This window comes from Pecten maximus, chromosome 4 (assembly GCF_902652985.1).
Source record: "Pecten maximus chromosome 4, xPecMax1.1, whole genome shotgun sequence".
Taxonomy (NCBI): Eukaryota; Metazoa; Mollusca; class Bivalvia; order Pectinida; family Pectinidae; genus Pecten; species Pecten maximus.
In genome coordinates, this window is record NC_047018.1 from 8,129,591 (window position 1) to 8,273,769 (window position 144,179).

The 144,179-nt window shown below is 37.0% G+C and overlaps 5 protein-coding genes across 8 annotated transcripts in view; 1 reads left to right on the forward strand and 4 right to left on the reverse strand.

The window, feature by feature from the left end:
• Positions 1-18,643: 18,643 nt before the first annotated feature.
• Positions 18,644-20,106, reverse strand: LOC117324869 (casein kinase I-like). The gene is made up of 2 exons (XM_033880697.1): positions 19,917-20,106; positions 18,644-19,620 (listed from the first exon to the last, which is right to left on the reverse strand). Exons 1-2 carry the CDS (start codon positions 20,104-20,106, stop codon positions 18,659-18,661), a joined length of 1,152 nt encoding a protein of 383 aa, XP_033736588.1. The 3' UTR covers positions 18,644-18,658.
• Positions 20,107-25,153: 5,047 nt separating this feature from the next.
• Positions 25,154-66,643, reverse strand: LOC117325124 (prostaglandin E2 receptor EP4 subtype-like). 2 transcript variants are annotated; one of them, XM_033881085.1, is made up of 4 exons: positions 66,538-66,643; positions 37,362-38,408; positions 29,436-30,244; positions 25,154-26,469 (listed from the first exon to the last, which is right to left on the reverse strand). In XM_033881085.1, the coding sequence occupies exons 2-4, from the start codon at positions 38,262-38,264 to the stop codon at positions 26,436-26,438; spliced, it is 1,746 nt and encodes a 581-aa protein (XP_033736976.1). In that variant the 5' UTR covers positions 38,265-38,408; positions 66,538-66,643; the 3' UTR covers positions 25,154-26,435. The 2 variants fall into 2 exon arrangements, with proteins under 2 accessions (XP_033736976.1, XP_033736977.1); XM_033881086.1 differs by lacking the exon at positions 66,538-66,643 and having other exon boundaries at positions 37,362-38,817.
• A 33,410-nt stretch (positions 66,644-100,053) lies between these two features.
• Positions 100,054-112,160, reverse strand: LOC117325125. 2 transcript variants are annotated; one of them, XR_004532147.1, is made up of 11 exons: positions 112,030-112,160; positions 109,926-110,129; positions 108,155-108,394; positions 107,373-107,471; positions 106,707-106,799; positions 105,870-105,966; positions 105,215-105,310; positions 102,862-102,957; positions 101,431-101,533; positions 101,039-101,085; positions 100,054-100,808 (listed from the first exon to the last, which is right to left on the reverse strand). XR_004532147.1 is itself a non-coding variant. In XM_033881087.1 (10 exons), the coding sequence occupies exons 6-10, from the start codon at positions 105,261-105,263 to the stop codon at positions 100,729-100,731; spliced, it is 375 nt and encodes a 124-aa protein (XP_033736978.1). In that variant the 5' UTR covers positions 105,264-105,310; positions 105,870-105,966; positions 106,707-106,799; positions 107,373-107,471; positions 108,155-108,394; positions 108,800-108,834; the 3' UTR covers positions 100,054-100,728. The 2 variants fall into 2 exon arrangements, 1 of the variants encoding a protein (XP_033736978.1); XM_033881087.1 differs by lacking the exons at positions 109,926-110,129; positions 112,030-112,160 and adding an exon at positions 108,800-108,834.
• Positions 112,161-113,938: 1,778 nt separating this feature from the next.
• On the reverse strand, positions 113,939-135,086 carry LOC117325126 (dual specificity protein phosphatase 23-like). 2 transcript variants are annotated; one of them, XM_033881088.1, is made up of 4 exons: positions 134,735-135,086; positions 117,018-117,201; positions 115,675-115,778; positions 113,939-114,235 (listed from the first exon to the last, which is right to left on the reverse strand). In XM_033881088.1, exons 1-4 carry the CDS (start codon positions 134,774-134,776, stop codon positions 114,023-114,025), a joined length of 543 nt encoding a protein of 180 aa, XP_033736979.1. In that variant the 5' UTR covers positions 134,777-135,086; the 3' UTR covers positions 113,939-114,022. The 2 variants fall into 2 exon arrangements, with proteins under 2 accessions (XP_033736979.1, XP_033736980.1); XM_033881089.1 differs by lacking the exon at positions 134,735-135,086 and adding an exon at positions 119,611-119,870.
• A 932-nt stretch (positions 135,087-136,018) lies between these two features.
• LOC117325127 (uncharacterized protein C19orf44 homolog) overlaps positions 136,019-144,179 on the forward strand; it is a 19,165-nt gene continuing 11,004 nt past the window's right edge. The window contains exons 1-5 of the mRNA XM_033881090.1: positions 136,019-136,170; positions 137,117-137,275; positions 137,945-138,632; positions 139,111-139,256; positions 140,188-140,464. Of these exons, the coding sequence (XP_033736981.1) occupies positions 137,174-137,275; positions 137,945-138,632; positions 139,111-139,256; positions 140,188-140,464 (1,213 nt within the window). The 5' untranslated portion in view covers positions 136,019-136,170; positions 137,117-137,173. The remainder of the gene's footprint in view (positions 136,171-137,116; positions 137,276-137,944; positions 138,633-139,110; positions 139,257-140,187; positions 140,465-144,179) is intronic.

Below are 144,179 nucleotides of genomic sequence, written 5' to 3' on the forward strand. Positions count from 1 at the left end.
AACTAATTTGTGATAACGACAACCACAACCGGGGTAAACAAAAAGTAATTTGTGATAACGACAACCACACCCGGGGTAAACAAAAAGTAATTTGTGATAACGACAACCTCACCCGGGGCAAACAAAAAGTAATTTGTGATAACGACAACCACACCCGGGGTAAACAAAAAGTAATTTGTGATAACGACAACCACACCCGGGGTAAACAAAAAAGTAATTTGTGATAACGACAACCACACCCGGGGTAAACAAAAAGTAATTTGTGATAACGACAACCACACCCGGGGTAAACAAAAAGTAATTTGTGATAACGACAACCACACCCGGGGTAAACAAAAAGTAATTTGTGATAACGACAACCACACCCGGGATAAACAAAAAGTAATTTGTGATAACGACAACCACACCCGGGGTAAACAAAAAGTAATTTGTGATAACGACAACCACACCCGGGGTAAACAAAAAGTAATTTGTGATAACGACAACCTCACCCGGGGCAAACAAAAAGTAATTTGTGATAACGACAACCTCACCCGGGGCAAACAAAAGGTAATTTGTGATAACGACAACCACACCCGGGGTAAACAAAAAGTAATTTGTGATAACGACAACCTCACCCGGGGCAAACAAAAACTAATTTGTGATAACGACAACCACACCCGGGGTAAACAAAAAGTAATTTGTGATAACGACAACCTCACCCGGGGCAAACAAAAAGTAATTTGTGATAACGACAACCTCACCCGGGGCAAACAAAAAGTAATTTGTGATAACGACAACCACACCCGGGGTAAACAAAAAGTAATTTGTGATAACGACAACCTCACCCGGGGCAAACAAAAAGTAATTTGTGATAACGACAACCACACCCGGGGTAAACAAAAAGTAATTTGTGATAACGACAACCACACCCAGGGTAAACAAAAAGTAGTTTGTGATAACGACAACCACACCCGGGATAAACAAAAAAGTAATTTGTGATAACGACAACCACACCCGGGATAAACAAAAACTAATTTGTGATAACGACAACCACACCCGGGGTAAACAAAAAGTAATTTGTGATAACGACAACCACACCCGGGGTAAACAAAAAGTAATTTGTGATAACGACAACCTCACCCGGGGCAAACAAAAAGTAATTTGTGATAACGACAACCACACCCGGGGGAAATAAAAAGTAATTTGTGATAACGACAACCACACCCGGGGTAAACAAAAAGTAATTTGTGATAACGACAACCGCACCCGGGGCAAACAAAAAGTAATTTGTGATAACGACAACCACACCCGGGGTAAACAAAAAAGTAATTTGTGATAACGACAACCACACCCGGGGTAAACAAAAAGTAATTTGTGATAACGACAACCACACCCGGGGTAAACAAAAAGTAATTTGTGATAACGACAACCACACCCGGGATAAACAAAAAGTAATTTGTGATAACGACAACCACACCCGGGGTAAACAAAAAGTAATTTGTGATAACGACAACCACACCCGGGGTAAACAAAAAGTAATTTGTGATAACGACAACCTCACCCGGGGCAAACAAAAAGTAATTTGTGATAACGACAACCTCACCCGGGGCAAACAAAAAGTAATTTGTGATAACGACAACCACACCCGGGGTAAACAAAAAGTAATTTGTGATAACGACAACCTCACCCGGGGCAAACAAAAAGTAATTTGTGATAACGACAACCACACCCGGGGTAAACAAAAAGTAATTTGTGATAACGACAACCACACCCAGGGTAAACAAAAAGTAGTTTGTGATAACGACAACAACACCCGGGATAAACAAAAATGTAATTTGTGATAACGACAACCACACCCGGGATAAACAAAAACTAATTTGTGATAACGACAACCACACCCGGGGTAAACAAAAAGTAATTTGTGATAACGACAACCACACCCGGGGTAAACAAAAAGTAATTTGTGATAACGACAACCGCACCCGGGGCAAACAAAAAGTAATTTGTGATAACGACAACCACACCCGGGGTAAACAAAAAGTAATTTGTGATAACGACAACCACACCCGGGGTAAACAAAAAAGTAATTTGTGATAACGACAACCACACCCGGGATAAACAAAAAGTAATTTGTGATAACGACAACCACACCCGGGGTAAACAAAAAGTAATTTGTGATAACGACAACCACACCCGGGGTAAACAAAAAGTAATTTGTGATAACGACAACCACACCCGGGGGAAATAAAAAGTAATTTGTGATAACGAAACCACACCCGGGGTAAACAAAAAGTAATTTGTGATAACGACAACCACACCCGGGGTAAACAAAAAGTAATTTGTGATAACGACAACCTCACCCGGGGCAAACAAAAAGTAATTTGTGATAACGACAACCACACCCGGGGTAAACAAAAAGTAATTTGTGATAACGACAACCACACCCGGGGTAAACAAAAAAGTAATTTGTGATAACGACAACCACACCCGGGGTAAACAAAAAGTAATTTGTGATAACGACAACCACACCCGGGGTAAACAAAAAGTAATTTGTGATAACGACAACCACACCCGGGGGAAATAAAAAGTAATTTGTGATAACGAAACCACACCCGGGGTAAACAAAAAGTAATTTGTGATAACGACAACCACACCCGGGGTAAACAAAAAGTAATTTGTGATAACGACAACCACACCTGGGGTAAACAAAAAGTAATTTCTTAAGATTTATTACTTACACGGGGATCGTTAATTGTTTTGTAAGTCTTTATAAAAGGATATACCGTACATTCGGATTGTTTTGCGCCGTGACGGACGCTGAATGGAGGAGTGGTAGGGGACATTGACATGATGATAAGATATTATCTTACACCATACGATACTGTCTTACACAATATGATACTATCTTACACCATATGATACTGTATTACATCATATGATACTGTCTTACACCATACGATACTGTCTTACACCATACGATACTGTCTTACATCATATGATACTGTCTTACACCATACGATATTGTCTTACATCATATGATACTGTCTTACACCATACGATATTGTCTAACACCATACGATACTGTCTTACACCATACGATACTGTCTTACACCATATGATATTGTCTTACACCATACGATACTGTCTTACACCATACGATACTGTCTTACACCATATGATACTGTCTTACACCATACGATACTGTCTTACACCATACGATACTGCCTTACACCATACGATACTGTCTTACACCATACGATACTGTCTTACACCATATTATATTGTCTTACACCATACGATACTGTCTTACACCATACGATACTGTCTTACACCATACGATACTGTCTTACACCATACGATACTGTCTTACACCATACGATACTATCTTACACCATACGATATTGTCTTACACCATACGATACTGTCTTACACCATACGATACTATCTTACACCATACGATACTGTCTTACACCATACGATACTGTCTTACACCATACGATACTGTCTTACACCATACGATACTATCTTACACCATACGATACTGTCTTACACCATACGATACTGTCTTACACCATACGATACTATCTTACACCATAAGATACTATCTGACACCATATGATACTGTCTTACACCATACGATACTGTCTTACACCATATGATACTGTCTTACACCATACGATACTGTCTTACACCATACGATACTGTCTTACACCATACGATACTGTCTTACACCATACGATACTGTCTTACACCAAATGATATTGTCTTACACCATATGATATTGTCTTACACCATACGATACTGTCTTACACCATACGATACTGTCTTACACCATATGATATTGTCTTACACCATATGATACTATCTTACACCATATGATACTGTCTTACAACATATGATATTGTCTTACACCATACGATACTATCTTACACCATATGATACTGTCTTACACCATACGATACTGTCTTACACCATATGATATTGTCTTACACCATATGATACTATCTTACACCATATGATACTGTCTTACAACATATGATATTGTCTTACACCATACGATACTATCTTACACCATATGATACTGTCTTACACCATACGATACTGTCATACACCATACGATATTGTCTTACACCATACGATATTGTCTTACACCATACGATACTGTCTTACACCATATGATATTGTCTTACACCATACGATATTGTCTTACACCATACGATATTGTCTTACACCATACGATATTGTCTTACACCATACGATACTGTCTTACACCATACGATACTGTCTTACACCATATGATATTGTCTTACACCATATGATACTGTCTTACACCATACGATACTGTCTTACACCATATGATACTGTCTTACACCATACGATACTGTCTTACACCATATGATATTGTCTTACACCATACGATACTGTCTTACACCATACGATACTGTCTTACACCATATGATACTGTCTTACACCATACGATACTGTCTTACACCATACAATACTGTCTTACACCATACGATATTGTCTTACACCATACGATACTGTCTTACACCATATGATATTGTCTTACACCATACGATACTGTCTTACACCATACGATACTGTCTTACACCATATGATATTGTCTTACACCATACGATACTGTCTTACACCATACGATACTGTCTTACACCATACGATACTGTCTTACAACATATGATACTGTCTTACACCATACGATACTGTTTTACACCATACGATACTGTCTTACACCATACGATATTGTCTTACACCATACGATACTGTCTTACACCATATGATATTGTCTTACACCATACGATACTGTCTTACACCATACGATACTGTCTTACACCATATGATACTGTCTTACACCATACGATACTGTCTTACACTCTATGATACTATCTTACAATATATGATACTATCTTACACCATAAGATACTATCTGACACCATATGATACTGTCTTACACCATACGATACTGTCTTACAACATATGATATTGTCTTACACCATACGATACTATCTTACACCATATGATACTGTCTTACACCATACGATACTGTCTTACACCATACGATACTGCCTTACAAAATACGATACTGTCTTACACCATACGATACTGTCATACGCCATACGATACTGTCTTACACCATATGATACTGTCTTACACCATACGATACTGTCTTACACCATACGATATTGTCTTACACCATACGATATTGTCTTACACCATACGATATTGTCATACGCCATACGATACTGTCTTACACCATATGATACTGTCTTACACCATACGATACTGTCTTACACCATACGATACTGTCTTACACCATATGATATTGTCATACACCATACGATACTGTCTTACACCATACGATACTGTCTTACACCATATGATACTGTCTTACACCATACGATACTGTCTTACACCATACGATATTGTCTTACACCATACGATATTGTCTTACACCATATGATATTGTCTTACACCATATGAGATGGTCTTACATCATATGATACTGTCTTACACCATACGATACTGTCTTACACCATATAAGATGGTCTTACACCATATGATATTGTCTTACACTATACGATACTGTCTTACACCATACGATACTGTCTTACACCATACGATATTGTCTTACCCCATATGATACTGTCTTACACCATATGATATTGTCTTACACTATACGATACTGTCTTACACCATACGATACTGTCTTACACCATACGATACTGTCTTACACCATACGATACTGTCTTACACCATACGATACTGTCTTACACCATACGATACTGTCTTACACCATACGATACTGTCTTACACCATATGATACTGTCTTACACCATACGATATTGTCTTACACCATACGATACTGTCTTACACCATACGATATTGTCTTACACCATATGATATTGTCTTACACCATACGATACTGTCTTACACCATATGATATTGTCTTACACCATATGATATTGTCTTACACCATACGATACTGTCTTACACCATATGATATTGTCTTACACCATATGATATTGTCTTACACCATGCGATACTGTCTTACACCATACGATACTGTCTTACACCATACTGTCTTACACCATACGATACTGTCTTACACCATACGATACTATCTTACACCATATGATACTGTCTTACACCATACGATATTGTCTTACACCATACGATACTGTCTTACACCATATGATATTGTCTTACACCATATGATATTGTCTTACACCATGCGATACTGTCTTACACCATACGATACTGTCTTACACCATACGATACTGTCTTACACCATACTGTCTTACACCATACGATACTGTCTTACACCATACGATACTATCTTACACCATATGATATTGTCTTACACCATACGATATTGTCTTACATCATATGATACTGTCTTACACCATACGATACTATCTTACACCATACGATACTGTCTTACACCATACGATACTGTCTTACACCATACGATACTGTCTTACACCATATGATATTGTCTTACACCATACGATACTGTCTTACACCATATGATATTGTCTTACACCATATGATACTGTCTTACACCATGCGATACTGTCTTACACCATACGATACTGTCTTACACCATATGATATTGTCTTACACCATACGATACTGTCTTACACCATATGATATTGTCTTACACCATACGATACTGTCTTACACCATACGATACTGTCTTACACCATACGATATTGTCTTACAAGATATGATACTGTCTTACACCATACGATACTGTCTTACACCATACGATATTGTCTTACAAGATATGATACTGTCTTACACCATACGATACTGTCTTACACCATACGATACTGTCTTACACCATACGATATTGTCTTACAAGATATGATACTGTCTTACACCATATGATATTGTCTTACACCATACGATACTATCTTACACCATACGATACTGTCTTATACCATACGATACTGTCTTATACCATACGATACTGTCTTACACCATACGATACTGTCTTACACCATATGATACTGTCTTACACCATACGATACTGTCTTACACCATACGATACTATCTTACACCATAAGATACTGCCTTACACCATACGATACTGCCTTACACCATACGATACTGTCTTACACCATACGATACTGTCTTACACCATACGATACTGTCTTACACCATACGATACTGTCTTACACCATACGATACTATCTTACACCATATGATACTGTCTTACACCATACGATACTGTCTTACACCATATGATACTGTCTTACACCATACGATACTGTCTTACACCATACGATACTGTCTTACACCATACGATACTGTCTTACATCATACGATACTGTCTTACACCATATGATACTATCTTACACGATATGATACTATCTTACACCATACGATACTGTCGCACACCATACGATACTATCTTACCCCATACGATACTATCTTACACGATATGATACTATCTTACACGATATGATACTATCTTACACCATACGATACTATCTTACACGATATGATACTGTCTTACACCATATGATACTGTCTTACACCATACGATACTGTCTTACACCATACGATACTGTCTTACACCATATGATACTGTCTTACACCATATGATACTATATTACACCATATGATACTGTCTTACACCATACGATACTGTCTTACACCATACGATACTATCTTACCCCATACGATACTATCTTACACGATATGATACTATCTTACACGATATGATACTATCTTACACCATACGATACTATCTTACACGATATGATACTATCTTACACCATACGATACTGTCTTACACCATATGATACTGTCTTACACCATACGATACTGTCTTACACCATATGATACTGTCTTACACCATATGATATTATCTTACACCATACGATATTGTCGCTAGTATTTACGATCACTGGTGTTATAAGAGAACCGTTAGAGACGGAGGTGACCGGTACTTTTGTTTATGATGGTAGCTGAATGTAATCGGTTGAGTAACCGTAATGCCCCTGTCACACTTGACCGGATTGGTGTACCGGACATCAACGGATAGAAATTTTTGTTATCCGGTGGTATACGGTGGCAAAGTTGTCAGTCCGGTAGAAAAATCCAAACTGACGACGTACTTGCACCGAATATGGAACGGATAAAACGTACCAATAACGAACATGTAACGTATGGCTACCGTACTACCAACCGGGTGTCTCCGAATGAGTAACGAACAACAAACGAACATGAACCGGTGAATCAGGACGTGTACAGGATGCATTCCGGACAAACCGAACACCTAACGGACATTAACGCGCGCGTGCAGAAAAAAACAAGATATATGCATTTCTCCGACGATCAGTTGTCAAAAAGTTACAGTGCTGACTGCCTCGCCAAAATGCCTCGCGGTAGAAAAAAAAAAAAAACCGTTCCTGCAAAAGCGCAAGACACAGAAGAAGTGTCTGTCGATGCTGTTGATGCCGTTGCACAAGAAACCGAAACTGAAACTGAAACTGAAACAGAGCATGATAAAGGTGGTGATGATATTCCAGTTGAAGGTGGCGAAGTAGAAGTAGAAGTTGATACTTGTAATGCAGGTGAAGTGGAATGGTTTACTGTCGGTAGTCAGTTCCTCCCCCTGTAGGTATCCTGTAGGTATTCTGTATTCATCCGTTCTGTGCGTGTTATCCGTTTTCAATCCGTTTGTCTATTCGTCGTGTCCCGTGTTAATCCTGCAAGCATCCTGTGTTTGTCCGTTATGTGTCCGTTATGTGTTCGTTATGTGTCCGCTGAAGGTCCGTTTTATGCGTGGCGTATGCGTTCAAGTTCCATCAACGGACTGGGTAACGCATGCCCCCCGTACACCTACCGCATATAAACGAACAATGACAGGATATGTACAGGACAAAACGGACATGCACAGGACAGCCAACGAATATTCTTATCCGTTACTGTCCGTTTCAAGTTTTGTGCATGCACAAAACTTTCCGACGGATACCACCGGACGCACCGTACATCACCTGACATGAAACGAATGAACCGAACATAAAACGGACATAAAACGGATATTGACGAACATCACCGGATATCCAAAAATGTTATCCGTTTCACGTCCGGTGGCCCAATCCGGTAAAGTGTGACAGGGGCATAAAGTCAATACGTAGGCCCCAATATCCTAATTCTGAATAATCAAAGCTCATAATTCTAAAAACGATAAAATAGTATTGACCATCGCCCATTTCTTGTTTACATACCACGTCCTTTCTATCGCCATATTTGACCACGGGATAATAAACCATGCGCAGTAAGAGACCTGATCGATCGATCGGCCGTTGTGACTACAGTGTGATAGAAGTATGAAGGAAACATATTAGTTACGACAATTAACTCCCGAGAACCTTAAGTCGTTATTTCCAGTGAAATAAACACGTGGTGCACTTATGATGAAGTGTCGTATATTATTCTGAATCAGAATGTGCTAGTTTTCAGAGGTTCATTATGTGTTTTTTTTTTTTTTTTTTTTACCATCGTTAGTTTCGTGTATTTGTAAATATGAATTGATACAAAATTAATACATACTTTACATTTCTGTCTAGTTATCTAAATGTAGATGATAAATACGTTTTAGTGTAGAGTATAACAGAATACAACTTAATACATCTAATTCTGCTGTCTTAATACATGTACATCTAATCCTGTTACACTGTATCTTTTTTTTTCAGTTTTGAAATCTTTTTTATTCATCCTTTTACATATAGTATACATACAGGTACATTATATTACATGGTATAATAATACAGACATATCATTACAGGTGTGGATACTGTACGGTATTCTGTGTTGGTGGTGGATACTGTACGGTATTCTGTGTTGGTGGTGGATACTGTACGGTATTCTGAGGCAGAATGTGTTAGCTTTCAGAGGTTCATTATGTGTGTTGGTGGTGGATACTGTACGGTATTCTGAGGCAGAATGTGTTAGCTTTCAGAGGTTCATTATGTGTGTTGGTGGTGGATACTGTACGGTATTCTGAGGCAGAATGTGTTAGCTTTCAGAGGTTCATCATGTGTGTTGGTGGTGGATACTGTACGGTATTCTGAGGCAGAATGTGTTAGCTTTCAGAGGTTCATTATGTGTGTTGGTGGTGGATACTGTACGGTATTCTGTGTTGGTGGTGGATACTGTACGGTGTTCTGAAGCAGACTGTGTTAGCTTTCAGAGGTTCATCATGTGTGTTGGTGGTGGATACTGTACGGTATTCGTGTCGAGATGCACCTCGTCATCTCGGAAGTTTAAATATATTCTAATTTTAATATTTTCTGATTTTCTCAAAATTTAATTTAGTCTATTTACAAAATAGAAATCGAAACAAAATGGTGAAAAAATCCACTAGCAAATCTCGGAGAACACTTTTGTCATCATCTCCTTTTTTTTAGTCAACACGACTGTTGTGGCCCCAGCCTACGATGCAGAACTTTCGGTACAAAGATAACTCGTGATATCTCTACATTCAGGACAAACCCGCATGTCATCACTACTGCATACTCTTGTTTTATACTGCCCACTTTTCCGGGACCATCGATGACAGCCATGTACAGAAAGAGTTCTGTTTCATCACAATGGTATATCCTATCAGAATTATAACTAAGATAATTCCAAAGTGGTTCTATGAAGTTGAAAGTAATCTTTGATAACGGAAGAAATTCCCATAGTAGTTCTTCCTCTTTCCAATAAATCTGGTTTTCTTAGAATTTTCATGATGACGGTCCTTGATTATTTGCCACCGCCTCGTAGACGGTCTTTTCTCCGTAAACCCGCCTTCTCGCAAGTGATCCCTGGCGATAAACCACGCGAATCATTATATCTCGGATACACCGCCCGAATCAACATATCTCGGATACCCCACGCGAATAAATATATCTCGGATACAAAACGCGAATCAACAAATCTCGGATAGATCACGGGAATCAACATATCTCGGATGGAGCACGCGAATTAACATATCTCGGATACACCACCCGAATCAACATATCTCAGATAGATCCCGCGAATCAACATAGCTCGGATAGATCCCGCGAATCAACATATCTCGAATAAATCACTGGAATAAATATGCTTCGGATAGATCACGCGAATCAACATATCTCGGATACACCGCCCGAATCAACATACATGTATCTCGGATACACCGCCCTGAATCAACATGCATCTCGGTAGACTGGCCACCAGACCCTAAGTTCTTTTTGTTAAGAATTGCCAAGCTAAATTCTAATACTAGATTATCTGCCCCTACTTTTAATTTTCTAGAGATAGGCGGCCAGTCCAGTATCTCGGATACACCACGCGAATCATTGTTTCCCATGTACATTACAAAGTTTTGAAGGGAGGGATCCCCCTCCAATTGTCATTATCGGAGAGTGTCATACGGGAATGTTGTATACACAGTACATTGTAGCTTGAATGCATTTGCAACGTCCTGGCCTTTTCATAAGCCATTCTAGTAGTATTATTTCTTTTTCTGGTCATTGTAGATATCTGAAATATCTAAAAGAGACGACGAAGGTTTTTGTAAAATTGATTGATTTATCGGCAAACTATGATTCATAACAATGAAGGGGTATGGAACATATGCAGTAGGGAATTTTACCTTGGAAATAACGGATCTGAAATCGTCACCTTGGTCCTAACCTCGTCAACCTAAAAGTAAGTGCAAGAGAGATAACTCTTTGAATTTGAGTGACGGGGTGATCGTGATATTGTATCACCAAGCGTTTGACCTAGATTCACATGGCGTCTGTCGTCGATTTGATCTAGATTCAGATGGCGTGGCGTCTGTCGTCGATTTGACATAGATTTACATGACGTCTGTCGTCGATTTGACCTAGATTTACATGGCGTCTGTCGTCGATTTGACCTAGATTTACATGCCGTCTGCCGTCGATTTGACCTAGACTTGCATGGCTACTGTCCTCGATTTGACCTAGACTTGCATGGCTACTGTCCTCGATTTGACCTAGACTCACATGGCGTCTGTCGTCGATTTGACCTAGACTTGCATGGCTACTGTCCTCGATTTGACCTAGACTTGCATGGCTACTGCCCTCGATTTGACCTAGACTCACATGGCGTCTGTCGTCGATTTGACCTAGGACTTACAAATGTACATGGCTACTGTCCTAGATTTGACCTAGATTTACATACCGTCTGTCCTCCTACGGGGTATCGTTAGATCTTGTATTGCAGTGTATCGTACAGTGTCGTAGATGATTAGATTGGTAATGTCTGTTCGCGGAATATTAAAACAGGGTCAGATTGGGTCTGTAATGGCTGTCTGGGGATATTAAACTGGGTCAGTTCGGATCTAATATCAGACATCTGCCATCTTGATAGGTATTATTTAGTGTTAATGGAGTACGCACGCGATAAACTATATATAGCATACAGAAGAAAATTGTTTAGAAAGAAGAGAAGACATATTAACTCAAATTTAGTCACCTCTTACGATCATCAATGAAGATAGTAGGTACAAGTCTTAAGCTCTACAGGTAAAGAATGCCCTTAACAGAGGACACAGAATCAAACATCTTTAATTATCAAAAACAATTAGTAGGCTGTAAACTAACAACTGTCATAAATACACACGTTTATAACAACCAGGTTTGCATTTATTCAGAAAGCAATATTGATGCACAATATATCGTTTGTAATGAAATATCTTAATATTTTAGAAAATATCTTATGTAAACAGACGATAGATACTGAATCAGAACTGGTCAAAGATCAATCCGACTTGTCACAAAATATTTTACCTTGTTCTGAAAATGCTAATAACCAGCTAACTCAGTAGAAGTATGGACGAGTCAACTAGCCACTAGCTTTTGACTGTGAGAGTTAGTCACTAGGTTTTGACTGTGAGAGTTAGCCACTAGGTTTTGACTGTGAGAGTTAGTCACTAGATTTTGAATGTGAGAGTTAGCCACTAGGTTTTGACTGTGAGAGTTAATCACTAAGTTTTGACTGTGAGAGTTAACCACTAGGTTTTGACTGTGAGGGTAAGTCACTAGGTTTTGACTGTGAGAGTTAGTCACTAGGTTTTGACAGTGAGGGTTAGCCACTAGGTTTTGACTGTGAGGGTTAGCCACTAGGTTTTGACTGTGAGGGTTAGTCACTAGGTTTTGACTGTGAGAGTTAGCCACTAGGTTTTGAATGTGAGAGTTAGCCACTAGGTTTTGACTGTGAGAGTTAGTCACTAGGTTTTGACTGTGAGAGTTAGCCACTAGGTTTTGACTGTGAGAGTGAGCCACTAGGTTTTGACTGTGAGAGTTAGCCACTAGGTTTTGACTGTGAGAGTTAGTCACTAGGTTTTGACTGTGAGGGTTAGCCACTAGGTTTTGACTGTGAGGGTTAGCCACTAGGTTTTGACTGTGAGGGTTAGTCACTAGGTTTTGACTGTGAGAGTTAGCCACTAGGTTTTGAATGTGAGAGTTAGCCACTAGGTTTTGACTGTGAGAGTTAGTCACTAGGTTTTGACTGTGAGAGTTAGCCACTAGGTTTTGACTGTGAGAGTGAGCCACTAGGTTTTGACTGTGAGAGTTAGCCACTAGGTTTTGACTGTGAGGGTTAGCCACTAGGTTTTGACTGTGATAGTTTGCCACTAGGTTTTGACTGCGAGAGTTAGTCACTAGGTTTTGATTGTGAGGGTTAGTCATTAGGTTTTGACTGTGAGAGTTAGTCACTAGGTTTTGATTGTGAGGGTTAGCCACTAGGTTTTGAATGTGAGAGTTAGCTACTAGGTTTTGACTGTGAGAGTTAGTCACTAGGTTTTGACTGTAAGAGTTAGCCACTAGGTTTTGACTGTGAGAGTGAGCCACTAGGTTTTGACTGTGAGAGTTAGCCACTAGGTTTTGACTGTGAGGGTTAGCCACTAGGTTTTGACTGTGATAGTTTGCCACTAGGTTTTGACTGCGAGAGTTAGTCACTAGGTTTTGATTGTGAGGGTTAGTCATTAGGTTTTGACTGTGAGAGTTAGTCACTAGGTTTTGATTGTGAGGGTTAGTCACTAGGTTTTGAATGTGAGAGTAAGCCACTAGGTTTTGAATGTGAGGGTTAACCATTAGGTTTTGACTGTGAGGGTTAGCTACTAGGTTTTGACTGTGAGAGTTTGCCACTAGGTTTTGACTGTGAGAGTTAGTCACTAGGTTTTGACTGTGAGAGTTAGTCACTAGGTTTTGACTGTGAGGGTTAGCCACTAGGTTTTGACTGTGAGAGTTTGCCACTAGGTTTTGACTGTGAGGGTTAGCCACTAGGTTTTGACTGTGAGAGTTTGCCACTAGGTTTTGACTGTGAGAGTTAGTCACTAGGTTTTGATTGTGAGGGTTAGTCATTTGGTTTTGACTGTGAGAGTTAGTCACTAGGTTTTGATTGTGAGGGTTAGTCACTAGGTTTTGAATGTGAGAGTTAGTCACTAGGTTTTGACTGTGAGGGTTAACCATTAGGTTTTGACTGTGAGGGTAAGCCACTAGGTTTTGACTGTGAGAGTTTGCCACTAGGTTTTGACTGTGAGAGTTAGTCACTAGGTTTTGACTGTGAGAGTTAGTCACTAGGTTTTGACTGTGAGGGTTAGCCACTAGGTTTTGACTGTGAGGGTTAGCCACTAGGTTTTGACTGTGAGGGTTAGCCACTAGGTTTTGAATGTGAGAGTTAGCCACTAGGTTTTGACTGTGAGAGTTAGCCACTAGGTTTTGAATGTGAGAGTTAGCCACTAGGTTTTGACTCTGAGAGTGAGCCACTAGGTTTTGACTGTGAGATTTAGTCACTAGGTTTTGACTGTGAGAGTTAGTCACTAGGTTTTGACTGTGAGAGTTAGCCACTAGGTTTTGACTGTGAGAGTGAGCCACTAGGTTTTGACTGTGAGAGTTAGCCACTAGGTTTTGACTGTGAGAGTTAGTCACTAGGTTTTGACTGTGAGGGTTAGCCACTAGGTTTTGACTGTGAGGGTTAGCCACTAGGTTTTGACTGTGAGGGTTAGTCACTAGGTTTTGACTGTGAGAGTTAGCCACTAGGTTTTGAATGTGAGAGTTAGCCACTAGGTTTTGACTGTGAGAGTTAGTCACTAGGTTTTGACTGTGAGAGTTAGCCACTAGGTTTTGACTGTGAGAGTGAGCCACTAGGTTTTGACTGTGAGAGTTAGCCACTAGGTTTTGACTGTGAGGGTTAGCCACTAGGTTTTGACTGTGATAGTTTGCCACTAGGTTTTGACTGCGAGAGTTAGTCACTAGGTTTTGATTGTGAGGGTTAGTCATTAGGTTTTGACTGTGAGAGTTAGGCACTAGGTTTTGATTGTGAGGGTTAGCCACTAGGTTTTGAATGTGAGAGTTAGCTACTAGGTTTTGACTGTGAGAGTTAGTCACTAGGTTTTGACTGTAAGAGTTAGCCACTAGGTTTTGACTGTGAGAGTGAGCCACTAGGTTTTGACTGTGAGAGTTAGCCACTAGGTTTTGACTGTGAGGGTTAGCCACTAGGTTTTGACTGTGATAGTTTGCCACTAGGTTTTGACTGCGAGAGTTAGTCACTAGGTTTTGATTGTGAGGGTTAGTCATTAGGTTTTGACTGTGAGAGTTAGTCACTAGGTTTTGATTGTGAGGGTTAGTCACTAGGTTTTGAATGTGAGAGTAAGCCACTAGGTTTTGAATGTGAGGGTTAACCATTAGGTTTTGACTGTGAGGGTTAGCTACTAGGTTTTGACTGTGAGAGTTTGCCACTAGGTTTTGACTGTGAGAGTTAGTCACTAGGTTTTGACTGTGAGAGTTAGTCACTAGGTTTTGACTGTGAGGGTTAGCCACTAGGTTTTGACTGTGAGAGTTTGCCACTAGGTTTTGACTGTGAGGGTTAGCCACTAGGTTTTGACTGTGAGAGTTTGCCACTAGGTTTTGACTGTGAGAGTTAGTCACTAGGTTTTGATTGTGAGGGTTAGTCATTTGGTTTTGACTGTGAGAGTTAGTCACTAGGTTTTGATTGTGAGGGTTAGTCACTAGGTTTTGAATGTGAGAGTTAGTCACTAGGTTTTGACTGTGAGGGTTAACCATTAGGTTTTGACTGTGAGGGTAAGCCACTAGGTTTTGACTGTGAGAGTTTGCCACTAGGTTTTGACTGTGAGAGTTAGTCACTAGGTTTTGACTGTGAGAGTTAGTCACTAGGTTTTGACTGTGAGGGTTAGCCACTAGGTTTTGACTGTGAGGGTTAGCCACTAGGTTTTGAATGTGAGAGTTAGCCACTAGGTTTTGACTGTGAGAGTTAGCCACTAGGTTTTGAATGTGAGAGTTAGCCACTAGGTTTTGACTCTGAGAGTGAGCCACTATGTTTTGACTGTGAGATTTAGTCACTAGGTTTTGACTGTGAGAGTTAGCCACTAGGTTTTGACTGTGAGGGTTAGCCATTAGGTTTTGACTGTGAGAGTTAGTCACTAGGTTTTGATTGTGAGAGTTAGCCACTAGGTTTTGAATGTGAGAGTTAGCCACTAGGTTTTGAATGTGAGGGTTAGCCACTAGGTTTTGACTGTGAGAGTTAGTCACTAAGTTTTGACTGTGAGAGTTAGTCACTAGGTTTTGACTGTGAGAGTTAGTCACTAGGTTTTGACTGTGAGAGTTAGTCACTAGGTTTTGACTGTGAGAGTTAGCCACTAGGTTTTGACTGTGAGAGTTAGCCACTAGGTTTTGACTGTGAGAGTTAAGCACTAAGTTTTGACTGTGAGAGTTAGTCACTAGGTTTTGACTGTGAGAGTTAGTCATTAGGTTTTGACTGTGAGAGTTAGCCACTAGGTTTTGACTGTGAGAGTTAGTCACTAGGTTTTGACTCTGAAAGTTAATCACTAAGTTTTGACTGTGAGAGTTAGTCACTAGGTTTTGACTCTGAGAGTGAGCCACTAGGTTTTGACTGTGAGAGTTAGTCACTAGGTTTTGACTGTGAGAGTTAGCCACTAGGTTTTGACTGTGAGGGTTAGCCATTAGGTTTTGACTGTGAGAGTTAGTCACTAGGTTTTGATTGTGAGGGTTAGTCACTAGGTTTTGAATGTGAGAGTTAGCCACTAGGTTTTGAATGTGAGGGTTAGCCACTAGGTTTTGACTGTGAGAGTTAGTCACTAAGTTTTGACTGTGAGAGTTAGTCACTAGGTTTTGACTGTGAGAGTTAGTCACTAGGTTTTGACTGTGAGAGTTAGTCACTAGGTTTTGACTGTGAGAGTTAGCCACTAGGTTTTGAATGTGAGGGTTAGCCACTAGGTTTTGACTGTGAGAGTTAGTCACTAAGTTTTGACTGTGAGAGTTAGTCACTAGGTTTTGACTGTGAGAGTTAGTCACTAGGTTTTGACTGTGAGAGTTAGTCACTAGGTTTTGACTGTGAGAGTTAGCCACTAGGTTTTGACTGTGAGAGTTAGTCACTAGGTTTTGACTCTGAGAGTTAATCACTAGGTTTTGACTGTCAGAGTTAGTCACTAGGTTTTGACTGTGAGGGTTAGTCACTAGGTTTTGACTGTGAGAGTTAGCCACTAGGTTTTGACTCTGAGAGTTAATCACTAAGTTTTGACTGTGAGAGTTAGTCACTAGGTTTTGACTCTGAGAGTGAGCCAATAGGTTTTGACTGTGAGAGTTAGTCACTAGGTTTTGACTCTGAGAGTGAGCCACTAGGCTTTGACTGTGAGAGTTAGTCACTAGGTTTTGACTGTGAGGGTTAGTCACTAGGTTTTGACTGTGAGAGTTAGCCACTAGGTTTTGAATGTGAGAGTTAGCCACTAGGTTTTGACTCTGAGAGTGAGCCACTAGGTTTTGACTGTGAGAGTTAGTCACTAGGTTTTGACTGTGAGGGTGAGCCATTAGGTTTTGACTGTGAGAGTTAGTCACTAGGTTTTGATTGTGAGGGTTAGTCACTAGGTTTTGAATGTGAGAGTTAGCCACTAGGTTTTGAATGTGAGGGTTAGCCACTAGGTTTTGACTGTGAGAGTTAGTCACTAAGTTTTGACTGTGAGAGTTAGTCACTAGGTTTTGACTGTGAGAGTTAGTCACTAGGTTTTGACTGTGAGAGTTAGCCACTAGGTTTTGACTGTGAGAGTTAATCACTAAGTTTTGACTGTGAGAGTTAGTCACTAGGTTTTGATTGTGAGGGTTAGTCACTAGGTTTTGAATGTGAGAGTTAGCCACTAGGTTTTGAATGTGAGGGTTAGCCACTAGGTTTTGACTGTGAGAGTTAGTCACTAAGTTTTGACTGTGAGAGTTAGTCACTAGGTTTTGACTGTGAGAGTTAGTCACTAGGTTTTGACTGTGAGAGTTAGCCACTAGGTTTTGACTGTGAGAGTTAATCACTAAGTTTTGACTGTGAGAGTTAGTCACTAGGTTTTGACTGTGAGAGTTAGTCACTAGGTTTTGACTGTGAGAGTTAGCCACTAGGTTTTGACTCTGAGAGTTAATCACTAAGTTTTGACTGTGAGAGTTAGTCACTAGGTTTTGACTGTGAGAGTTAGTCACTAAGTTTTGACTGTGAGAGTTAGTCACTAGGTTTTGACTGTGAGAGTTAGTCACTAGGTTTTGACTGTGAGGGTTAGCCATTAGGTTTTGACTGTGAGAGTTAGTCACTAGGTTTTGACTGTGAGGGTTAGTCCACTAGGTTTCTGGTTGTTAGTTCATGCATTACTTCTGTCGAGCCACCGTCTGACTAATGGGCTTATGGATGTAATAGCAATACGTTTGTTATATTGTTTCAAAGTCGAATCACCTTCCCAATCAAATGTCTCAGCAGAAGTGTAGTTATATCTGTCCAAAACATTTCTGAAAAGCTTTCGTAGAGAAGAGTAATTGGGTTCCGCATCAAATCTCATAGACTGGCAAATTTTTATAAAGATGAAAAATTCCGGTGGACAGCCATGACATATAGACTCCTTTGATAACTCCATCTTTAGGTCGAGGGTCAATGCATATTTCTCTTTCATTGTATCATTCTGGAGCCCGAACCAAGGTAGTGTGCCGCGGAGAAGATATACCAAAATGTAGCCTAAAGATTCCATATCATCCCGTCGGCTCTGTTGAATTCCAAGCTGTGCATTAACACTGGCGTAGCTCAATGATCCGACGAAGCTCTTGTTGGTGAGGTAAGGTATGTGTTCAAGTGTATTCGCATCACGAAACCGTTTGGATAATCCAAAGTCTATAAGATATATTATGTTCTCTTTACTTCCAAAACCTGATAAGAAGTTGTCTGGTTTCAAGTCGCGGTAAATATAACCCTTGGAATGGATGTACTCAAACCTATCTATTAAAACCTCTGCCAGAAGTAGAACTGTTTTTAGACTGAATTTGTGTGACTGAGAGACTAACCGATCCTCTAGACTGGTTCCCAGTAGTTCCATCACCATGACATCGTATCGTCCATCCCTGCCGAACCACAAGACTTTAGGAATACCAATCCCTCCCTGCAGTTCTGTATACACCTCGTACTCGTGTCGGAGGTTTGTCCGACCCCTCCACGGATGTTGTACTTTGATAGCCACAACTTCTCCTGTATATCGGTCGGTACCCACATATATTTTTCCAAAATGGCCGCTGCTAATAATACGGTCCAAGCGATACTTGTTTTTAGCTTTTTGGTCTGGAATAGGAAAGAAACATTTCTAGATTTAGAACAAGTAAAGCTTCTAGAATATCAACTCTATATATCATGTAATCTTTTAAATTCATAGTATATTGATCATGCAATCCATAAGAAACATAGCCATGCATCGCGGTTATCACAGGCTGCGCAAAAAAGAAATACCTAGCGAATATTTACGGACTGATTTACTGTTTGCCAGGCGTGGCTGCGTGGGTTTTAATACTCGCGAATTGGGTCTGACAGGGTCTTCGGCGAAATATTAGTCCCGTGAAGTTTGACTATACAGTACTTACTGCTTGTTCCGTTTCCTAGGTTTATTTCCAACACTCTTGAGTTTGTTTCATTTGAGAATTCCCCGTACTTTTCCATTTCAAAATCATGTACTTCGGTCCTTCCTGCCCCCTTGTTTAAACCATTAGTGGCCGAACGTTGGTGATCATGGTGACCCTTCCGGGATGGATGGGATTCACTTCCGGTGTACATTGAAGAGTAATCTCTTGAGTAAACAACCCGATCTTTCACACGTATCTTACTATTTTTGACGGTGTAATCATGGCTCTCCAGAAGTAAGAACATCCAGTTAATTCCCTTTTCATAGTTTCTTGTAACGTAACTTGCTGGTTGTAGGGCTTGGCGGGTATTCGACTCTCTTTCTGTATAGAAAACATCTAAAACCAGGCGAAAACATATATAGATATACAATCCAACTGCGAGGAACAACAGGTATAAAATACTCCTATCTTTCGCATGCATGATGGAGGACAGGATAAAGCTGGCTTACACACAATACATTTCCTTCAAGTTTTCCGATAAAAATATGGTACAACATGCCCCATTTGAAGAAAGGGTTTAACTATGATACATCGTTTAAATACATTCAAAAACACTAATTATCTGCGCTCTATAAAATCACAGTCTTGGTTGTCAGCTTAAGGGGATGTACGATTGTATATAAAGATATGTATATATGCCGTTACAAGTGTTATCCGCGAGGCATATATGTATAAAAATATTGACAAGTAACTAGGGTTACTGAGATAAAGTGAATGAAGTTTTCTCACCCTCGATGTAGTACAGTGAAATACCGGGATGTACAGTATCAGGAGGATGATAGAATTATATCCCCGAGTAACGGACACGTACACAGGTTATTTCCCACTCCGAACACAGAAAACGACTGAATACCGTTCATTATATCCCTTTATCGGGTCTCTCAGTCTTTTAACTGCAGCCGTGTGTACCTATCGGTATAAGGTTTTGTATGAGTTATCATAGCCCTGAGGGACGTGTACTACACACATACCCAATGTTATATATAGAAGGGGACATGTACTTCACACTTACACAATGTTTTATAGAGAAAATGTAGTAAACAAATAAATATTATATATAGAAAATATTTTCCCTCCGTTTCAGTTTTATTTTCTGTATTTTTGAAGGTCAACAAAATAATGTTATATATAGAAGAGGACGTGTACTACACACATACATAATGTTATATATAGAAGGGGACGTGTACTACACATATACATAATGTTATATATAGAAGTGGACGTGTACTACACATATACATAATGTTATATATAGAAGTGGACGTGTACTACACACATAATGTTATATATAGAAGTGGACGTGTACTACACACATACATAATGTTATATATAGAAGTGGACGTGTACTACACACATACATAATGTTATATATAGAAGTGGACGTGTACTACACATATACATAATGTTATATATAGAAGTGGACGTGTACTACACACATACCCAATGTTATATATAGAAGTGGACGTGTACTACATGTACACACATACCCAATGTTACATATAGAAGTGGACGTGTACTACACATATACATAATGTTATATATAGCAGTGGACGTGTACTACACATATACATAATGTTATATATAGAAGGGGACGAAAGGTCCTACTTAAAGAGCTTTCTGGACGGCAGGATACGACAGTCCGTACCTAAAGAGCCTTCTGGGCGCTTGGATACGACAGTCCGTACCTAAAGCACGTTCTGGGCTGTTGGATACGACAGTCCGTACTTAAAGAACGTTCTGGGCTGTTGGATACGACAGTCTCTACCTAAAGAGACTTCTGGGCTGTTGGATACGACAGTCTCACCTAAAGAGCCTTCTGGGCTGTTGGATACGACAGTCTCTACCTAAAGAGCCTTCTGGACTGTTGGATACGACAATCCGTACCTAAAGAGCCTTCTGGGCTGTTGGATACGACAGTCTCTACCTAAAGAGTCTTCTGGGCTGTTGGATACGACAGTCTCACCTAAAGAGCCTTCTGGACGGTTGGGTACGACATTCTCTACCTAAAGAGCCTTCTGGACGGTTGGATACGACAATCCGTACCTAAAGAGCCTTCTGTGCTGTTGGATACGACAGTACCTACCTAAAGAGCATTCTGGGCTGTTGGATACGACAGTCTCTACCTAAAGAGCCATCTGGGCTGTTGGATACGACAGTCTCTACCTAAAGAGCATTCTGGGCTGTTGGATACGACAGTCTCTACCTAAAGAGCATTCTGGGCTGTTGGATACGACAGTCCGTACCTAAAGAGCCTTCTGGATTGTTTGAAACGACAGTCTCTACCCAAAGAGCCTTCTGTGCTGTTGGATACGACAGTACCTACCTAAAGAGACTTCTGGGCTGTTGGATACGACAGTCTCACCTAAAGAGCCTTCTGTACTGTTGGATACGACAATCCATACCTAAAGAGCCTTCTGGGCTGTTGGATACGACAGTCTCTACCTAAAGAGACTTCTGGGCTGTTGGATACGACAGTCTCACCTAAAGAGCCTTCTGGACTGTTGGATACGACAATCCGTACCTAAAGAGCCTTCTGGGCTGTTGGATACGACAGTCTCTACTTAAAGAGTCTTCTGGGCTGTTGGATACGACAGTCTCACCAAAAGAGCCTTCTGGACGGTTGGGTACGACAGTCCCTACCTAAAGAACCTTTTGGACTGTTGGATACGACAGTCTCTACCTAAAGAGCCTTCTGGACTGTTGGATACGACAGTCCCTGCCTAAAGAACCTTTTGGACTGTTGGATACGACAGTCTCTACCTAAAGAGCCTTCTGGACTGTTGGATACGACAGTCTCTACCTAAGGAGCCTTCTGGGCTGTTGGATACGACAATCCGTACCTAAAGGCTTTCTGGGCTGTTGGATACGACAATCCGTACCTAAAGGCTTTCTGGGCTGTTAGATAAGATAGTCCCTACATAAAGAGCTTTGTGGACGGTTTGATACTACAGTCACTATGTAAAGAGCCTTCTGGAAATTTGATTTCGGCAGTCCCTATCTAAATAGACTTCTGGATGGATGATCCTGACAGAATCTACCTTGAAAGCTTTTGTCAATGAACAAATGATTTTTCACTTAAAATCACATACCATATTTGTTTAAGTCGGAGGGGTAAATTGTATCTCCATACACCGCTTTTTTATCAACTATCTTCTTCCTTATGTCTCCCTTGACAATGCCTCACTTTTGGCCTGTAGTTGAGCGTTCGCCCCTGTGTGGAAGGCTTTGGACACGGAAATACCGCAGCCTCCCCAAAAAACACATACGCACTTACCACACGCATGTATATCGCACGCATGGGATGTCGTCCTTAAATTACCTTAACTGTTAAACAAATAAAACCAAACCTTGTCCGAAAACAAAATGGCGGCGCGCTAGTTTCCCTCGACTCAAATATATCAAGCATTCATGATGAGCATACGGCCATCGGAGCACTTTATCTTACTTACCATATCACACCCCGTGCAATGACGTCATCATACCGGAAACAAAAGTGTCGTCTGTCACTATTGCAAACATTTTGAAGACGTCTGAAGAAATACCGGCGAAATGTCGAGAGATGTCACCCAGTACAAAACAAAAATCGTTTGAAACAAGGTGGCCAAAGAGTCGGATAAATAAGTAAAATACTTGGAACAACATGTCAAAAGTGTGAAAAGTGATCCAGAGAAATAAGAGGTATTGTGAAGGTGAAAACCGGCAAAGAAGAGGGAGGAAGAAAAGTTTGACAGATCCCGACCAAGGAAAACTTAAAAGATTATTGAAAAATAATAGACGGTCGCATTTGGACGATATCACAAAACAATTCATTTTGCTCCCCCAGAAGTATCCAGGGAAACAGTTAAGAAAATATGCATTACTTAGGGTTTAAACGTTGTATAGTAAGGAAACCTTTAGGAATCAGGAAAAACAAAACAAAACAAAAGAGTTGCGTGGTGTTTGGCTCGTCGCATCAAAGCTGTTGACGACTACTGATCTTTCCTGATGAAATGGTAGTGGTTTTGAAACCCGGAGGCTAATTTAAGGTGTGGAGAAAAGCCGGCTTAAGATGGAGACCAGAATGTCTCGACTACATGAGTGTTGGTCAACAGAGAGCCCTGAATGTAAAGCCTTTAAGGTCTGGGGCTATATTACCTATGATTGGGTGGGAACACTGAATTTGTCTATGGCAATATGAACTCTGAGAAGAACATTGAAGTCCTTGAAAATAATTTATGGAATGTGATTGTGACACATTTTAATGACAAACCTTACATGTTTCAGGAAGACAATGCTCCCTGTAACAAGTCGCGATTGTGTGAAATCTGGAAGATTGATAACAGTCTAGCTGTGTTACAATGGCAAGCACAGAGTCTTGACCTTAGTCCAATTGATGATATTTGGTTTCTCGCATAAAAAGGCTTTAAAACTGAGGCTTCAGTATATCAATAACACTGAAAATCTTACGTCCGAACTCCCGACGTATCTGGGAAAATGGGCCTTTAACGTATGTAAAGAAGCTGTTTAACAGCTGACCAAGGCGTTGTAAGGAAGTGATCATCCGAAAGTGCACTATGACCAAGTACTAGGTACATTATATCTATATTAGGTGAGTAGACGCCGTTTCTATTTTCTGTCAGCCATTTTGGATAAGAATGGAGACATGTTTTTGGCACGGTGCTGGAATATGTCCCCGTGTTCGGCGAGCATGTTATGAAAGCCTTTTTAACAAGTTTGTTAGCATGCCATGACATTGACAATTTCTTAATTTATTGTTCAATACCCAGGCAGGAATTACGATTCATTAGGTAAACATTGGAAGTCTGGTCCAGTTACAATCTTTTTCAGTCATCAAAGCAGTGTTTTGCTAGAGTTATCTCTCTTGCAATGGACAAGTCTCCGATCTTTCTTTGTGATACAGATAATTGGTCCGGATGATTCACCAAACACTTAGTATTCTAATGTGATAGAAAGTCGGAACACCTGATGGTCAGATAGTTGAGTAACAAGTGTGATCAGTGAATCCACAGGCGTCTGTTTCTGGTTAGTATTAATAGAACAAAAACTTACCACTACTCTTACTATATATCAACAGTGGGAGTACTGGAATGTCTCTACTGATACGAACCAGGAACAGACGCCTGTGGTGAATCTCCGGCACACTCACTGTAATTATTCTCAGCGTCAGTAGACGTTATATAGAAAAAATAAGACTTGTATACAAAAATAATTTATTACAATAAACATTAAGCATGGTTTATCACAGTAGAGACTGTCCTCATTATAGCTAAAGTATGTCCTTAGGCAAAACATAGACTAACAACAACGAATCACGCTCGCTCACGTGCATGATACTCTCAGGCGTATCATAGCTACATGTCAGCGAGGTAATTAACATGCACACAATACTCTATATAGTTAATATTGATATTTTTGTTTACGCTTGGTGTGTTTTGTCACACACACGTACATTTGACACCTCTTCATTTTAATGTTTTGATTTATTTTGTAACATGTAGAATGTGGTTGAATTATGGTACAGAGGTTATCTTCCTTTTTTCAAGGAAATCAATAAAGAGATCAGAGGAGCGAGGACTCTAACGTGTTATCAATCGACGGTGAAATGTCCTTTGTTACTTTACACATAATACTGTAATTTGTGTTAGAGGTAAGGATATACACGTATGTTAACATGAAATAAAATACAAGTCAGTAGGGACCGTGTAGACAGGCATCGCTCGTGATTAATTGACAATTATATTCTTTAGCACATTTCATTTAAGAAAAAATGACAAAAAGATTACTCATTTTATGATTTGAAATTGACTTCTTCTTTTCGTGAACAAATAATTGTCGCGAGATCAGAATGAGTAGATTATTTTCGTCAGGATAGTTTGTGATTTGATGCTACGAGTTTGGATTGGTAATGGTTAAACAGCCCGTGTGAGTCCCCAAAAATAACATACAAATAGTCAGAACCTGTGTTCAAACTCCTTATGTAGCTAATCAGATGCTAGATTAAAGCCTTTCCACCGCATGAAATCGAGGTACTTTATTTAAAGCATCACATTAGCTACATGAGGGGTTTGACCTTTTTTCGCCGACGCGAACTCAAACCGGAAACGGACACCTACTTTTGTTATAACAGAAGGCTATGGATAGCAATCTCGGTGCCCATGGAGATGTCAAGCATATCGCTATACCTGAGTGAAACGTATGGAAGTATGTCTGATAGATCAGGACGGTAGATTTAGAGAACCGGCCTGGCGTTTGGTGACAAATTATACGGACAATCACACGGAGTTATCTCCCGTAGAACCTCCGAAATATACATCGCAACCACTACACAGACTGTCTCGACAGTTGATACTTGTCTCCTGTAGAACGTCCCGATATCTAAGTAGGATTGGCTCTCGTAGAACGCATCAGACTTTTCTCCCAAAGAACGCCCGAGAACGATACATCAGGCTGACTCTAGTAAAACCTCCCGGCAGATCCACATCATGATGCCGACTTGATGCGTTTACTTTTCCGTCTACAAAACAAAGACATTATATTTAGTTTACCAATACATGTCTGTATGTAAACAGTTTACCAATATATATGTGTATCTATATAGTTAACCAATACATGTGTTTTTTTTATATAGTTTACCAATACATCTGTGTATTTATATAGTTTATCAATACATGTGTGTATTTATACAGTTTACCAATATATGTGTGTATCTATATAGTTAACCAATACATGTTTTTTTATATAGTTTACCAATACATGTGTGTATTTATATAGTTTATCAATACATGTGTGTATTTATACAGTTTACCAATATATGTGTGTATCTATATAGTTAACCAATACATGTTTTTTTATATAGTTTACCAATACATGTGTGTATTTATATAGTTTATCAATACATGTGTGTATTTATACAATTTACCAATGCATGTGTATATTTATACAGTTTACCAATACATGTGTATATTTATACAATTTACCAATACATGTGTGTATTTATACAGTTTACCAATACATGTGTGTATTTATATAGTTTACCAATACATGTGTGTATTTATGTAGTTTACCAATACATGTATGTATTTATATAGTTTACCAATACATGTATGCATTTATATAGTTTACCAATATAATGTGTGTATTTATACAGTTTACCAATACATGTGTGTATTTATATAGTTTACCAATACATGTGTATATTTATATAGTTTACCAATACATGTGTGTATTTATACAGTTTACCAATACATGTGTGTATTTATATAGTTTACCAATACATGTGTGTATTTATACAGTTTACCAATACATGTGTGTATTTATATAGTTTACCAATACATGTGTATATTTATATAGTTTATCAATACATGTGTATATTTATATAGTTTACCAATACATGTGTGTATTTATATAGTTTACCAATACATGTGTATATTTATATAGTTTACCAATACATGTGTATATTTATATAGTTTACCAATATATGTGTATATTTATATAGTTTACCAATACATGTGTATATTTATATAGTTTACCAATACATGTGTGTATTTATATAGTTTACCAATACATGTGTATATTTATACAGTTTACCAATACATGTGTGTATTGATACAGTTTACCAATACATGTGTATATTTATACAGTTTACCAATACATGTATGTATTAATATAGTTTACCAATACATGTATGTATTAATATAGTTTACCAATACATGTGTGTATTTCTATAGTTTACCAAAACATGTATGTATTTATATAGTTTACCAATACTTGTGTGTATTTCTACAGTTTACCAATACATGTGTGTATTTATATAGTTTACCAATACATGTATGTTTGTATACAGTTTACCAATACATGTGTGTTTATATAGTTTACCAATACATGTATGTATTTCTACAGTTTACCAATACATGTGTGTATTTATATAGTTTACCAATACATGTGTGTATTGATACAGTTTACCAATAACTGTGTGTATCGATACATTTTTCCAATATATACATTTTGTTTTATAGTTTAACAATACATGTGTGTATGTATATAGTTTACAAATGCATGTGTGCATATTTCGCCATCATGGTCATGAAGCTGACCAAACGGGCTCCTATTAGTGATAAGCATAAACAAATCATTGGTTTGGTTTAAACTTCAGGAAGAACACCTATTTACCATACTAACTTGTGGGAGATGAAGTGTTGACATTGGTAAGGGACCTTTCTGGGGTATTGTTTCAAATTTCTTTTTTCATGAATTGTAGTATCAAATAGCTGGTCCCTCAAGCATCTGCTTGAAACCATGATTTTCATTTTATACAGTAAATATTCAGTGAACATACAAGTAATGTCGTGGATCGTTGACCGATTCATATCATGTTGCCCGTAGAACGTCCCGACAACTAAACTTCCGGTTGTCTCATACAGAAGGTCATACAAACTACACGGAGTTGTCTTCTGTAGAACATCTCGACATCTAACGAAGAATCGTTCATTCTAGCCAATCAAGACGATAGGATCGATACACATGACCTGTCGTTAAATTGTTGAAACTACGAGTTTACAAACTTTCCGACTTACGTTTTAGGTATATTTGCGTTTAATGACAAGATATATACGCAATGGACACTGATTAATTTAAGCATTTTGTGACAAAAGAATTAAAATGGCCAAAATTATGCCATGTATATACTGATACTGCTGAAAGTTTACTGACGTAGCTCAGAGATTCTACTGCCACAACCATTAAAATGAATGGTCCTGTTGCCACAACCCTTAAAAAACCGTGGGGAATTCGTGGCCAAACAAGACTTCTCTCAAATCGATAAGTACCAGACGGTCTATAAAACACCATAATTCCGGTATTAATAATGAATCGGTCAGAAAGCGATCTGGTAGACGTGGTGAAAGTTTATATGACCGGAATAAAACAATTCTGACAGACAATTCACAAAGAAAACTATAGGTTCATTAGATGATTACAACGCCTGATCCGACAATTTGTTATACATGCGCAGTCATTCTTATCGGTCCACTAACCAAACCTACTGTGTCTATATTACAGTACTGTATATTATTGATGTATATAAACTGTCATCATCACCATTATTCTGCTTTAATTACGGACGTTAATTGAAATTGAAGTCGTATACAATCAATGTAATCAGGGCCCCTTTATTATTTATAAGAGTTCTATAGAGATTACTTGTTCCATGCCTCTCATATTTACATACCGACAATAACGACAGGACCAGACAACACACGTCACCTGAGACCCCTCATCAAACATTCAAATACACAAGCTCTAAACTAAACTTCAGTATGAAATTCGACAAACAACCCCAAGCAGACTGATGTCAACTGCCGGTCTGAGGCACAGGCCCGCGGTACAGTGAATGGAAGGGTCTTATGATACGTGGAAAGGGATGGCACTTTGTAGACAATCATTGACATGGTACCGTGTGCCTGTGTGAGATTTGCTATTTACCTGGGAAGTCGAAATGACCTGAATGATGGAATTACGTCTGAGTAGAGGTGTTGTCGGGACACAGGGGTCTGTAGGAGGTTTCGGGACTCGCCTAACCCACTATTGGTCGTGGTCTTTGTCAGGAATAATTCAGACTCCAGGGTCTCTACCGCCGGTTCGGAGAACACATCGTTGGTCTGGGATTCTTCCACTCCCGAACAAATGTTACAGTGTTCATGGCTCGATGAACTGTCACTGTCTCCATCAGAAACCTGGTTGCACTGTTGTGCCATATTGTTGATGTAGTTAAGGTCTGGTGGCGCGGATGATTTTTTCTCTAACTTTGAATGAGTTGATTGACATTGATTGCATATTTCATTATAGGTGTCACCAGCTGCGACATCTGGTCTCAGAAAGTCGCCCGGGGGACTGCGAGAGTGGGCTTCCCTCATAACATCCGGCAGTGAATGTTTCTTATTTCTACTTCCATCTGATTTTTTAGAACATTTCTTTGAGTGGTTTCGACACGACCCTACTGGTATGTTCCGATAGTGACACAGGTGCTGTGGTCCTGCATTGTTATACTGTTTACGGAAACACTTTAGATGATGTGCGTGCGCATTTTGGTCTGGACTTTCTTCAACATCTGCGTTTGGACAACAAAAACAACAGATTTTTCTGAAACTTTGTTTGAGTTTATCAAGAATAGTTTTCCTGAGCAGAATATAAATCCAGGGATCTAAAGTCTGATTAAGGCTAGCCAATCTGATCACTGTCAGGTCGACAACGTAGTTATGACTGCCTGTAGCCATGGTGACGATTATTTGTACCTGTAACGAAACAATTTTGTGTAAATAATGCATTTTCACATTCAGCTGACATACATCCGGTACATAAGTGTAATGTTCATAACAACTTGGAAAAGCAGCACTTTCTTTCATCTGACGTTTAACTTAATTTTCACCAAACGTTTTCATTAATTTTTATCTTCGTTTTAGTTTTGTATATTGGAGTGAAATGTAATTTGTGCAAAGTATTCCGTAGGAATTTCTTCTTTAAAGGATGATAATTGATTGTTTTTAAGTAAATATAATTTTGTTCATGTTTCTCTTTCATTTCTTTTGCTAGACACCTGCTTCGACCTTCAGCGAGAGTTGTTTTTAATAATACAGAGACATGTACAGATACATGTACATTAAAAAAAATGGGGGCAGACGGAATAGTGAGAAAATTCCAATACAATGGAATCGCGCCAAGAAGTCTAATTCTGATATATTACCTACCAGTGGGACTAGGATGGTATCCTCATTTAAATGTCCGCTCTCGACCGTCTAGAAATATTATCTACCCATTAGAGGGACTAGTACTGTACTTATTAAACAATCAGCTCTAGAGACGACCTACTCTAGGCCTATTATCTACCCGTTAGAGGGACTAGTACTGTACTTATTAAACAGTCCGCTCTAGAGACAACCTACTCTAGGCCTATTATCTACCCGTTAGAGGGACTAGTACTGTACTTATTAAACAGTCCGCTCTAGAGACGACCTACTCTAGGCCTAGTATCTACCCGTTAGAGGGACTAGTACTTATTAAACAGTCCGCTCTAGAGACGACCCTACTCTAGGCCTATTATCTACCTGTTAGAGGAACTAGTACTGTACTTATTAAACAGACCGCTCTAGAGACGACTCTACTCTAGGCCTATTATCTACCCGTTAGAGGGACTAGTACTTATTAAACAGTCCGCTCTAGAGACAACCCTACTCTAGGCCTATTATCTACCCGTTAGAGGGACTAGTACTGTACTTATTAAACAGTCCGCTCTAGAGACGACTCTACTCTAGGCCTATTATCTACCCGTTAGAGGGACTAGTACTGTACTTATTAAACAGTCCGCTCTAGAGACGACCCTACTCTAGGCCTAGTATCTACCCGTTAGAGGGACTAGTACTTATTAAACAGTCCGCTCTATAGACGACCCTACTCTAGACCTAGTATCTACCCGTTAGAGGGACTAGTACTATACTTATTAAACAGTCCGCTCTATAGACGACCCTACTCTAGGCCTATTATCTACCCGTTAGAGGGACTAGTACTATACTTATTAAACAGTCCGCTCTAGAGACGACCTACTCTAGGCCTATTATCTACCCGTTAGAGGGACTAGTACTATACTTATTAAACAGTCCGATCTAGAGACGACCCTACTCTAGACCTATTATCTACCCGTTAGAGGGACTAGTACTATACTTATTAAACAGGCCGCTCTAGAGACGACCTACTCTAGGCCTAATATCTACCTGTTAGAGGGACTAGTACTTATTAAACAGTCCGTTCTAGAGACGACCCTACTCTAGGCCTAGTATCTACCCGTTAGAGGGACTAGTACTTATCAAACAGTCCGCTCTAGAGACGACCTTACTCTAGGCCTATTATCTACCCGTTAGAGGCACTAGTACTGTACTTATTAAATAGTCCGCTATAAAGATGGTGCCTATTACATGTACATATGTAAATATACCCAGAACATACCCCTATTACACAATTTCCTCCAGTGATTAATCAACATTAATAATCCAGGATCAACAGAATATTCATAGAATACCTATTTAAAGTCTGCTCTAGAGACGACCTCTCATAAAAAATAAAACAACCAAGTCTAGATACTCCTGATAAGGAGATGGTGTGTCTTAAGTCTGATTGATTGAAAAATAATCCAAGCAAGTATATGTGACGAGGGCCGGCATGCATCCGAAGCCAAGTAAGGATAAGACATCTTTACCATTCACTTTCGCTAGCCAAGGATACATTTCGTATACTTCTCGACACTTTAGACCAGGGAGGTGACATCTATATGACCCCCTCTAATACTTGTTTCATGTCCCCCTTTTCAACTCTTTCGATATATTATATAGCCCCGCTAATCAATACTGTTCCGGAAAAAAAAATTCACCAGAAAGATCCGAATTCATGTACAAGATTCTTCTGGGGACGGTCTTCATCAGGAAGGGGGTTACTTAAATTATCACTGGTAACTTTTTAGATGATGCACTAGAAAATGGGTTTAAAGGAACAATAGAGGAGATAGTTATTACTACTGTCAGGGTTAAAATATTCTAAGAGCGTATGTAGTAATTATTAACAGTGTAACAGAAACTAAAACAAGAGATCCCAAAGGGATCTTTGCGCCCACCATTGAGTGATCTTTATAGGTTCCATGTCAGATTGATCTTTTCTCTATTTTTCCCTTCCTCTTACTAATCTGTGCGAATTGAGAAACATCCCTCAAGTACTTTTCAAACAAGGGGAACCTATATATGAAATTTGAGAAAGATCCCTTTAGTACTTTCTAAGAAATAGCGATAACAAACTTTGATTGTCAAAATTCAAGATGGCTGCCTGTCGGCTATGTTGTTTTTCGACTGGTCCCAAAATGCAATATGCATAACTAGGGACCATAGGAAACCTACATATGAAATTTGAGAAAGATCCCTTCACTGCATTCTGAAAAATAGCGATAACAAACTTCAATTGTCAAAATCCAAGATGGCTGTCGGCCATGTTGTTGTCCGATTGGTCTCAAAATGCAATATGAATAACTCGGCACCAAGGGAAACCTACATATGAAATTTGAGAAAGATCCCTTCAGTACTTTATGAGAAATAGCGATAACAAACTTCAATTATCAAAATCCAAGATGGCTGCCTGTCGGCCATGTTGTTTTCCGATTGGTCTCAAAATGCAATATGCATAACTAGGCACCAAGAGGAACCAACATATGAAATTTGAGAAAGATCCCTTCAGTACTTTCTGAGAAATAGCGATAGCAAACTTCAATTGTCAAAATCCAAGATGGCTGCCTGTCGGCCATGTTGTTTCCCGATTGGTCTCAAAATGCAATATGCATAACTAGGCACCAAGTGGAACCTACATATGAAATTTGAGAAAGATTCCTTCAGTACTTTCTGATGATTAGCGATAACAAGAATTGTTTACGGACGGAGGGACGGACGGACGGACGGACGGACGGACCACGGACCACGGACCACGGGCGCAGGGCGATTTGAATAGCCCACCATCTGATGATGGTGGGCTAAAAACGTCTATGTCATTGTGTTTTGTAAGGATTCTATACTTATTAAATGTCGAAAAATTAGTCTCTTGAAAAGAGGCGAGGGTTACCGATGGAAAAAATTCAAACTATTATCGACAAATCATTCTGAATTTGATATGTCCTAGAGAACGTATGGTCTGGTGCTAAGTGCTGGTCTAAACATACAGCCTAGGTGTAAGCTGTCCGTTATTGACAAGTTACCCTCGTCCGTATTATGTGTCCCGGGACGTTAGTTATTTCCATAAATATACCACCAATATCCAGTTACCGTCTACTTAATCAGTGTCATATTCAATTCTCTATTGACATATGACAAAGACTGATGACAAAAATCCATGACAAAAACTGATTAGAAAAGTGCTACATTGTGTGTTTTATATGTCTATAAACCACAGTGGTCCCTGGTTATATTATTATAAAGGTTGGAGGGGCCTTTACTATGGTCCAAATAACGCGATATACATACAGATGTAGTCTGTACAGGTCTGGATATATAATATAGATATATTATCACACCCTGTTATCTGTTGAATGTCCTTTCTAGAAAATGTTCGCTGATCAGAGGCGTGATTTTAATAAATTGAACTTTTTAGGTAAAACAATCGCTTCCTCGTCAGCTGTTTAATTAAATATAAAAAAACTAAGATATGATTGTGACCTTTAAATACACTTTACATATTAAACAATAATCTATACTGAGTATAATACACTTTACATCTTAAACGATAATCTATACTGAGTATAATACACTTTACATCTTAAACGATAATCTATACTGAGTATACTACACTTTACATCTTAAACGGTAATCTATACCGAGTATACTACACTTTACATCTTAAACGATGATCTATACCGAGTATAATACACTTTACATCTTAAACGATAATCTATACTGAGTATAATACACTTTACATCTTAAACGGTAATCTATACTGAGTATAATACACTTTACATCTTAAACGATAATCTATACTGAGTATAATACACTTTACATCTTAAACGATAATCTATACTGAGTATAATACACTTTACATCTTAAACGGTAATCTATACCGAGTATACTACACTTTACATCTTAAACGATAATCTATACTGAGTATAATACACTTTACATCTTAAACGGTAATCTATACTGAGTATAATACACTTTACATCTTAAACGGTAATATATACTGAGTATAATACACTTTACATCTTAAACGATAATCTATACTGAGTATAATACACTTTACATCTTAAACGGTAATCTATACTGAGTATAATACACTTTACATCTTAAACGATAATCTATACTGAGTATAATACACTTTACATCTTAAACGATAATCTTTACCGAGTATACTACACTTTACATCTTAAACGATAATCTATACCGAGTATACTACACTTTATATCTTAAACGGTAATCTATACTGAGTATAATACACTTTACATCTTAAACGATAATCTATACCGAGTATACTACACTTTACATCTAAAACGGTAATCTATACTGAGTATAATACACTTTACATCTTAAACGATAATCTATACTGAGTATAATACACTTTATATCTTAAACGATGATCTATACTGAGTATAATACACTTTATATCTTAAACGATAATCTATACTGAGTATAATACACTTTATATCTTAAACGATAATCTATACTGAGTATAATACACTTTATATCTTAAACGATAATCTATACTGAGTATAATACACTTTATATCTTAAACGATAATCTATACTGAGTATAATACACTTTACATCTTAAACGATAATCTATACTGAGTATACTACACTTTATATCTTAAACGATAATCTATACTGAGTATAATACACTTTATATCTTAAACGATAATCTATACTGAGTATAATACACTTTATATCTTAAACGGTAATCTATACTGAGTATAATACACTTTATATCTTAAACGGTAATCTATACTGAGTATAATACACTTTACATCTTAAACGGTAATATATACTGAGTATGATACACTTTATATCTAAAACGATAATCTATACCGAGTATAATACACTTTACATCTTAAACGATAATCTATAACGATTATAATACATGTCTGTAACATAGATCTTGCCGATCACGTGACTATGAGGTTTGTTAGAGGATATAACTTGACTACATGTGTAGACTATTATCTATTTAGTAGATAACTCCAGGGAATACCCTTTCATGGGACTGTGTGGTATTGACAATGTACAATGATATGACAAAACTCCTGATGCTAACTGACAGCAAGTATTGAATAATTAAGTATGCTTTTAGTCACCTGTCCTAGGGCATCACACTCCTATGTATATATTGGATGGGTGTATATTGCATGTGGAATTGTGGTTTTCACAAAATATCAATTGAAATGTTGAAAAAATATTTTAAAAGTTTAGACCTCCCCCCGCATGCTGAAAAAACGATGTTGAAGTAATTGGCGGTGAATTCCACAATCAGTTGTAATATTTAACTACATCATACAATGCCAAATATTATATATTTTGCCAACATTTGTATAATAACAACATAAAAGAACTAAGGTTTACCAGTTTATCAATTGTTTCATCTCTTTTCTGTTCACAGTTGTTAATGTTTTCTCTATATAGCGTTACTTAGTAAACAGACATTATATAAGAAGAAAATATATTGCAACATAGCCTGGACGAATATGAAATATGCTTTAATAAACATTATTTCTAATTATTTCTATTTTGAATTCCTAACAATAAATACGGGCCTTTATCTTGACAAGTTGTTTGCTTGTTTGATGGGTTTATCGCCCTTTCCACAGCCAGTGTCATTTTGAGGCGGGGTCTCCTCGTAGTAGTTGGTGACTACTTCACTGAACAACATACGGGAGACCCGTCGCATGTCATCCATAGCAATCAGGGTAAAGTGTCTTGCCCAAGGACTACGACAGTACAGATAGGCCCGTTTCTCCCAAGGACTACGACAGTACAGATAGGCCCGTTTCTCCCAAGGACTACGACAGTACAGATAGGCCCGTTTCTCCCAAGGACTACGACAGTACAGATAGGCCCGTTTCTCCCAAGGACTACGACAGTACAGATAGGCCCGTTTCTCCCAAGGACTACGACAGTACAGATAGGCCCGTTTCTCCCAAGGACTACGACAGTACAGATAGGCCCGTTTCTCCCAAGGACTACGACAGTACAGATAGGCCCGTTTCTCCCAAGGACTACGACAGTACAGATAGGCCCGTTTTCTCAGCTTCCCGAGAAACACGAACCGACATTATCTTAACAAGACGACTACTTACAAGCGGAAACACACACAGTAAGGAAGTCGATGGTGTTGATTGTATTCGGAAGCATACTCTACATGTGGTTATACGAAAGAATACATGTATTTGCGGATGGTATCTCGCCAAAGAGGACAAATTAACGCTAAACATTTAGAGGAAAGGTCGAGTTAGCGAAATATTATCAAAACCAGTCACAAAAGTTTGATGAAATTTAATTTCAGGCTATTGAAATTCCGAAAGATGCATGCAGTTACACACCTATTCAACATTTAAAAGCGTTTACTACTTAACTAACCTTCATTGTGTAAGTGATTTTGTATTGTACCGCATGGCGAACACAAATGCGAGATGATTCTAAATGATAACAGGATGAAAATAATACCTTAGATAGGAGAAAAAAACCCGACATATATGCATTCAAAGTATAAGGATTCTTGAACTTTTGTATGAAGTTTACAATTGTGTAGTTCTAAAAGTATATGTTCGAATAACGGTTCATATGCATTTGCACAAAGCATTAATTAAAAAATATTGATATTTTATCAATAAAACAACAATATTTACCATTAGTGGAGCCCAACACATGCCGAAGACCGTAGTTAGAACACACATCAGAATGATCATCTGAAACTCAATGTCCCGTTGATTCTTCTTCTTCCGCCGATATCTCCGACCACCATTAACTTCACAAACTTCTAGGTTTCCATTATGTGATAATGCTATTCGTTTTAAGTATCTTACCCGTAAAAGGGCGAACATCACGTAGCAATTACATGATGTCATAATAAGCACCACAGCGAGATTAACTGAAGCGTAAAGATAACCGTATGAATTAGCAATAGGGTTGTTACTATGGAAATCAAGGAAGCACCACGTACAAGGGTACTGTACCGTGTAAATACCCACTCCAAAAAGGGGGAGAACTCCGAATACAAGTGTTGTTATCCACAACGTTATGAGAATAATCCGCGCGCACCCATAAGTACATCGTTGGGAATGTATCATTGCGTATTTGATGGCCAAAAATCTCTCAATGGCCATTGCACACACGATTAGTGGAGTAGATAACCCGAAACATATCATAACAAATCCGTTAAATTTACACAATATTTCCCCTCCGACCCACTTCCGGCCGTTGCTGTAAGATAAGATGGTGACAGGGGAAGTTAGGATAATTCCGGACAAATCCGTCCAAGCCAATCCGGCTACTAATGTATAAAACACACTCGAACTTTTGTTCTTGTGGAGCACATAAAGTGCCAAGATGTTCCCAATGATTCCCGCCGAGCCCATTAACACTGGGGATAAGATAGTGGCACCACGGTGATGAATTCCGAAAGTCTCATTTTCTCGGTCTTCAAAATCGGAATAATTACAAAAGGCAGGAAGATTAAAAGACGATGGTTCCGCCATGATGTGTTCCAGATCGCTTCTGTTGGAGCTGTGGGGTACGTTGTGACTAGTCATTCTCGTCTGCCGTGACGTACAACACTGGATTTATGTCTCTGACAACTCTCTATGCTTGACACTTTCTATCGGGAGAACTTTCGTTCCCGAGTGCATCTGTCGCTCCAACATTCTGTTTTTACTGTGATACTGGATGGTAACGAGCTGAAAACAAGATTAGAGTCAGGCATTAATATTGCGAATCAATCTCTGAGGTTTCAGTGTATAACTGACTCCAAATGGCACAACAGTGTTGATGGTCGTCCTAAATTAATTACATTGGCTCGCACCGCGTTTTAGCCCAACAGAACAATCCCATTAAACCAGCCGTTATCTAAGTATATTCGATAATCTTAAATATACATAATTATTGTCATCGATCGTTACCGTTGTCCGATTAACGTCACTATACCGCCCTGGACAGTAAACCAGACAATACCCGAACACCTCGACTGGACGGCCAACACATTACATCTGTTGTTTCGCTTTCTAACAGAACCAGACATGAAAAAGAACTGTTAACGTAACGACAGGCAAGTGTTGTGTCAAAACGTTATGACGACCCGGTAACGATTACAGAACAGGTTTATAATAGGTAATACTCAGCATCAAATGTCACGAGTCGAGGTACAAACTGTTGTTACAGTCAGAATCCGGAAGGACAATGAAATTAATCAATAGGGGATTAAATCTATTGTTAAATATGTACACAGTGTCGGTGGTGTATGCTGGAGCTACGCTGGCATATCTCACAACTTGGCGGTAAGATTGGAGAGTTATATTATCTAATGCTGTTTTTTTTCCAATTAACTCACCATGCACCCACGCCCCATTTCTTCATACTGGGATTGTTTATATTGATAAATGAGTGATGTACATTACATCACACATTTCGACATACGCGGTAGATTTATGCCTTTCTTTCGGGTTGTGTTTTTATTTAAAGGAATGGTTGTTTTCGGGTTGTGTTTTATCTAAAGAAATGGCTGTTTTCGGGCTCTTTACATCACTGACAATTTGGTTTCAACAAATTTGATTGAGTTAACAAAAGTATTAGACAATAGGCAGTACCTATATAAGTCTTCTCCAGAACCGTTACAACATATATACATCTACACATACTGAGGTATTTTACACAAATAACAATACATAATTAATTGCTTAGATTATCGTTAAATGAATGGACAATTCTACGGGAAATATGTATGAATATTTGAATTGATAATATAACTTAACACACATATTAATATGAATGCTCGCTCATCCACCAGTGGTGTCTAAATTACTTACCACAGGTACTTCGCCCCTGGCCACATACGTGCTTCTATAGTCTCTCTCATACACACCCTCCCATAATATACAGACTGAGAAGACTGGAACATAAGTAAAAACATACTAATTAATAAATTGATTAATTTTCGATAATATAAAAGTATTTGTTTCTGGTGGTAGGTCATTGTCCCCTGATGTTAGTATTTTAAGACTAAAAATCCTGCTTCGTTGTGTATATCATAAAAATCATGCCTGGAATCTGAATGATTTGGACAGTAAAAAGGGATCGGCGTCTTCACGCTGTGCTTAACAAGAACTGCCATCTTCAATCAGGTGGTCAGTAAAATTTGAATGACTGGCTGTGTGCCTGATTTAACAAAGTATTATACAATGTATAACGGTTCCTAGGATTACAGTGTTTGAGGACCAGGGAAATAGTATCTGATTATTAAAATAAGGGAATTAACAGATGTAAACGATATCGAATAATCTAAAATAAGATTTCTTAATCCATATGGGTTATTAACAGTATTGATTAAAGGTGCAATAATATCATAAAAATAGTCAGGTGTTAAGCGGTTTATCATCTTATAAATTAGAATAAATTTATGTTTATGTCTCAGATTTACCAAAATATATAGTTTTCGATGAGATGTCCCACACCGATATAATCTTCAAAGCTTCAATTTGAACAGATTCAAGGATTTAAGATTATCTGATGGTACAGTTATTCCAGATAATATCACCATGCTCAAACACGAGTCTTATATATAAAAATTATACAATAATCCCTTGTGCCAGACTTTATCAAACGTTTTGCTTATATCACAGTAAACTTGTCTAAAGAATATACCTTGATATAAGTTTTTAATATAGAAAAAAGTTGATTGATTGTTGAGTCCTTGGGCTGGAAGGTAGATTGATGATTACATCACTGATGATCGAGCCCTATAGAAGGACGAAATAGCTGTATGATGTCCCATACATCACTGACGAGTCCTAGAAGGACGAAATACAGAAAATATAGCTGAATGATGTCCCATACATCACTGACGAGTCCTAGAAAGACAAACCAGCTGTATGATGGCCCATACATCACTGACGAGTTCTAGAAGGACGAAATAGTTGTATGATGTCCCATACATTACTTGATTTCCAAAACACACACCTACATGCTATTCAAATGGGAACAATATTTACATTAACAGTAAAAATGAAAGAAAACTGGTGATAGTTTGACTCTAACCCAAACGGTAGCCATTCCCTTAGAATGGGGTGATACTTTGAATCTAACCCAAAGAGTAGCCATTCCCTTAGACCTTGGGTGATACGTTGACTATAACCAAAACGGTAGCCATTCCCTTAGAATGGGGTAACCCAAGTAATAGCCATTCCCTTATACACCGGGTGATACTTTGAATCTAACCCAAAAAGAAGCCATTCTCTTAGACTTGGGTGATTGTTTGACTCTAACCTAGACTCTGGATGATACTTTGACTCTAACTAAAACAGTAGCCATTCTCTTAGACTCCGGATGATACTTTGACTCTGGCAAAAGTTTACTCAATAACGACATTCTACTGTAAATTAAGCTTCGTTATGTTATCCCCATATTCATCAGTGATGATAAGGACCAGAGGGCGAGAATACAAAAGGGAAGTAAGAGCAATCAGAAAGACTCCGTACTGTATTCAGTTGTTCACCCATCCAACGCAATTTCGTTCATGGAACAATAACTTCAGTGCTGTTAACAATTAGATCAGTGAAGGTCACATGATCAAACGTTATAGTCTCCCAACACGCATGGTCCTTTTTCTGGATCATATTTGGTCACTCCAGACTATTGATGTTAAAAATCTATTTCCGTGATGTTTGAAAACAATTTGAATTATTCATGTTATCTGAAATAGGTGCCACTTTGATGATCTGTCGGCATTCGTGTCTAAAAACCAGTTGTGGCCATTGATTTCCACAGCTATTCCAATACCATTGACAGGTTCAAATACTTAGCAATGATAGAGGACATGTCTGGATCGATAGACATGGTCGTGGGAGGGTTGGCATCTCACCATTCGATCGTTTTATATTTAGAGACGCGATTTCAATCGAATAAAAACAATGTACAGGGCGTCCACCCACTCGCGTGTACATACGGAATTCCGTTTTATTAAGGGCGTGTGTTGATTAGTGAGCTGTTATAGGGAACATGTCTGATATCATATTACAGTCACCCGTAGTGAATACCAGGAATATCATATTATATACCTACATAAATGCATTGTAGTATGTACAAACAATGCAAAAATTGTTTATATAGACCTGAGCTACACGTGTTAATTTGATAGCAGAACTTCAAGTATTATATAAATAGCAGAATGACAAATATTGCTTTGATTGCAGAATTGCTCTTAATATATATCAGAATTTTTTGGTTTCATATCAGAATTAGAAATGTTTGGTTATATAGCCGAATTACAAATATTGTTTATATATCAGAGTTACAAAATTTTGGTTATATAGCAGTGCTACAAGTGCTGTTTATAAAGCAGAACTTCCAGTGCTGTTTATATAAAAGGATCATAAATGTTGTTTTTATAACAGAGCTGCAAGTGAGTGTTATTTATATAGCGGAAATAAAAGTGCTAATTATATAGCAGATCTACAAATATTTTTTATATAGCAGAATTACATAAAATGTTACTTACAGCATTACGTTTACCATCAAATGCCATTACTAAATATACCGCATTCATTCTACCCTTGTAATTGTCATGAAAGACGTCATCATTCTGACATCATGAGCTGGCTAATATCGACTTTCAATTTCCACATTACTGTTATATTTATTAATCAGGAATGCACGAGATAGAAAGTTTCTAAAACCAAATATTTCATTTTTATTAATCACTTTAATCCCCCCCCCCCCCCCCCCCCCCCCCCCAAAAAAACAAAAACAAAAATAAAAACAAAAAACAAAATAAAACTCTGACCTGGTAAATACGAGACTGTTATTTCCGCTTCCACTTTAATAAAACACTCAAACACAGTAATTGATCTATATACCATATTATACAAAACTTTATCAAAGATAAATCTGATACATGCACATTGATATCAACAAGAAAACATTTGTATATAGAGTTAGTAATACGCCTGTTTATCGAGCTCCGCAAGCCTAGCTGTGGATACAGAGCGCCGGATCAAATCCGTTATCATCGATTGTCTTCTACAGAGAATTTCGTAACATTGCACGATCTCATGCAGTCTGATCTATTCAAGTAAATTAACCCTATCCCGTAAAACATAATAAATGGAAAATGATTCATTTCCATCCTTTCTTTTACATTTATCATTTAGCCACGATTTAACATTAGATTACGAGAGGTTGAACAGTCTGTTCATCAGAACCCATTAACAACATAGACTACCATAGTTCCTACAGCTGTGATGGTATGTGTCGATTTAGCTTACGCGATCATTTCGTAAGAAGATTGAATCCCGATAAAGACTGGGGTCAATATCTAACCTCCAGTATGAACCTCTCCCGGATTATAAAAAGTGAACTGACGCAAACTAAACAGCTGGTAATTGTACTAATGCTAGTATTATACAGTGTATGTGTTCCACAACAGTGTTCATTTACCTGGTAAAGGAAGCAGTTGCCTTTCATTGCTCGCCAGAGAGTTCGAAATTATGCATTTTTCATTTCTTTGCTACTTGTTAACTGTTTACTAATTTGAATTATGTTTATAAGAATGAACACCCCTATACAAGCGAATTGTCTATTGCAATCTGTCACGAAAGAAGACAAATAGCAATCAGGAAATGCCCTCAACTATAAACACGTGATTACATGTATCGATTCCGTCCTACACTATTATGATATTGGTATACTAGGAAGAGGGGTCGATATAACCTCTATTTACCTGTACAATGTGACACCATTATCTTCAGTGTTTACCTGTACAATGTGACACCATTATCGTCAGTATAACTGTGACTACTCTGTCTATTAGTTACTAGTGACTGACAATGACAAATGTATGACATTGTCTATACATGACGTCTTACCAGAACGATTGATTGAGTGACGGCCAAATGTCGACGTGTGCTCATGCAGAACACGTCCAATACTTTGAAAACGGTCGTTGTCATAAGATATTTGGTCTGTTTTGAACATTTTGAAATTTAATTTTATTATGGTATGCTTGAGTATAACGAGTCCTTTGTGATATGAAAACCTTTCAGAAGTATTTCCCCATTAAAGATCTGACTTTCAATATATCCATGTGATAATTAATGTCGTCAAGTCCCCAATGTTATAACCAGTATTTATGAATTCATTTTTAGACATTTTATATTCTATTCCCTAGACGCTTTTCACTGATGCACGTCATACTAATGGAAAAGTGTCAAATTTCACTTACTTATATGGTACGTTGTACATCATGACATGGTACCAGCACATATTTTAATCTCAATGCGCCTTTGTTATACACATGGCAGGGTGTCATAGTCTTCCTAGATTTGAAGATTTCAATCAACAGCACAACTGTAATACAACCGTTACGTATGGGTGTTAAATACGTAGATGCGAGCCATAGGGAGTTGCAACCGACAATTACTTCTCAAATATCGATATTAGCGTCGACCGACAATCACGTTTCAAATATCAATAATAGCGTCATATTTACATGACATCGTTATTGAGTAAATCGTATTAAGATTGGCACCAACTTCCATCACGTCTAACGGTCCTCTGGGAAAAGTCAGATTGGCACGGATTGGTGACACGTGAGCATAATAACCCTATGTTCGAAAATATTGACATAGATGTTCTGATGGTCCAAAGAAAATCACACGGGTTATCAAATAGAACCGCCAATTTGCATTTCAGTATGACAGGGACACACACACCAAAGACCAGGCGGTTATTGATGAACTGTCGGACGATAGTTCGTTTATACAACATTATAATATATATTGCTTGTTGTACTGCATACAAGATATCCTCAGTTATAATAAACGATTTAATACAGGCCAGATATGATGCTTAATATAGATTATTAAGGAAAGAGGACAATATCAGAAGGATGAGAGCGTGTACTGTTATAACCATGACAAGTAGGGTAGTTCATATCAGAAAACAGATACAGACAGGCAGGCATGCTTCGTATTCTATTTACAAGATATTTAAGTCAAGCAATCAACATATACTTAAGCATTGAACGACTTTCAGCGCTTCATGTTGAATTTGCCTCTGTATGTATATGAATCTATATCTCAGTTCACCCGAATACAAGGTTCATCTATATGAACAGAGTTAAGGTAATTTGTTCATCTCGATCAACATTCCATTTTATTCTCTGTCAAATAAAGTCGAATTTTCCATTTATTACCCTCTGATTTAACATTTGACTGATCTCCTAATAAAATACACTGACTCATCTCAAATATCAGACGGCACTTCTACTGCTTATACCACACCATCCATCATTAGATCAGGACTTTAAAAACAACCTATGGCACTCTAACAGAAAATTAGGTACAACATCGGTACTAGATTTTCCAGCGTACAATGTACATGCACTTAATCTAATATGATGTCGACTAATATGATGTCGATGCCCTGATTATAATGAATAGTAGAACGTCTAAGCAATTCCTTTTTTGTACATAACTTTTCTCTCCATTGTAGATAGAAGAAATCTGTTGCAAATCTTCTGAACGTGTCCGACATAATTTTGGTGATGGGCTTATGCAAGTAAAAAAACATGTAATGAAATATTCGCTGTGAACCGACACAATCTAATAATGAAAAACGACATCCATACAAACTATTCCCTTCCAAAGTATAACTTATTCCGACGTTATATTTGAAATTTAACCGCACTCCAGATACTAAAATCTCCTGAACATTGCATGGTTATTGAAGTTGATGGGTTTTCGGTAAACAAATACCACGCCCATATCTATTCATGAGCTCTAAATCTTTGACATGTTTGTTTGCAGGGATAAACAATAGCCTTGATGATATTAAAACTAGTTACAAGATTAAGTCCACTAAAGTGAATGCCAAAAAGGGCGTTCAGACATTTTCTTCTGTAAATAACAGATGAAAGTTATCCTAGCATATGTTTACTGTCCATTACACAGAATAGCCACTTCTCCAAGAGAACAAGATATAACAACGTTGGTCCGATTTCTACCGACGTGAAAAATCAAATATCATAAAGGATTTTTCAATAGCAGAGAATGGATACACAATGCCCACATCTTTTTGAAGTAAAGAAAGCTATCGTGATATGTATGAAGTTATGTATCATTTGCTAAAAATGCACAGGGTATATGTTATCTTATACTTTTAATCTAGAATTCTGGTTATCAACATCACCATCCTTGACCGTTACGAGACAATAACATGCGTGTAATACTCGACCTTGACCTACCACTGGCCTATTGGGTACAAGTACGTATTACTACTTTTCAAAACGCACCGATGACGTAACGTTTGCAAATGAATCGCACAACAGCCCTCAGAACTTGCCACTTAAGCCCAGATAATCCACGCCATATTAAAAGCTTTTTGGTTATCAAGAAAAGCAAACAACTTCTTTTGATTTATTTTTCTATACGTATGAAATGGCGCCTTCACCGTGAACGCTACCATGAGACATTCATAGTTTTATCTAAAACTCTGGAGCGTATGAGGAAATGTATGATGCTACGTTGTACACTGTTTTCCAATACATTTTTCGGTATTGGTGTTAGGGTATGTAATGTCCCTGTGGTTGTCCATTAACGGTCTGTCACGTCTACCACCCTTAAAAAGGCTATTGATAATCAGGGTAAGACTTCCTGTCAAAAGATCATTAAAACGTATAATAGCTATTTAAAGAAACTAACGACTGGCATATCTAACATGTTCTGAAACTATTCAATCATGTCCACTAACTTTTCCGGTGTTCCTATATCCGATAGCATGTTTGATTTCGATAGCCGTGATGGAGTCGTCACAAATATCATCACTATTTATATCATATACACGCGGTCGACTAAACATTCATTGTGTTTTTTTAATTGATCATTAAAGTGTGAAGGGAACTTGATAAATTTAGTGGTAATTCATACGATAACGAGTGTTTACTTACATTGCTCTTAAACGGACAGATTTATAAAATGTTCCGATGTCTAGCTCTGATAGAGTTTGTAGCTTTTCAAACTATACTCTTGTGTTTTGTGTTCGCGAGATATATCTAATTCATCTCTAAATCATCTCTTTGCAACTTTATAGCTCGTGTAGGTCTCATGGACACGTGGGCAGCCTTCACACATATGTTGCATGATTAAAGTGTCTGTTACGCCCTATGGGTAACGACAATTTCCAGTGTCGCAGCGACGTTTATTAAATATGTATTAGTAAGCTCAGATATATCCGCCGGAATACGTATCTGTTCCAATAATTAATTCCGTCTAATTGTAGTTTGTATTTGTGCTTATCTGTTACTTTATTCCAATGTATAACAGTATCCGGTGATGAATTGTAACGCTTACGAAATATATGCTGTATTGGTCGATGGTCGGACATATCAAGGAAATGGTCGTCACATATATGACAAGAATTCACAAGGTTAATTTTGTATTTTTCGAAGAATAAATGGTCGATCAAAGAAAAATGATTTGTACACCACCAGTTATAACCAGTCAAACTGCAGCATGGAATAGGGTAGTTACTGTCAGCATGGAATAGGGTAGTTACTGTCAGCATGGAATAGGGTAGTTACTGTCAGCATGGAATAGGGTAGTTACTGTCAGTACGAAATAGGGTAGTTACTGTCAGCATGGAATAGGGTAGTTACTGTCAGCATGGAATAGGGTAGTTACTGTCAGCATGGAATAGGGTAGTTACTGTCAGCATGGAATAGAGTAGTTACTGTCAGTATGGAATAGGGTAGTTACTGTCAGTATAGGATAGGGTAGTTACTGTCAGCATAAAGGGAACATGTCAAAATAAGTCAAAGGTTTACCACAAACTTTACAATCTTCCTATTGCCATTTGGAAAGTGTATTTTGTAAAAGAGTAATTATCATTAGATATATGCTGTTGTATACTTCATACCAATCCAACAGTTACATAATTCCCTTTTCATCCTTTACATCAAAAGTGATTAATCAGATTAATAATTTCTTGGATCCCTAACTTTAATTTTTCTATCTAACTTTCAATCTTATAGGTTATCAGTTCCAGGATGTTGCTATCTTTTGTTGTGTTTATTAGATATGGTTCTATATTTTGGATGCCATTTTGGAGACAGTCAGGATATATGTTGTTGTGTTTGAGGACAGATATATAAGAAAGTAAATAATATTGTTAGTAGTTCTTGACAGTCAAATCGCTTGACGTTCCAAGGAAATCGCCTATTAATTCAGTTCTAGCTTTCTCATTGTTATGATGCATTAGGTAACGAACTATTAGAGTATTTCGCTGATAAATTCCGCGATTGCAGAACACTAGTATTGTGCGATATTGTGTGGAACGAAAGATAATCTATAATGATTGAAGTACTGTCTGAGAAAGTTAGGTACATTGTCTGAGAACGTTAGTTACATTGTCTGAGAACGTTAGGTACATTGTCTGAGAACGTTAGTTACATTGTCTGAGAACGTTAAGTCATTGTCTGAGAACGTTAGGTACATTGTCTGAGAACGTTAGTTACATTGTCTGAGAACGTTAAGTCATTGTCTGAGAAAGTTAGGTACATTGTCTGAGAACGTTAGTTACATTGTCTGAGAACGTTAGGTACATTATTTGAGAACGTTAGGTACATTGTCTGAGAACGTTAGATACATTGTCTGAGAACGTTTGGTACATTGTCTGAGAACGTTAGGTACATTGTCTGAGAACGTTAGGTACATTGTCTGAGAACGTTAGATACATTGTTTGAGAACGTTAGTTACATTGCTGAGAACGTTAGGTACATTGTTTGAGAACGTTAGATACATTGTTTGAGAACGTTAGTTACATTGTCTGAGGACGTTAGTTACATTGTTTGAGAACGTTAGGTACATTGTCTGTGAACGTTAGGTACATTGTCTGAGAACGTTAGTTACATTGCTGAGAACGTTAGGTACATTATTTGAGAACGTTTGGTACATTGTTTGAGAACGTTAGTTACATTGTCTGAGAAAGTTAGTTACGTTGTTTGAGAACGCTAGGTACGTTGTTTGAGAACGTTAGGTACATTATTTGAGAACGTTTGGTACATTGTTTGAGAACGTTAGTTACATTGTCTGAGAACGTTAGGTACATTGTCTGAGAACGTTAGGTACATTGTTTGAGAACGTTAGTTACATTGCTGAGAACGTTAGGTACATTGTTTGAGAACGTTAGGTACATTGTTTGAGAACGTTATGTACATTGTTTGAGAACGTTAGGTACATTATTTGAGAACGTTAGGTACATTGTCTGAGAACGTTAGGTACATTGTCTGAGAACGTTAGTTACATTGTCTGATAACGTTAGGTACATTGTCTGATAACGTTAGGTACATTGTCTGAGAACGTTAGGTACATTGTCTGAGAACGTTAGGTACATTGTCTGAGAACGTTAGATACATTGTTTGAGAACGTTAGTTACATTGCTGAGAACGTTAGGTACATTGTTTGAGAACGTTAGGTACATTGTTTGAGAACTTTTGGTACATTGTCTGAGAACGTTAGGTACATTATTTGAGAACGTTAGGTACATTGTCTGAGAACGTTAGATACATTGTCTGAGAACGTTTGGTACATTGTCTGAGAACGTTAGGTACATTGTCTGAGAACGTTAGGTACATTGTCTGAGAACGTTAGATACATTGTTTGAGAACGTTAGTTACATTGCTGAGAACGTTAGGTACATTGTTTGAGAACGTTAGATACATTGTTTGAGAACGTTAGTTACATTGTCTGAGGACGTTAGTTACATTGTTTGAGAACGTTAGGTACATTGTCTGTGAACGTTAGGTACATTGTCTGAGAACGTTAGTTACATTGCTGAGAACGTTAGGTACATTATTTGAGAACGTTTGGTACATTGTTTGAGAACGTTAGTTACATTGTCTGAGAAAGTTAGTTACGTTGTTTGAGAACGCTAGGTACGTTGTTTGAGAACGTTAGGTACATTATTTGAGAACGTTTGGTACATTGTTTGAGAACGTTAGTTACATTGTCTGAGAACGTTAGGTACATTGTCTGAGAACGTTAGGTACATTGTTTGAGAACGTTAGTTACATTGCTGAGAACGTTAGGTACATTGTTTGAGAACGTTAGGTACATTGTTTGAGAACGTTATGTACATTGTTTGAGAACGTTAGGTACATTATTTGAGAACGTTTGGTACATTGTTTGAGAACGTTAGGTACATTATTTGAGAACGTTAGGTACATTGTTTGAGAACGTTAGGTACATTGTTTGAGAACGTGTGGTACATTTATATATGCATGGCCTTTAACATTTGAGTGCAATTCTCACTCAACAAACTGTTTTCGATAGATATTGACAAATGGTAAAAACTGTTTAGAATAACAAAATCCACGTGCCTATGCGCATCCATCCGACAGGACACCCTTACGGAAACATCCGAAGTACCTACCTAATTATTTTCCGATATTATCAGAGCCGCGGGAATTATTTTAAGTAATTTTGTGAACGACTCCCTATTTATTTGGAAGGGTTCCCAAACGTTAGGTACCAGACGGTTTACCCCGCCTACTCCGGAGGATAGAAGACTCAATATCAGGATAAATCAAGGGCATGAGTCACTCTATCGAAATATCGCATTCTAGAAGTTGGAAATTCCGTGTAATTAGACCTATTTATGGCCTGTTGTCACACTATTGATGGACATCGCCTTAGTTAATGCATCGACCTTCTTTAACACACGGAAGTCAATTTAGCGTACGTTACATGTATTAAGGATATTGGCAGTTGTTTTAAACAGGTAATGCAAGGTTCCACACAGTAGCTGAAAGAGTATCCTTTATGTTTACAGTTCAAAATATCCTTTAATCCTGCCATGTCCTGTTTTTCCTGACGTAACATTTCTGATAGTAGCAGTTTCTGTATTCTATCTTTCTCCAGGAGGGTTTACCGTGATAAGGAAGCCGTGTAAAAACTCGGTCCAATTATACATTACAACATGCTTTTGAATTAGATCTTAAAGCCCATAAGCCACAACCTAGTAGATTTATAAGACGATGTATATATAATTAATTCATAGTATAATTATAAACTTATAGCTTATACAGTTACAGCAGAGAAAGTACATTAAAAAGATACACAAATATCGTGTTATCATGTACACTACCAATAAAGTTACAACAGAGAAAGTACATTAATATAGATACAGAAATATCATATGCACTACTATGTTGACAACACCCATATCATGTTGATATACACCCATAACATTTCATTTCAAACATATTTTATTGATAAATCAATGGGGATTAAGCAACAGGCATAGCCTATATAAGCTCTCTCCCTAGCTTCCAGTATATAATAAATGAAAATTAATAGATATTGTAAATGAATGGGGGAAAATGAAAAAGAAAAAAAGAAACTAGACAATTAGAACACATACTTTCTCATACACACAGACACACATTATACATTCACAGACATTGCATGCATGTAATTATATAATTGTTATTAAAACTAATTTTAGATATTTAGAAGATACTATGAGCTGGTGGGCATTAACATATACCATATACTTACACTGTGGTTCAAAAACAACAGACACTAAGTGTTCTAGTGTTATTTTGGTGTTACGCAATAAATACAATACTTAAATATATTATGTCATAACTTAAAAATTAGTTATTTCATACTACATGTAAACGTATATACCTTATGAATCATGACCACATAAAGTCCACTGGCAAGTGATGCCCAGTAGTCAATCAACACAGGTAATTATTTTGTATATAATAATATCATAATAACATAATTTTACCAGCCATTACGGGTTAATACTATTATTTCAACATCATAGAATTACTATAACACCAACAACAATTTATAATAAATATACTTCTAATTATATGTCTGTATCAGCTTTTTGAACCGTTGTGTAGCAATAATGTATCTATGCACTCATTCAAACAAATCCTGGTTCTGTACATGATTAATTTCTTGATTGCCATTTAGAATTATATCTAAAGACAGTGTATCAATAAAGTCTTTATCAATTAATGTAAAATCTTGAAATAGAGTTTGTCTAGCATCAGTAAAGCTAGGACATTCAAAGAAGAAATGGTAGGAGTTTTCAATTCGGTAACCACAGGAACAATTTGAGGTATTTTTCAAATGATCTCTAAACAGATCATAATTTAGCTGACTCACTCCATTTCTTAATTGACACATTATTATATTGACTTTTCTTGGTCCTGAATACTTAAATACAGGTGTGCATACTGTTTGAGCTGTGTTTCCTACTATTGTCTTTTTAATTTCCCTTTTAAAGCTACTTATGTTATTAATATTGTTAAAACTATTATTGGGACTATTCCATATGTTCATCATATTGGGAAAGAAACTATTAACATATAGCATGGTTCTGGGACGGGGCACATTGGGAATTCTGGAGTGTCTAAGATTGTATATATGTTCTACTGGGTTTATTACATAAGGTTGAATAATTTCATGTAGGTAACTTGGGGTCATTTTGTTTACTATTTTAAAGAAGAAGATGTGCTTATGTTTGTCCCTTCTAGTCTGTAAGCTTTCCCACCCTATTTCTTTGTATAATATGTCATGACTAGTACATTTTCTTAGTCCAGTAATTATTCTTATTACATCCAGCTGGATTGATTCCAAGAGATCTTTTTCTTGTTTTGTACAGTTGTCCCATATAACACAAGCATACTCAAGTATAGGTCTAATAAGTGTGACATACAGGGTTTCAAGTGCCTTTCTACATAGTTTATATTTTAACATTCTAAGTATATTCACTCTTGTACAAGCCTTCTCATAGATAGAGTTTATATGATGTGTCCAGTTACCTTGTTCATTTAAAAAGACACCAAGATGTTTATTATTTGTAATGTTGTTTACCCGAGTATTATTAAATATCAGGTTTGGATGCAAGTTATTTGCATTAACTTTCTTAGTTACTATTAAGGATTCAGTTTTATCCGGTTTAAAAAGTATACCCCAATCATTTGCCCATTTGGATATTTTACGTAAATCATCGTTCAGTCTAGCAGCTGTTTGTTGTTGGTTATCATCTATTCTACCACAATACCCTGTGTTATTCAACTCTCAGACCATCAGTTAAGCATTACACCTGTTGATTAACAATCTGTTTATACCACACGTGGTATAAACTCTGTATGCATTTTGATTGGCTAACACGGTGAACTTTGACCCAAGCTGCAATTGTTATTGACGTCATCAATAATCTAATGACGTCACATCACCGGGTCCCGGACGTCACCGATACACTTTATTTGCATACGCGAAATTATACTTGGCCACGTTTCCCTTTGATTCAAGCCGATATTATTGTGGTAGAAACAGGTCACACGACTCGAAATTGTTGGATATGGAATTTATTTCACACTCGTAAGTTATTTTTTAAAAGTTGCAAAAAACACTCGCTAAAGCTCGTGTCTTTTGTAACTTTTAAAAATAACTTACTCGTGTGAAATAAATTCCATATCCAACAACCACTCGTTGTGTAACCTCTAATTATTATGTACAGTGAAGTGTCATCAGCGAATAACTTTATATTACACCCAATCTCATTTTCTAGATCATTAATATATAGAAGGAATAAGTATGGTCCAAGGACAGAGCCCTGTACATGTTTTTATACACCCATAACATGTTGTTATACACCCATAACATGTTGATATACACCCATAACATGTTGATATACACCCATAACATGTTGATATACACCCATAACATGTTGTTATACACCCATAACATGTTGATATACACCCATAACATGTTGATATACACCCATAACATGTTGATATACACCCATAACATGTTGATATACACCCATAACATGTTGATATACACCCAGAGCGATTATAAAACGGGGTTAGAACAGATGACAGCTTTGACTGATTGCCAGACTGACAACCTCTCTGGGATTACAACATTACCGATAGGAACACATTTCATATTGTGTAGGAATGAATACAGCTGGTGTCCTTATAACATGTGGTTTATTGCGTATGCAGATGGATCTTGTGCGAAAACATCTGATTTGAATATAAAAAACCTTCAATATACTGCTCATATAGATTATTATACACATTCGTATGTGCCAATGATGTTGATCAGAAACGGACATAAACACAAATTTACCTGAACATAAACAAAGATATACCTGATTATAAACAAAAAGATATACCTGATAAAATAACACAAATATATACCTGATTATAAACACAATGGTATATCTGAACATGGACACAAATATATGCCTGATTATAAACACAACGATATACCTGGTTATAAACACAACGATATACCTGATTATCGACACAAATATTTACCTGATTATAAGCACTATGATATACCTGATTATAAACACAAATATATAACTGGTTATACACACAAATATATAACTGATTATAAATACAAAGACATACCTGATTATAGACACAAATGTATACCTGATTAGTAACAAAAAGATATACTAGAACATAAGGGAAATAAACTGATTTTACGGAGAGATAATGTGCCTCTTACTTATCTTTGTTCCAATAGATCGGGGTGAGAACGCCTCACAAGAGAGCGGCACCACACAGAGGGTATCGATATATAATATGATAATCAATCAATCGACTAGTAGAATTCTGAAACAACCATACAGTGAGAGCTGCATCATTATCGGCACGTGCTCAGGTTCAATCTGCCGAAGGTAGGCAAATCAATTCTTTAAACGTTTTTGTCTGAAAGAAGTCGCTTCCGGTCATCTGGGTCTTTTCTTAATCCGACAAATCTTCGTCGTTACTAAATGACCACATTGAGTAGAATTAATTGGCACGTTCTTCGACAAATACTCCATTCAATCTCATCTAATCAATAGGAAGCATTAAGTTGAGTACAGAGATTGATTTCAGGATATGTTGAATACCTGAGATGTATTCTTAGTCTTAGCCTTTTCCGCAAGTCTAGGTAACTACATCCAAGCAATTTCTAAGAATTGTATAAAAAGCTGCGATAGGGAAAATAACCTTTCAAGTCGTATTAATTAATACATATAAAGTGTACTAATAAAAATATATAACTCATATGCCTGTGTTGTCCCTAGGTCCAGCCGATGTTGTTAAGGGCCAAAAGTGTGGAAATCCAGACGGAAAGTTAGGAAAATCAAAAGGGACCCAATAAATGTTAATGTATAGAATAGTGATTGAATCCCATTGTTGAGTGCTGCATGCATGATAACGGAACATCTTTAGGACTAAAAATCCACCAGCAGAGGCTACAACCGAGGTTTTAGAATACTATACGAAATTTTGGGTAGAACAGAATCTTAAATACAATAAGGGAAACCTCGGTTTGTAGAGATTCCCTTGAATACTGGTAAATAGAGATTCCCTAAATACCATACGAAACCATGTTTTGTAGAGACACTCTCAATACCACACGAAACCTTGGTTTGTAGAGACACTCTCAATACCACACGAAACCTTGGTTTGTAGAGACACTCTAAATACCACACGAAACCTTAATTTGTAGAGACACTCTCAATACCATACGAAACCTTGGTTTGTAGAGACACTCTCAATACCATACGAAACCTTGGTTTGTAGAGACTCTCTAAATACCACACGAACCCTTGGTTTGTAGAGACACTCTCAATACCATACGAAACCTTGGTTTGTAGAGACACTGTAAATACCATACGAAACCTTGGTTTGTAGAGACACTGTAAATACCATACGAAACCTTGGTTTGTAGAGACACTCTAAATACCATACGAAACCTTGGTTTGTAGAGACTCTCAATACCATACGAAACCTTAGTTTGTAGAGACTGTAAATACCACACGAAACCTTGGTTTGTAGAGACTCTCTCAATACCATACGAAACCTTGGTTTGTAGAGACTGAACTTGTAAATGACTGAAATACACTGATTTAATAATGTGACAGAAATAAGTCACTTTATAACTTCCGATATACACATTTGACACAGGTCCATAAATAGTGGTGTGACTTTTAATAGTTTCACAGTGCTTTGTCAATCAGTTCGCAGTGTCATCATTAATTATATGAAGTGATAAAAGATGGTTCTTTTTAAACCGTTCACCCATCTATACATAAAAATGTACTTTTTTCAACCCACACCGTCCACTATCAGAGACATGGACATAGTTACAGAGGTAATGACATTGACAGTGTAGTGGGCGCTCTGATGTGGGAATCACTCTCACTTGATTGAATCACGACATCATTAGAGAATACTACATTTAACACTTGTAGATAACATCTGTCAGGTCTCTGAGGTTTGAATTTTTAAAACAAACACGCTTATGCATACACCAACTGGTCGATGTAATGACAGTCGTGGGTATATGTAGTAGAGAAAGGATGAACAATGATCCAGTGACAAATTATCTTCTATATGTCAGAGCCTGGCTATCCCATGTCATACAGATGGATAGTTTCATAGTCCTCAGATTAAACCCTGCCTTGCTGATCTCGGTAATGTGTGCATCATCATGGCATGCTGATTCCGAGACTGCGAACAAATTTAATTGACATTATTCTCTTTTTATCTCGTCGGACTTGTTTCAGGCCACCGAGTCTCTGTAATCACCGTTACAAATATAGCGGATCGAGCTGCTTTTTATTGTCAACAGTAACTAAAATAAAATGCATCAAGACAGAGAACTGTTTCCGGTTTATCGAAGAATACAGAAATTGAGTTGTATTGCAGACTTTTGATGATAGTGGTATGGGGAGTATCGTGAGGCACGATGATAGAAAGACATTCTTACAACTAGAAAGACATTCTTACAACTACTGTCGATATGACTTACTGTATGGTGTAAACATAGAACAAGCGAGATAATTAAGAAGTATATATTCTATCCTGTAAACAGGAACATTACACTAATCAACTCCAACGCAATGGCGAAATTAAGTACTTTACAGTTACGAATCTGAAATAAATCGCAGACGTTTGGGTCATGAAGTGCAACCAGTGTGTAGACGGTGTTTTCTCTCACTTACAGGCTGTGACGACCGGAAGTTATACTCAATCTTATATTTCCTCATATAACTAAGATAGCAACATATCCCGCCAATTTGTAAATGTACTTGGTAACATGGGAGCTGAGAGACAGTGTATCTGATAGTCATTGTCTCCTTTAAGAGAGGTGAAGATAAAGAGAAAAGGAAAGTAAACACAAACGTCCTCTTAAAGAGATAGGCGAACAGTGAAACATATTTCTTAGATAGGTATATATTAACATGACAGGGCAAATGTGAATATATATGTTATTGATAAACAAGCATTTTGTTAATGATAAACAGCGTATTTTTAAAACCCGTTCCTGAAAAGGAATATAAAGAAAAACTGCTGTGTTTATAAAAATGAGAGATAGACAGCCGAAGTTCGGGGTATTAATGGAGCACCTGCTCGCCCTTAATGCCGTTTATCATGAAAATCTTCTTTATGAAAGGATCGGTACGTGAGCCACTTATCATGCCATGTAAGACTTACCGTGTCATGGTGGTGTACACTTCTGGTGAAGTACCCTAGTAAAGACTGTGGACTGTTTAGCACGTATACAAGTCAAGTATTAGGGCAATAACAATGGACATAGAATAAGGTCAAGCATGACAGACCAGGAGAATCTAGTTAAACTGTCAATCCAATATATCTGTACCACTAAACAATTCCTATACTTCGCCAATATTCCCTATTTTCTAAATATGTTGCGCAAGACAGTTGCTTTTTGTTTTGTAATCCTCCGGAACATTTTTATTGATATCAAAAATAAAATTTACATTTGTAATTATAGCTCATGTATTTCAAACACGTCAAATTTCATGCTATTCGAGGAAATAGAATAATTCTCAATGGGGTCATGATGTCAATCATAGTCCAAAAAACCTCCATCATCCTGTATTTCTCGAAATGCTATTCCCTGTCAGCGGATGGTCGGCAATTGTGACCATTGAAAACAGAAACACAGACTGGTATGCGCATGTCGTATGTAAGGGTGACATTATGTTGCTATCGAGAAATGGATATTAACAACAGAGAAATGGAAATCTTCACGTTAATAGCTCAAGGGTAATATGTTCTTGTTGGTAACGTTTTGACTAAATACAGAGAGAAACGGGTGATGAGGTCAATATGATATATATAACGACTTAAATCTCAAAGTGGAATTGAAACACTTAGTCATGTCTTTGTTAACTGTTGTGATAAGCACTGATATCAAGTCAACCTCATACGAAAGCAGATTGAATTAGGCCAAGGGGGAGACACACTTCTACCCGTGGGTAAGCTAATACCTTTACACTCAAATCTGTAACACTGCAAATGTACAAGAGATTTCTGCAATAACTTACAAGTTTAGATAACCTTTGAATATGAACTCATTAATGATATATTCTGTATATCAGATAATGGATATATCATAGACCGAGTAATGAATTTAAAACTGTATATTCTGTATATCATAATTAATGTATATAGAACTGTATATTCTGTATATCAGATCATTAATGGAGATTTTATATACCGAGTAAGGAATATAAAACTGTATATTCTGTATATCAGATCATTAATGGAGATTTTATATACCGAGTAAGGGTTATAAAACTGTATATTCTGTATATCAGATGATTAATGGAGATTTTATATACCGAGTAAGGAATATAAAACTGTATATTCTATAGGCTATATCAGGTGATTAATGGATCTATATGATATACCGAATGATAAATACAAAACTGTATATTCTGTATATCAGATAATTGCAGGACATGAAAAAAATGTGACTAGTTTTAATTGTAATGTATACCAATTATAAAAAGATTTTATAAAAAGAATAATCATGAATTATATTTCATACAGAATCGGAAGGACCCTTTTGAGGAACAATAAACTGTTTGATAACAGTATTTCAAAATTAAATGTTTTCAATGTAATAACTCTAATAAAGGAATAAATGAAGTGCAACACTGACACGTGGACATTCCTGAAATTATATATCACATATCTCAAACAGTAAAAATGGGTACCAATGGTAGACGTACGACTGTGTAACAATACACAAGTTCCTGTGTTTACATGGTGTATGATATTGTTCTACATGTACGTATTTAACATACTACGTGCAGGCGTGGAATGTTTTTGCAGCCTTCACAGTTAATGTTTGAGGTGTGTTACAGAACATAAGTACAGGGATATATTGGTACATACTTAGATGGAGTGATAACCATTACCAGTTATAAACTAGTTCATCTGAACAATAATACTCCCGTTCACTCAATGTAAAGTCAGATCCCACAACTTCACTGGCCCATAAAGACCTGTGTTAAACGTGTACTGAATTGGCTGAAACACTTACAGCTATTTACCTAGGGAAATTGAAGATCTATTTTAACTTTAATCTAGATATCATCGTCCCAGGAACCTTAACGCTACAGACAGCTGTTCAGGGCAGACCGTGGCAATACCTGGACCCAGCGAACAACATATCGCAAAAACTTCAAAACTTTTTAAAACAAGCTCAATCAACGGCTGTGCTAAAAAATTCCTCTTCAAGGTACTTTAATTTCCCAAAGGAAAATAATGTGCTAAAGTAAATAATCATTCTCTGGCAAACTGAAATTTAATTAAACTGTAATAGCAAGACTACACACAATGTTTAAAACGCATACTATGGCATAAACACTCATTATAACTACTTTCACTTACATGCATGTTTGCTTTGTTGATCTTGAGTGCTTGCCTCTTTGTTTGATTTCATCAAAAACACATAAAGGATTTTATAAACGAAAGGAATATTGTTTAGAGGACTCGGGGCTTGATAACACGACGATAAACGATAATTAAGGAGCTGTCGATAAACAGAACTTAACCTGCTGGGAATATACAGTTTTAAAATATAGTAACCAATGGACCGAGTTCAACATGTTTTAGGAATGATGACACTTTTGAAAACATGTTTTTCAGACTTAGAATAAAGTTTCAGAAGCAACACAGGTAAAAACTCTGTGATCCTTAAGTCTTCTTCCTAGTTGGTAGAACTCATCCTGTTTTGTATTTGTATTTTAACAGAGACTGGCTTGACAAAGGTTTTAGAAATGTATGTGATTTACAAGATCATGCAGGAGAACAAATTCTTATCCTTCATGAATTTTTAAATGCTCTTGGAAATAAAGACTTAAAACAATATATACTATTCCTTTTCAAATTATCAATGATACAACAATACATTGATTTCAATACCGGCTACAACACCGCATTCTCCCTCTAAATAATTACTTAAAATCTACCAATGTGTCGTACAACAATATCTGTAATATCTGTAATACGGACATCGAAATAATAGAACATCTTCTCTGGAGTGTAAACAATCTTTTCAACTTTGGCAAAATCAAAAAAAAAAAAAAAAAAAAACCTAGTGAAGTAACTAATTTTAGATTAGAAACATTACTTTCCGGAGAGACCAACAGGTGTTCATTACCTGTGGTCTAGGTGAGGTTTGGCATTCAAATATGATATTGAAAACAAAATTCAAAATCAAAAATGATATATTGAAACATATGAATAAAATGGAAATTGATGTTTGAAAACTAGTAGTTTTTTGTTTGGGTTTGTTTTTATAATGCTGGTGTAAATCATAGATAGATAATTGGATGATAATTTAAGTCTACAATGTTTTAATTCAAGCCTTATCTACTTATTGATGATATCTATATATATGTGAAGAACTATATACGTTTGTAACCATGTAGATGTTCTCTGGACAAGGGAATAAATATACCAGCTGGTATTAGTTTGTTTATTCTTCCATTATAGTGACCAACCAACCAATTGTTTTCCATGGACTTCAGTGCTAATGTTTTTGAGTATTCCATAACAAATTCTTGAACTCAGTTTGGCAATTATGATTTATAACAAAAGTTGTCATATAACGCTATGAAAAATCGGTCCTTCAACTCAATTTTTTTTCCAGGAAAGCCATTTTGAAATTGGGAGAGTTTTTTTCGATTGGTTGGTTGCTTCCTATTACCAAAATACATGACTTTGTAGTTGTAAAGCTAGTGTTCCAATCTTTGTGTGGTATGTACCTGTGTGTGTGCGTGCGCGTGTGCATGTATGAAAGATTTGTTGTATTACGTTAATTAAGTTTGAGTCCTTGTTGTGAATGTTTGGTTCATTTGGTTCGGTTTATTTTGCTTAGCGTCCTATTAACAGCCATGGTCATTAAGGACGTGCATTGTTTTGGAAGTGGAGGAAAGCCGGAGTACCTGGAGAAAAACCACCGACCTACGGTCAGTACCTGGCAACTGCCCCACGTAGGTTTCGATTTCGCAACCTAGAGGTGGAGGGCTAGTGTTAAAGTGTCGGGACACCTTAACCACTCGGCCAACGTGGCCTCCGTCTTTAAGAAATGAAATAAAAAGAAATTAAAATAGCTTCCCGTTGACTATAACATATAGAGGATATCTTAGTGTCTTCGGTAATACCAAATATATTTCACGATACGCACTCGTGAAAAATACTAAAATATTACCCACACCCATGAAATATATTTCGTACAACTGAAGACATAGTTAGATATCCTCTATATATTCTTTACATTATTTTTTCAACGAAAAACCTTCCCTGTAATCTAACAAGGTCTATTACGAGGATTACATTAGTTCGATGTACGAAAAATCCGCAAAAAAAAAAAAAAATAAAATAAAATTTAGCTCAAAAAATATTTCAATTTGTTTAGAAGCTTCAGACGAGGGAGTTGATTTGTAAACAAAAACACAGTAGTTTCTCTTGTCCAGGTGATGGCGTACATGTCGGGCTTTCTGATTGGTCAGTTATTTTTGGTATTTTCTAATCCTTGTTTAAATTGGTCAAATCAGCAAGTTAAAAGCGTGTTACTAGTAAAAAAAGTATCACATTTATAGAATGATTTTTTTGGTATATTTCAGTGGTAAAATGTAATGAACATGTATATTTCATAAGTACGAGAGAATATATTTTCCACTCGTGTTCAATATTCAGTCATACTCGTGAAAAATATGTTGTAGTAAACAGGAAACCATTCAATTATAAAATTGTTACATACATGTTTTTCTAATGCACTTAATTTGCAGTAATTTATGAAATACCCATTCTTTTTGCTGGCCCATTTTGAGACCTGGATCAAGCTGATTGATGGTATGCTACAGCTGTTTGTGATTGATTCAGCATCATACCAGTTTTTATTAGAGACATCACCTTTGATTTGAGGTTATAACCGACTGTATAAGTAGCTCTTCCACACGGACTGATAAATCTGTATACAGTTTATTGTCAGTTTAGTCCCTTCAGCTGCACCATTTGGTCGACATATGTTATTATGGGTGGTCAGGGACCTTGTGCATTAACGTGTGAAGTTAAACTGTTGGTGGCGAAGTATTTTCATAACAATATAAAGAAATGATCATATTTGACCAGGTAAACAGAACATAAGGTCAACATTAAAATGCTTGAGGAGGTAACCAGCAACAAATCATACAGATAAACAGATCTCGATTTTGAATATGAATTCAAAACAAACAAAACATTAAGATTAACAGCCATACAATTTAACCAGGTAAAAAAAGAGCTGTATAATCCTTCTCTTTGGTCATCTATTGCCTTGTTTATTGTAGATTCGAAAAGGTTATTGTTTGTTCCTCTCGTCGCTCAACTAAACAATGAACATGTCTTACGACATGCAGTAGTAACGTGATACTGAAACAGAGTTCATGAAATGTTGATTTTAAGCAATCAATCCTGATCTATGTAGACGGTAAATTAGCGATATAAGATAACTCTTTTAGAGCATTAAATGCGTACGATTGTGTAGGTGCGACAAATCTCGGGGAATTCAGCACCAATCATCAGAACTAACTAGCCATCAACAGACCTTACACCCACCGTCAGGGCTTACCACCCACCATCAGGGCTTACAACCCACCATCAGAGCTTATCACCAACCATCAGAGCTTATCACCAACCATCAGAGCTTATCACCAACCATCAGAGCTTACAACCCACCATCAGAGCTTATCACCAACCATCAGAGCTTACAACCCACCACCAGAGCTTACTACCCACCATCAGAGCTTACTACCCACCATCAGAGTTTACTACCCACCATCAGAGTTTACTACCCACCATCAGAGCTTACCACCCACCATCAGAGCTTACTACCCACCATCAGAGCTTACTACCCACCATCAGAGCTTACTACCCACCATCAGAGCTTACTACCCACCATCAGAGCTTACTACCCACCATCAGAGCTTACAACCCACCATCAGAGCTTACTACCCACCATCAGAGCTTACAACCCACCATCAGAGCTTACTACCCACCATCAGAGCTTACTACCCACCATCAGAGCTTACTACCCACCATCAGAGCTTACAACCCACCATCAGAGCTTACTACCCACCATCAGAGCTTATCACCAACCATCAGAGCTTATCACCAACCATCAGAGCTTACTACCCACCATCAGAGCTTACTACCCACCATCAGAGCTTACTACCCACCATCAGAGCTTACTACCCACCATCAGAGCTTATCACCAACCATCAGAGCTTATCACCAACCATCAGAGCTTACTAACCCACCATCAGAGCTTATCACCCACCATCAGAGCTTACTACCCACCATCAGAGCTTACTACCCACCATCAGAGCTTATCACCAACCATCAGAGCTTACTACCCACCATCAGAGCTTACTACCCACCATCAGAGCTTACTACCCACCATCAGAGCTTACAAACCACCATCAGAGCTTACTACCCACCATCAGAGCTTATCACCAACCATCAGAGCTTATCACCAACCATCAGAGCTTACTACCCACCATCAGAGCTTACTACCCACCATCAGAGCTTACTACCCACCATCAGAGCTTACTACCCACCATCAGAGCTTATCACCAACCATCAGAGCTTATCACCAACCATCAGAGCTTACAACCCACCATCAGAGCTTATCACCAACCATCAGAGCTTACTACCCACCATCAGAGCTTACTACCCACCATCAGAGCTTATCACCAACCATCAGAGCTTACTACCCACCATCAGAGCTTTACTACCCACCATCAGAGCTTACTACCCACCATCAGAGCTTACAAACCACCATCAGAGCTTACTACCCACCATCAGAGCTTACCAACCACAATCAGAGCTTACTACCCACCATCAGAGTTTACCACTCATGCAGCATCCCCACATGTTATTGAACGTCGTTTGCTAACTGTCATGTGTAAAACAGTTGGACAGTAATTAATTGATTTTACCCAGGCATTCTTTGAACATTGTATCCAATACCCCTGTTAGCACACGGAGTGTAAAATCATACAATTATGCCGTGATTTGATCCGCGAACAATCGTTCACGCCGTAACATTATTCGAAATAGGTTCTGCTACAGGATTGCCCTGACCATATGTTGTGGTAGTTTACGTAGGATCATCTATGCCAATCTTTGACATATGTTTATGCATGCGGTTTATATTGAGATATCTATGAGACACTATATGTAATATACAGTTCTATAGGCGTCGACATCAGAAAACGTATTTCGTAGAAAATATATTCTGGTCAGGATACAAGACCTGTATATCATCCAACAGTAGTATAGGTACCCGCACGTAAGACATTTATATCCCCCAACAGTAGTATAGGTACCCGCACGTAAGACATTTATATCCCCCAACAGTAGTATAGGTACCCACACGTAAGACATTTATATCCCCCAACAGTAGTATATGTACCCGCACCTAAGACATGTATATCCCCCAACAGTAGTATATGTACCCGCACGTAAGACATTTATATCCCCAAACAGTAGTATATGTACCCGCACGTAAGACATGTATATCCCCCAACAGTAGTATATATACCTGCACGTAAGACATGTATATCCCCAAACATTAGTATAGGTACCCGCACCTAAGACATGTATATCCCCAACAGTAGTATATGTACCCGCACGTAAGACATGTATATCCCCCAACAGTAGTATATGTACCTGCACGTAAGACATGTATATCCCCCAACAGTAGTATATGTACCCGCACGTAAGACATGTATATCCCCCAAAAATAGTATATGTACCCGCACGTAAGACATGTATATCCCCCAACAGTAGTATAGGTACCCGCACGTAAGACATTTATATCCCCCAACAGTAGTATATGTACCCGCACGTAAGACATGTATATCCCCAACAGTAGTATATGTACCCGCACGTAAGACATGTATATCCCCCAACAGTAGTATATGTACCCGCACGTAAGACATGTATATCCCCCAACAGTGGTATAGGTACCCGCACGTAAGACATTTATATCCCCTAACATTAGTATAGGTACCCGCACGTAAGACATGTTTATCCCCTAACATTAGTATAGGTACCCGCACGTAAGACATTTATATCCCCCAACAGTAGTATAGGTACCCGCACGTAAGACATGTATATCCCCCAACAGTAGTATATGTACCCGCACGTAAGACATGTATATCCCCAACAGTAGTATAGGTACCCACACGTAAGACATGTATACCCCCTAACATTAGTATAGGTACCCGCACGTAAGACATGTATATCCCCCAACACTAGTATAGGTACCCACACGTAAGACATGTATATCCCCCAACATTAGTATATGTACCCGCACGTAAGACATGTATATCCCCAACAGTAGTATAGGTACCCGCACGTAAGACATTTATATCCCCTAACATTAGTATAGGTACCCGCACGTAAGACATGTATATCCCCCAACAGTAGTATAGGTACCCGCACGTAAGACATGTATATCCCCTAACATTAGTATAGGTACCCGCACGTAAGACATGTATATCCCCCAACAGTAGTATATGTACCCGCACGTAAGACATGTATATCCCCTAACATTAGTATAGGTACCCGCACGTAAGACATTTATATCCCCTAACATTAGTATAGGTACCCGCACGTAAGACATGCATATCCCCCAACAGTAGTATATGTACCCGCACGTAAGACATTTATATCCCCTAACATTAGTATAGGTACCCGCACGTAAGACATGTATATCCCCTAATATTAGTTTGGTTACCCGCATGTAAGACATGTATATCCCCCAACAGTAGTACCTACATTCACCTATAGGACACATTAAGCAGAGAATTAATAACACGTAAATCTATAAAATATATTTAGCAGACAACTAAATACACGTAAATCTATGAGACATATTTAGCAGACAATTAAATACACATTATTCTATGAGACAATCTGCTAAATAAACGCCAATCTATAACACCAAGTCAATAGACAGTTCCACATAAATAAGTAATCTGTGCGACATGTTCAGGAGACAAGTTTTACATAAATTATACAAGACATATTGACGGATTCCTGTGTCAATTGCACATCCGAGGCCGATTATAATGTATCATATCTGCACGTATTTCTTCATGCTTGTGGTTTAAATTCTTATTAACAGCAAAACAGAAAACACACAAACTATATTGATTACTTCATCATCAGCATCGGGTGGATTACATAATAGCCACACAAAAGTGACCTTGTTACAGTACGTTTTCATTAGTAATATAATACACTGTAACAAGTGGAGTTTTCTTCCCCAAATTAAAACACTGAATTCATGTATCCAAATTTCAAACCCGTTTGTTCAGTTTTCACTACAATATCTACAGCATTTAAATACACGTATACATATTTTGGAACACATTACATAAAACAAGACATCAGTAGGATAGGCGACTTACCTGGCGGTCCTATAGTATCCTAGCTACAGCGGCTGGTATGTCAGGTTTAGACATTGAAACCTGTTATGGTCCAATAGAACGACTGTACTTGAATTGCAATAAGCACGAGATGTAATCAGTACTTAAATAATTTAGTCACTCTCGGTCCTACAACGTAATCGTAGCTGCGTGCATGTCTGTAAAGACCAGAGTGAAGAATATATCTATTTTCACAAATCAAGTGGTGTGACTAAACCTATTTTATCCAAACATGCTTTAACAGCGTCATGGCTACCACTTTCAAAGTCGGTGGAGTGACTGCTCGCTAGGTTTTCTTTATTACTTGACAAGCTGTTCTATCGTTGGTTATGTCTGGTTTTCATAAAATCATCTGTTGGGAATAACAGGACATATATACATTATATGTATGTAGCATGTACATGTCAGGGTTGGGTAGTTCAATCCCCATAATGGTTAGTCTGATGTAGTTGGAATCATCAACAATCATTGATACATGCCTTGATTCTACTGGACGGTTGCTGGATATATCCCAGGAGGATCCCCGTCAACTGTACACTTACGACTACTATCAGAACAAATTATTAATTTCAATCAAGAGTTGATCTAGTGTATTTCAAACGGGCATATATATTTCGAATTGCGACTCGTAAGTTTTCATCGGATTCATGTTTGAAAAACAAATATACGTATTAGTGCAGTGGATTGAGATCGAAATTGTTAAATGGAGTTACAACAGTTTAAAATTCACACATTTGCACACTGCATCATTGTTCAGGGTAGTGCTAAACTATTAATATCAATAATGTTCAGGACTGTGCTACATTGTTCATGTTGAGCTACATTGTTCATGTTTGTTTTGCATGTTCAGGTGTGTGCTACATTGTTCAGGTGTGTGATACACTGTTCATGTTTGTGTTACGTTGTTCATGTTTGTACATTATGTACTACATTATTCATGTATGTGCTACATTGTTCACGTTGTGCACCATTGTTCGGGTTTGTGTTACATTGTTCAGGTTTGTGCTACATTGTTCATGTTTGTACTACATTGTTCATGTATGTGCTACATTGTTCACGTTTGTGCACCATTGTTCGGGTTTGTACTACATTGTTCATGTTTGTGCTACATTGTTCAGGTTTGTACTGTAGTACTCAATCTTTTACAGAATTAATACGATCTATATGGTATATTTTTCATATTTGCATTATATTAAGTTTGTACTTTCCTTTATTCATTACGGTTGTTTGACGAATCTGAGCGAGTGAGAGATTGGCTCGGTATGGGCATATTTTTGTAAATTTCTCGCTTCAGTCACCGGTCTGCCTCTACGTGTAGGTTTTTGATGTTATTTATAAAGTTTGTATCAGATTCGTTGTCAGTGTATGATATTAAGTCGATTGGCCTGTTTAGAAACGGGTTATTTCATGTTAAGTCTGTACAACTGAAAATAATGTTTTGACTCTTGAGTGATAAAAGAACTATATTGTTAGTGTTTGTTCACCATTGTTTAAGTTTGTACTATTATTATATTGTTAGTAGTAATGATTCATTGTTATCGTTTGTCTACAATTAGTTCTGGTCTATTTTACATTGCCTAAGTTTGTACTATTTTGTTTATGTGTGCTTTACATTGTTCAGATTTGTACTTTTCTCAATATTTCAAACTTACATTTGTATAGTATATTTTTGACAATCGCTCAATAAAAATCTGTACTGTATTCTGCTTGTTTGATGGCGTCAAATAATATACTCCAGTATTCAATAATACTTTAAGGTGTTCCATGTGGTCCCCTTGTGATGCCTCAGACAAGCCAAACACCTCCACCATTGTTATATCAGTATGGAATCTATATAGGTATTCTTTATCAAGTAAATCATCTGTCAGATGCATACATCTTCAACGCTGTTCAGTTTGCTCGACGCAGAAAAGACATATTTTGAAATCCATTCCAAAATAACAGTTCACATTTTCAGAAACATTATCCGTGCAAGCAGCACCAGTACAATAAACAATCACATTCCAACGCGCGGCTGAGGACGATAAGGCAGTAGAAAACGTTAGGTGCCATGTAACATTGATCCCGTAGGTTTGAAAACTGAATAACAGGTTTATGCTAGAAACATTTGCCCATCTTATTAGATATCTGGTAATATTGGCTCTCATAAATTATTTTAAAAGAGAACAAAATAACATGACAATTGGTAGAGAAGCACATTGAACCGTATGTCTGGTAAAGTTGTCACGGCAATAAGTATATACTTACCGACAGTAAACCTGGGACAGAATCGTAAACATATGAATACACAGTATATGAACATTGGTACAAAATGTGTTTTTACTGCTTATCATAGATAAATGCACATACTGTTAGCAGTATACAGATTAACTTCATTGTAAAAACGTGAGTAGCGAAAGCTGCAAGCTTGACGTGCTTGTGAAAATGTTTTCATTTCACAATGTAAAAGACATTATATTTCTCTGCTTTATATTCTCACACAAAACATGACTTTGTTGAATGACCCCTTCAGTGACCATTTGGAAGTTATATGGTACCAAAGCGCTAAGAAGACAGCAGATTTAGATAAATGTTCCTTAGATAACAGTTATGGATATATTTTTGCCTTTAAACTGTCTAAATATACATGTAATAACAAAAAATATCGAGCATTTTCAAAACTTTCTTATACATGTTAATTTCCACAGTACTATTGGGTAATTCCAGCTTTCCTGATGTTATCGAGTACAGAATCACCACCTCACAGGAACCATCTACTTCCTAACGCGATGTATCACCAAAGACCGTAGTGACCTTCAGGTGTCATTACAAGCTTGACTTCGACCATCCGTATCATTACGTTATCAAAAGGTTCTTAACGGTGCCGCTACCAATAATCCTAATCTCGTTCAGGCGGCTAGGAAAAAATGTTGTCTTTACTTCCCTTCACCTCCAGGGATATAGATTATATACGATACATTGTCTTTACCTCCAGGATATAGATTATATACGATACATTGTCTTTACCTCCAGGATATCAATTATATACGATACATTGTCTTTACCTCCAGGATATAAATTATATACGATACATTGTCTTTACCTCCAGGATATAAATTATATACGATACATTGTCTTTACCTCCAGGATATAAATTATATACGATACATTGTCTTTACCTCCAGGATATAAATTATATACGATACATTGTCTGTACCCCCTGGGATATAAATTATATACGATACATTGTCTTTACCTCCAGGATATAAATTATATACGATACATTGTCTTTACCTCCAGGATATAAATTATATACGATACATTGTCTTTACCTCCAGGATATAAATTATATACGATACGTTGTCTTTACCTCCAGGATATAAATTATACACGATACATTGTCTTTACCTCCAGGGATATAAATTATAAACGATACATTGTCTTTACCTCCAGGGTATAAATTATATACGATACATTGTCTTTACCTCCAGGGATATAAATTATATACGATACATTGTCTTTACCTCCAGGGGTATAAATTATATACGATACATTGTCTTTACCTCCAGGATATAAATTATATACGATACATTGTCTTTACCTCCAGGGATATAAATTATATACGATACATTGTCTTTACCTCCAGGATATAAATTATATACGATACATTGTCTTTACCTCCAGGGGTAGAAATTATATACGATACATTGTCTTTACATCCAGGATATAGATTATATACGATACATTGTCTGTACCTCCAGGATTTAAATTATATACGATACATTGTCTTTACCTCCAGGATATAAATTATATAGGATACATTGTCTTTACCTCCGGGGTATAAATTATATACGATACATTGTCTTTACCTCCAGGATATCAATTATATACGATACATTGTCTTTATCTCCAGGGGTATACATTATATACGATACATTGTCTTTACCTCAAGGGGTATAAATTATATACGATACATTGTCTTTACCTCCAGAGATATAAATTATATACGATACATTGTCTTTACCTCCAGGGGTATAAATTATATACGATACATTGTCTTTACCTCAAGGGGTATAAATTATATACGATACATTGTCTTTACCTCCAGGATATAAATTATATACGACACATTGTCTTTACCTCCAGGGGTATAGATTATATACGATACACTGTCTTTACCTCCAGGGATATCAATTATATACGATACATTGTCTTTACCTCCAGGGGTATAAATTATATACGATACATTGTCTTTACCTCCGGGGATATAAATTATATACGATACATTGTCTGTACCTCCAGGATTTAAATTATATACGATACATTGTGTTTACCTCCAGGGGTATACATTATATACGATACATTGTCTTTACCTCCAGGGGTATAAATTATATACGATACATTGTCTTTACCTCCAGGGATATAGATTATATACGATACATTGTCTTTACCTCCAGGGGTATAGATTATATACGATACATTGTCTTTACCTCCAGGATATAGATTATATACGATACATTGTCTTTACCTCCAGGGATATAAATTATATACGATACATTGTCTTTACCTCCAGGGGTATAAATTATATACGATACAATGTCTTTACCTCCAGGGATATAAATTATATACGATACATTGTCTTTACCTCAGGGATATAATTATATACGATACATTGTCTTACCTCCAGGGATATAAATTATATACGATACATTGTCTTTACCTCCAGGATATATATTATATACGATACATTGTCTTTACCTCCAGGGGTATAAATTATATACGATACATTGTCTTTACCTCCAGGGATATAAATTATATACGATACATTGTCTTTACCTCCAGGATATAAATTATATACGATACATTGTCTTTACCTCCAGGGGTATAAATTATATACGATACATTGTCTTTACCTCCAGGGATATAAATTATATACGATACATTGTCTTTACCTCCAGGGATATAAATTATATACGATACATTGTCTTTACCTCCAGGGGTATAAATTATATACGATACATTGTCTGTACCTCCAGGATATAATTATATACGATACATTGTCTTTACCTCCAGGATATATATTATATACGATACATTGTCTTTACCTCCAGGGGTATAGATTATATACGATACATTGTCTTTGCCTCCAGGGATATAAATTATATACGATACATTGTCTTTACCTCCTGGGTATAGATTATATACGATACATTGTCTTTACCTCCAGGGGTATAAATTATATACGATACATTGTCTTTACCTCCGGGGGTATAAATTATATACGATACATTGTCTTTACCTCCAGGATATAAATTATATACGATACATTGTCTTTACCTCCAGGATATAGATTATATACGATACATTGTCTTTACCTCCTGGGTATAGATTATATACGATACATTGTCTTTACCTCCAGGGGTATAAATTATATACGATACATCGTCTTTACCTCCTGGGTATATAGGTTATATACGATACATTGTCTTTACCCTGCAGTATAGGCTACCCTAATTGATTAAAAGTATTTTAATCTGAAGTAAAAAATTGCAATGTAGTGTTGTATGACATCACCAAAAACTCCGGGTAATTATGGCAGGTCATTTGCTTTGCCTTCTCCGATTTCAGACTATACGACAGTTTGACCACGTGTAAGCCATGTGACGTCATTGACCTCATTTGGCAGCATTGTTTATTCTGTTTCAATTAAGACATTGATAACCAGGTGGGAAAATAAGGTAAAATAGTAATGCAAAAAACTATGTTATTATGTAAGGAACTAATGAAGGTACAGGTTGTTCCTGAAGATATTAACATCACATCTTCCCTGACTTGATTAGGTCAGAAATAGTAGAGTTTGTTGTAGGACCATCATACAGTTAGCTTCATCAATGTAGATGATTTGCATGTATCTGTTAAATTATACCAATGATGTTAACAATCATCACGTAGCCGTTGAATTGGCTATGAAATTATGTTATAGCTTAATGTATATAAGCGACCGACTACGTGTTTTTTGTCAGATATATATAGATAATGGATGTCGAGTCGCAAAACACCGTATTCATTAACTTCACTGTATAAATGAAATAGAGTGGAACAATCCTCCTAATTGAATCAATTTAAGTATTTGGATAACTTAAAGGAGTATCAAATTGTACCTGTTCTGCATGAATGCACATAAAAATGATGTATATGTGGCATGGAAGATTATGTCAAATTTAGCGAAATAGATATTCGCCAATAAACCCTGCTTTATATTTGTACAACGTCAGTCCGAAAGAAATCTCTCTCTCTCTTTTTTTTTTACCCGAAAACACCTCCATGTACGAGTATCCCGCCACCAGACCTGGTATGTCACGTTACCGTTTGACATTTTAATATACTATCAGGGTGTCACTTATAACTAGTTACTCTGTAACCTCAGCTTGTGTGTCATCCTACACCAAAGACTGGTATACCAAAATCTTGGTAAGCGGGACAGGTTCTATAACGGACAGGACTTACCCGGAATATGGAGCTGAAACTAACGGGCCATCTACGTGGAAAAGCTGGAGGGATTATTGTGCTAGCCCGGATTGGTTACATCTTTATAATATATTTATGAACATTCATATATCAAATTTATATTTTCAGAAAATATCGTGTGATTAAAATTACATTTTAAATCACATGTGGCGTTTATTTGAGATGCACGCATGTCTAGGGATTGGGGACGTAATGTTAACCACAAATTAAACTAACAGTCAGACCAGTGTCTCGGATAGATAAGTTTGTTCTATATATCGACGATACCCATCTTGTACACCAAGTTCAACTCCACTATTACCATCTACTCCTTGACATGTTACTTACCACATGGTTACAGATTAAATAGAGTAACCTTTGGTCATGATTTTAAACTGTTGATCAAAATATTTCTCATAAAAAATCACATAATTGACGAGGAAAATATCCTCTTGATGTGATCCTATGTTGATGTGATCCTATGTTGATGTGATCCTATATTGATGTGATCCAATGTTGACTTAATATCACTTAACTGTGAAGTAAATGGTCATGTTAGTTTTCAGATATAAGTTAGGTTATCTTAACTGTCGGGCTGGATATGTCAATAAAACATATATATGAGACTGGATATGTAAATAAAAAAAACATATATATGAGACTGGATAAATAAAAAAAAAAAAAAAAAAAAACACATATAGATATGACTTAACTTCCACTATCCACAGAGTCGAAGGGATATATTGTACGTAAGACAACACTTTCCCAGTCCTTCCATTTTGATTTACGTTGTACTTATTTCACGAAGTATCGGCCCTAATCGTTCTTGTCTACGTCAGTCGATTACCTGTAGCATGATCAGCAGTGTTTTTGTCAATGGTATGACAAACAGTGTGCTTTTTGGTTTCTCTTCCTCTTTTGTCCTCTCTCACATTCGATATATGAAGTTTTCTTCAAAAAATCTGGAAATCAGTGATAGATCACAGCTCTTGAGGACAACTTCAAATATCTTATAATATGGTTTAGAGATGCCAAATGTGAGGCAAATTCTGTCATCGTTACCGTTTAACGGTAATGAAGAGTTCACGGTTTGATTATGCTCGTCACTATGTTCCGATATTGTGTCTCCTTTCTTGATGTCATGTTAAGGCACTGCCTAGATACAGCTAAGATGATGTGTCGTTGATGAAGCAGACACATATATGAAATTTTTGTTGAATAACCCACAATAAGTAGGAAGATTTGCAGATTTTATATGTCCGAATTTCTGCGATTGCTTTCGAGAAAAACAAGTAATATTGAAATTAATTCAATTTATGACCGTTTATTGTAAAACAGGACTGTTGCAATGGGCTTGTGTTTTAGAGTTTCGTTACAGAAGTTTTGAAATATTATCGGATGTAACAAAATGGTTCCGAACATGTGGTAGGAACAAACGAAACTGATAGAAACGTACTGCCATTTTGTAAAATATCAATTGAATTGATGAAATGGGATAGCTATCTATCCATTAACAAGAGTACAATAGCGTTGTAATAAATCCGCTTCTGGCGACCAACACTCGGCACGTCGATTTGTTAATGTAATATCCATGCTTCTAGTATGATTAAACAATGGCATCATTTTCAAGGCGTTTGTTAAATAAAATGTTTATAATAATACCATCTGTATTTGAAACAAAACATGAAACTTGAAATAAATGATAGTGTTATTCAAAACAAAACACGAAACTTGAAATAAATTATAGTATTGTTTGAAAAAACTTGAGTTCTGTCTCCAGATATTATACAACCAACAGCTGTAATGAGTCAGCAATGTCATGCTTAAGAACAAGGAGTATGCTGTTTATTCAATTTGTCTTCAACTAAATGATCCTCTCGGACTAAACACGTGTACATGTATGCTCAAGGGAGCATTGTGAATACATACAACAATAACATTTGAAATAATGGATTTAAATTTGCTTAGATAAAATATCCACAATATCTTGTACCACCATACACCATACAAAAGAAAATGCCTGAAATATACCGCATCAGACTAAACTAGAAGATGTACTTTGTCATGTTATACCGTACCAGACTAAACTAGAAGATGTACTTTGTCATGTTATACCGTACCAGACTACACTAGAAGAGGTACTTTGTCATGTTATACCGTACCAGACTACACTAGAAGAGGTACTTTGTCATGTTATACCGCATCAGACTAAACTAGAAGAGGTACTTTGTCATGTAATACCGTATCAGACTAAACTAGAAGATGTACTTTGTCATGTTATACCGTACCAGACTACTCTAGAAGAGGTATTTTGTCATGTAATACCGTACCAGACTAAACTAGAAGAGCTACTTTGTCATGTTATACCGCATCAGACTAAACTAGAAGATGTACTTTGTCATGTTATACCGTATCAGACTAAACTAGAAGAGATACTTTGTCATGTTATACCGTACCAGACTAAACTAGAAGAGATACTATGTCATGTTATACCGTATCAGACTAAACTAGAAGATGTACTTTGTCATGTTATACCGTACCAGACTAAACTAGAAGAGGTACTTTGTCATGTTATACCGTACCAGATTAAACTAGAAGATGTACTTTATCATGTTATACCGTACCAGACTACTCTAGAAGAGGTAATATGTCATGTTATACCGTATCAGACTAAACTAGAAGAGCTACTTTGTCATGTTATACCGTGACAGACTAAACTAGAAGATGTACTATGCCATGGTATACCGTGACAGACTAAACTAGAAGATGTACTATGCCATGTTATACCGTACCAGACTAAACTAGAAGATATACTTTGTCATGTTATACCGTACCAGACTAAACTAGAAGAGATACTTTGTCATGTTATACCGTACCAGACTAAACTAGAAGATGTACTTTGTCATGTTATACCGTATCATACTAAACTAGATGTACTATGTCATGTTATACCGTACCAGACTAAACTAGAAGAGGTACTGTGTCATGTTATACCGTACCAGACTAAACTAGAAGATGTACTTTGTCATGTTATACCGTATCAGACTAAACTAGAAGATATGCTTTGTCATGTTATACCGTACCAGACTAAACTAGAAGATGTACTTTGTCATGTTATACCGTACCAGACTAAACTAGAAGATGTTCTTTGTCATGTTATACCGTACCAGACTAAACTAGAAGATGTACTTTGTCATGTTATACCGTATCAGACTAAACTAGAAGAGCTACTTTGTCATGTTATACCGTACCAGACTAAACTAGAAGAGGTACTTTGTCATGTTATACCGTACCAGACTAAACTAGAAGAGGTACTTTGTCATGTTATACCGTATCAGACTAAACTAGAAGATGTACTTTGTCATGTTATACCGTATCAGACTAAACTAGAAGAGCTACTTTGTCATGTTATACCGTATCAGACTAAACTAGAAGATGTACTTTGTCATGTTATACCGTACCAGACTAAACTAGAAGAGGTACTTTGTCATGTTATACCGTATCAGACTACTCTAGAAGAGGTACTATGTCATGTTATACCGTACCAGACTAAACTAGAAGATGTACTTTGTCATGTAATACCGTATCAGACTAAACTAGAAGAGCTACTTTGTCATGTTATACCGTACCAGACTAAACTAGAAGAGGTACTTTGTCATGTTATACCGTACCAGAATAAACTAGAAGATGTACCATGTGATGGTATACTGTACCAGACTAAACTAGAATAGGTACTATGTCATGTTATACCGTATCAGACTAAACTAGAAGAGGTACTTTGTCATGTTATACCGTACCAGACTAAACTAGAAGAGGTACTTTGTCATGTTATACCGTATCAGACTAAACTAGAAGAGGTACTTTGTCATGTTATACCGTACCAGACTAAACTAGAAGATGTACTTTGTCGTGTTATACCGTACCAGACTAAATTAGAAGAGGTACTTTGTCATGTTATACCGTAACAGACTAAACTAGAAGAGGTACTTTGTCATGTTATACCGTACCAGACTAAACTAGAAGATGTACTATGCCATGGTATACCGTGACAGACTAAATTAGAAGATGTACTTTGTCATGTTATACCGTATCAGACTAAACTTAAAGAGCTACTTTGTCATGTTATACCGTACCAGACTAAACTAGAAGAGCTACTTTGTCATGTTATACCGTACCAGACTAAACTAGAAGAGGTACTTTGTCATGTTATACCGTACCAGACTAAACTAGAAGAGGTACTTTGTCATGGTATACCATACCAGACTAAACTAGAAGAGCTACTTTGTCATGTTATACCGTACCAGACTAAACTAGAAGATGTACTATGTCATGTTATACCGTATCAGACTAAACTAGAAGAGGTACTTTGTCATGTTATACCGTACCAGACTAAACTAGAAGAGGTACTATGACATGTTATACCGTACCAGACTAAACTAGAAGAGGTACTTTGTCATGTTATACCATACCAGATTAAACTAGAAGAGGTACTATGACATGTTATACCGTACCAGACTAAACTAGAAGAGGTACTTTGTCATGTTATACCGTACCAGACTAAACTAGAAGATGTACTATGCCATGGTATACCGTGACAGACTAAACTAGAAGAGCTACTTTGTCATGTTATACCGTATCAGACTAAACTAAAAGAGGTACTTTGTCATGTTATACCGTACCATACTAAACTAGAAGAGGTACTTTGTCATGTTATACCGTACCACAATAAACTAGAAGATGTACTATGTCATGTTATACCGTATCAGACTAAACTAGAAGAGGTACTTTGTCATGTTATACCGTACCAGACTACATTAGAAGAGGTACTTTGTCATGTTATACCGTATCAGACTAAACTGGAAGAGGTACTTTGTCATGTTATTCCGTATCAGACTAAACTAGAAGAGGTACTTTGTCATGTTATACCGTACCAGACTACATTAGAAGAGCTACTTTGTCATGTTATACCGTATCAGACTAAACTAGAAGAGGTACTTTGTCATGTTATACCGTATCAGACTACATTATAAGATGTACTATGTCATGTTATACCGTATCAGACTACATTAGAAGATGTACTTTGTCATGTTATACCGTATCAGACTTAACTGGAAGAGGTACTTTGTCATGTTATACCGTACCAGACTACATTAGAAGAGCTACTTTGTCATGTTATACCGTATCAGACTAAACTAGAAGAGGTACTTTGTCATGTTATACCGTACCAGACTAAACTGGAAGAGGTTATGTGAAAAGCGCAACATGAGTATGGAAGCATTTTCTGTCCTTACACCTAACCATGAAGAGATATAGGGCCGGAGTACGGTGCTAAAATGAGTATGGTACAAGGGCGGAGTACGGTGTTAACACGAGTACTGCGAGTCGATACAAACCAGTGACTGATCCGTCACGTTAGAGTATTACTTATAGGTAAATAGAGGCATCAGATAGGTCGGCGGTGTGTATGGAAAGTGTCAGGGGAAACTCTATTATTACAAGCGTCATACTGAGAATTAATTGGTTTCAAAAAGTATATCAAAACAGGGAGGTAAATTATATAAATAGGAATTTAGGTGAATGGTCACATTTAATAAGGTAAGCATTAGTGCTTTCATCTGACGGCTATTTATAGCAGCAGTTTTGAGTAACTAGTAAATGGTATAATGTAAAGATCTTCAAGGTGAATAATAAATCAGAAGCAGACCCGAGACGTTTATATTCCAGGACAGACGGTAGGATATCGTTTATAGCATTAAAGTAACTTTATTTATAAGCAATGTTCAATAAGTAACAAGTTTTCAATTTATATTAATTGCTATTGTCGGCTGGGAATGAAGAGCTCTGGGGGGCCTTAATTTGGAAGGAAACCAACAAATAATCGGATTGACTTTTTGCTCATCCATCGGGGTTGTCTTGGTGAGAGACGCCTGTGTTATCCACTACGCCAATCGACCACTGGTGTTTTGTATCATATCGGAGCCATGGAAATCAGAGTTTTACCCATGAGTTTACATATGTAAAAATTCTTACAATGTTCAAAGAAATGTACGACTTTTGCAAGTTCCAGGGGAAGTCAAAATGTCAACACTATCAGGAGTTGTTCAAAGTAGTTCTGATATATTTCTTATTTGCGCCACATACTGTCCAAACAACGCAGACAGTTTCGGACCCTGACCAGTTAATTTTCTAGATCTACAACTGTCTCCATGTGTATACAATGTCTAGTTATCCCGGGATTCTATACATCCTGTCAAATGGAAAGGAAATGTCATATCCGGGTAGACTATATGTATCAATCCTTCAAGGTCACGCTTACCAAATCTTTTAACAGCGACTGTTTAAGGTAATGGAAACCCGACGTTAATTGTTTGACATAGGATACTGTCCACCAATTACATGTTAACTATGGCAATTTACCGTGACATGTAAAGGCACGGATCTAAAACCATCTACGATGTTTGATAATCATACATACATCCGGTTTAATAACTGGTATAATCTCAAATGCCAGACATCCATGTAATGATACTAAACACTGCATGCCATATCTCATCAGTACGGTTCACATGACGTCACGTCACGCGCTAACTCAATATGCATCCTCTCGTGGCGATGATATAATTATGATGATCTTACCATACCTTAGTTAACCTAATTATGGTATTTAAGCACATGATTACTACCGGCACTTATCGTTACATTAATCTACTTGGCCAACACACAGGTAGTTCCCAAACTTAACATAAAAACACTCATCTCATCTCTACAGTACTCAGGTTTTAAACATACATTACATTTACAACACTTTTTGCTTTACATTCAATCTTATTTGTTGCATGCCAATTAATACATTCACAAAACTTCTAACTGTAATCAGATACCCACGATATACTATACTCTGTAACCTAGTTATTGTATATACTTACTGTAATCAGACACACACGATATACTATACTCTGTAACCTTGTTATTGTATATACTTACTGTAATCAGACACACGATATACTATACTCTGTAACCTAGTTATTGTATATACTTACTGTAATCAGACACACACGATATACTATACTCTGTAACCTTGTTATTGTATATACTTTCTGTAATCAGACACACGATATACTATACTCTGTAACCTAGTTATTGTATATACTTACTGTAATCAGACACGATATACTATACTCTGTAACCTAGTTATTGTATATACTTACTGTAATCAGACACGCGATATACTACACTCTGTAACCTAGTTATTGCATATACTTACTGTAATAAGACATAGTAGAATTGACCTTTAGTTGGTCATCTTCAAAATGTAAATTAAACATTTGCAGATTAATAAAACGCTGGAAACATTTGTACGCTGATTCAGGCCAGAATTACATCGGTTTTTCATAAAAAAAAATTGTTATTTTTTTCACCATTCACAGAAATTCTTTTTGAAACTTATTCTTCAGTTTATCATGCATATTTTCTCACGGAAAATGATGATGATCAGATTATTTTTACTTCTATTTATAGAATATAATATATAATTTTAATAATATAATATCAATGTATAAGTAGAAATAAATAAATAAATTTCCCTGTCCAAAACTTTGACCTGCATTGTACCGTTACACCTGTTACTCATCTGTTCAGTGAACATTATTCTGAAGGTGAATGTAAAACCTGGTACAAAATATTTCAGATATCATCACTATCAATATCATTAATTCCAACACAGAGATCTACAAAAATATTAGATACTAACATCGTCATTAATTAAAGAACCGAGGTACAAAAAGCTGCTAATTAAGAGAAGTTACTTACGTGTGTAAGAGAGACCGTCGTTAAACAGCTATATAGGTATCCTTGTTGAATATAACACCGTAATATCCATATAGTTTGAAAGTTTCACTAATTTGATAAGATAGCTGCCAATACTGCCTCAGACTTTGTCCACAGAAACAAATGAAGTGCGTGATCCTCGGTATACCGTGTCGGAGTACCCGCCTACGAAATTATCATTTCATCTAATTGTATATTTACAATGTGACGTATACAAGGCAAAACATGCCAGGTTTATGTGTTGACTCTGTCCGATATACGTGCATTTCTCATCAGCAACTCGCGTGCGTGTGTTTATACATGCCACTATACGGGGGGTAGGTATGTAGATGTACAAGTTCACAACCTTCTCCTCTCTTCCTCTGCAAGCCCCGAGTACTGTCAGTTATTGTAGTATTATGGGATGTCTAATTAGCTCTAAATGGCCGCAATACACAACCCTAATTACCTAGAGAAATTAACAGCCTTCCTATAGCTCACAAATGATATCTTACGTAGCCAACACTGTATCTGCTAGCAATGACCTACATTCTTATGCCTGATGTTCTGTTTTATTATAATCATACAGGATCACATAAACCTGGTTTGGTTTGTTTTGTGTAACGTCCTTTTAACTGCCAGTGTCATTAATGAAATTAATTAATTAAATGCAAGGTTTTGGACGTGGAGGAAAGCCGGAGTACCCGGAGAAAACCACCAGCCTACGGTCAGTACCTAGCAACTACCCAACGTAGGTTTCGAACTCGCAACCCAGAGGTGGAGGGCTAGTGATAGTGACAAAACATACAGGATCACCTAAGCATTCTAACTGATGTTCCGTATTAAAACAATCATACAGGATCACCTAAACATTCTATCTGATGGTATAATAAAGTTTCACATAAACATTAATTGATGTAGCAGTTGATAAGTTGTACCGACATGTCCAGCAGTGATAACAAACGAAATAAGATAATAATTTAGTGAGCAAGTATTTCACCTCTAACATAATGTTGACAAAAATGGCAGGATGCAGCCTGACCTAATTCCTTAGTTAGACAGCTGTATCTATGTTCAGGTAATTCCTTGCGGGATGGTGGTGGTACTGTAAACAAGGTATTCTAGATGAGTTAAACGTCATCGCAAAAGCCAACAAACAATGAGACGAGTGCCTGGGAAAACAGGACGAATACGTGCAGTTACAGGGATAGACTCGGTCGGGACCGGGGCGTGAGTGGCTAGCGGATATAATTTGATCCTCGCAATGACCATTTGGTAGAGGACACAGCAGGAAATCTTTAGATACTGTACATGTGTATGTGCCACGTTAAATTATACAATGTTCGCTTTCTTTCTTTTCGTTTCTTTTTTAAACTTCATTAATAGGTCCGGTTTGCAGCGAATAAGTATATTAGGTTGTTTTAAAAGCGTTCTTTATGATAAAAAGTGAAAAAGAAATAGGATGGTTTGTAAATTTCAGCAAGTATAAATATAAACACTTAAGAGAAATGACATGCTTAAGGAAACGTTTATATGTATTTCAACGCCGGACGATTTCAATTGAGATTTATGATTGCATCTGCTGATGAAACAAGATCACTAATGAATGGGTAATGGTTACTGATGAGTGAGAGATGTATATATCAGACACATAGATCATCGCTTATCAGTAACGTAATAATGTCACGGACAGAAGCTCACTTGTCGTCAATGAAGAAGGTAAACTCAATTTGTGAATGTTAAAAAACGGTTATATTGGTCCTGTTAAATCCTGTTTGAAGAGAAGTAACAACTTTCCACACCCATGTCTGAACTGCAAATAGTGCTAGAAGGGCAGACAAAACATCGAGTGCATTGCCAGAAAATTCTTTAAAAATGTGGCTTTAATTCCTTTTGAAATGTAGCAAAATAAACGTCCATTTCCCAGAAGCGAAGCTCCTGCTAATCCTGTGATAGACAGGTGGTCAATCGACAGAGCCCTCTCTGAAAAAGGACACATTGCAGTAACATCTTCAACCACGAAAGTAGGCCTTACTGTAGCCAACCACACCTTTGATTCAATAATACAGCCACATAAATGATACCAAAGACATGTACGGAAAGGAAATAAAAATATGCTAAAACCGTACATACCAGTTACGTTAAGGGTCACGCACAGCATAGCAAAGTTTCCAGGTGACAATTTATTGATATATCCACGCCAGTAATGACAAGGCAAATCCTAATAAATCACAGCATCGAACATATGAGCATAACCCTAAACATGCAGGTTTGATGCTTTTATCATTACTGTATAGTTGTGTTACTTTCCCAGTAGAATATGTTATAAGACGTCAGCTTTTGACAGCTTTAGGTTGCAGGTTTGATACTTTTATTCAGTATTGTATAGTTGTGTTACTTTCTCACGAGTACCTGTTCATCTGTTGATTCTAAATGATCAAATATCAAATGAATGACAGGACGGGGTAAGTACACCTGCCCTTAACTTGGTCATTGTAATATACATCATACATATATAATACTGATAACAAACGGACACCATTTGTTTCTTCAGGGATTCCTACAGCAGAGACGGTCAATCAGGAATGTAACGTGGATGCTTGTTGTTACTACATAAATAGCTAAGTAGTTTTCATATAGGAAAGCATGCAGAATGAAAACAAAATATAATTAGGTATCTTATTCCAGACTCATATTCAAAGGAACAAGACAATGTCACTACTGACAAATATCTGGTAACAGTAACTTATTCGTCAGTGCTTCAAAATCAATTTCATTTTCCAAGTGGAAACAGGTTACAGTCACTTGTTATCTTGGTCTCATTTAATGAAATACTATGATTTGTTGGCGCTGAATGCATTTATTTACAACTATGTACACGTGAAATTCACGCACAAGTATATGGGGTGATACCTGGCGTCGCGGAACAGTATCGCTATTGGGAGACCACGTCGAAAGCTATTTCAACAGACATGACCGCCAACAAATCGTGAGGTTCGTGTCAAAAAAAAATAAAACACCGATTGTATCCGGTAATAAACACTACTTTTATTAGCAAAATGAGTGATACAATCTCTCCATGGAACATGTTCTTGATTAACGTAACGTCATAAGTCGATGTTTTACCTATACAGTTATAAATTCGCTTCAGGTTTTTGATAGCGTACTTCTGAAGTCATCATAAAACTGGTTACCTCGTGCAGGTTTGTCCCTCCCTTAAACACGTGCTCGACTGTAGAGGTATCAACGTGTATTAAACTAGAATAATTTCTAGTTTCAGATATATTGTAAGATTCAATTTGAAATAAATACTTGGCTTTTAAACACCAATATCATTCATCTTATGTGAACATGAGTATCCTACTGGAGGAGATCGAGTAACCAATTAATGGTTTCTATTTCAAACTGGATTTTGTATGCACAAAAATATGGATAAATAACCGATAGATTTGAATAACCATTCAAGCCTGCTCCATACTACCAATATTAAGTGATCTTACATGGTACCAACATAGCCACACTGATAATGGAGAAACTTCAAACCAAACGCTATACCATCAAACACTAAACTATTTGTTCTGGTGGTTTGAATATCACCAAGGCTACCAGTGAGTTTAAGGCTTCTGATTTGATCACTATTACATGTAACCATCAACACTTTTTGTTAAAACTATCATTAACAAACATTTCATATCATTTTGACGCGCCCAACTCATCATTTCTGGAGTGTATTGCGTGTTGTTCAGCCATTGGTTAGTTAATTCACCACTCAGGTGGCCGTATTCCTATATATTTACCATTGTATGGCACTGCCACTATATAACCCTACCAATTCAGTTGCGAGTTCACCAGCTTATGAACTGCCAACTGAAATTTGAATTTGAAAATTTCAAAAGAAAATCGCACGACAAATAAAAAATCGCAGATGGTAAATATAAGCATTGAACGGCTTTCAGTTGGCATTCATAGTCAATATGAATGCCAACTGGACAGAGGCAAATTCAACATGAAGCGCGCTAAATCTCTGTTCACAAATTATGTCAAATATCAATAAACAAAACTCATCTATATAGCCAAACTTTCCTTTCAATAACAGTTCTTGCTTTTGGTTTACAAACTCAAAACTTGCCATCAAATACCACATTCCCAATAGTTTTATTTGATAGAATCGAACATATTTGTAATAAGGTAAACACGCACATAACGAATATAGTTTATTGAACGGTGCTCATATCCATGACAACAAAGTAACCTTGAAATATCCCCATACACGTGGTCATTAAAACGTAAGGGCTATTATATAATATACCGGTCAAGTAAATATTCATTGGTATATCTATTATATAATATACCGGTCAAGTAAATATTCATTGGTATATCTATTATATAATATACCGGTCAAGTAAATATTCATTGGTATATCTATTATATAATATACCGGTCAAGTAAATATTCATTGGTATACCTATTATATAATATACCGGTCAAGTAAATATTCATTGGTATATCTATTATATAATATACCGGTCAAGTAAATATTCATTGGTATATCTATTATATAATATACCGGTCAAGTAAATATTCATTGGTATATCTATTATATAATATACCGGTCAAGTAAATATTCATTGGTATATCTATTATATAATATACCGGTCAAGTAAATATTCATTGGTATATCTATTATATAATATACCGGTCAAATACGTATTCATTGGTATAAGGCTATAATACTGATACTGCTGATTTCTAGTATATAAATGTAGATATGAGTTCTCATCCTTTTGTATAGAAATCAAAACAAAACGCTAACAATCTGGCCCCACGTCGACATCCAATCTCGGTGATGTTTATACAATCCTAACGACCCAGATACACGATAAAAACACATGTTTAGAGAATCGCATGATTGACGTCGAGCGCCTGACATGTGTTAACCATTATAAATAAATTATGAAAACGGTAAGAAGATGGACCCATGAAAAGATATCCGCATATATATATGAAATTCTTTTAATTTTGATCCAATGATGACTTTCAAAATCATTTCGTTTTCTTTTTCGCCTGATCAGTGATTGTCATTATTATTCACATTGAACAACGTGACTACATCATTTCTTTCTCAGGCGATGTCGGTCAGAGAGAGGTAAACAGCACTAATGCCTATGACGGTATACTCTCAGCGGGGTACTACACGCATCTCTCCTAATGTCTCTCGCTACTCGGAGGCCATCATGTGAATCGGCACCTTGTTTTGTCAGTAACCCGAGATAAATACCCGCTATTGTGCTGCACTAATTGTTCTACGAATGGTGAATTAAAACACATTGAATGGTTCTATACAGCGCGTCCTGGTTTAGGTTATGATACCGTTAACACTGATGAATATGATGTTTTATTTATTGTCCCAGAAAGAAATACGTATATTGGAGTAAACACCAACTGTTTACATTAGCACGATGATCGGAGGACACGTAAAGGCTGTGACGGGTGAATGATGGTGTGATATTGGTACAGTTAATGGGCATCACAGATCATTTCAGGTTACAACGACTGACATCCAATGTGAGTTCATCAGGGTGACAGTTATCAACAGGCAGAACACGTCCAAAATGGTATTTCTTTGGGTTAAATGTTTAACCTCGGTATTTAGATGCAGATTACATTTTTAGCTATTGGACAAAGTTCATGTCTTTCAACAGGCTTTGCGTAGCATAGCATGTTCGTATAACGATGTACAGTGTATGGTTTTATCATGATGTCTTCAATGCAACACGGAAAGTCAATCGCAGTATGGTGAAACAGAATGCAAAGCAAAGCAAAGAAGTCCCTGAGTCATTATCATGAAGGATGGCTAGTACCATGAGATACAACTATCGACACAGAAAAACTCTCGGAATGTTGATTTGCCAACATGAAATAACCGTTAAAGACAAGTTTCTCATAGATCGTGATTGCTTTATAGACAATATGTCACGTGATGAATCCATCGAATGGACACCACGACATTCTATCAGAAATCCATAAAACCTTGAACAAACTAATAAAACAATGTTTATTTCTCAACCATCCTACCCACACTGCTATACCTAACAGTCACGTGAAAATTAATGGAAATGGATTCTTTTTATTGTGAATATTTCATGATTCTGAATGATTGCTTTCCAATCAGGTTAAGGTAGCAGTGTACAGTAAAAATTCCCAATTCTGAAAAATATGGCACATGTTTTAGATATGTAAACATTGCCAGTTAACCCTACATATTACCTCTAATAAAGTATAAAGTATAGATACTTGTAATCTGTACAATATTTGCAATTTTAATACAGCTCTGAAGTAAACTTATTTTTTCTCTGTTTTTTTTAGAGCTGTGAATACCATTGTAACAACTTAAAAATTGTTTAAAAATTGCAAAATATTATGATATTTGACCCAAAATGACACAATTCTCAACACAATTTTTTTCTGAAACCTATTTGAAATTAAATATCTCTATCCCGAAGACATTAATCTTGTTTTGACAAATGTTGTACGTTAAGTTTTCCCGCTATCTTACCTTGAATATGAGCTTCCATTTTTCGCTGTAGGCAAAACTAAATCGGGAAATCCGGAAATTTAAAATCCGGAACCAATTTATTTATTTTAGTTTAACAAATGTGAAGTCTGTATGTACTACTTCATAATGAATATATCAATTATAGCGTACATTTTTTATTTTTTTATTTTTTTAAATTTTAATTTTTTTATGCATATAATAATACAGGAGTTATTTGCTAAACAAAAAAAATCGACCATGGCCAGGCTGTCCTACTGTAGTGTGCTACCTAAGAGAATAGATAGCATCTTCTTCCATTTAATACGTAGCTTTGAGCAGAATGTTTTATAAATTTGACAGGAAATGTGACAGGTAACATAACATATTTATTGTGGTGCGAGTAAATGGCAATGCACAGTCCATTCTTTGTTACTGTTTTTCTGTATGGCTGGGATACTTTGGTCAGGAAGTTCTCTCAATGATATAGTCTCGTCAATTAAAAGATCGATTGTCAGGTTTTGTTGCTCTCATGGACTGATGAAGAGAAGTGATCCTCTTGCAAATGAAGTGAACTTCGAACCAGTTCATGATTCCGTTTGCAGAAGGTGTAATAGCCGTTTAATACGTTTCCACGAGGTTCAGTTCTCTCAACCAGTTCATGCAAGCAACAAAACTGACAATTAATCCCTATGTTTACGTTAACCAATTTAAAATTTCCGCAATCAGATTGCAAAATTCAGTGGTCACGGTATTACATAAGTGCGACACTTTGTATGTTCATTTGAAAGAATAGTATCTTTAAATCAGAGTCATTTCTGCGATTGATTCCCCATACATTTGAATCACCGTACAAAGCTTTGCCGCGATAAAGATCAACGCAACACCTCAATGCCGTAATAATAGCGTTGTTTCATTTTCGTGAGATTGATCAAAATGGTTTAATAGTCCTGTTATCTGATTTTGACTACATCAACATCGAAGTAATGCGAGTCTGCGGCGCCAAATGTTAATATTCATTAACGGATAATGCTTCAATGAGGAAGTAAATGCTTTTTTTTTTGGCTTCTTGCATTTATCAATGTAGACATCGGTGTTTATATACTTGGTATTTTTAGTAATTATTAAAGTAAATAGTTATCAGTCCCGCAATGACAATAATAATTGTTTATTCTTTAAAACAGTTAAAATGCATATAATGTGAATATAAACAAATGAATAACAATAATGCATGGTAAAAACAGGAAACATCAGTTTTTAAATCAATTATCTCTTTTATATAAATAATTAATTAAGTCAATGAAATAGATTTTGAGTTACGTAATGGAATACTGTGTGAAATGTAAATTTTTGTTTTGATTTTCATAATAATATCTAAACATGTATCTCGTCTGCTGTATAAGTTGTCGATCACAGTTAAATAAATAATGAAATTGGTCGCCTATTTCTCTTAAATTCTATTTTCATGTGGTAAATTTTACCATCCACCACTTTCGATTGGTATTTTTGTATTACCTATTCTAAATTTACAGTAAGCTTTGGCTAAAGTCAGTGATATTCTCCAGATTTTGAAAATAGTTAAAGCTTCTGGAAGTGACGGTATCAGTCATCATATTTAATACGGTCTGTAAGTCATTAACATTATTGATTCAATATGTCACTATCTACCTGTACTTTTCCTGCTATGTGGAAAACAGCAAAAGTTATGCCCTTTTTCAAAAAGGGTGACAGGCACTCTCAAATTACCGTCCAATATCGTTATTATCCTCTGTAAGCAAAGTTTTTGAGAGGTTTATTTTTAAACATGTTCACAATTATTTTATCCGGAATTCTCTCTTTTCTGAACAACAGTCTGGTTTCATGCCATTCTACGGTTTATCAATTACATGTGTAGTTGAATTTATCATACTTTATGAATGACATAACAAGAAGAGCAAAAATATCTTGTTTTTTGTGACACAACAAAGGCTTTTTGATAGGGTTTGGCAATAGTCTACTGGCAAAATTGAAATCTTACGGAATTTTGGAAACCTTTTAGAATAGTTTAAAAATTATCTTTATCATATAAACCAGAGAGTTTTCGTTGCTGATTTGCTTCTTCCTTTGGTTATATTAAGGCAGGAGTGACTCAAGGCTCTATTCTCGGTCCTTTACTTCTTTGATATACATCAATGATATCTCTGAAACTTTACGTTCTTAATTTCGTAATTTCGCCGATAGTACATCTGTTATCAAATCCTCTTCTTTATGTGTTGAAATTGGAACTGAATTAAACCAAGTCATATAATCACTTGATTCCCGGGCAAATCAGTGGCTAGTAAGTTTTAACCCTAGTAAATTGGATGTTTTATTTATAACAAAATCTGCAAATACAAGTGCCTAGCCTGATATTATCTTTGGTGGGGAGTTTTTAAATTTAACTGAGACACATAAGCACTTGGGTGTTGTTTTCCATTCCAGTTGGAAATGGCCTGATCATGTCGATTATTTTTATAATTAAGTTCTTAATTTCTTGATAAGAAAAATTTGTTTAAGATTTATAACACTTTTATTTTACCAGTATTCGAATATGCGTGCGAATTATGGGATGGATGTACTCAGCATGAATTAGAATTACTTGAAAAGGCTCAAAGAGAAGCACAACGTATCATTACTGGTCTTCCATCATATGTGAAAATCACTGCTCTATATTTTGAAACAGAAAAAATATCAGAAAGAAAACGAGGAAACTACAACTTTATTTAAAATGAAAAATAGTATCACCTCTTGCCATCTAGTGTTGCTTTTAACAATCCCTGTCCATTAAGAAACAGAAATAATTTTACGGTTCCTAATTATAGACTTAACAGTACTCGGTCATCCGTTTTGCCATCAACTTTACTTTCTTGGAACTGTTTAAACTTGGGAACATGATCTTCTCCTTCTCTATCTATTGTTAAATCCGCTATCCACATCCAGTAAATCGCCAAAATGCACCTTCTTTCTGCAGTTTTGGGGAAAGAAAATCAAATATTTTGCATACTAAGTTGAGGTAAAAATGTAGTTCATTAAACTATTATCTTTTTATAGTAAATCTAACTGAATCTATTGAGTATTCTTGTGGACAAAGGGGCCGCGATGGCCGAATTGTTAAGGCTCGTCCCGGCACTTTATCACTAGTTCTCGACCTCTGGGATGCGAGTTCGAAAACTACCTGGGGCAGTTGCCTGGTACTTGCCGTAGGTCGGTGTTTTTTTCTCTGGGTACTCCTGCTTTCCTCCACCTCCAAAGCCTTGCACGTCGTTAATGACCTTGGCCCTGGCGTGAATAGGACATTAAACAAAATTACCAAACCAAACCAAATCTTGTGGACATCCCTGTGAGAATGCCTAGTATTTTTACAGTATGTATTGTTGAGAGGGCCTTAGTTATGTTGTAATAACTTGTGCCTAATCCTAAATGCTTTTAAAGCAAATGTGATTATTTCAGTAAACTATGTTTGGTCTGAAATTCTGCAGATTTCGAGGATATTGTGATATCGGTCAACCGTCAATTTATTTTCCATGGGCCATATACTGCTGACGTCAATAAACCAATCAGCATCTCTCAGTAAAAGCCTGGCGATGTTTGTCGTGGATTTCCCCAGTACAGTGAGTGGACACTGCGCCTCACTGTAACAATCCACTCAGAGACATTGCGTCGGTTAAGTTGTCATCAGATAGACAGGATGTCCTGGGTTGACAGCTACTGGACCTGTCTGTGATCCCTCATTAGGTGAATATACTCCCCATACATCCAGGCACAATATCATGTTTTATCAGCGTCCTGCGATCAATAATGGATACTTTCGGAGTGTACTAATGTCGGCTTATCATGAGTAATAATATTTTGTAAACATCACTATATCATTTTCTGTTTGATTGCAATTTTGTTTAAACTTTGCAAACACCATGGCATTGATAGTACAGTTATATGCATAAACACATAGAATATATACAAATAATAACATTAATATAAACAATACGACTCTCATATGTTACAATCAGGAAACGCCAGCATGTGTCCCTATATCAGATATGACTTTCTAAATGAGTTCGGTTGACTCAATTCGAGTGATATCGGTGATACGGTCCTTAAACATTATCAATGAATGATAAAATCACAAATGAAGTTTTTTAATTTCGTATTGTTAGCCTTTGCCTTAATTCCATTTTGACTGTGATGGACCACGTTTGCCCTCCAACAGCTTAGTAAACATCTCCCTCATCAAAGTCGTGCCGAGTACCATCAGTAAAGAGAACGCGCCACTTCCAACTATGTACTTTCATTACGTTCGCTGTCTCTAGGTGATATGATATTAGTGTCGTCCGTGATTGGCGCCCGAGGCGGTCATCGGTATGTAGCAAAATTTCTATCATCTCCAGGCATTTGGGATGTCAAATCTTCCATAGCATTTGTAGACTGAAACTTTACATAATGCTTTTTCTACAGTGCAGTATGGTTAATTTGAAGTAGGAAAAAAAAAAAAAAAAAAATGAAAATAAAATTTAAAAACCCCCCCCAAAAAACAAACAAAAAACAGCTGGTAATATCGGTGACATATCTTATTATATGTCCATGGTAATATTAAGCAGTGAAAGCAGACATCAAAAGCTGATTAACGTACACATAACCATGTTTTCATTCAACATTGATTGGTCATATGTTCGATCCCTCCTGTTAAGTTATTGTCAATGATGTTAATTCCTTGTTATTGATGTCCTATTGACGATGTATTATGATTTAATGATAGTACAAAACAGTTTCATTTGAACGTAATTGTAGAAAAGCATGTAGAATACAATTTTATTTTAGCTTTCTGGCCGGCTTCAAGAACAAGATAAAAGATTTCTGAGTTCTTTTACGACATTTACCTTCCGACTGAGTTTTGAGAAAGACATTCGCCCACGTTTTGAGAACCTCTTGCATGGCTTATTTATTGGACTCATCAATATTTCTCAATAGCTTCATGGAGAGATGGACAGATAGTTTGGATAATGGAGGATGCGTGGATGTTATATACTGTGATTTTATGAAAGCCTTTGATAAAGTCCCTCATCAGCAACTCGTACATAAACTCTCAAAATATGGTATTCCTGGCCAATTTTCCTCTTGGGTTACAGCCTTTTTACTTGGAAGGAAACAACGAGTCGTAGTGAACGGTGAAACATCACAATGGAATCCAGTAATAAGCGGTATACCACAAGGATCTGTGTTGGGACCACTTCTCTTTGTATTATATATAAATGATATGCCAGACGTAACGAACAAAGAAACCGGCACTTTTTTGCTGACGACACGAAAGCATTTAGAGCAATTAATAATGAACAGGATTGTAAAATTCTTCAGCAAGATATATTTTCGCTAAACAAATGATCAGAAACCTAGAAACTACGATTCCACCCAGCAAAATGCAAAATGATGCGTGTCGGATATACAAATATGGATCCCTATATCTACAAATTGAAAGAAAGTGCTCAACACTTAAATTTGTTGACTCAGAAAATGATATCGGTGTCACCATAGATAATAAACTTACATTCGATAAACATATCTGCGAAAAGGTTAACCAAAGCAAATTCTATCAAGGGGGTAGGTATTACGGAGGACAATGGAGAACAGGACCCCGTACAGCATTAAAATGTTATACACGACTTTAGTAAGACCTCACATAGATTATGCGGTCCAAGTCTGGTGTCATCTGGCGAAACATATAGAAATAATAGAGAACGTTCAACGTCGAGCAACAAAACAAGTTCCTGGTCTGTCTAATCTGTCACATTCTGAACGTCTGTAAAAACTGTCGCTACCAACGTTAGCATATAGACGGTCTCGTGGAGACTTGATTGAGGTCTATAAAATCATCTCCGGAAAATATGACGGAGAAGTCGCAGAAGTGTTTTCCGTAAATGTAGGGCCAATCACTCGCGGACATAACTTTAAAATACATAAAGGGTTCTCAAGATTAGATATCAGAAAATATTCTTTCACGCAGAGAATTGTGGATATGTGGAATAGTCTCCCATTTGATGTTGTAAATGTAATATCAATGAAACAATTATAATATAAACTTGATGAGCATTGGAAAATCAGCCACAAAAGTACTGTTTCAAAGAAAAAATCAAGCTGTGAACTAAATAATAATTTATTATTTCAATAACTTTATTGCGAGCTGACAATCAAAGGATGTAAATCATGTACATATTTTATGTATGCTGATAAATCTATGTATCTATGTATCTAATGTTTACAACAAAATAATGATGCTCATAAACAAACACCCAAACGATATTTTATTTTGAAAACAGAATAGCCATTGTATCAATGAGCTTTGAACAAAAGAACAAAAGGCTGATTAGTCGAGCAGTTTAGTATGGACGATATTTTGTCAAGATTGAGTTTTAAACAAATCAATGTTTGAAAAACCAACCGATAATCAGAATCATCGAAACGCTTGGTAACCAGTAAATATGTTATCACAATAACAAATAACACACAGGTATCTTATCATATTACGAGTGTAATATTTGACAAAAGATGTATTCGTTCTACTGATAAAGTGACGAGTTTGTCGGAGTTTGCTTGTTAAAGCCAGACATTACTGATAAACGAAAATCTTCTCTCGTGATTCGAGTTCAGTGTGACTAATGGATGTGCAATGCTAAATAGTTATAAGTACATAAAAAGAATGAGCGAGATATGAAACATGTTCTTTAGGTTGGTAAATGTGCATGTTAATAGACTTTCGTATGTCTTAAACATCAGTGGTTATCATCCGTGACGTCTCGGTGACGTTATCTTCATCAGACAAATTACCAGTGCCGCACAAGCTGAGATGTGAAGTATACGAAATTGTAATCAATTCGAACAGACTTTCATCTACTACACTATTCATAAAAAACAAGTCATATATGTGTAATATTGTATAGCCCCCCCCCCCTCGTCGCGATTTAGAAGCAGCTTGTTGCGGCGTATCCAGATAGCTCCCTTCACATGTTGCTTGAAAATAGTGCTTCCCCATCTCTCTCATCACAAAAAGCAATATCGTGATATTGTTGATTGCTGACTTGTTGACTTTCGATAGCATGATAATATGTTTACAATCAATGTGGAATTAATTCATTGTTACAATTTGACCCAGCCTTCACTTTCCTAAGGATTGTTTTATGTTTTAATACAGTTTCACATCGGCCAGTGACATTTTTCCGAGTTTGAAATGAGGGTTAAATTAAAGTGTATTCTGTCAGCGCCTTTATAAACCGATTCATCCAAGTTAAAACGCCGTATCTGCGTATATGACTACTTACATCTGAGTGTTGGAAGAATATATATTGACTATTAGAAAATACCTGTTTTGGCATCGGAGGTCTTTTTCAATATTAACCATTTAAATGTGTATGGTTTATCTAATGGACTAAATCAGACATTTTTGATACCTTTCGGTTTCCCCCACTTCCGTTTTAGAATAGCCTTATTAGCATTTACACTGACGTAGAAATGAACATTTTTGATGATGTCACTTCAGTAAGTAATTATAGAAATCTATTATAAGCGTTGCGCCCACATTGATCGTGTCCTACAGGATATCCAATAAATGTAAAACATTGTTCACAAAGACATAGTCCGTCTGGGCAAGGTGATGATAGTATCTCTACCACAAAGGTCATGTGTTTTACCCAGTTGAGTACAAGTTCACATAGTCAAGAACAACACGGCGAAAATCCAATATTCAGTTCAAACTAATAAAAACTCATATCCAACTCTCCTACTGGAAAACCACTTTTGGTCGATTATGGAACATCATCATCACAAAGAGGTAACTCCCTAATGGACATATAGTTGGTGCGTTCAAAAATGAATGATCGACATAATCTGTGATAGTGCAATATGTGAATGTACGGCGAAATGGATTGCCAAAGGTAAGGGTTCTACCTATTAGATTTATTTCACGTTATGTAAGGTTGTAATCAGTCCAATTTAGCTGACTGGCTAACGCTTATCATTTTCTATTAAAATTTGAATAAATATGATGTTGTTATAAAAAGTGGAAACAGCAGCAGGCTGGATTAAATCTGAGGCTCTTGTTGACGCACGGAGTTTCGATTGAACAGTGCAATACCACTGAAATTGTATCGGGAGATATAATCTTTACATCAGACTCTCATTCAATTCAACATAATGCTTTAGAGATGAGAGCGTGATAAGGTTTTAGTGTTTTCTTCATTACACTGCAAGCAAAAAGGACTCAATAGCTCCTAATAGTGTTACGTAAGCAACGTGCCCTCAAACAACCGGGCGCTCGACAGACGTTCAGGGGACGGTTCATTATAGAAACTTTACTTCATCGAACTTTAGACAAATGTGGGTGTATCTAAAGACGGCCATAGGGCCGATTTAAAAACAAACTTGACAGTCGAGTTAAAATCCCCTAAAATTTCCACAAAACCACGCGTGACATGGCAAGTGATAAACTGCACAAGCCAGACGTCATTGGCAAAGGTGAATTAATAATTTGTCAAAATAAATACAAATAGACATCAGTTACAACAGGTGCTTTAAACTTGAGCTACCACGTAGGAGGTTGCCACACGAGTTTGTTGTGACGCCCTGGATACAAGTGTTGGCCAAATACACGTGCATTTAATGAGTGTAAAGATTCCAGCTATGCCGTACGGCTAAATGAGTTTCCCTCGCCTGAAAGGAATCAAACTGTTCTCGGAAATACTTGAGGATTATCGTATGATGGCACTTTACCCATTTTTTATTTTTAAAGCAGATGAGACGATATTCTCAGTACGTATTTAAATAAACTTATATATGTCGATGTGGGAGATTAAGGTTTCATTCATTAGCTATATATATCATCACAGAGGATGGCATAACGGCGATACTACCACGAACAGTCTTTTGAGCATTATTGCATACGATACGAAAACAAGCCCCGAACACCGGATATCCGTGCATCTACATCATAACGACAATTTATTGTATGGTTACATTGTAATAACAGTTTATTGTTTGGTTACATTGTAACGAGAATTTATTGTTTGGTTACATTGTAATGTCAGTTTATTGTTTGGTTACATTGTAATAACAGTTTATTTATGGTTATATTGTAATAACAATGTATTGTATGGTTACATTGTAATAACAGTTTATTGTATGGTTACATTGTAATAACAGTTTATTGTATGGTTACATTGTAATAACAGTTTATTGTATGGTTACATTGTAATAACAGTTTATTGTATGGTTACATTGTAATAACAGTTTATTGTATGGTTACATTGTAATAACAGTTTATTGTATGGTTACATTGTAATAACAGTTTGTTGTATGGTTACATTGTAATAACAGTTTTTTGTATGGTTACATTGTAATAACAGTTTATTGTATGGTTACATTGTAATAACAGTTTATTGTATGGCTACATTGTAATAAGTTTATTGTATGGTTACATTGTAATAACAGTTTATTGTATGGTTACATTGTAATACAGTTTATTGAATTATTACATTGTAATAACAGTTTATTGTATGGTTACATTGTAATAACAGTTTGTTGTATGGTTACATTGTAACAAGAGTTTATAGTTTGGTTACATTGTAACCAGAGTTTATTGTTTGGCTACATTGTAACGAGAGTTTATTGTTTGGCTGCATTGTAACAAGTTAGTTGCATTGTAACGAGAGTTTATTGTTTGGTTACATTGTATTACAGAGTTTATTGTTTGGCTACATTGTAACAATAGATTATTGTTTGGTTACATTGTATTAAGAGTTTATAGTTTGGTTACATTGTAACAAGAGTTTACTGTTTGGTTACATTGGTAACAAGAGTTTATAGTTTGGTTACATTGTAACCAGAGTTTATTGTTTGGCTACATTGTAACCAGAGTTTATTGTTTGGCTGCATTGTAACAAGAGTTGCATTGTAACGAGAGTTTATTGTTTGGTTACATTGTATTAAGAGTTTATTGTTTGGCAACATTGTAACAATAGATTATTGTTTGGTTACATTGTATTAAGAGTTTATAGTTTGGTTACATTGTAACAAGAGTTTATTGTTTGGTTACATTGTAACAAGAGTTTATTGTTTGGTTACATTGTAACAAGAGTTTATTGTTTGGTTACATTGTAACAAGAGTTTATTGTTTGGTTACATTGTATTAAGAGTTTATTGTTTGGCAACATTGTAACAAGAGTTTATTGTTTTGTTACATTGTAACAAGAGTTTATTGTTTGGTTACATTGTAACAAGAGTTTATTGTTTGGTTACATTGTATTAAGAGTTTATTGTTTGGCAACATTGTAACAAGAGTTTATTGTTTGGTTACATTGTAACAAGAGTTTATTGTTTGGTTACATTGTAACAAGAGTTTATTGTTTGCTTACATTGTATTAAGAGTTTATTGTTTGGCAACATTGTAACAAGAGTTTATTGTTTGGTTACATTGTAACAAGAGTTTATTGTTTGGTTACATTGTAACCAGAGTTTATTGTTTGGTTACATTGTAACAAGAGTTTATTGTTTGGTTACATTGTATTAAGAGTTTATTGTTTGGCTACATTGTAACCAGAGTTTATTGTTTGGCTACATTGTAACAAGAGTTTATAGTTTGGTTACATTGTAACCAGAGTTTATTGTTTGGCTACATTGTAACCAGAGTTTATTGTTTGGCTGCATTGTAACAAGAGTTGCATTGTAACGAGAGTTTATTGTTTGGTTACATTGTAACAAGAGATTATTGTTTGGCAACATTGTAACAATAGATTATTGTTTGGTTACATTGTATTAAGAGTTTATTGTTTGGCAACATTGTAACAATAGATTATTGTTTGGTTACATTGTATTAAGAGTTTATTGTTTGGCTACATTGTAACAAGAGTTTATTGTTTGGTTACATCGTAACAAGAGTTTATTGTTTGGTTACATTGTAACCAGAGTTTATTGTTTGGTTACATTGTATTAAGAGTTTATTGTTTGGCAACATTGTAACAAGAGTTTATTGTTTGGTTACATTGTAACAAGAGTTTATAGTTTGGTTACATTGTAACCAGAGTTTATTGTTTGGTTACATTGTAACAAGAGTTTATTGTTTGGTTACATTGTAACGAGAGTTTATTGTTTGGCTACATTGTAACGAGAGTTTATTGTTTGGCTACATTGTAACAAGAGTTTATTGTTTGGCTACATTGTAACCAGAGTTTATTGTTTGGCTACATTGTAACCAGAGTTTATTGTTTGGCTGCATTGTAACAAGAGTTGCATTGTAACGAGAGTTTATTGTTTGGTTACATTGTATCAAGAGTTTATTGTTTGGTTACATTGTAACCAGAGTTTATTGTTTGGATACATTGTAACAAGAGTTTATTGTTTGGCTACATTGTAACCAGAGTTTATTGTTTGGTTACATTGTATTAAGAGTTTATTGTTTGGTTACATTGTAACAAGAGTTGATTGTTTGGTTACATTGTAACAAGAGTTTATTGCATGACTGTATTTGTATTCACAGGATTGTTTTAAAACGGTACCATGAACTTTTAAGTATCACCTTCGTATAACAGTAAACCGACCCGAAAAACGTTAAAACAATCAGCTAGGCGAATCCTTGGTTGATGATGCAGATTACAATATTGATCAGATTAGCATTGTTTTACATGGATGGTAATTAGTGATATATAAATGGCTGATTATATGATATTTCAACATTGATGTATCATAGTCCATCGGTTGTTTTGAATCATTATCGTATACAACCATTCTGTCTGCAAAACCTACTTTATATAATGGCAACAACAAAGTAATTCTCAATAAAATCCATACGCTCTCGGGTATGACGCTAATATCAGCAGGGCAACCGATGAGTTAAACGTCGCTCTCGGACACAAAGACACACAACAATCATTCCTAAAGTAGTCCCACGTCGATTTCCTATAACTAACGGCCTACAATGACGCTTGTGAAATATTAGATATCAAATAGGTCATAAAGAGGCCCGCCGAATCACTGTACACAACCCACTCATAGATCATATACCCACGTAAAAACTAGTCCATTCCATCATACCGGTCAGGTTTACGTATCGTCAATGTTTCTACAGTCTGGTTCTGTGCTGACCAAACAGATTTAACACGGGTAGTCAAAAGAACATATCAAACTACAGCCAGACATTTCTTGTGATGTATAAAACATTGACCATATATGGGCATGTCTCCATAATGTTTAAGACCGGGATAGAATACATCCCATGTCTACTGGCTTGTAATTGCATATATACTACTAGTGTTAGCTTCCCGAACAGCTGAGATGACTTCCAACAGCTTTATTTATAAGTAAATATTAGAGTAAAGTTTGAGCTAGATGGGCATGTTGAAGCTAGCGTAGCTACATTGTAATTTGGTGTTAAGTTCTGTTCGTCTACGATCAGACATATCTCTGATTTTATCGATTTCCGACCATAACCAAACAACAACGCCACCTTGCGTGCAATAGCAGAACAATGTCTAACAATCCTGTATGAACACTCGGATCGCTCTGATTTTATCAATCCTTTTTTTTGCAAATAATTTTCAAAATGGTTCCTCTACGAATGGTTCCATCACAGACAGCAGGTATCAACTCACTACGTATGAAAAATACTAGGGAGCCAATCAAAGTAGACAGATTATCCATGTGTAATCCCTACAATATGGCTGGCATAACGATATACAAATGTAGTGTGCTGTACCAGGCGTTACAGAGTTATCTATCTTCGAACACTGTTTTATCATAGTATGACAATAGGAATGTATTTTATAAATCTGAAATGCGAGTTGAAAATGTCAGTAAATTAATTGAGTGTTCTGTTTCCGAATTTCAACATAAACATCGATCTTGCTCAAGATATCAATCACAAATCTGTATCATATCTGTGTCAGCGTCTAACAAAAAGTCATTCCTCGTAGGACAAACCAGTAAAATAATAATATATAATAGATGTAGTTTTGGTGCATATATCTTAATTTGGAGCCAAATCACCAAACTCCTTAAAAAAACTAAGCGAACATAATGACATCTTGACAAAAAAACGTATTTTACTAGATACAAATGTGTAACGCGCAAGACGCCATACGTCAGATATGTCATTGTGCTTAAAATTTAGAAATTTGATATCAAAAAGTTTAAGATTGAAATTTTGAGTTTATAATTAGATATTCTATGAACTCGCCGAATATTTCCATATCAACAATAAAAAAATATTGCCCGTACTTCTTCTGACAGTGTTTCCGAAAGTAGGATATACGCAATACAGTCCGGGCAGGGAACAATGTTTTCTGTCGAACAACAGTTTAGTCCATAACGACCCCAGCATTGCTGTAGACATTGTGCTGGTCCATTTCCATTGTGGTATTGTCAGCAGAGAAGGGTTCTACAGAAAAGAGGTTAAACAACTATGACACGAGTGATGTTTTGGTATTTCTTGTTAACATTTTAGACATATAACATCTTAGGTAAAGACATTAACAATTTCCCACAGAAAACCCCATTTTCCCTTCGAATATATAATTCAACGACGGTTAATTTTATCTAAATATTATATCATTAAGTTAATATTGTGTCGTTTATTAGTGGATATTGATAACAGAAAACATAACGTACCTTTTCGCTTTGCTAGCCTGGAAATTGGTGAGTACTTTTGTTTTATTCTGCAAATCGGTCAGTATAACATTTACATCAATATTTGCTGCTAAACTGCAGTTTATTTAATAGTGTGAGCGCCAAACATCAATTATCTATTATTCAAGCGTTCCTACAACGTGTCGCACGGCTTAAAACATTACAATATCTTCAAACAAACTTCATTTATTTATACAGAACGTTATAAAAGGTTCGGAAATGACGAATGTAAACCAAGACGTATGGGAGCACAGAGTACCGACAGAAAATCAAGTGAAGTAAATCAATCACATGGAATGCTCGAAATTATCAAACGTTTTTGTAATTTAGTAAACCAGTACGGGGAAGACACACGGATCACATTTGATAAATACCTTATCACAATGAGAAGGCAGAGCGCTGTAACGAAGGCCAACAGTACAGGGAAAACCACCTTTACCACCAAACAGTCCTCTTTGGATCCTGTAATCGGCAAGTCTGAAAAATAAATACGATAGAATGGGTTAACACAATCAAACAAAGTCAGAAATCAAAATAATATCAATTAATTTAACAAAATATTGTATATATTTCATTGACAAACAATATCTTAACCAACAATGTTGCAATGACCTGACGTTATACGGTTTTCATCCCGAGAAAGTGTAAATAATCTGATGTATGTGATTTGTCTATTTATTTTATTAAAAGATAAATAAATAAGAACAAAAACAAACAAAAAAAACCAACTTTTGATGACATCTATTTCCTAATGAGTAAACGAAAGCAATACAAAGGGGAATAACTCCATCATACCACCATGACCATCCTAGTAAAATGTACAGATGCTTCAATGTCCACCCTGGTAAATTGTACCCATACTACCATGACCACTCTGGTAAACTGTACCCATACTACCATGAACACCCTGGTAAACTGTACCCATACTACCATGAACACCCTGGTAAATTGTACCCATACTACCATGAACACCCGGGTAAACTGTACCCATACTACCATGAACACCCTGGTAAATTGTACCCATACTACCATGAACACCCTGGTAAACTGTACCCATACTACCATGACCACTCTGGTAAACTGTACCCATACTACCATGAACACCCTGGTAAACTGTACCCATACTACCATGAACACCCTGGTAAATTGTACCCATACTACCATGAACACCCGGGTAAACTGTACCCATACTACCATGAACACCCTGGTAAACTGTACCCATACTACCATGAACACCCTGGTAAACTGTACCCATACTACCATGACCACCCTGGTAAACTGTACCCATATTACCATGAACACCCGGGTAAACTGTACCCATATTACCATGAACACCCGGGTAAACTGTACCCATATTACCATGAACACCCGGGTAAACTGTACCCATACTACCATGAACACCCGGGTAAACTCTTAAATATTCAAACGTCAGCCTTAGTAAGAACCTTTACACGTCCGTCAGCCTTAGTAAGACAAGTCACGGTAATGTGATGGAGTATAGATACCTGTACACGTCCGTCAGCCTTAGTAAGACAAGTCACGGTAATGTGATGGAGTATAGATACCTGTACACGTCCGTCAGCCTTAGTAAGACAAGTCACGGTAATGTGATGGAGTATAGATACCTGTACACGTCCGTCAGCCTTAGTAAGACAAGTCACGGTAATGTGATGGAGTATAGATACCTGTACACGTCCGTCAGCCTTAGTAAGACACGTCACGGTAATGTGATGGAGTATAGATACCTGTATACGTCCGTCAGCCTTAGTAAGACACGTCACGGTAATGTGATGGAGTATAGATACCTTCACACATTCCGTCAGCCTGAAGACAGCGTTTCCCTGGACAACAGGCGGGGCATGTTTCCTCACAGGTGAATCCATATTTACCAGGTGTGCAGCCTTGAAAAACAAGTGGCACAGATTATAACTAGTTTTGGTGAACGAAATTACCGTCTGTTGTGATAATCTGAGTTAAACCCCTTGAAAGATTTTTCCAAGTAGAAGTCATTTGCTATATGTTATTTCATAAAAAGCATGTGTGCTGACACATAATGTTCGCAAGGATTGATTAGGATTGATATGGTCTGGCTTGATCTTATTCCTGCGGAACTTCTTTTCCAGAAAGAAAATGGTATTGGGTATAGCGAGTTCCAGTGTGACCTGTGTGGCGGCCGTCTATAGTAGTGAAGTATGGCCATCCAGCCACCGATAGTGTACATATCATTAGATTAACGATCATCGACACCGAATGCTTTGATATACTTTAAATTGGGAAGGTCCATAATGTTACTCTTACGTAAATTAAGAATACTTGAATACTGGTGTAAATTAATTTCTGCCAAGAATGGTATTTTAAAAACATGTTACGAATATATGTACAACGATTGTGAGGTGAATCCTAATTGTAAAAATTGGGTGGCTAAAGTCAAACAAGAGCTTGGCTTATTAGGTATGATGGACAGTCGGGTTTCCCAACATGTCATAAATATAAGTAATTTTATATCTATTATAAAACAACGTTTGTAAGACAAAGGAGAATGCGAGATTTTTTTTTTAATCTTAGAAATGTGATTATACAGGCATACTTTAGATCAGTTAGCGTTGCAAACTTATCTATCTTCTCATTGTCTTCTTATCGGATCACGCAGGCAGAGGAACGTAACTCGGCATCTTGGAAACTGCCCTTTATATGTGTGTGTATCGTCTTTAAATTAGTTATATTTCTATCGACTGGCAATACGAAAGAATTGTGTGATTTAGGAAATCTATCCATCAAGCAAACATATCAAGAAGAAATTATTTAGATAAGATATGAATGACCCTGGAAATATTTATTGTAATTTAATTAATGTAAATCTTGTATCTACCAACTGTATCAGTTTTCGATTTATAAAGATTTAAGGTTGAATTTTTATACTTGTCCGAATAGACCGGCAATTATATATATTTATATGTAACCCTGGGAAATACCAATCTAATTAAAATTAGACTTGTAATTTCCGCTCCTCGATACCCCGTAGGAGGTCATCTCAGCATGACCTTTGAGCCTCAAATATAAGCCAATGAAAACAGATCAATCACGTCATTAATCAACCAATGACAAAGAGTCTTATATCCGAGCCTTCGGTTGCGTCTCCTTAGTATTTCGACTCAATTCAGCGCTTGATTTGAAATACATGTACGCAAAATTTCAAAAACATAACTGCATTATGTTAATGGCAACGGTAATAGAAATATTGCTAATCCTCTGGACGTTACATTGAAAGAAGAACAGAAAACGATTAAACAATATCTCATCGACAGGACGGATTGTGTTGCCAACTGGATTTCGAAAACCGTTACCGTACACGTTATTCCCTTTCAAACTAATTTTCACGACGCTGTCTATCTCTCGTACAATGAAGGAAAAACCAAACGGACAGCACACGTTTGTTAAATTATAAATTCGTTGAGATGTCTTGGTGAGCCGGAGTGGGGGCGAAGCCATGTTGTTTACCGCTGCTATTGACCATTGGAATACCTCGGGAATGTTGTGTACGTTTCTATACTTGCGAAGAATGAAATCACACCGACAATTAGACTGGATTACCTGCCTTAGTACATTTCTCTCCGCTAGGCTGCGGTCATGAATACGAATAGTATTTTCGAAGCGAAGCCTAGCGGAGAGAAGAAAAACTACGGCAGGTAATCCAGTCTAACCGACAATTTCATAGGCGGCGATTTGATTGGCTTAGCTCAAAGGTCATGCTGTGATGACCTCCTACGGGGAATCGTTAGATCTTGTATTGTAGTGTATCGTAGAGTGTCGTAGAGGAGTGGAAATTACAAGTCTAATTTTAATTAGATGGGGTAAATACTAGCCGCAATATAACGCTCGGCTAGGAAGATCTGCTCTTTAAGATCGGTTGAGCGTAAGACTAGTAAGCCAGAGGTCCCGAGTTCAATTACATGTGTATATCAGTGACATAAAGGTAAAGATGACACAACGAATCAATCATTTTCAACTCCAAGTCATTCCATGTATGTGAATTGTTATACTTGTCATAGTATTAGAGTTACATTACATACATGTAATTGAACTCCCCCCGATTTATCAGTACATACCTGTAATTGCCCCCCCCCCCCCCCCCCCCCCCCCCGAGATATTAGTACTTACCTGCACATGTCCCCGCCGTTTGTTCACACACGTGATTCCTGCAATCCATCGGGCAAGTTTTGTCACAGTATGCGCCAAATTTTCCCGTTACACAACCTGGTATTGATCATGTAACATGTTTTTGATAATGTTAGGTTACAATGTAAGCTGGTAATATCGGAAAGCAAAAATCTATAGTGTCAACGCGTAAACTAATGTTAACAGACAACAGTCGAGGACTTTTACAATCCAGAAATATAATTGATAGAAATTTATTAACAAATCGTTTAATTATTCTTATATATCCTTTTCTCGAGAATATTTTTAATTAGAGAACTTTAATTCCCATTTTGTACACTACAATGATATATCATTCTTTCCCGAAATAACAACTGGTTTTGAACGTTTTCTCATAAATGCGAGAAACATGTATTTGTCTCTAGATTTAGTGTCCGTATTTCATATGCACTGGAATAATCGAAAAAGGCCAATAACAAAACAAAAAAAAAAAAAAAACTGCTCACGAATGCAAAAAGCACGTTGGTTTGGCTAGCATCAATGTCAGAAATGACAAGAATTTATAGACAAAACTGGCAATATCAAATTTCTACTATAATCAATATATAACTAATCAAGCGTATTGTGACAGTTAATTTTACTACCATTGTGTAATCACCTTTTTTACAATATCCTCCGGTCCGTTTCACACTGGCCACCACTACAAGTAGAGGGACATGTCACACATAGGTCACCGAACGTTCCATCCGGGCACTCTGTTGATACATGTTAATATGACAGACCACAATTGAAGTCCCATCAAATGTATGTATTTCAGGAAAATAAATCAAATGCCTCTTTTAACTTGATTTTCGTTTATGAATTGAATGTGGATTTATAGTAGAGATGTCAATCTAGGTTTTGTAATGAAAAATAATAATATTGGTAATGTATTTTGTGCTCCAGAATCCTGTGTGAAGAGTCCTGATTTGACTTCTACCCCTGACCCGGATGTATATAATCCACGCTGGTGACACATGTTGCCAGCTATCTCCAGAATATGCCCAACATGCCGTCAGATACTTTAACATTTTGCTTCTCAGATGTTGGTCTTAGCCAGGTGAGATGGAAAATCGTATATGAGATTTTGTGAATTTATTATGAATTTTAATGTTTAGCAAAGCTAATTGTGGTCTCAGTCCTAATATTCTGAGGTAAGGAACAGGTAAAACGTATCAACTGTAACAGTCGACTTTGATCTATAGCCGTTAACATCATAATAACTTTAATTTCTACTATTTCAGTAAGATCTTTTGAAACTAATGATAGTATGTCGCCGATATTGCACACATTAAATATACTGTAAAAGGAGATTATAGACCGTTACTATTGCCGTATTGTTCGAGGAGTTTAATAACAAGTACAATTATATAATACATGATGAATTTATTGAAGGGGTAACGTTATCAAAAATGAATTACACCCAATACAATGTTTATAACCCAGTCTACATTACCTGAACAAGCACCTGATTCCATATCACAGTCACCAAGGCAATGCTGACAGGCCGAACATCTCCGTCCACCTTTATAGTATCCTGGACCACAACCTTTGGTAGATGGATTAATTATAACGATATTTAAACAAGGTAACAAATACATTTTAGAAACAAATAAAGCGTTATTATACAGAAAGTGGTTTGATTGCGTACTTGGTTGATCTTGTGTCCTGATTTGACGTGTAAATAAGAAGAGTAGCATTTGTATACTGGTATAGCACGTATATACACAACTGTTACATAATCTAAATTTAATTTAATGTTTAATTACTAACGAGGAATTATAAATTCAACTTGCAAATTATTTATATAACATGTACAGAAGACGTAGCAGATTATGGTAATGTTGATTTTAAACAGTGTCTGGCTGAATATCACGTAACATTACATTTTATAATTTTGTATTTTATCGTGGTAAAGATGACTGATATCCGATGTCCCCATCTGCATTAGCTCGAGTGGTTGAAGTCATTGGCCATCATTTGCCACATAATCACTGACCAGTAAGCAAAAAACATTAACCCAACATAAAATGTGTAATTTTTGTTTGATGTCATTTGTTTGAGTTGTCTTCTATTTGATAATGTATTGACATATCTACATCCCATACCTAGGTTTACTTACGGAGACATGTACCAGTGGAGGGATTACAGATTCCGTCTACACAACTCGCATCACAGGTCAGGTAGCAATTGCCATTGCCGTATTGACCAGGGGGGCAACCTGTATAAAACCAGGAGAGTAAAGTAGTTTATCTGTAGGAGAAAGTATTAAATGGAGTCATCCAGGATAGTAAATTAGTTTACATGTAGGAGAAAGTATAAATAGAGTCACCCAGGATCAGGAAATGAGGATAACGTATTAATTCTGCGGATTCTATGAAGCCATACTATTCTATAACACCATTACGTAGATTATACCGTGAATTTTACACAGATGTGGTAGATAACATGTAATTAGCTGACAGCACGCGCTGTTTATTCCATTAGCATTTTTTTTTTATTTTCTATTTATTTCCCCCTTATTTTGATGATATCTTTGGATGGTATTTTCACTTCCACATCTATTGCAGTGTAAAGAATGAACTAAAAGACATAAGATATTAACACCTTTCAATCATTCAACTTAAACGGTACAGTTTCAACGATACATCTTAAACGGTACAACTAAAGTCTAAAACGGTACAACTTAAATCGTACAACTTAAAATGTGTACAACTTAAAATGTGTACAACTTAAATGGTACAACTTAAATGGTACAACTTAAATGGTACAACTTAAATGCATTTTAATGTTTAATGTATTAAAACTTAAATGAAAATCATAGAATACATAACACGCAAAAAAGTTATACGGTAAAACAGCGGGAAACCATATAATAACTAGGTTAAGAAAATAAATATTTACCATAGACTTCCACTTCACAAAGCTCCAGAATGGCGTTGGTTGAGTACCAGCTCCGCAGTTTTATCCGCCGGTCTACGTAGATGGTAACATACTGGCCGATTCCTTGACATGTGTTGTTTCGGATGCTCGGTAGAGCGCATTTGGTGGGAGTTTTATCTGTGTAGCAATATTGGCCTGGTGCCCATTCACTTGTGTTTGAGAGAATTATTTCGTAGCCTCCCAGTCGATGCTCCCACCCATCTAATTAAATAACATGTAAGAATTTAATAACAGTATCCACTCGTCAAAATAAAATTAGAATTAATTTCCATCCTCAAATTAATCAGTATCCACTCGTCAAAATAAAATTAGAATTAATTTCCATCCTCAAATTAATCAGTATCCACTCGTCAAAATAAAATTAGAATTAATTTCCATCCTCAAATTAATAAGTGTCCACTCGTCTGATTTAATTAAAACTAACTTTCTTTGCTCAAATTAATCAATATTCACCCGTCTAAGTAAGTTAAGAATAACTTGTTTATACTCAAACTAATCAGTATTCACCAGTCTGATTCAATTGATAATTATAAGGACGTTTTCTATGACTACGTAAACATACCTCTGTAGTATATTATGACGTTTTCTGTGACCACGTAAATATACCTCTGTAGTATATCAGGACGTTTTCTATGACTACGTAAACATACCTCTGTAGTATATTATGACGTTTTCTGTGACCACGTAAATATACCTCTGTAGTATATTAGGACGTTTTCTATGACTACGTAAACATACCTCTGTAGTATATCAGGACGTTTGTTAGGACCACGTAAACATACCTCTGTGGTATATCAGGACGTTTTCTATGACTACGTAAACATACCTCTGTAGTACATTATGACGTTTTCTATGACTACGTAAACATACCTCTGTAGTATATCAGGACGTTTTCTATGACTACGTAAACATACCTCTGTAGTATATTATGACGTTTTCTGTGACCACGTAAACATACCTCTGTGGTATATCAGGACGTTTTCTGTGACCACGTAAACATACTTCTGTAGTATATCAGGACGTTTTCTATGACCACGTAAACATACCTCTGTGGTATATTAGGACGTTTTCTATGACTACGTAAACATACCTCTGTAGTATATCAGGACGTTTTCTATGACTACGTAAACATACCTCTGTAGTATATTAGGACGTTTTCTATGACTACGTAAACATACCTCTGTGGTATATCAGGACGTTTTCTATGACCACATACCTCTGTAGTATATCAGGACGTTTTCTATAACCACATACCTCTGTAGTATATCAGGACGTTTTCTATGACCACATACCTCTGTGGTATATCAGGACGTTTTCTATGACTACGTTAACATACCTCTGTGGTATATTAGGACGTTTTCTATGACCATGTAAACATACCTCTGTAGTATATCAGGACGTTTTCTATGACCATGTAAACATACCTCTGTAGTATATTATGACGTTTTCTATGACCATGTAAACACACCTCTGTAGTATATTAGGACGTTTTCTATGACCATGTAAACATACCTCTGTAGTATATTAGGACGTTTTCTATCACCACGTAGACATACCTCTGTAGTATATTATGACGTTTTCTATGACTACGTAAACATACCTCTGTAGTATATTATGACGTTTTCTATGACCACGTAAACATACCTCTGTAGTATATCAGGACGTTTTCTATGACCACGTAAACATACCTCTGTAGTATATCAGGACGTTTTCTATGACCACGTAAACATACCTCTGTAGTATATCAGGACGTTTTCTATGACAGCCTCCTGCTGTAGATTCACTTGCCACCAGGCTTCTTTAAACCCTAAATGACTGGTATGTATACAACAATGTGTGTTAACTTGTTGCTGTTTACAGCCATCCACTGCTAAGTTACTCGTCCACGCACCGTAGAGGCTACTCTGATTGGTAGGCTTGTTGAGACTCAAGTTTACTGCAATGGAACTTAATTACGTGTATACATTCATCAGCAATCACAACATGTCACTACAAACATTAATCTATATAATATCAACGCATCCCTAAAATAAAATAACAACAAAATACACAACATTTAATATAACACCTTAACATCTGTATTTAGTAACCGGTACCTGTGGTTAAAGTGATAGGATTAACGATATTTACGTGAAAAATATATATGTCCAGGAAACGACCCTCAAATAGAAGAAATAAATTATATAAATGTAACTTACACTGTCATTTTTTTTTTCAAATTCATAACCGTATCTAAAGATATATTAATTGTAGGTTGCAGCGAACTCATTATTGTCCATAATAACCTCAAGTAAATGTTCAAAATCTCGCATTTCTCGCGTATTAAGAAAGGTAAAAAAATGTTTCATCCATTATATATTATATAGCTTCATCCATTAGATAGTGTGCCATCCATTAGATATGATGTAGTTTCATCCATTAGATTTGATAAAGTTTCGTCCATTATATATTATATTGTTTCGTTCATTAGATATATTGTTTCATCCATTATATACAGAAAAAGTGTATCATAAAGTTTCATACATTATATATTATATAGTTTCATCCATCAGATATTATATTGTTGCATCCATTAGATATCATATAGTTTCATCATTGAGATATTATAAAGTTTCATCCATTATATATTATATAGTTTCATCATTGAGATATTATAAAGTTTCATCCATTAGATATCATATAGTTTCATCATTGAGATATTATAAAGTTTCATCCATTCTATATTATATAGTTTCATCCATCAGATATTATATTGTTGCATCCATTAGATATCATATAGTTTTATCATTGAGATATTATAAAGTTTCAACCATTAGATATTATATTGTTGCATCCATTATGTATCATAATCCTTCATCCATTATATATTGTGCCATCCATTAGATATGATGTAGTTTCATCCGTTAGATTTGATAAAGTTTCGTCCATTATATATCATAATGCTTCATCCATTAGATATTATATTGTTTCGTCCATTAGATATATTGTTTTATCCATAATATATTATATAATTTCATTCATTAGATAGTATATCTTTTTATCCATTAGCTTTATTGTTTCATCCATCAGATATTGTATAGTTTCATCCATGATATATTATATAGTTTCATCCATTATATACTATATTGTTTTATCCATTAGCTATCATTGTTCATCCTGAGATATTATTTAGTTTCATTCATTAGATATTATATAGTTTCGTTCATTATGTTTTATATTGTTTTATCCGTTAGATTTTTTTTATAGTTTCTTACATTAGATTTCATATTGTTACATGCATTAGATATCATATTGCTTCATGCATTAGATATTATACAGTTTCATCCATCAGATGTTATATAGTTTCATCCATTAGATATTGTAAAGTTTCATCCATTAGATATCATATAGTTTCATCCATTAGATATCATATAGTTTCATCCATCAGATGTTATATAGTTTCATCCATTAGATATTATATTGTTTCATCCATTAGATATTATATTGTTTCATTCATTAGATATTATATAGTTTCATCCATTAGATGTTTTATTGTTTCATCCATTAAATATAATATAGTTTCATCCATTAGATATCATATAGTTTCATCCATTAGATATTATATAGCTGTGTCAATTAAAACAGATGATTTTTTGTGAGGAAATATAGTAGATCTTATGTGTTTAATATAAAACTACACTATATCGCTGTTTCGTACTTCTATGACTCTGTCAGTGATCATTGGCGCCAAATATCAAAATGAACTAAAACAAATGATTAAACACAGCACGGAATTGTTAAACATTTTGGCAGGTTAAGCTTGAAGTCTTCAATACAAGTACCTATATGTATATTACCTGAAGCGTTTGTCGGGTGCCATGATAAAGTTATAAAAATCACCAAGACGTAGATTCGTAGCATCTTCGTCGCAATACTACAGGAACAAGGCAGCAGGAACTTCCACAACAACCCGATATTAACCCAATACAGCTTGTTTAATAACTGGCGAGGCATGTAAATAAGGATATCCTGTTTCTAATAGGCTTATCGACGAGATAATTAACAACATTGTGATACTTTTATGATGTAATGAACATTGTTATAGGTCAGCTTTGTTTATATCAGATTGTTAATACACAATATACGAATAGCTGTCTTCAACTTTATCGCGGTACATGTAGCTCTAATTTCCAATTAATACATTTCGCGACTCTTTCTTTCGGATTCCTTTCTTTCCACTTCATCAGTAAGTTAATCTTTTTGTACATAAAATCTAGTTTGTATTGATAGGTACAGGCAAATTTATACCTAGATAATTCTGTATGATATGAAACTATAATGACTGTGCTGATAATTGTGAAGTTTGTCTCTTGACTGGGTCAATCACAGTGTTAACTTATTCTGTATCAAATTGTGCGGCATGCCTGGAATAATTGTTGAAATGGTTACTGGTCTGTCGATCACGAGGTAGACGCGTACCCTGCCGGAACACCTGGTCTTGATTTCCTCATACTGTTCAATGGTATCTATGTAAATCGATACGCTGATAATATTTTCCATGTTTAGATTTAGATTTAGAAGTCGATATTATCTGTTTTCTGTATGATATTATGGAATTAATCTCGGATTGATCGTTTACGGGTATTCGGGGATAATATATTAATTTCCCTTGCCAACAATAAATTTAAAAAATAAACGTGGGCGTAGATTTGTTTTACATCATTTTATTTTCTTAACCAATGGTTGGCACCTTTCAATAAAATTGACATAAGTTATTTAAAATAGATTTAAAACTGCACTATATATATTGACATATAGCATGTTAAAATCATTTCATTATAAAAGCACTCTGTATAAAATTTATCATTTTAAACATCATATTAAGAATCCACATATAAAAGTAGATGCAAAAATTGTGTATTACATATATGTACACGTCTCTCATAACATTTAATGGATACTTTCATAGATCAGTCCATTAAAGTTAAATCTCGATGTGCTGTTATATGTACAATATGTCAATGGTCTCCAATACCATTTCAATTTCCAATTATACCATGTTGATATGCTAACACGCCCTCTTAACATTTACACTAATTAGATATGTTATACACACATATTATACGATACAAACATTGAGATGAGGCATTATATTTCTTGCTAGTAAGGGAATTATAGAAACAAATGCATGTAATATCGAAGTCACTATGGGTAACAGACGTATTAAGTTATACATTTGTACATCTCAACCTAGATTCAGATTATAAATAAACACATAGTTAACCAGAGCAAAAATCCCAGGTAAATAATACTCTGAATTAACATAATTCAAATGCGTAATATCTGGGTTTATGTCAATGTATTCGTACTAGTAATAATCTCGTAGATTACATGAAGACGGTAGAGGAGTAAAGGATTTTCTTTGGAACCCTTCCGATGATTTTAAAGGAGCATTTTGTTAGGCTATTACGATGGTAGTGCTATAAATATCCCAAAAGTAACCCATTTAACCTGACTGTCACATTTGTACAGACTTGTGAAAGATAAGAACTGTGCAGCACTTTAATAAATTTGGTCCATTTTCCTCGATCACAAAGCTTCACTTCATCAAGGACTCACCAAATGCTCAAACATAAATAAATATAGTTTGAAGTGGTTCTCAACTTTGCAGTTGTAATGGCAAATTACTAATTAATGAAATAGAGAGTAAATATAAACATAGTAATGTATAAAAAAAAACCCTAATAATTTACAATAATACCTATCTAATTTGTCCAGGGAATGTTGTTTATTTTTTATTTTCACATCAGCAACACGTTTACCGATCCGACAAATTATCTTCACTTCCTGCTACTTTTTACAGTCCGGTTTGAGTTTGACCTTCGTGTAGTTTGCATATTCAAATATGACCTTTTCTTGTTCTTTCGTCTCCACCGATCCCGGCCTATACATACGTATCTGGTCGAGTGCATGCTTGGGCTCCATACAGAACTCCTTTATGAAGTAACAAGCCAGGACTGTTCCCGTTCGTCCTTTTCCGTGAGCACAGTGTAAGCCAGCAGCCTACAATCAAGCAACACTTAAATATTGTTATATATATGTATCATCATTTGAAATTTGTCATTGGAATCATTCAATTAATCTGATGTTTTTATTAGCGACATTTAAAATGATTTCTTGTACAGCTCTGTCTTGTTCGCTGGAAGAGTCGTCCGGACATATTCATCCGGATATCGTGACCTCTAGCAATACAATTCTACCACCCTTTCAATTGAATGATAAATACATTTTAATTATTTAGATATTTACATTAAAACAATAATATGGGATTTGACACCCATAATTGCCATTGCTACCCAACGCCCACAGTTTTGGCCGAGTATTGTGGCACGAAATGAACCAATTGCGAAGATAAACAAAACCTTTTGCTACAGAGCACGCGCTGCCGCCACACTATTTCAACTTGCGCTGTTATTTTGTTCAACCTTTCATTTTTAAACCTAATTTATTTATTTATTTAACCAGCTGTACACCACCTAAGATGTTGTCTAATTAATGACAAGATGCCTTCTGCGAATTAATAATCGACCAAGGGGATCATTAACACAAACATAACGATATTTTCCGTTTTTTATATTTTAAACTTGTTACTGTTCCATCTTCTATGTCTATAGGTGATCGTTTATGATTTACATGTGTCTTGATAAAGGGGCAGATCGCCAAGAAAATTTGACAACTTACTTATTTGTACTGTCGTTATTACTACATGACTACATTATCTATTTCCAGTAATACCATTCAGCGAAAATCTGTTTGTTAGGATCCAGTACCTATATTGGACCATGCCGTCGTCATTACCTACTAGATCCTATATATATATAATCAATAACCATGAAAACTACCGAACTACTTAGTACATTATGTATTCCTTAAAGCTGTAATATAGCTGTAAACACTTTCTCAATTCTGTGATATCTCATTACTTTTTGAATGGCTTAATACTTTTTGTTTGATGTATCCATTGTTATAGCATTTGATTTAAATGTTTCAAATAAGAAAGGACACAAAAAGACATGTTATGTGATGTCTTTGGAGATAGATAATTAATTACATTGTATGCCTTACAGTGTTGATACACATATCAAAATTCAAAATTCTCGTTCTGTTACATTTATTGTACATTATGTATATGCAATTTATAAAATCTGCTGTTAAATAATAAGTTGCGTCATTCATCAGGAGTAAGAGTACACATTCATGAAGGAAAAAAGCTTGAAAATTTTACATCTGCTCTACCATCTGTTATTTTATGTACTTAATTGCAACTACAAGTCAAATAGAATGAGTGAAACAAGTGATAAAGTAGGCTTTAATTTGCCAAAAAAACGTCCCTGTCTATCGGGACACCCACTGAGGGGGATATACCAACCTTCCCTGCCTGTAGCGCGGTCTTTACCTGTCTATCGGGACACTCACTAAGCATGCTAAGGGGGCATACCAACCTTTCCTGCCTGTAGCGCGGTCTTTATGATGTCTATACATCGGTCGATCTGTTCCACAGTTGGCGGAGTGAAATCAACCACTTTTACGGGTAGAAGGGTGATTTCTGAAAGTCGGGAAAAACATCATTGTTAAAGCATGCCATAGTTTCCATGTAGATCGAGTATAAACCATCCACATGGTCGATACAGTTTGGTCATTTTCAAAACAACAAGTGCAAATGTGCTTATCGATATGTACAGTCTGGTACACTGTACAGTATGTTAACAAAATCTGGTCAGACAAGAGAGGGCTATAGAGCTTGTTCCCGTTGTTAGGTCAATAGCTTAGTTACTGAATTAGGCAAAGATATTATACAGTTGTTTCATGCCTTATCAGCCAACAGTTAAAGCTCCCAGGGGTTGGTCTCAACACTCCTGTGAGTCTTGGCCAGGGGATAGAACTAAAAGGCTTCTTCACAAGTACTAACGCTCAACTAAAATAAAAATGTTCGGCGGTGTCAAAGGAGACATAAGGAAAAAGAAAGTTGTTTAGAAAGAACAGATCAGATCCAAAATGAAGTCGCTTCTCACGGTCATGCAATGGGGACAGCAAGTGGACGTTATATACATGGGAATTCATGTGCGGATGTCTTTCAGTCGGAAATGGTGTAAGTTAGAAGACGTTATATACCAGTGATGTCATGTATATGTGTGGGTGTCTTGCGGCCGAGCGTGACGCCAGTTAGCGGACGTTGTATACCTGGGAAGTCTTTCGGCTGTGCGTTACGCAAGGTTTCGTATGTTACATACAACGTCATATACACGTCAAGTTGCAGACGTTGTATACCTGGGACACGGATGCCTGTCTTGCGGTCGGGAGTGACACCGTGTAGCGGACGTTATAAACCTTTGAAATATTTTATCAATGACTGTCTTTCGGTATAGATTGGTGCTAGGTAGCGGACCTGAGAAGTCGTGTACGGATATCTGTCACTCTGTCGAGAGGGACGCCAGGTAAAGGACGTTATGTACCTGGGAAGTCATGTAAGGATGATTGTGTTACGACCTACACAGACGTAAGGTAGCTAACTTATATACCTGGGAAGTCATGTAAGGATGGTTGTGTTACGACCTACACAGACGTAAGGTAGCTAACCTTATATACCTGGGAAGTCATGTACGGATGGCTGTGTTACGACCTACACAGACGTAAGGTAGCTAACTTATATACCTGGGAAGTCATGTACGGATGGTTGTGTTACGACCTACACAGACGTAAGGTAGCTAACCTTATATACCTGGGAAGTCATGTACGGATGGCTGTGTTACGACCTACACAGACGTAAGGTAGCTAACTTATATACCTGGGAAGTCATGTACGGATGGTTGTCTTTCTGCCGTGAGTGAAATCAGGTAGCCGACGTTGCGTTCCACTAGATACTTCATGTTTTCGGGCGAGTCAGGGAAACCCATCGCACACACCTGGTCCTCTACAACCCAGGAAAAATTCCCTGGCATTCGGGAACGGATAGCATCTCCGACGATCGGCTGAAATTACAACATTAAAAGCAAGAAATAACTTCGGCATAGCAGATGATTTTGCGTTAAACCAAGAAAACAGTATTTAGTCGGTATTTGTTAGGAGCATTAGCATAAGCTGTTTTAATTAGTGTTCAATTATTTTTAACAGTTACTATTCAAATCGTTTTACCAAGCATTCATCATTATAACATAGATAAATTACAACTTCATTTGGTATGACGTCACAACACTTTAACTTCCTCTTTATTACTAGGTCACGTGTTTCATCAATAACTCTCCTATATTCGTGTAGCTACACATGTACTTTGTTGTGGCATTGTGGCTGGCGTCGACTGCAAGGTGTCCAACAAGCGCAACAACAAAACAGCAACCGTTTTATTCAGATATGTGTGCGATCATTGAAATTGCAAAAAAAAAAGTAAAAACCACTTGGGAAATCACATTGATTTCCTTTCATCAAGAAATGTAGAACGTGTAAGCAAAAGAGGTGTAGGATTTGTACGGATATAGAAATGCAAAAAAAAAAAAAAAAAAAAAAATTGAATTTACTGAGAAAATTAAGTGGGGTATATTTAGACTGTAACAGCCTTCAATTCTTTTCTTATTAATATATTGTTTTTTTTCGCGCTTGTTAAATGTTTAAAAATAGTCCTTACACAAAAGCAGGGGTCTAACCCTGCACACTATGATGAACTTTTAGATCATGTCTTACAAGTTACACAGGATCCCTTTGTTACATATTCGTGAGACACAATCACCCTATGTGCTTCTTGTGTCCCCTCACCCGTGACGGACAACGTAATACGTCACGTTATATTTTCGGTATTTCTTGGAATTTGAATACTACTTGTAATACTTCACATATATTTTACAAGATGTATATGCTATGTATTTTTCAACTTGAAATAAGAATTATAATCCAATGATAAATACATTATGTAACTAAACTAGCGTGGGCTGGTGCCAATTATGGATATCTGAACTCTTTATACGGACTGGGCTGATGCAAATTACGGATATCTGAACTCTTTATACGGACTGGGCTGGTGCCAATTATGGATATCTGAACTCTTTATACGGACTGGGCTGGTCCCAACCATGGATATCTGAACTCTTTACACGGACTGGGCTGGTCCCAACCATGGATATCTGAACTCTTTATACGGACTGGACTGGTGCCAATTACGGATATCTGAACTCTTTATATCGACTGTGTTGGTCCCAACCATGGATATCTGAACTCTTTACACGGACTGGGCTGGTCCCAACCATGGATATCTGAACTCTTTACACTGACTGGGCTGGTGCCAACCATGGATATCTGAACTCTTTACACTGACTGGGCTGGTGCCAACCATGGATATCTGAACTCTTTACACTGACTGGGCTGGTCCCAACCATGGATATCTGAACTCTTTACACTGACTGGGCTGGTCCCAACCATGGATATCTGAACTCTTTACACTGACTGGGCTGGTACCATGGATATCTGAACTCTTTACACTGACTGGGCTGGTGCCAACCATGGATATCTGAACTCTTTACACTGACTGGGCTGGTACCATGGATATCTGAACTCTTTACACTGACTGGGCTGGTACCATGGATATCTGAACTCTTTACAAAAACCTGGCAGGTGCCAACCATGGATATCTGAACTCTTTACACTGACTGGGCTGGTGCCAACAATGGATATCTGAACTCTTTACACTGACTGGGCTGGTGCCAACCATGGATATCTGAACTCTTTACACTGACTGGGCTGGTCCCAACCATGGATATCTGAACTCTTTACACTGACTGGGCTGGTGCCAACCATGGATATCTGAACTCTTTACACGAACTGGGCTGGTGCCAACCATGGATATCTGAACTCTTTACAAAAACCTGACAGGTGCCAACCATGGATATCTGAACTCTTTATACGGACTGGGCTGGTCCCAACCATGGATATCTGAACTCTTTACACTGACTGGGCTGGTCCCAACCATGGATATCTGAACTCTTTACACGGACTGGGCTGGTCCCAACCATGGATATCTGAACTCTTTACACGGACTGGGCTGGTCCCAACCATGGATATCTGAACTCTTTACACGGACTGGGCTGGTCCCAACCATGGATATCTGAACTCTTTACACGAAGCATTTAAACACGAACTGTGCTGGTGCCAATCGTAGATATCTAACGCTTTATACTAATCGGCTAACCAACCCTAGATATCTTAACTATGTATACAAAAACCTGAACGCGGACTGTGTCGTACCAACCCTAGATACCTAACGCTTCGTACTGCAGACTGTGTGGCACCAGCTGTAGATAGTTTAACTCCATGACATACAAACCGGGCTATAACTATAACTACCTGGTATATACAAATGTAACAAAATATAATGTTTTAGAAGATATACCAACCGCTTCTGCCTCCGACATGATCCTGCCACCTCTCTACCCAGCGATACCCCTGTTTGGATGTAAGCTATACTAATGTACATCTCGCGCATGCTCCTTGTAAATAATTCATCTTTCAGCTCCAGTCCACACACAACATGGTGATACTCGGGTCATTGGAGGACAAACGGGTAAAGTCACGTAAAATCGTCTGAACCCAGGTTAACATTAAGATATACTCCGTAATTGTAATACGTGTTTTTATAATAACAATGTCTCAACGGAACCACCGGATACAGCTTTAATGACAGAGTTCCTTTGTAGTGTATTTATAAGTGTAGTTTTCCCGATGTGAAAGTCATAAACAAGACTGGGAATAAAATCAATAACATACGTCTGTCACTCAACCATACACTGATAAGTATATGTCATTGAATACTCAGTGGTGTGTATCGTGTCTAGAATGACAAGTATATATAGTAATACGGGAAGACAAACGGTCAAGTTAAAAACAAAATGGATAAAGAAAAGCACATACAATAGATGTATTTACATAAGCCACACAAAAACATCTACAAACTACACCCAGTTATGGAGTGAATGTGTGTTGCGTGTCGAAGTTAGTGAAGCGGAAGGCAATGGTAGCATTTACAAGTGTAGAGTAACCCGAGAGATGTGTCAAGGATGTCAAGGATCAGTTGAAAACAAAAAGTATGAACTACACTATTATTGAGTGAATTCGTAGACGGTTCTTTTATCGTACACCACGGGTAACAATATGTTTAGAAGACAGCGGCCCATCTATTATTGTTATTTACAGCGCAAACTGACTGAAAATAGCTAGCTTACCTGGACATAGTATGATTCCTCTGCCCAGTCACAATGTTATAAAGACATGACAACAAGACACCATGGAAGGAAAGAAAGGGATAAAAATGACGCTTGGTGTCAACACATTAATTTTTGTTTCAGTAATATCCTCATAGTAAAGGTAGGGAAGGAAATCCACATGTTCACAAAATGATCAATACAGAGTTACAATGTACTTATTATCAAATATCCATGCAGGTTTCTCAAATAATCCAAACATAAATTTAGAAAGTTGAATTCATTTGGCCTGTCTTCTATGGATATCGTATCACGTCTTCATGTAATATGTTTTCACGATAGCGAAGAGCCATGAAAAAAACACGGAATACACGGCATTGGTACTAGTATCAACACCTTGCGAATGCCTCGTTGCATGCATTTACATACATCAGATATCGGGTATCAGATGGAGCCTATGAAACCTCACAATGATACAATAATATAAATACTGGATACACTGGATATCACTATCTTAATGTTACTCTGGATACGATGACTATCATTTACCTTCTGTTACCACTAAGTGTGTATACGATGACTGTCAGTCACCTTCTGTTACCACTAAGTGTGTATACGATGACTACCAGTCACCTTCTGTTACCACTAAGTGTTTGTAGAATGTTACCCTGGATACGATGACTGTCAGTCACCTTCTGTTACCACTAAGTGTGTGTATACGATGACTACCAGTCACCTTCTGTTACCACTAAGTGTGTGTATACGATGACTGTCAGTCACCTTCTGTTACTACTGAGTGTGTATACGATGACTACCAGTCACCTTCTGTTACCACTAAGTGTGTGTATACGATGACTACCAGTCACCTTCTGTTACCACTAAGTGTGTGTAGACGATGACTACCAGTCACCTTCTGTTACCACTAAGTGTGTGTATACGATGACTACCAGTCACCTTCTGTTACCACTAAGTGTGTGTAGACGATGACTACCAGTCACCTTCTGTTACCACTAAGTGTGTGTAGAATGTTACCCTGGATACGATGACTATCATTTACCTTCTGTTACCACTAAATGTGTGTAGAATGTTACCCTGGATACGATGACTACCAGTCACCTTCTGTTACCACTAAGTGTGTGTATACGATGACTATCATTTACCTTCTGTTACCACTAAGTGTGTGTATACGATGACTGTCAGTCACCTTCTGTTACCACTAAGTGTGTGTATACGATGACTATCAGTCACCTTCTGTTACCACTAAGTGTGTGTATACGATGACTGTCAGTCACCTTCTGTTACCACTAAGTGTGTGTATACGATGACTATCATTTACCTTCTGTTACCACTAAGTGTGTGTATACGATGACTGTCAGTCACCTTCTGTTACCACTAAGTGTGTGTATACGATGACTATCATTTACCTTCTGTTACCACTAAGTGTGTGTATACGATGACTGTCAGTCACCTTCTGTTACCACTAAGTGTGTGTATACGATGACTGTCAGTCACCTTCTGTTACCACTAAGTGTGTGTAGACGATGACTGTCAGTCACCTTCTGTTACCACTAAGTGTGTGTAGAATGTTACCCTGGATACGATGACTGTCAGTCACCTTCTGTTACCACTGAGTGTGTGTATACGATGACTACCAGTCACCTTCTGTTACCACTAAGTGCGTGTATACGATGACTGTCAGTCACCTTCTGTTACCACTAAGTATGTGTAGATGATCACTGTCAGTCACCTTCTGTTACCACTAAGTGTGTGTAGACGATGACTGTCAGTCACCTTCTGTTACCACTAAGTGTGTGTAGAATGTTACCCTGGATACGATGACTATCAGTCACCTTCTGTTACCACTAAGTGTGTATACGATGACTACCAGTCACCTTCTGTTACCACTAAGTGTTTGTAGAATGTTACCCTGGATACGATGACTGTCAGTCACCTTCTGTTACCACTAAGTGTGTGTATACGATGACTACCAGTCCCCTTCTGTTACCACTAAGTGTGTGTATACGATGACTGTCAGTCACCTTCTGTTACTACTAAGTGTGTATACGATGACTACCAGTCACCTTCTGTTACCACTAAGTGTGTGTATACGATGACTACCAGTCACCTTCTGTTACCACTAAGTGTGTGTATACGATGACTATCAGTCACCTTCTGTTACCACTAAGTGTGTGTAGACGATGACTACCAGTCACCTTCTGTTACCACTAAGTGTGTGTATACGATGACTACCAGTCACCTTCTGTTACCACTAAGTGTGTGTAGACGATGACTACCAGTCACCTTCTGTTACCACTTAGTGTGTGTAGAATGTTACTCTGGATACGATGACTATCATTTACCTTCTGTTACCACTAAATGTGTGTAGAATGTTACCCTGGATACGATGACTACCAGTCACCTTCTGTTACCACTAAGTGTGTGTATACGATGACTATCATTTACCTTCTGTTACCACTAAGTGTGTGTATACGATGACTGTCAGTCACCTTCTGTTACCACTAAGTGTGTGTATACGATGACTATCATTTACCTTCTGTTACCACTAAGTGTGTGTATACGATGACTGTCAGTCACCTTATGTTACCACTAAGTGTGTGTATACGATGACTGTCAGTCACCTTCTGTTACCACTAAGTGTGTGTAGACGATGACTGTCAGTCACCTTCTGTTACCACTAAGTGTGTGTAGAATGTTACCCTGGATACGATGACTGTCAGTCACCTTCTGTTACCACTGAGTGTGTGTATACGATGACTACCAGTCACCTTCTGTTACCACTAAGTGCGTGTATACGATGACTGTCAGTCACCTTCTGTTACCACTAAGTGTGTGTAGACGATCACTGTCAGTCACCTTCTGTTACCACTAAGTGTGTGTAGAATGTTACCCTGGATACGATGACTATCAGTCACCTTCTGTTACCACTAAGTGTGTGTATACGATGACTACCAGTTACCTTCTGTTACCACTAAGTGTGTGTATACGATGACTGTCAGTCACCTTCTGTTACCACTAAGTGTGTGTAGAATGTTACCCTGGATACGATGACTATCATTTACCTTCTGTTACCACTAAGTGTGTGTATACGATGACTATCAGTCACCTTCTGTTACCACTAAGTGTGTGTAGAATGTTACCCTGGATACGATGACTGTCAGTCACCTTCTGTTACCACTAAGTGTGTGTATACGATGACTACCAGTCACCTCCTGTTACCACTAAGTGTGTGTAGACGATGACTGTCAGTCACCTTCTGTTACCACTAAGTGTGTATACGATGACTACCAGTCACCTTCTGTTACCACTAAGTGTTTGTAGAATGTTACCCTGGATACGATGACTATCATTTACCTTCTGTTACCACTAAGTGTGTGTATACGATGACTATCAGTCACCTTCTGTTACCACTAAGTGTGTGTAGAATGTTACCCTGGATACGATGACTGTCAGTCACCTTCTGTTACCACTAAGTGTGTGTATACGATGACTGTCAGTCACCTTCTGTTACCACTAAGTGTGTGTAGAATGTTACCCTGGATACGATGACTATCATTTACCTTCTGTTACCACTAAGTGTGTGTATACGATGACTACCAGTCACCTTCTGTTACCACTAAGTGTGTGTATACGATGACTGTCAGTCACCTTCTGTTACCACTAAGTGTGTGTATACGATGACTACCAGTCACCTTCTGTTACCACTAAGTGTGTGTATACGATGACTGTCAGTCACCTTCTGTTACCACTAAGTATGTGTAGACGATCACTGTCAGTCACCTTCTGTTACCACTAAGTGTGTGTAGACGATGACTGTCAGTCACCTTCTGTTACCACTAAGTGTGTGTAGAATGTTACCCTGGATACGATGACTATCAGTCACCTTCTGTTACCACTAAGTGTGTATACGATGACTACCAGTCACCTTCTGTTACCACTAAGTGTTTGTAGAATGTTACCCTGGATACGATGACTGTCAGTCACCTTCTGTTACCACTAAGTGTGTGTATACGATGACTACCAGTCCCCTTCTGTTACCACTAAGTGCGTGTATACGATGACTGTCAGTCACCTTCTGTTACTACTAAGTGTGTATACGATGACTACCAGTCACCTTCTGTTACCACTAAGTGTGTGTATACGATGACTACCAGTCACCTTCTGTTACCACTAAGTGTGTGTATACGATGACTACCAGTCACCTTCTGTTACCACTAAGTGTGTGTAGACGATGACTACCAGTCACCTTCTGTTACCACTAAGTGTGTGTATACGATGACTACCAGTCACCTTCTGTTACCACTAAGTGTGTGTAGACGATGACTACCAGTCACCTTCTGTTACCACTAAGTGTGTGTAGAATGTTACTCTGGATACGATGACTATCATTTACCTTCTGTTACCACTAAGTGTGTGTAGAATGTTACCCTGGATACGATGACTACCAGTCACCTTCTGTTACCACTAAGTGTGTGTATACGATGACTATCATTTACCTTCTGTTACCACTAAGTGTGTGTATACGATGACTGTCAGTCACCTTCTGTTACCACTAAGTGTGTGTATACGATGACTATCATTTACCTTCTGTTACCACTAAGTGTGTGTATACGATGACTGTCAGTCACCTTATGTTACCACTAAGTGTGTGTATACGATGACTGTCAGTCACCTTCTGTTACCACTAAGTGTGTGTAGACGATGACTGTCAGTCACCTTCTGTTACCACTAAGTGTGTGTAGAATGTTACCCTGGATACGATGACTGTCAGTCACCTTCTGTTACCACTAAGTGTGTGTATACGATGACTACCAGTCACCTTCTGTTACCACTAAGTGCGTGTATACGATGACTGTCAGTCACCTTCTGTTACCACTAAGTGTGTGTAGACGATCACTGTCAGTCACCTTCTGTTACCACTAAGTGTGTGTAGAATGTTACCCTGGATACGATGACTATCAGTCACCTTCTGTTACCACTAAGTGTGTGTATACGATGACTACCAGTCACCTTCTGTTACCACTAAGTGTGTGTATACGATGACTGTCAGTCACCTTCTGTTACCACTAAGTGTGTGTAGAATGTTACCCTGGATACGATGACTATCATTTACCTTCTGTTACCACTAAGTGTGTGTATACGATGACTATCAGTCACCTTCTGTTACCACTAAGTGTGTGTAGAATGTTACCCTGGATACGATGACTGTCAGTCACCTTCTGTTACCACTAAGTGTGTGTATACGATGACTACCAGTCACCTCCTGTTACCACTAAGTGTGTGTAGACGATGACTGTCAGTCACCTTCTGTTACCACTAAGTGTGTGTAGACGATGACTGTCAGTCACCTTCTGTTACCACTAAGTGTGTGTAGACGATGACTGTCAGTCACCTTCTGTTACCACTAAGTGTGTGTAGAATGTTACCCTGGATACGATGACTATCAGTCACCTTCTGTTACCACTGAGTGTGTGTATACGATGACTACCAGTCACCTTCTGTTACCACTAAGTGCGTGTATACGATGACTGTCAGTCACCTTCTGTTACCACTAAGTATGTGTAGATGATCACTGTCAGTCACCTTCTGTTACCACTAAGTGTGTGTAGACGATGACTGTCAGTCACCTTCTGTTACCACTAAGTGTGTGTAGAATGTTACCCTGGATACGATGACTATCAGTCACCTTCTGTTACCACTAAGTGTGTATACGATGACTACCAGTCACCTTCTGTTACCACTAAGTGTTTGTAGAATGTTACCCTGGATACGATGACTGTCAGTCACCTTCTGTTACCACTAAGTGTGTGTATACGATGACTACCAGTCCCCTTCTGTTACCACTAAGTGTGTGTATACGATGACTGTCAGTCACCTTCTGTTACTACTAAGTGTGTATACGATGACTACCAGTCACCTTCTGTTACCACTAAGTGTGTGTATACGATGACTACCAGTCACCTTCTGTTACCACTAAGTGTGTGTAGACGATGACTACCAGTCACCTTCTGTTACCACTAAGTGTGTGTAGACGATGACTACCAGTCACCTTCTGTTACCACTAAGTGTGTGTATACGATGACTACCAGTCACCTTCTGTTACCACTAAGTGTGTGTAGACGATGACTACCAGTCACCTTCTGTTACCACTTAGTGTGTGTAGAATGTTACTCTGGATACGATGACTATCATTTACCTTCTGTTACCACTAAATGTGTGTAGAATGTTACCCTGGATACGATGACTACCAGTCACCTTCTGTTACCACTAAGTGTGTGTATACGATGACTATCATTTACCTTCTGTTACCACTAAGTGTGTGTATACGATGACTGTCAGTCACCTTCTGTTACCACTAAGTGTGTGTATACGATGACTATCATTTACCTTCTGTTACCACTAAGTGTGTGTATACGATGACTGTCAGTCACCTTATGTTACCACTAAGTGTGTGTATACGATGACTGTCAGTCACCTTCTGTTACCACTAAGTGTGTGTAGACGATGACTGTCAGTCACCTTCTGTTACCACTAAGTGTGTGTAGAATGTTACCCTGGATACGATGACTGTCAGTCACCTTCTGTTACCACTGAGTGTGTGTATACGATGACTACCAGTCACCTTCTGTTACCACTAAGTGCGTGTATACGATGACTGTCAGTCACCTTCTGTTACCACTAAGTGTGTGTAGACGATCACTGTCAGTCACCTTCTGTTACCACTAAGTGTGTGTAGAATGTTACCCTGGATACGATGACTATCAGTCACCTTCTGTTACCACTAAGTGTGTGTATACGATGACTACCAGTTACCTTCTGTTACCACTAAGTGTGTGTATACGATGACTGTCAGTCACCTTCTGTTACCACTAAGTGTGTGTAGAATGTTACCCTGGATACGATGACTATCATTTACCTTCTGTTACCACTAAGTGTGTGTATACGATGACTATCAGTCACCTTCTGTTACCACTAAGTGTGTGTAGAATGTTACCCTGGATACGATGACTGTCAGTCACCTTCTGTTACCACTAAGTGTGTGTATACGATGACTACCAGTCACCTCCTGTTACCACTAAGTGTGTGTAGACGATGACTGTCAGTCACCTTCTGTTACCACTAAGTGTGTATACGATGACTACCAGTCACCTTCTGTTACCACTAAGTGTTTGTAGAATGTTACCCTGGATACGATGACTATCATTTACCTTCTGTTACCACTAAGTGTGTGTATACGATGACTATCAGTCACCTTCTGTTACCACTAAGTGTGTGTAGAATGTTACCCTGGATACGATGACTGTCAGTCACCTTCTGTTACCACTAAGTGTGTGTATACGATGACTGTCAGTCACCTTCTGTTACCACTAAGTGTGTGTAGAATGTTACCCTGGATACGATAACTATGATTTACCTTCTGTTACCACTAAGTGTGTGTATACGATGACTACCAGTCACCTTCTGTTACCACTGAGTGTGTGTATACGATGACTGTCAGTCACCTTCTGTTACCACTAAGTGTGTGTATACGATGACTACCAGTCACCTTCTGTTACCACTAAGTGCGTGTATACGATGACTGTCAGTCACCTTCTGTTACCACTAAGTATGTGTAGACGATCACTGTCAGTCACCTTCTGTTACCACTAAGTGTGTGTAGACGATGACTGTCAGTCACCTTCTGTTACCACTAAGTGTGTGTAGAATGTTACCCTGGATACGATGACTATCAGTCACCTTCTGTTACCACTAAGTGTGTATACGATGACTACCAGTCACCTTCTGTTACCACTAAGTGTTTGTAGAATGTTACCCTGGATACGATGACTGTCAGTCACCTTCTGTTACCACTAAGTGTGTGTATACGATGACTACCAGTCCCCTTCTGTTACCACTAAGTGCGTGTATACGATGACTGTCAGTCACCTTCTGTTACTACTAAGTGTGTATACGATGACTACCAGTCACCTTCTGTTACCACTAAGTGTGTGTATACGATGACTACCAGTCACCTTCTGTTACCACTAAGTGTGTGTAGACGATGACTACCAGTCACCTTCTGTTACCACTAAGTGTGTGTAGACGATGACTACCAGTCACCTTCTGTTACCACTAAGTGTGTGTATACGATGACTACCAGTCACCTTCTGTTACCACTAAGTGTGTGTAGACGATGACTACCAGTCACCTTCTGTTACCACTAAGTGTGTGTAGAATGTTACTCTGGATACGATGACTATCATTTACCTTCTGTTACCACTAAATGTGTGTAGAATGTTACCCTGGATACGATGACTACCAGTCACCTTCTGTTACCACTAAGTGTGTGTATACGATGACTATCATTTACCTTCTGTTACCACTAAGTGTGTGTATACGATGACTGTCAGTCACCTTCTGTTACCACTAAGTGTGTGTATACGATGACTATCATTTACCTTCTGTTACCACTAAGTGTGTGTATACGATGACTGTCAGTCACCTTATGTTACCACTAAGTGTGTGTATACGATGACTGTCAGTCACCTTCTGTTACCACTAAGTGTGTGTAGACGATGACTGTCAGTCACCTTCTGTTACCACTAAGTGTGTGTAGAATGTTACCCTGGATACGATGACTGTCAGTCACCTTCTGTTACCACTGAGTGTGTGTATACGATGACTACCAGTCACCTTCTGTTACCACTAAGTGCGTGTATACGATGACTGTCAGTCACCTTCTGTTACCACTAAGTGTGTGTAGACGATCACTGTCAGTCACCTTCTGTTACCACTAAGTGTGTGTAGAATGTTACCCTGGATACGATGACTATCAGTCACCTTCTGTTACCACTAAGTGTGTGTATACGATGACTACCAGTTACCTTCTGTTACCACTAAGTGTGTGTATACGATGACTGTCAGTCACCTTCTGTTACCACTAAGTGTGTGTAGAATGTTACCCTGGATACGATGACTATCATTTACCTTCTGTTACCACTAAGTGTGTGTATACGATGACTATCAGTCACCTTCTGTTACCACTAAGTGTGTGTAGAATGTTACCCTGGATACGATGACTGTCAGTCACCTTCTGTTACCACTAAGTGTGTGTATACGATGACTACCAGTCACCTCCTGTTACCACTAAGTGTGTGTAGACGATGACTGTCAGTCACCTTCTGTTACCACTAAGTGTGTGTAGACGATGACTGTCAGTCACCTTCTGTTACCACTAAGTGTGTGTAGACGATGACTGTCAGTCACCTTCTGTTACCACTAAGTGTGTGTAGAATGTTACCCTGGATACGATGACTATCAGTCACCTTCTGTTACCACTAAGTGTGTGTATACGATGACTACCAGTCACCTTCTGTTACCACTAAGTGTGTGTATACGATGACTGTCAGTCACCTTCTGTTACCACTAAGTGTGTGTAGAATGTTACCCTGGATACGATGACTATCATTTACCTTCTGTTACCACTAAGTGTGTGTATACGATGACTATCAGTCACCTTCTGTTACCACTAAGTGTGTGTAGAATGTTACCCTGGATACGATGACTGTCAGTCACCTTCTGTTACCACTAAGTGTGTGTATACGATGACTGTCAGTCACCTTCTGTTACCACTAAGTGTGTGTAGAATGTTACCCTGGATACGATAACTATGATTTACCTTCTGTTACCACTAAGTGTGTGTATACGATGACTACCAGTCACCTTCTGTTACCACTGAGTGTGTGTATACGATGACTGTCAGTCACCTTCTGTTACCACTAAGTGTGTGTATACGATGACTATCAGTCACCTTCTGTTACCACTAAGTGTGTGTAGAATGTTACCCTGGATACGATGACTATCAGTCACCTTCTGTTACCACTAAGTGTGTGTAGAATGTTACCCTGGATACGATAACTACCAGTCACTTTCGGTTACCACTACAGTAAGTGTGTGTAGAATGTCATTTATACGGTAATCTATGAAGAACAAGAAATTTGCTTGTATGACCTCCGCTTGGAACACTCAGCCATGAACGTAACTAAAATAAATCTGCTGCACCAGTATCAGCTACTTTGTCTCGGTACAGAGGCGTCAATGGTCACACCACCTCGCTCAGCCAGCATATTATTTTTGTGATACAAATGGGTGTAGTCTGTTTCAATATAGGCTTTAATGAATATTTGAATACCATTTAGCTAACGATCAAAGCTAAAAATACTTCTTAAAAATATAGAAAGGAAAAATGTATTATCAATTATGCTCGCAGCATCAAACAACGATATAAAAAATAACGTGTATAATGTATATGTATTCATAAAAAGAATCATTTGTCATTTTTATTCAACACACACTTAATGATGATATATATTACCGAGGAATAAATCAGAGAGATTGCTGTTTTATGAAGCACTTGATTGTTACAGATAATGCTATTCAACAAATACAGGCGTACTTTCTTATCTTTACAAACCTAGCAACTAACTGGTTAACGACAAGAACGCCAATGACATTTTGTCAAAACAGTTGATATGGTGAGAATTGTGCATAAATAACAAAAAAATTTAACAATATCTGTCTACCTTCGGTAGTGAACTATTAAGTATTTGAACAGTTTGCGATTGTCTCATTTTTCATGAAAATGTATTATGGTGAATGCTTATATTAACGTGGACTACTTGAAGAATTGTAGAGTGGAATACTATTTGGTTCATGATGGACTTCTCGGAATTCTCGGTGAAGACAATACGTAATGTTGAATGATATTGGAGATATGAAGACCGGAAGAGTCCAGCCACTGTAGCAACATTGAACAACATCTTTGTGACATTTGGAAAAATACATAGCCCGGATGTACCATTGGTCTGGCTGCCTATGTATTCCTCGACAATGTGGAAAAACTAAATCACGAGAAAACAGATCCCATTCCATCTATGTTTGACTTAACACCTGTGTTATAGAGACTTCGATGATGATATTTCAACAATGACAGAAAATACCTCAACCTTTAGTGTTAGTGAATCATTGTTATACAGAGGTCGGACAAAGCTTATTCCGAAGATGCCGACACGACAAGCAGATATAGATCTTCAAGGAGCATTCACGGTGACAGCATAATGAAAGTGTGTTCTTCTCTGTGAAGATACCAATGCACAGGGTTAAAAGATAATGGAATTTACTACCGAGAACATCATCAGAAGATTACAAGCAACACTAGCCACCTTTGGAGATAAAACATTCTACTCTTGTCCGGGACTGTTCAGTCAACTCTACTGTTTTCTCTTTAGTGTTGGCTCTGCTACCGGACAAACGTAAACAGACATACGTTTACCCCTGAAGGGTGAGATAGCACAGAAGAACTTGGTCTTTGACACAGACTATATGCTTTTGGCCTTTGAAGTGGCTGCAAAGAACACTGGAAAAAGTGGAAGATGTGTGGTTTGAGTTGACGTATTACAGGACAACGATCATGTCAGTCAAGATGTGACGAATATCACAGATATACAGAGACTTTGATAAAAGGTGATGGGCAACATAATGGACCAATAACAACGAATAATTTGTAGGCCTGGCACAGCAATCTGAACCAGTCATCATTCCAACATCTGCTCCGTGGTGAAACTGCTGCAGGATTCAAGATGAATCTAATGATGACAAGACGAGGAAGTACTGGCTAGGTCATCAAGGTTAAACTGTAGAATGGATGTGATGACATGTGCAGCTTTACATCTGATCTATTTAAATTAGCAGAGCGATGAGAAGAACCATATAAGACAAGTATACATGTGTATCTTAATGCAGTGTAGTAGTGAGATGCAAAAAACTGTATTAGTACCTCTGTGCGACATGTTCTTGTTGATTCGGGAACAATACAGAATATCCCTGTACATTTTCGTTCTGTCATCAGGACTTTGACAGCAACACAAACATGGCGTCCACAAAACTGGACGGTGTAGATATCGAACACTTACGGCGTCCTTCAGAACACGTCATTAGTTACTACATCTGCGTTTGAATTATTTAAAAAAAAAAGTTTGGTGATGTTTAACGTCTTTTTAATAGCCAGAGTCATATGACGACACAACATACCTACACTGTAAATAAACTGGGCCTCTTTGACAACCACTAAGTAAAAGACAAGATGCAATATACGCCAAACAATTATCATCGATATCAATTTTCAAGTCTTATTGGTTAATCTTTTGCAATTTCCCAAATCAACGATGCTTATTGAACACAAAGTGAATGGTATACAGACGTTTGGTAGTTTATATTGACGCTGGAATCTTTGTTCTTGCTGTGGTGTTGATGTGAGATTCCTGTTCCCAGAACGTGTTTCGTACTTTGTTATAAGGGCGATAAAAACAGTGTCTTGCTTTCGCCTTAAGACACTCTATCAGACAATGATAGCCCTTGTATTGTGAACTCTATAATTCCAAAGCCTATTCCTGGATGATAATCCCTAGTGCGATATGTATGATATTTACCGACATGTTATTTATATAAATTTATTGTGGATATCAGACTTTGATGAAACTTTGATTTCTAAAATAAAGATTGATTATTAGTGCTTTAATCATTTCATAATCTTAAATGTTATCTATTCTCATATGAATAATGAAAATGGCATTAATTGTTGTTTTGTCTTGTTAAATTGCGTGAGCATACCAGTAACTATATATAGGCGAGCATATGTCGTGGATTGTTTGGATACGGGTTATAAAATTGGTTTCGTTATTTATGTTGCTTCTTATATGCATCACAGTGAAGACTTTTAACAAATACATTAATTCCAAATAACAAACAGAAAATTTAGTAATACAAAAGATTTTGAAAACGTATGTACATATTATATATAAAATGAGAAATTGTTATTGTGATAATACTGTGATGTAGACATAGAGGACACGGGTAAACACAGCTAAGAAGCAATGCCTTCCCGAAACCAGTCCATAGCCATTGTTAAAATGAGGTAGGTTTGTTGAGTTTATTGGTTGGGAAGACATCAAATATATGACACGTCCAAAAACCAGAAACAAACAAATAACATCATCAAATGATTGAAGCCTGTTGCATTTGAACTTCATATCAACTAAATCAAAGTGTTCATACACCTATAAGGCATATTCTGTGCAAGGGTCATTCAACATTCATAATACGCAAACGCAATATTCTTACTCATTCGAGCATAACACGACCTTTGATAAGCCAATACAAAAATCAAAGGATCAAAATGATTTATTTTAGTTTTCTTTTTTAAACATTATTGCGATTGTAACAAAATTGGGTTTTGGAAATACCCGTGACTGGTGATAGGCTTTTGATCTGATTGAATGTTAAAGCGCCAATATTGTGCTGATATGTTGGTCATTAACAGGCCAGGGTTAAGACGATACGATATCGTGCTGATTGTTGGTCATTAACAGGCCAGGGTTAAGACGATACGATATCGTGCTGATTGTTGGTCATTAACAGGCCAGGGTTGAGACGATACGATATCGTGCTGATTGTTGGTCATTAACAGGCCAGGGTTGAGACGATATGATACCGTGCTGATTGTTGGTCATTAACAGGCCACGGTTCAGACGATAGGATATCGTGCTGATTGTTGGTCATTAACAGGCCACGGTTCAGACGATAGGATATCGTGCTGATTGTTGGTCATTAACAGGCCACGGTTCAGACGATAAATGATATTATCCCCGTACATGTGTTAGGTAGTGCAGGTAGTGCCTAAGAATTATACTTGTTCTTAATATGTTTTTTCTTCAGGACGTTTCCCTGAACACGGTCTCACTTTCGGGTTTTAGTTGAGCATACGCCCCTGTGAGGAAGACATTGAGTTCTGCCGCTGGCCGAGACACTATTCTGCCTTAAGAATAATATGACCGGATTTGTTGTCCTGTTTGGTGTCTCTGGCAGTATGCTTCAGTGAGGTAGCACTATAAATCCGCGCTGTGATAATGAGACAAACACAGACATACCGGTACAATACTAAACCAAACTCGTGCAGTGTTACACGAAGGCTTGCTCTCCATTCGATTGTTATCGTGGTATTTTGATAGTTTGAAGACAATCCAAATATATTTTAGAAAGTTATTTACATGAAAATTGTTAATCAATTTCTTGTTTTCTAAAACACGGTGTGGTAAATCACTAAATTGCCAGTGTCCTGATGTCAATAGCAGCTCTGTTCAAGAATACTTTTACAAAACACTGACAACTACAATGAAAACAAAAACAAGAACTGAACAATACGTTATTATGATCGTAGACAGTCGATACACATGCGAGCAAATTAGGTAAATAGGTGTATACTTACCGAACATAAACAAAAGAATAAAAAGGTAGACAGGGAAGACATTCTGAGTTGACGTCTCTGACTCCGGAGTTGTTGGAACAACGTTACGCCACAGAGTTAATGCTTCACCTTGCGTACTGTTGATAGCGATGTTTGATTCGACCATCTTGCTGTATTACTATAGTAACAGTCTGATGATATTGATCATCCTTCATATTCTTCAATTCACATGCTTTGATATAGTTCTTGTATACTACTGAACGTTATATATATAACATGGTTTTATGTCGCTAGATTGATTTCAGTCGAAGCTTAATTCATTGAGCATACGTATTCCAGTCAAAGCTATAAATACATTCTGGCATCAGTTCAAAATAATGGTATGGCTATAATACAGACACTCGGAGCTTCTCCTACATGTAGTGTACACGTGTACATCAGTGTTACACAAGAGTTGTCTTTCTTACCATGGCAACCTACATGTACAAGTTCTGTACGTGGTTTTAGTTAAATTTGATAATGTTTTCTAACGCTTTAAGCTTGAATGTTAACAATCTTTCTAGTCACAGACATTTATAGTTAAAAAATGCATATAAGTTAGAGGAACTAGAAAAATCAACCACAGAAACACACACTGTATTGATTTAAAGAAAAAAAATCGAACTGTGAATGTTTTATTTTGATATATTATCTATTACAGAGCTGACTGCCAAAGAATTGTAAATTCCTTTTTTTTTGTCAGAATGAAATCTATGTTTAAATTCTACAAATAATTTCATTATCGAATAATAATAATAATAGATATCTGATAGGCCCTTTATAAAATAAGCACGAGCAAAGTATGGCGAAAAAAAAAAAAGTCATCAATTGTTTCAGGTATCCATGGCCGTTCGAAAAACTGTCGATTAAAAGTTGACACATATGCCAATAGATTTGCTTACGTTATAGCCCTTGCTATAACGGTATTGTATTTATAACAATAAATACATATGTATGTCGAAATAGACATGTATGCCAAGCTGTTGACACTTGTATTTTAGAATATTAATACATTTTAACGTCAATATGACTTTTAATACGATTTTTTTTTTCTGGCGATGATTGATAAACCAGTTTTGCGTGTTCATTTTCCTCCCATTTGATACCATCAACATTTTCCCGCTGAATTTCTGCTGTGTCACTAAATCGTTTCAGATTATAATCATCTTTGTTTACTCGAGCTTTCCGGAAAAGTCCGAAGATGTCCGATTTTAAGCGTCTATTGGACGCATACTAATTAAAACGTAAACGCGACATTGATTTGTTTACAAATGGCGGTCTTGGAGCGGTGCGGAAATAACAAATGTTCAAGTTATCGATATTCTTTTGTCAGATGAATATTCCCGGAGAAAAGTACCGCATGGAATTAATCTGCACATATGTATATGCGAACAAGACATATATTCATCTAACAACAGGTAAAACCATTGCATTTGATGGAACTGTTTAACTCGACATCAATGTTATGATGTCCAGACATGTTATGTCGGTGTCGGGACGTTTTAAATGTTTACAGAATTGGCTGTCAAATCATGTGATTCGTGTACGTGCAGAGCAACATGCAGTAATATTTAAGGATTTTAAACCAAGCTAAGGCACATTACTAAAGTTGGTGTGCATTTGATATTTTAGTTGGATTGAACTTAAATTCACTGTGAATCAAAGCTCACACCCCACTTCTGACATTTCAAGTTTTACACCTTGTTGATATAGTTGTTGTAGGGGCTATTCTTTTTCTTCTATAAGTGAGAACCGGATGCACACACATGTACTCCTTCCTTTTACAAAGATGCACACAGAGTTACTTTAAATTTAGAAGAAAATATTTTCATAAGAATTTTTATAAATTGATACACCTTTCAAAAGCGAGTCAACTTGATATCATCAATTTTGATCCTTTTATTACTTTAAACTGCTGTATTAATTTACATCAAGTGTAATGTTGGTATACAAGCTGCAAAATGTATACCATTCGGCTAGAGAGAACTTATAAGCTCCATCATTGGAGCATTAGACTATATCTAGTAAGGTTCCGGGTTCAATCCTAGCAGAGGCATTGAAATGAATAATATTATATAAAAACATAATCACTAATACATATTGTAAATGATAGCTGGAAGACTATGAAAGTGTCATTCCATGTATTTTCAATCAATTAACAATAACTAGTGTTCTAATTGATAGCGAAGATGTGATAAAATTCCAAAAGGAACAAAACATGAAGATAAAATCAAAATTGTATAGAGTACTGTTAGTATTACAGTGGGCATTTTCATCTATGTCATGAATATAAAGTGTATGAATGATTTTTTAAAAATGATATGAAGCAAACATGTTTGTACATATAAACCTTTTCTTTCCCAGGTCTCTCCATGCCACTTACCTGTCTCTGACATCCATCATTTTAATGATTAATTAACAATGAAGAGGTCCACAACATCCACCAATGCTTTGCTACAGAAGGTGTCATCACAGCTGAAGGGAGACATAATCAGAAAACCAACAGAAGAAGATGACCTTGAAGTAAGGGCTTAACTCTTTCCATACTTTGTGTTATCTCTTTCCATACTTTCTGTTCTTTCCGGATTCCATACTGGAAGAAGTTATTAGACTTGCCCCTAGAAGTTTATACAATGTGGCAGATCTAGATTACGTGTGCATTTTGTTGTTTTGCTTTTTCATAGATTAAATGTGAGTGTTATCTTCATACATAATAGTCATTATTGAGAAATATCTAATTACTAAATTTGATCTAGATGTCGCATTGAACATTATGAAATGTCCAAGACAGTGAAATGTAGCAAGCCACCATATTGTTCACATTTCTTTAACAACCTATGGAGAAAATATTACCTATTACTTTAACTGAAAAAATGTAACCTGAACAGAAATAAACACAAATTTAGCGACCAAAATGTTTGTTTCAATAGCCTTGCATGAAAACCTTTTATATGTCATTATATTAGATAATTGTATGTGTCAGGTGCTGAAGTCAACAAATCAACATTTAAATAAATTAAAATAATAAAAGAACATTCATTAATATTTTGTCAGCTTACTTTTTATGAGCTTCAAATTATTGTAGCACTTGCTGTCTGATACCAGAAAACTTTTTTTTTTTCAGTAATCAACTAAAAAATTAATATAGATTTGAAATGTCTGTTTATATTGTTTGTTTTCCACATTTCATAGGCCTATATCAAGGGTCTTACACAGAAGACTGCACAACATAAGAAGTCAGTAAATTTTGAAGACGTAGGTGATATATCCATTTCGAGTGAGTTGGATACAAATTCATCTACCCACAGACAAAAAGCAGGCTCCTCTGTAGGGAGCAAATTTCTGAAAAAGAATACAGGACAAAAATCTGTACCAGCTCCTCAGTCCAAATTTTTGAAAAAACCTCAGACATCTGCAGCAAGTCCAGTCCCAACTGTTTCTTCTCAGTCTCGCCCTGGAACTTCCAAGGGGCCACTTCAGCAGCAAGCTAAAGGTCCAGCATATGGACAGCCAAGAGTAGGTACACAAAAGTCTTCCTCTTTAGACAAGGCTGCAGCACTCACTCAGAAGATTGCTGGAAGGCAGACTTTTGCCAACACCAAAAATGTTTTTACTCTTGAGACAGACAGTGAAGACACATTTTCCACCCCACGAGCATCCAACCCTACACCAGGTAAAAATAAAAGCAACAGGGTCTTAAGTCCTAGCCCTCGATCTGTCTCTTCTGACAGTGTCAAGATAGGGAGAGATGGTGGCAAATTCATGAAAAAGAAACAACCTGCTGCAGATGAAAAATCTGTTCCACAAAGGGCAGAGACTAGTGGCAGAAAGAGCCCTGTTCCAAAAGCTAAACAGATAGGGAATAGCCAGAAACAATCAGGTATATATACACTTCTTTTTAAAACTCATCATGTTTGTGTGATATATAAATATAACATACCTTATACTGTGTAACATTTGAAATAGAATTGTTTTTAAAGGCCTGTATACAGATGATACACTAACTTAGATATTTTAATTAATTCAGATTGAATTTAGTTTTGACATAATTCAAAAAGGTATAGGTTACAGTAGATATGCGATTTTTGATAATAGGTTCTTATCTTTCTCTTACTTTCGTATCAAAATTACCTGTCTTGCAATGAATATTCTTCCAGCGTTTTGGTCACGCAATCAATCAAGTCATTGTCAAAATTTTCCTGTTGGAATATACTATACAGTCATAATAATTTAAATGAAATTTGAAAAAAGCTTTGTATTATAGTAAATATATTTTTGTGTATACAAATAATCACATTTTGTGTACACAAAGAATTCCTTTGACAAAACTATTAAATATAACATTGGAAACTTTTTAGTATCTCCATTTCTGAAGAGTTCCCAGAGGTATTCCACAGATGTTGTGTTGTCATCTGAGGAGGAGAGTTTGGCTGAGTTTATAACTGGGCTTGACGCTGACTCATCAGAAGATGGAAGAATCAAGGAATACATGAAAAGGATCAAGGTAAGTACAAAATATAGTTACTCAAGGTAAATACAAAATATAGTTACTCAAGGTAAGTACAAAATATAGTTACTCAAGGTAAGTACAAAATATAGTTACTCAAGGTAAATACAAAATATAGTTACTCAAGGTAAATACAAAATATAGTTACTCAAGGTAAATAGAAAATATAGTTACTTGAGGTAAATACAAAATATAGCTACTCAAGGTAAGTACAAAATATAGTTACTTGAGGTAAATACAAAATATAGTTACTCGAGGTAAATACAAAATATAGTTACTCAAGGTAAGTACAAAATATAGTTACTTGAGGTAAATACAAAATATAGTTACTCGAGATAAATACAAAATATACAGTAGTTACTCGAGGTTAATGCAAAATATAGTTACTTGTACAAAATTTATATATAGTTATTCATTGACAAGTTAAGTACAAAATATACTATTCGTGTATTTAATAAGTACAAAATATACTTACTCAAGGTAAGTACAAAATATAGTTTATTATTCAAAGTAAGTACAAAATATATTTATTCAAAGTAACTACAAAATATAGTAACAGTGAGTTACTTTTACTTTTAACTTTCAAGGATTTCACAAATTCAATTATGTGTCACATTTTTTAATCCACTGTCTTAGTGTCCTATCAGCTTTCTCTAGATTAAAACAAGATCATGGCCCTATTTAGATATGCTGTTATATAGGTCCCAGTTAAGATATCAGCCTTCAATGTAAACAGGTTTAGTATGATCCTGAGATGTATGAGTATTTAGTGTGTATAAATGGAACTGATTGTTTGGGATACATTTACCTTAGTGTATGTATGAATTTAAAAGAATTCTTGAAATAGACTTTTTATTGTTGTTATTTGTGAGATATCATTTATTTTCATCACTCATGGTTAATGGAAATATCATTTTGTTTGCAATAGCCAAATGAAAAGCTGAAAACTCGAGTTCCATCACCCCCTCCCAGGCGGACTCCTTCCCCAGATGCTAAACCACCCACGGCAATCCGAAGAACTCCTTCTCCACAGAACCAACGTAGGTCACCCTCCCCAAAATTCCATCGGCGGTCACCATCTCCAGTGTTTCGAAGATCAAGGTCATCTGATGATTCTGTACTGTCAGATTCCCTACAAAGCGAGGTTATAGAGGAGAGAGATGAGAGTGATGGACAAAGCATTAGTTCCGAGGATGGATTTAAATGTAAGTTTTATACAACCTTTTGTAGTAGCCTGAAATTGCACTAATTGTTTTCAGTACCACAAGTGAGATTATCCTTCTTATTTGAATTTTCTGTAAAACAGAAAATCACAGATGCTAGTGCCATATGCTGCCTATGTTAGGAGTACAAAAGTAAGGTGAAGAATCATCTGGATGATTAATGTGAAATTTAGATTATTGTGAAGTACATTACCTTAAAGGTGACGGTGCAAGTTAAAAAGCTTCCAATTGAGATATAAAAAAATATATTTATAAGTGGCAAATAATGTATAGATCCAAAATAGTTCATACCATTTATCCACCTACATGCATATCGTGGCTACGCATTGTCAATGAAATGCTTGAAGAATGCATTAAAACCACAGCGGCCCATCACTATCACATGACATTTAATGAGATGTCTGTTGATTTACTCACAATATATATGGGATGAGAATAAAAGAAATGACAAAATATGTAAGACCACATAATATATCCTGTTATATGTTACAAGCCCTTGCATATTTGTTTTATTAATTTTATTTGTATCCTATACATATCGTGGCTAGCGGCTGTGGTAACACATGGGTGTTTGGTATGATCTTTATTATACCCCAGCAACGAAGTTAGGGGGGTATACTGGAATCAGGTTGTCTGTCCGTCCGTCCGTCCGTCCGTCCGTCTGTCTGTAGACACATTTTGTCCGGACAACTCCTCCTAAACCGATGGGCCAATTCCAATGAAACTTCACACAAATATCAATGATCATGTGTAGATGTGCATGCCACTTTATTTTTCTCAAAATTATGGTTGCTATGGCAACTGGTCACTATAAACAGGTTTTCTGATAAGAACCATAACTTTAAGTTTGTCTGGACAACTCCTCCTAAACCGAAGGGCAGATTCCAATGAAACTTCACACAAATATCAATGATCATGTGTAGATGTGCATGCCACTTTATTTTTCTCAAAATTATGGTTGCTATGGCAACTGGTCACTATAAACAGGTTTTCTGATAAGAACCATAACTTTAAGTTTGTCTGGACAACTCCTCCTAAACCGAAGGGCCGATTTCAATGAAACTTCACACAAATGTAGAGGACCATGTGCAGATGTGCATGCCACTTTATTTTGTTCAAAATTATGGTTGCTATGGCAACTGGTCACTATAAACAGGTTTTCCGATAAGAACCATAACTTTAAGTTTGTCCGGACAACTCCTCCTAAACTAAATGGCCAATTTCAATGAAACTTCACACAAATATAGAGGACCATGTGTAGATGTGCATGCCACTTTTTTTTTTTTTTTTTTTTAAATTATGGTTGCTATGGCAACTGGTCACTATATTACTGGGTTATCTTAGTAAGCCTCTAATTAACAGTTCCAATTCACCATTGACTTGTGCTGATTGCGGGGGTATTAGTCAGCCATCCTGGCGACAGTTCTAGTTGTGGTTATGCTTACCTGTAACAGGTACAACACATGCAGAGTGACTCCCAGGCTACGTTTTGGTGATTTTGTCATATTTGACACAAATTCATTTTCTTATGCAGGGCTCAAAGTGGATATTTTTACTAGGTCATAAAATCTAGGCGCCAATTGGAAAAGTTTGTTGCCTGGCCTAGTTGTGTTAAATTTGAAATAAAGAAATCTTTTCTTTACATCAGTATAACATCTCTGTAACTTATTCCATTGTGAATGTCATTTTAGCATTGACTACAACCTAAGCTTTGAAAAATTAACCAAATCACAAATTTACACAATTTTTCAAGTGGCCATACAGGCGGCTTATAGGTCAATAACTGGTCGCCAATGGTGTATTCAAGGCGCCATAGCAACTAAAATAGGCACCACTTTAAGCCCTGTTAGTGATGTACCTTGTAACTTGAAATAATATTGTTTTTACACATTCCTGCTTATTAGGACGTCAATACTGAAACACACAAGGTTGGAGCTTCTTTGTTTTAATTATCAAATATTTTTCTTTTGCTGTGGGTCATTGTATATTCGAATATAATCTTGATTGTATATATTTTTTAATCAATCACAACCAATTTCAGCTAATTACATGTTCAATTCTACTGTCCATATCTGCTATCGATCAAGAATTGACATAGTATGTGATGTGTTGCTTTGCTGATACAGTTATATTGAAGGAGAAACTAAAATAAAATAAGAGAACTAAAACTCCACCAAAAGATCCCCACCATGTGGTATACATAAGACAAGGACGTGGTATTCAGTAGAGATCCCCACCATGTGGTATACATAAGACTGGGACGTGGTATTCAGTAGAGATCCCCACCATGTGGTATACATAAGACTAGGACGTGGTATTCAGTAGAGATCCCCACCATGTGGTATACATAAGACTGGGACGTGGTATTCAGTAGAGATCCCCACCATGTGGTATACATAAGACTGGGACGTGGTATTCAGTAGAGATCCCCACCATGTGGTATACATAAGACTAGGACGTGGTATTCAGTAGAGATCCCCACCATGTGGTATACATAAGACTGGGACGTGGTATTCAGTAGAGATCCCCACCATGTGGTATACATAAGACTGGGACGTGGTATTCAGTAGAGATCCCCACCATGTGGTATACATAAGACTGGGACGTGGTATTCAGTAGAGATCCCCACCATGTGGTATACATAAGACTGGGACGTGGTATTCAGTAGAGATCCCCACCATGTGGTATACATAAGACTGGGACGTGGTATTCAGTAGAGATCCCCACCATGTGGTATACATAAGACTGGGACGTGGTATTCAGTAGAGATCCCCACCATGTGGTATACATAAGACTGGGACGTGGTATTCAGTAGAGATCCCCACCATGTGGTATATATAAGACTGGGACGTGGTATTCAGTAGAGATCCCCACCATGTGGTATACATAAGACTGGGACGTGGTATTCAGTAGAGATCCCCACCATGTGGTATACATAAGACTGGGACGTGGTATTCAGTAGAGATCCCCACCATGTGGTATACATAAGACTGGGACGTGGTATTCAGTAGAGATCCCCACCATGTGGTATACATAAGACTGGGACGTGGTATTCAGTAGAGATCCCCACCATGTGGTATACATAAGACTGGGACGTGGTATTCAGTAGAGATCCCCACCATGTGGTATACATAAGACTGGGACGTGGTATTCAGTAGAGATCCCCACCATGTGGTATACATAAGACTGGGACGTGGTATTCAGTAGAGATCCCCACCATGTGGTATACATAAGACTGGGACGTGGTATTCAGTAGAGATCCCCACCATGTGGTATACATAAGACTAGGACGTGGTATTCAGTAGAGATCCCCACCATGTGGTATACATAAGACTGGGACGTGGTATTCAGTAGAGATCCCCACCATGTGGTATACATAAGACTGGGACGTGGTATTCAGTAGAGATCCCCACCATGTGGTATACATAAGACTGGGACGTGGTATTCAGTAGAGATCCCCACCATGTGGTATACATAAGACTGGGACGTGGTATTCAGTAGAGATCCCCACCATGTGGTATACATAAGACTGGGACGTGGTATTCAGTAGAGATCCCCACCATGTGGTATACATAAGACTGGGACGTGGTATTCAGTAGAGATCCCCACCATGTGGTATACATAAGACTGGGACGTGGTATTCAGTAGAGATCCCCACCATGTGGTATACATAAGACTGGGACGTGGTATTCAGTAG

Excerpts from the sequence above, each read along its gene's own strand:
- LOC117325126 (XM_033881088.1), bottom strand. The coding sequence starts at position 134,776 with ATGTCTTCCCTGTCTACCTTTTTATTCTTTTGTTTATGTTCG. Across the intron at positions 117,202-134,734 it reads TATTCTTTTGTTTATGTTCG|CCGATCGTCGGAGATGCTAT; the intron begins GTAAGTATACAC and ends TTGTAATTTCAG. Across the intron at positions 114,236-115,674 it reads CCGCGCTACAGGCAGGAAAG|GCTGCTGGCTTACACTGTGC; the intron begins GTTGGTATGCCC and ends GCTTGATTGTAG.
- LOC117325124 (XM_033881085.1), bottom strand. The coding sequence starts at position 38,264 with ATGACTAGTCACAACGTACCCCACAGCTCCAACAGAAGCGATCTGGAA. Across the intron at positions 30,245-37,361 it reads TGTGTTGGGCTCCACTAATG|GTACAAATAATCGTCACCAT; the intron begins GTAAATATTGTT and ends GTTTCGTTACAG. Across the intron at positions 26,470-29,435 it reads AGGTCATTTCGACTTCCCAG|ACGGAAAAGTAAACGCATCA; the intron begins GTAAATAGCAAA and ends TTTGTTTTGTAG.
- LOC117325125 (XM_033881087.1), bottom strand. The coding sequence starts at position 105,263 with ATGGATTGCAGGAATCACGTGTGTGAACAAACGGCGGGGACATGTGCA. Across the intron at positions 101,534-102,861 it reads GGCTGACGGAATGTGTGAAG|ACTTGCCGATTACAGGATCC; the intron begins GTATCTATACTC and ends TTTATTTTTCAG. Across the intron at positions 101,086-101,430 it reads TGCCTTCTCATTGTGATAAG|AATAAAACAAAAGTACTCAC; the intron begins GTATTTATCAAA and ends ACCGATTTGCAG.
- LOC117324869 (XM_033880697.1), bottom strand. The coding sequence starts at position 20,106 with ATGTACACCGGAAGTGAATCCCATCCATCCCGGAAGGGTCACCATGAT. Across the intron at positions 19,621-19,916 it reads CCTAGGAAACGGAACAAGCA|ACCAAAAAGCTAAAAACAAG; the intron begins GTAAGTACTGTA and ends TTCCTATTCCAG.